General features: G+C 45.9%; 3 protein-coding genes across 8 annotated transcripts; 1 reads left to right on the forward strand and 2 right to left on the reverse strand.

Annotated features, from left to right (window-relative positions):
• Window positions 1-2,236: 2,236 nt before the first annotated feature.
• On the reverse strand, window positions 2,237-39,424 carry TOP3A (DNA topoisomerase III alpha). Of its 4 annotated transcripts, none has more exons than XM_070482265.1 (20): window positions 39,245-39,380; window positions 36,607-36,699; window positions 28,776-28,835; window positions 27,813-27,886; window positions 26,697-26,772; window positions 25,332-25,440; window positions 24,161-24,304; window positions 23,818-23,988; window positions 23,435-23,535; window positions 21,563-21,637; window positions 20,956-21,038; window positions 19,762-19,969; window positions 13,572-13,757; window positions 13,247-13,376; window positions 10,568-10,681; window positions 10,301-10,466; window positions 9,328-9,471; window positions 7,261-7,383; window positions 5,510-6,210; window positions 2,237-3,731 (listed from the first exon to the last, which is right to left on the reverse strand). In XM_070482265.1, the coding sequence occupies exons 4-20, from the start codon at window positions 27,875-27,877 to the stop codon at window positions 3,553-3,555; spliced, it is 2,775 nt and encodes a 924-aa protein (XP_070338366.1). In that variant the 5' UTR covers window positions 27,878-27,886; window positions 28,776-28,835; window positions 36,607-36,699; window positions 39,245-39,380; the 3' UTR covers window positions 2,237-3,552. The 4 variants fall into 4 exon arrangements, 3 of the variants coding, with proteins under 3 accessions (XP_070338366.1, XP_014707175.1, XP_044601344.1); XR_006512536.2 differs by lacking the exon at window positions 36,607-36,699 and adding an exon at window positions 5,068-5,292 and having other exon boundaries at window positions 2,998-3,731; window positions 39,245-39,424; XM_014851689.3 differs by lacking the exon at window positions 36,607-36,699 and having other exon boundaries at window positions 39,245-39,424.
• A 451-nt stretch (window positions 39,425-39,875) lies between these two features.
• On the forward strand, window positions 39,876-53,105 carry SMCR8 (SMCR8-C9orf72 complex subunit). Its single transcript, XM_014851691.3, has 2 exons — window positions 39,876-42,761; window positions 48,389-53,105. The coding sequence occupies exons 1-2, from the start codon at window positions 40,402-40,404 to the stop codon at window positions 48,840-48,842; spliced, it is 2,814 nt and encodes a 937-aa protein (XP_014707177.2). The 5' UTR covers window positions 39,876-40,401; the 3' UTR covers window positions 48,843-53,105.
• A 145-nt stretch (window positions 53,106-53,250) lies between these two features.
• SHMT1 (serine hydroxymethyltransferase 1) lies at window positions 53,251-80,129 on the reverse strand. 3 transcript variants are annotated; one of them, XM_014851692.3, is made up of 12 exons: window positions 79,936-80,129; window positions 73,889-74,003; window positions 72,267-72,412; window positions 65,709-65,824; window positions 65,163-65,323; window positions 61,729-61,810; window positions 60,718-60,930; window positions 59,200-59,316; window positions 57,674-57,796; window positions 55,412-55,528; window positions 54,721-54,831; window positions 53,251-54,375 (listed from the first exon to the last, which is right to left on the reverse strand). In XM_014851692.3, the coding sequence occupies exons 2-12, from the start codon at window positions 73,982-73,984 to the stop codon at window positions 54,203-54,205; spliced, it is 1,455 nt and encodes a 484-aa protein (XP_014707178.3). In that variant the 5' UTR covers window positions 73,985-74,003; window positions 79,936-80,129; the 3' UTR covers window positions 53,251-54,202. The 3 variants fall into 3 exon arrangements, with proteins under 3 accessions (XP_014707178.3, XP_014707180.3, XP_070338367.1); XM_014851694.3 differs by having other exon boundaries at window positions 79,687-79,986; XM_070482266.1 differs by lacking the exons at window positions 53,251-54,375; window positions 54,721-54,831 and adding an exon at window positions 54,838-54,970 and having other exon boundaries at window positions 79,936-80,100.
• Window positions 80,130-115,408: the final 35,279 nt, after the last annotated feature.

Below are 115,408 nucleotides of genomic sequence, written 5' to 3' on the forward strand. Positions count from 1 at the left end.
GAGACCTTAACAGGCCAGAAGCCACCTCGAGGACAAGTGCCCCTGAGCTAGTGGACGAGGTACACAAGGAAAGCACTTCCTGACTTGTGGTCCCAAATGGGCCCTTCCTCTTCAGACAGGGGCTTAGCTGGCTGTGAGGCCAGGCCTCGGAGCCCCCGGGAGCAGACACAGAGCTTGCAGGGGCAGATGTGCACCTCCTCTGGGGGCAGGAAGGGCACTGGGCCCGGGGTCAGGGGTTGGAACAGCTCACCCCACAGCCAGAAATCCAGGGCCACTCCTCCACCTCTGTCCTGTTCTCTAAAAAAGGGGCCTCCAACCTGCTACATCATATGTGCCTGTGACACATTTGCATTTTTCATAAGCACATTTTTTTTTGGTAATCAGAAAAATAAAGATACAGTCTCTAAGAAAATCCTAGTTAACACTACAATTTGGTTGCACTGAATTCACTGAGGAAGCTGAGGCTGTATGGACAAAACTCCAGAGTGGATTCTGAAGGCCAACACAAGCTACTCCGGGGATGCTGTTCTGGGGCGTCCTCGCGCGCCTGCCGGGTTCCTCAGACAGCATGGTTCAGGTGGTTGGGGCCACAGGCCCATTCACTTGCGTGATTTCAGAACCAACTCTCCAGACCAACACTGAGCACCGCCTCACAGCATGAACACTGGTGGTCTAAGGCAGGGGTGGGGCACACACATCTATCTGTCCCTCACAGGGACGGCCATTGGGGGTGAGCAGCACTGCTGTGAGTTGAACCTGAGCCACATTTGTAGTTGAGGGAACTCAGACAGTGTGCGTGATTGCTGAGTCTGACATCTTAAGTTCTGGGCTGCTATAGGCCCTGAAAAGAAAGGCGGCTGTGAATTCACCCCAAAGGGCAGTGGGGTCTCTGCCCAGCGTCACAAGAGCTCGTGCTCAATGTGGCACGGCACTGTCGGGCACACTGAGCCTGGCGCTCCAAGAGTGACTGGCTGCCCACAAACGGCGCTTATTTTTAGCTTCCAGCTGCTCCAAGACCAGCGCGCAGCAGAGGCAGACCCCCTCAAGCACGAGCAGCTGCGCAGGGTGGCCCACTCGTGCTGTTCGCCAGACTGGGCAGGCAGGGCCGCCTGGAGGAAGAGCGCAGGGCAAGTTGGCCAGGCTTCCTCTTCTCGAGGGCTGGCAGGGGCTGTCCCACTGCCATGGGGGCAGGGGGCTCTTCATCTGGGCATGCAAAATGGTCTGGATTCTCCAAGAGCTCTGAGGTGTAGACGGCGTCAGAGATTTGGTTTCTGCTCCAGCTTAGCTGCTTGTGGGGGAAAGCAATTGTCCGTCAGAGGCTCAGTTCCCACCAAACAGGCAGCAGGTGCTGGCTTGCAGCGGGGCTGGGGGCTGGGAACAGTGTGTGAGCCACCTGGCCTAGCGCCCAGTCGCAGCCAGGGCTCAGTAAGTGGGGGCTGTTTTCCCCTCAGTCCTGCATTGCATAAGTTGCAGATGGGGTTCAAACCTTTCCAATCACCGTCATTGGGGAAGGATCAGTTTCTCCTTGCGCTGAATGCTGTTGGCCTGAGTGAGCCACCGAGAGACATGGACAATTCCCTCACAGGTTCTCTTTGGGAAGTTCTCACCGCACCTGGGCCTGAGTGTAACCCTCCAAGAAAGGGCCTTGGGTTGAACAGCTCCCCGTTAGAGGAGGCTGCGCAGGCTCATGGTGAAGTCACAAGCCCGGGGAGGCAGAGCGCGTCAGTAGTCAGGACCCGAGCCAGGTCTGACCTTGGCACAGCCCAATCCAGCAGTTCTCAGTCTTGGCAAACACAGGAGTTACCTGTGGAAAGATTAACCCACAAATGCATCTGGTATGCAGAATCTATAAAGAACTCCTACAACTCAACAACAAAAAGACAAACCACCCAACTGAAAAATGAGCAAAAGATGTGAATAGACGTTTCTCAAAGATATACAGAACGGCCAATAAGCACATGAAAAGCTGCTCAACATCAATGGTCATGAGAAAAATGCAAATCAAAAAGACAATGAGATACCACTTCACACCACTAGGATGGCCATAATTTAAAAAAAAAAGAAAAGAAAAGAAGTGTTGGGCAGGATGTGGAGAAATAGGAACCCTCCTGCACTGCTAGTGGGAATGTAAACTGGCGCTGTGGAAAATAGTTTAGTGGTTAAACACAGGATTACTATATGACCCAGCAACGCCACTCCTAGGTATATGCCCCAAAGAATTGAAAGCAAGTATTCATGAATATTTACAGCAGCATTATTCATAAGAGCCAAAAAGTAGAAACCACCTAACAGTCCATCGACTAATGGATAAACATAATGTGGTCCATTCACACAACAGAATGCCATTCAGTTATAAAAAGGACTGAGGTACCAACGCATGCTACAATATGGATGACTCTTGCAAACACTACGCTGCGTGAAAGAAGCCAGACACAGAGGGCCAAATACAGTATGATTCCACTTACATGAAGTGTCCAGAATAGGTAAAACCATAGAAGGTAGACTGGTGGCTGCCAAGGGCTGGAGGGAAGGGAAACCCCCACAAACACAGGGCCATGACCCACACCCGCTGACCAGCTCCTCCACGAGCAATTCCAAGCATCCTGACACCCAGCCAGGGCACAAAGCTATTGGTCTAAGTGAAGACATGGAGCCAGGAGTCCCAAGACCTGAGAACGGTTCATTTCTTCACCAACTAGCAATGTGACTCTAGCTAATTCACATCTCATCTCTGCTTATCTTCTAAACCATAAAATTATGCTACTACGGTTATGCATCATTCACAGCGGCAATCTTCTCTGCTCCTCAAGACCAACTGTGCGGCCAGGAGAAGCCAGGCTTACTGCCTACCCTGGGGACAGGGAGGCAGGGCGGGGCTGGGAGGGGAAGTCATCAGAGCCAGTAGATGGCAAGAGGTCCCTTGGGCACTGGCTGGTGTTTGTCCCCGCAGCTCCTGCCAATCTTCACCAGACACTGCAAGATACCCACCACAAGATACCAAGGGGGGGAATTCTTTATTAAGGCATGTGAGCACATGCGTGTCCTGGCAGCAGCATCTACATAAAGGAGGATAAACTTCTTGTAGAGACACCAGTGCCACTTCCTTGCATCACACCCTCCTTTATGGGGATGTGTGGGGAGGGAAGCCCCTTCCAGGCCAGAGCCTGCACTGGCAGTGCCGGCCTTCCCTCAGAAGGCTTTTGGGAGGCCAAGGCAGTCCCGGAGCCACAGCTGAAAGCTCTAGCTACCAGCCTCTCGGCTACACTGACAGCGACAATCCCTGTGGGGTTGCAGGGAGCAGCTTCCATGACTTCTCAGCAGTGCTGCGATCATTCCTGAGCCCCAGGCAAAGGGCCACTGTCCAACAGAGGTGGACTTCTCGAGAAAGCAGTCTGGATCTTGACTCCTTCACACAGGCAGGCCAGACCCCAAAAGTTGCCACTTTCCTCAAAGCCTCCTGGGCAGTGAAGGGCCACCTGGTCCTACAGAAAACAACTTATTTCCGACCAAAGGGGCAGGCAGAGGAAGTGGCCTCTCTCCCCTCCTCTGCCCTCATCTGTTCTGAGGACAGAAGGGACGGGTGTGTCCAGGCTCATGGCAAAGGCTGCACTTCCGGGGTTTCTTGGTCATGGATCCTGTGTCTGAGGAACCGGCTCGGGCTCTTTTGCTTCTGGCCTCCGGCCTCTGGGTTTTTCCTCTGCCTCCTGGCCAGGGTAGGGCTCCAAAAGCCCCTGTGGGAAGAGTCAGGGGAAGGCTGAATTTAGAATGGACACACTGACGTAACAGGAAATACAGGTTCCAGTGTTTGGTGGAGGGTGTCCTCCCAACCTTCATGCAGTGACGTCCAGCCCAAAGCCCGCACTCCCTTCACTCCATGTCAACACAGGACGTGTCACCACCTTACACTACCCGGATGCGTCTCCCTAAAGAACCCTGAGTTCTCAAAGGTCTTGGCCCACTCTCGCTGTCCTGGTAAGGGCGCTGTTGTCACTTCATACATGCCCTACGCCCTTTTTACAGCAGTAACCAAGCAAGCAACTGGTCTGAGGTCATGTGTGGAGGCAGCATAGACAAGCAGGCCTATGACCAACGACCTGCTCCCCATCTTCTAAGCAAGGAAACCCGAGGTCCCAGTCCTTTTTTTTTTAAGATTTTTTTCCTTTTTCTCCCCAAAGCCCCCCAGTACATAATTGTATATTCTTCATTGTGGGTCCTTCTAGTTGTGGCCTGTGGGACGCTGCCTCAGCGTGTTTTGATGAGCAGTGCCATGTCTGCGCCCAGGATTCGAACGAACAAAACACTGGGCTGCCTGCAGCGGAGCGCACAAACTTAACCACTCGGCCACGGGGCCAGCCCCGCTCCCAGTCCTTAAGCAGGCCTCTTAGTACTGACTGTGCTGCTACCCAGGACAACTAATCAACTGGCCTGCAGCTCAGACACCACTTGCTTCCAACGAGGGCACCAGTGGCTCTTGCATGTATGAAGTGTGTGCAAGGCCGACTACTTCAAATGGGGGTCTGTCACGGCAATGGCCATCTCTGGGCCCCCTGGCTAGCCCTATGCCTTTATCAAGAGTTCTTGGTTCTTCCTGGATGTGTGAGCTGCTCATGTGTTAGAATCACAGTCTGAGACCAACTAAACTCCTTTATAAAACAGGAACCCTAAGAAAGGTATGCAGGTGCCCATCTTATGGTGGAAACTGAGGCTGAGAGGCGGAGTCGTTTGTTCAAGGTTGTACGGCTGGGCTTCGGAACCAGCTCTGTCCAGCAACAAAGCCCCCACCAGGCCTTTTGGTCATTCTCAGACGCTGAAGCGTCTGCTATATACCGGAGGGAGCAGGGACCATTTCAAAGAGTCTTCAGGTACCTGATCAACCCTGAGCCAATGTCCGGGTACCAGTCCTCACCATCCCCATTTTTGGGGCACCAGACCCAAGCTGTGTAAGCTTGGGCAGGTTCCTAGCCATATCAGGGCCAGTTTCTTCATCTGAAGAAATGAGGCCAATGATAATAATCTTGCAAGGGTGACAAGGGCTAGAGGGTCAGAGGGCTGTGGGATCAGGCTGACCTACGTTCAGATCTTGGGCCGTGTTGCTGTGTGATCCTGAGCAAAGTCACTTCCTTTGTCAGGGCTCCACCTTCTTCATGTGTAACATTGTGATCACATGCTCACTTGATGAAGATGAAAGACGCGTGTGAAGTACACTTAGCACAGTGCCGGGCACACAGCAAGCTACTCAATTAATGGTAGCCACTCTAAACCGGAATGAAGACTGTGCCGTTCATTACCTTGCTGAAAGTGATCAGGTGAGGAGATGGAGGAGCAAGGCCACCCACACCTCTCCCAGTCCCACCACGGCCCCCTGCCTTCTCTCTGCTGCCTTTGGTCTCTGAGGTGGACACCACCATGCAAACCGCAGGCAGGGACCTGCATGCCCCCACCCCCCGAGCCCAGCTCAGGAGCTGCTCCCCTGCAGTGCCGCTGTGGGGACGGCCTGTGTCCTCCTCACCTGGGGCTGCATTCTCGTCCACCCACTGAAAAAAGCCGCACTGCTGCTCTCTTGGCTTGGCGCATGTGTGGAACTGGCGCCCCTTGTTGGGCCCATCCTTCTGCACAGTCCGTGTAATGGCAGGTTGGCTGCACAGGCAGGACGTGCCACCACCACTGTCATCACCAAGGCTGCCAAACCTACCCGAGTGGTTCCCTGAGCTGGGTGGGCGGTCCAGTGAGCCACCCAGGGGTCTCAATGCAGAGGAAGGAGGCCCTCCTGCCTCCAGATGGCTGCTATCAGCCCACAGGAAGAAGTTGCAACTGCCACTGTTGCACTTATAGAACTGCCGGCCCTGGTTGGGACCCTCCTTCCGGACAGTGAGCAGCACGGCCTCCTGGCCACAGTTGCAGGTCACAGCGTTGCCTTCACCAGTGGCAGTGGGTGGTGGTAGAGCCGGAGCCAGAGCCTTTGAGGGCCTGGTGGGCCTGGTGTCAGGAGGCTGGGGGTGGCTGTGCTGGCTGCTGTCCATTCTGTTCAGGGACTGGCTAGCCTGAAGGTAGCCAGAGGGCCGGCTGCCTGGCTGGTAAGCTCTCGGGGGGCCCTGTGAAAATCTCAGGTCCAAGATCTCCCTCAGGGTCTCATCACATCCGCCAATGCAGCCAACAAACTCCAGAGGCATGGTCGGGGGAAGGCTACCACGTTTGAACTTTAACTTCAACCTAGTGAGGCCAGAAGATGAAAAAAACGTTAGCAGGTGCAAGAGTCTTCTCCTTGGTCCACAGAGGGCTGTGGGCACCCTAGGCCTCCCCTCACCATCCCCACACCCCAGGAAGTCCAAGCAAGGCAGCAGCCAACCACCAGCCCCCTCCAGTCGTCACAAGAGCACAAAGGGGAAGGCAGATGACATCTAAGACTCCAATGAATCACCAAGACACAGAAGCCTCTAAAGGTTCACTTCCCTGCACCAGCAGTTCTCAAAGCGTGGTTCAGGGCCTCCGGGGCTCCTGGGCCCTTTCAAGGTGAGCTCGAAACTATTTTGTAACAACACTAAGAAGTTACATCTGTTTTGCTCTCCTTCTTCCACGTGTGTGCACTAGAGTTTTCCAGAGGCTACAACGCACGCAATAAACTCAGCCGACTGACGGCGGAAGCAGACATGAGAACCCACACCTCTACTAATCCAGACATTAGACTTGCAAAAAGCGGAAACAATGCATCCTTGTTATTTTTTTGCTTTGGAAAATAGGTATTGTATTCTAAAAACATGTTATTTATGTTAGTATGCAACGCATTTGTTATAAACAAATTAATAAATATTCTATCTCCACCTTAACTTAGAATATGGTAAATATTGACAAAATATAACCCACAGTGAAAGCTCTTTGGGTTCCTCAACGATTTTTAAGAGTGTACGGGGTCCTGTGACCACAAGGTTTGAGAACCAGTGCCACAGGGCCCTGGGCTTTTGACCGGAGCTTGGAAATGATACTGAAAACATGAACACTTTCCTAAGCCCTCGAAGCAGCCTCTAGCTGGACAGGACAGGGAAAGGGTGTCTGCGGTTCTTCACGAGGGCTCCTCCTGAGGCAGCCCCCGCCCCCGCGGGCTTCCACACCTAGAGGCGGAGATGGGGCACGACCACAACTTAGGACCACTGACCTGGCCACTGCTGAGTGCGGCGAACCTCCCCCCACTCCAGGTGCCTAGAATTAAAGTCCCCGGAGAGGCCCCCGGGGCTGTCTTGCAGCTGACTCAAGCGCGCAGCTTACCTGTAAACAGGGTGTGGCTGACAAACTGGACACACGCTCCCATCCCTGCTGGCCTCCAGCACAGAGCTGGGGAACCACACGGCTGAGCGACATTCTGGGAAACCCGTGCAGCTGAGGTAGAACCTGGGGAGCATGGGAGCAGGGTCAGGAAGGAACCACCAGACCACGGGAGAGATGGGCAATACTCCTAGGCTGGCGCCCACCTGCTAAGGAAACTTCTTCAGCTAATGAAGGAAGACACTCACTTTTCTGGAGGACAGTTAAATAAGATACACAGTTACTGATAATGAATGACTTAGAAAAACTGGCCTGCAGTTGATTTCCAACTCCCTAAAAAAAGAAACAGCTATTGCTGACTCTGCTTTCTACTTCACCAAGCCACATACGAACACTTGGACCAGAGCAGGGCCAAGCGCCAAGGGTTCTCACACCCTCCGTAACTTCCTTCTCCCAACATCCTATGGATGTTACACTGGAGCAAAGTGAGGCGTGGAACAGTCTGGAAACCTGCCCAAGGATGCACATGCAGTGAGTCTTGAAGGACTAGACCCCATCTGTCTGAGGAAAGAGCCTTTACTCTGAACACCTATACCACGTCTTTCTTGGCCAACATTTCCTGACGTCTTCCGGTCATGAAACTTTAGGGCTGGACTAGTCAACATGCACGTGATTTACAATGTCCTTTGACCATGCCTGGGTATGACTAGTCCAGGGCAAACAAACCAGCAAACTCTAAACCCCAGTTGTGGAAAGAGCAAACCCACAAACTGAGAAATGGAAATTATCAGATAAACACTGGAGTTGTAAATTCCAGAAGACAATCTCCAGACCTCCCTGAGCGACTCAAATACTTGGAGAATTCACAGCTAACACAGAAGCAAGTATTCTTTCCCCTTGTATTTCAATGATTACTAACCCATTTACCCACTGGTGGCAAAGAAAAAAGCCATCAATAGTGTTTATTAAGCACTTACACGTGACTATCGGGCACAGGCTAAGCCTACAGTGGGACCGGCTTCTATAATGTCTGTGCGCAACATAAGCCCTGCCACCTGCTGCCAGGTCAGGCCCACCGACCTCTGGTTTCTGAAAGCTGGGGAGTCAGGCCAGTGACGGCTGGCTGAGGAGCTAGGGAAATCACCTGCCCACGTAGCAGCATGAGGGGACCAGCAGAATGGTGAAGGGCCGTGGAGGCTTAAGTTCAAATCCTGCCATCCCTGCTCCCCAGGGCTGCCTAGCTGTGGATGAGCCACTTGAACCTGCGAAGCCTTGGTCTTCACTTCTCAGAAAACTGGTGTAGAAACGCCTATCCTGTAGGGTGGTTATGGTGAAGAACGAGATGATGACTGCAGAGCACCCTGCCTCATGTCAGCCACAGGAATGGCATGCGCTAAATGATGGCTGCCGGCACCACTCACCATTCCTGCTGTGAACTTCCCCTAGGCCAGGCTGGGCAGCCTAACCACGGGGTAAGCTGCCCACTCTGACCTACTGCACTGAAAATGGAAAGGCATCTGAGATGCTCAGATCCAACTCAGAGCCAAAAGTAGGAGAGAAGAAGAGAGCAGTGTGGTTGAGTGTCTCACTCGGTGCTAGACTCTGGACCCTTTTACTGAATCCTCACCCTTCCCACAGCTTTGAGAGGTAGATGCCATTGCCCTGAGTTTATGCAAGAGGAAACTGGGGCTCAGAGTAGTTAAGTAAGCTGCTTCGGGTACAAAGCTTATATGTGGCAGAAGTGGGATTTGAGCCCAGACTCATGTGGGTCTGAAGCTCATGCTTCTCCACCATTCTCCACACACTGGGTGAGAGACATCCTAGTCACTGGTGACATAGCCCTGCCATCTCCCAGGACCTCCTCCTCTAAGTTCCCACAGCGCTTCCCACTTCCAAGGCCAGGTGCGAGTCTGCTACCATTCTATCTCCAACACCTAGTCCTGGGGCTGGCGACAGCAGGCCTGCCTTTAAAGAATGACACAGAAATGAAACACAGTTTTACAGAGCTGTCCAGCCAACCCGGCAGGTGCTGGGCAAGCAGAGGGGGCGGGGCATGAGCTGGACACTGACCCGCCACTCTTCTTGGTTTTGAGGACCATGTCCTTGTTGCATTGTGGACACTTCCTGATGGGCTCTGGCACAGTTGGGTAGATGGCTTCTTGCTGGGGCACCTCTGCTCCTTCCCCAAAGTACTGGGACAAGGCTTCATCCAATCTGAAGAAACGGCAAAGTATTTACAACCTTCTTATGTGCACACAACATGAGTGTGACCTAGGAACCAGCTGGCTGGTCAGCCACAGGCCTGATGCAGAGAATGGAGGCAGACGGGGAACGGTGCTGGCCAAGCAGCCGTGGCTCTTCTCTGACTCCTGGCTCCTGGTAGCTCCCAGGAGTGATCTAGCTACAGGTTAGATTTCACCTCGACACTGGCCCCAATCAAATAAAGAAGACCGCACAGAGTCCACACACACACTGCCGAAGGGTCTGTGTGGGTTTCCGTTTAAACTAGCTCACGTAGTTCTTTTCACCATTGGCACAGAGGAGAAAACACGTTATTTATATCCAAATGCACACATGCTGCTGCCAATTGGCCACCTCCAAATACCCCAGAGAACAAGTGGGTCACACACCACACTTGGGTTCAGTGATATTTGAGGTGGTGCTGTCTACTAATTCAAGACACAAAGAAAATCAAGAGAATGGCATTTCTAAAGCTAACAGCCCAGAATAACCGGACCAGATGTCTCTGCTTATTGTTTCTATACTGACAAAGCTCTATGGAAAGGAACACACAAAACTCAGGAGGAAAACCTGAAGTGGGAGGAACTTTATGTGGACAGCTCTGCACAGTAACGAGACCACTGGTGAAGATGAGCTGACCTGGCAGGGACTGAGGAACTCAAAGGGCATGGGCTATGCGGAGTCACACCACCTGGTTTCTGCTGAATCCGCCCCCCCAGACTCCCCATTCCTTGGGAAAGTGATGTCTACTGCAGCAGAGATGAACCACCTCGTGCACAGGACAGCAGGCTCTGGCACTCACTTCTTCGCTTTAGCCACTGCTTCAATGAAAACCTGCTTGTATTTCTGGACCTGCTGCCTTAAAACCACAAATTTGTCCTTCTTCCCCTCACAGATCAGCTTCAGATCGGCTTCCAGCTCAGCTCGGAGGTCAGGCTTGGACATCTCATAGCCCATGGAGTCATAACCTGCAGGGAAAAGAGCAGTGTTTAATGGCCCTGAATGACACCTCAGGGACATTAGCGACATGGCCTCCCCAGCTACCCATTGCAAGCACCCTCCTCCTTACCTTCCACAAGTCCCATGCCCAGGTGCCCAGGGAGAAACCGCTTGTCTGCTGTTAGCCCAACATACATCCGGGCTTTGATTGTCTCGATGTGCTCCGCATGAGTGGCGTCAGTACCTGAAAGCCACCCCTGGTTACTCAGGTTAATGCAGACACCCCCCCAGGTGTCCCACAGGCACCTTCTTCTGCCTGGACATCCTATTCTAGGTACGACGCCTCCAACCACAATGGCAACCTCACCTCTCTCTCACATCTGCTTACTCACTAAAGCTGTCAGTTTCAGCTTTGAAACTCCTGTAAGTCTTTCCCTTCCACTCCATGTGTCAGAGCCATGGCTGGAGCCCACAGCATCTCATTTGCATCATTACAACACCCTCAGTCTCCTCGTTTTTGCCCTCTTCCTCCACCCACCCCATTCTTCATGCTGTGGCCAAAGGGATCTTTTAAAATGTAGCTCTGCCATCAGGGAAAACAAAATCAAAACCACAAAGAAACATCACTTCATACCCACTTGGAGGGATATAACCAAAAAGACAATAACAAATATTGGCGAGGATATGAAGAAACTCAGCCCTCTTACATTGCTGGAGAATTACGAATTGGTGAAGCCACTGTGAAAAACAGTCTGGACGTTCCTCAAAAGGTTAAACATAGTTATCGTACGACCCAGCAATTCTATTCCTAGGAATATACCCAAAAGAAGTGAAAACATGTCCACTCAAGAACTTGTATACAAACGTTCATAGCAGCATTATTGATACTAGCCAAAAAATGGAAACCATCCAAATGTCCAACTGATGAACGGCTATGCAACATACAGATCCCTTCAACGTATACACGGTCCATCCATATGAGATAGTGTTCACTTATGAAAAGGAATGAAGTCCTGAGACATGCTGCAACACGGATGAACCCTGACAATATGCTCAGTGAAAGAAGCCAGTTATAAAAGGCCACGTATTGCACAGTTCCATTTATAAGAAATATCTAAAACAGGCAAATCTATTGAGTCAGAAAGATTAGTGGTTGCCTAGGGTGGGGAGGACTGGAGACGAGGGGGAACGGGGAGTGACTACTAATGGGTGTGGAGTTTCTTTGTGAGGCGATAAATATATTCTAAAATTGATTGTGGTGATGGTTCCACAATTTTGTGAATATACTAAATACTGAATTGTACATTTCAAATCAATGAATTGGATGGTATGTGAATTATATCTCAATAAAGCTGTTAACATTCTTTAAAAATGTAGCTCTATATTGCTCCTTTCCTTAGAAATCTTAGATGGTTCTCTGCTGACCAGGGGCCAACATTGGAACCCCTCAGCCTGGTGCACCAGGCCCTGCCTCACCTTCTATGACACAACCCCCCTTCACCTCATGCCCCCGCCACAGTGGCATGTGCTTTCCTGTTCCTGTGTCATTCCTCAGGCCCTGCCTATGCTGGGCTTGACTTCATTCATAAGGAATTCTTCCTATGAGGTGCTAAGGTCCCCGCCTGCTCCTTGCAGAACCCATTACACTGTATTTAGTGTGTTGGTTTGGTTTGTTTCTCCTGAAGGGGAGGCCTCTTTGTGTCTTCTTTGTATCCCCAGGCCTTAGACCAAGGTCTAGCTCTTAGGGCCTTAAATTTTTCATGACTAAATCATGATGGGTAAACTAGCTCTAATTTTACCTAAACCGATGGCTTTCTGGAGAGTACAGTGATGGCCAGTGGACTGCAGGTGGGAGTGCTTCTTCCTAAGTCAAACAAAACTCACTTTCTAATGAGGCAGCTGTGCCCCAGAGGGAACGGCTTGCTCTGGACACCCCAGGGAGTCGCACTCACCCTCCATCCACTTCCCTCTCCATTGTGCCGCTGGCCCTTCTGGACTACCTTTGCCAGAGACAATCCTTGGAGCCGTGAAGAAAACTGACAAGGGGGCAGCAGATCAGCTACAGGGACCCACTTGTAAACCCTGGGCCTCAGGACTTAGTGGGAAAAAAATTCTGGCCCAGTTTTCTCTTTTTGAAACCTGATTTCTGATTCTTAAACAATTATGGGACATGTTTTAATAAACGCTAAGCATATAGCGACCCATGGCTAACAGCCGGGTGGCAAACTCAGACTCCTCAGGGGCCTGGCACGTAACGAGTAGGTGAGCGAAGCCAAGTGTTAGCAATTGAGAATGCATATCTGGAGAGGGCTGCCACGCAGAGCCAAGCGGCCGCTTCCACGCGGGAGTGAAGGCTCAGGTTGCCAGACCTTCTGATACTTCCAGAGATGAAGATACAGATTTTTATGAGGAATCTCTCTAGTTTTAAATGTTGGTACCTTATTAAAAATAAAACAAAAACAACAAAAAAATCCCTGTGAAGGCTAAAAATAGAGTCTATGAAGAGGACGTGGGAAGGGTGCTCCCAGCTGAGACCTCTGAGTTATGGGAAACGTCTATGTCCTTATATGGATGGTGCAGAGCAGCGCTTAAGAATATTGACTGTAGAGTTATTCGAACTCAGGTTTTAATAACACAGTCTGTGACTTTAGGTAAGTTCTTAACTTCTCTAAGCCTCAGTTCAGCTATAAAGTGGGGTGGAGAATATAACACCCACACTGGAGTTCTCATGAAGATCAGAAGAGATATAGTGCCTGGTACATGCACAGCACTCAAGAGCTGCTGGTTACCATGACGACACACTACTGACCGATGCCATGCTTCTCCATGAGGGCAATGAGGTCGGCTTCAGTGAGCAGCTGGGGTGGACTGGTCTCCCCATCCACCATCTCCACAGTGCTGGGCTGAAAGCAGAAGCCTCTGTCATAGACAGGGAGGGTCTACAGAAAGCAGGAGAAGCGTCAGTCAAACCATCCTGCTGTGGCAATCAGGCAGAAGACAACATCCATTTCAAAGAACAAGGCCCTGCTCCATCAGATGGCACCAGGTTTGGAACATGACTATCCTTCCCTCTCCCTGAGGCCCACAGGGTGAGACACGGATTCTGACCTCTGACTGGACCTATGATTTATCACCTTGTTACTCCAGTGATCATATGGGTATACATCCAGATAGTTTCGGGCCAGGATCACGAGGCCATGGGCCACAAAGCGCTCCTGAGCGATGTCAATCTCCACAGTGGTCTCCTGCCCCTGCGCATCCTGGGAGCAGCAAGCTAGGAAATGGCGAACGATAAACTCATATAGTCGCTGTTCGTCTCCCTACAGAGAAAAGAAAAGAGCCTGAAACTCCCTCCAGAATATTACCTCTCAAGGATCTCAGCATCCTTGGTAGTTTAACCTGGTTAATGCCACCCTTCAGCCTAAAGTTCTGCACAGAACAGAGCACACCACTCCTGCAGCCCCCCGCACTAACGTGGAGTGCCAGCCAAATGTTCTGCGTGCTTATGGGTTTAGGCTAATAAACCTCAAATAATCAGGCAAAGATAAGAAAGGGAGTCATCTGGGGCTGGCCCCGTGGCCGAGTGGTTAAGTTCGCGCGCTCCACTGCAGGCGGCCCAGTGTTTCGTTAGTTCGAATCCTGGGCGCGGACATGGCACTGCTCATCAAACCACGCTGAGGCAGCGTCCCACATGCCACAACTAGAAGAACCCACAACGAAGAATACACAACTATGTACCGGGGGGCTTTGGGGAGAAAAAGGAAAAAATAAAATCTTTAAAAAAATAAAAAAAATAAAAAAAAAAAATAAAAAAAAAAAAAAAAAGAAAGGGAGTCATCTGCCCTCAAGACTGGGAAGTGAAGCAGCAAAGAAGGAGAAAGCATAATAAGTTAAGAGACCACGTGTATATAAGACACATAAAGATGCGCCTGGCAGTCTTAGACCAATGTGATGAACACAAGGTTTGTGGTGATTTTCTATCAATTCAGTAGTCAAGGATTTAGTGAGGCTCAATCTATCAAAAGCCCATAAGATGTTCATAATCATATCCAATAATTCTCCTTCTAAGGATGTATTCAAAGGAAATAATGAGAGATCTGCACAAATAGTTATCTATACAAATGTTAACTACAGTATATCATGTATCTAAAAGTTGGAAACAGGCGTGACATCAGCATCATGGTGGTGAGCTGTTCCCTTTGTCTCTCCCCTGTTACAACTAAATGGACACCCATGAACCAAGAGAGGATTCCCTACAACAGGACACCTGAGAGATCCATGCAGTTACACATCTGAAGCAGTGGCAGGTGGAATCTGTGACCAGAAGCATCAAGAACCATAGCAGAACCAGTGGCCCAGGCCCCAGTGGTGGCAAGCCTGACACCAGCTCTCCACTAGCAGCAGGGACTGCATACAAGTCCCTGGGTCCCCAAGCTGCCGACAGTGACAGTGACACCTGTAAACCCAGCACTTTTGGCAGGGGTGCAAGCAGCACCCCAAGACAACCCAGGAACAGCAGTGAAGCGGTGCATGGGGCACAGTGTCTGAGTCCACGGAGAGTCAGTGGAGGAACATGAGGCATAGATGACCAGAAGCAAAGTAACCAAAGCCACACCCAAATAAGAAAAGGTGATTATTACCACAAATGCACTGGCAGAGGGTCCACTCAACAGATACCAGGAAGAACTACAGTGACACAATAGAACAGAAGGAAAACGACAATTCCCCAGAAACCAAACCTGAAGTCAGAGAAGACTACAATCTAAGTGACAGAGTATTCAAAGTATTTGTCATAAAGAAAACAAGAAAACTCAGCAAACAGTTCAGGGCAGACTCCTGGCCCAACGGTTAATGTTCTGCATGCTCCACTTTCGTGGCCCAGGATTGTGGGTTTGGATCACTGGCGTGGACATACGCACACCACTTGTCTGCCATGCTGCCACAATGACCCACATACAAAATAGAGCAAGACTGGCACAGATGTGAGCTCAGGGCTAATTTTCCTCAAGCAAAACAAAACAAAGTTTAATGAGCTCAGGAAGGAAATTAATTAACAGAAGGAATACTTCAACAAACAAACTGAAGCTCTAAAAAAAGAACCAAACAAATTCTGTATATGAAGAACACAATGAGATAAAAATTAATATAGAAAACATAAAAAACAGAGCAGACGTTACAGAGGAGAGAATTAGTGAGCTTGAAGATAGAAACCTAGTAATGCTTCACGTAAAGTGGGAAGAGGGAACTGAGATTTTAAAAAAATGAAGAAATTCTTCAAGAAACACCCAACTCAATTAGGAAAAGTAAAACGAGGATCATAGGTATCTCAGAGGGAGAAAGGAGCAGAGATCTTGTTCAAAGAAACAGTAGCTGAGAACTTCCCAAACCAGGGGAAGGAACTGGACATACAAGTACATGAAGCCAATAGAACTCCTAATTACATCAATCAATTACAACAAAGTTGGAGATATCAAACTTCCTGAATTCAAATTATACTACAAAGCTATAGTAATCAAAACAGCATGGTACTGGCAGAAAAACAGACACACTTATCAGTGGAACAGAACTGAGACCCAAGAAATAAAACCATACATCTACGGACAGCAAATCTTAGACACAGGAGCCAAGAACACAGTGTAGAAAGGAAAGTCTCTTCAATAAGTGATACTGAGAAAACTGGACATCCACATGCAAAAGAATGAAAGTAGACCACAGTCTTACACCACACACAAAAATTAATTCAAAATGGATTAAAGACTTGAATGTAACACCTGAAAACATAAAATTCCTAGAAGAAAATATAGGCAATACACTTTCTGACATAGGTCTCAAAGCAGTTATCTTTTTGAATACCTCGTCTACTCAGACAAGGGAAACAAAAGAAAAAACAAATAGGACTAGATCAGATTAAAAAGCTTCTGCAGGGGCCGGCCCCATGGCCGAGCGGTAAATTCCTGCGCTCTGCTTTGGCGGCCCAGGGTTTCGCCAGTTCGGATCATGGGCGCGGACATGGCATCGCTCATCAAGCCATGCTGAGGTTGCATCCCACATGCCACAAGTAGAGGGACCCACAACTAAAAATACACAACTATGTACCGGGGGACTTTGGGAAAAAAAGGAAAAATAAAATCTTAAAAAAAAAGCTTCTGCATAGCAAAGGAAACCATCAACAAAATGAAAAGAAAATCCACCAACTGGGAGAAAATATTTGCAAATTATCTGACAAGGGGTTAATTTCCAAAACATATAAAGAACTCATACGACCGAACAACAAAAAAAACTCAGTCAAAAAACGGGCAGAGGCAAGAAATAAAACCACACATCTATGGACAGCTTATCTTTGACAAAGGAGCTGAGGGCATACAATGGAGAAAAGAAAGTCTCTTCAACAAGTGGTACTGGGAAAACTGGAAAGCCACTTGTAAAAGAATGAAAATTGACCATTCTTTTTCACCATTCACCAAAATAAACTCAAAATGGATCAAAGACCTAAAGGTGAGACCTGAAACCATAAGGCTTCTAGAAGAAAACGTAGGCAGTACACTCTTTGACATCAGTATTAAAAGGATCTTTTTGGACACCATGCCTTCTCAGAGAAGGGAAACAATACAAAGAATAAACAAATGGGACTTCATCAGACTAAAGAGCTTCTTTAAGGCAAATGAAAACAGGATTGAAACAAAAAAACAACCCACTAACTGGGAAAAAATATTTGCAAGTCATATATCTGACAAAGGCTTAATATCCATAATATATAAAGAACTCTCACAACTCAACAACAAAAAATCAAGCAACCCAATCAAAAAATGGGCTGGAGACATGAACAGACATTTCTCCAAAGAAGATACACGGATGGCCAATAGGCACATGAAAAGATGCTCATCATCGCTGATCATCAGGGAAATGCAAATCAAAACTACACTAAGATATCACCTTATACCCATTAGAATGACAAAAATATCTAAAACTAATAGTAACAAATGTTGGAGAGGTTGTGGAGAAAAAGGAACCCTCATACACTGCTGGTGGGAATGCAAACTGGTGCAGCCACTATGGAAAACAGTATGGAGATTCCTCAAAAAATTAAAAATAGAACTACCATACAATCCAGCCATCCCACTACTGGGTATTTATCCAAAGAGCTTGAAGTCAGCAATCCCAAAAGTCCTATGCACCCCAATGTTCATTGCAGCATTATCTACAATAGCCAAGACATGGAAGCAACCTAAGTGCCCATCAACAGATGAATGGATAAAGAAGATGTGGTACATATATACAATGGAATACTACTCAGCTGTAAAACAGAACAAAATCGTCCCATTTGCAATAACATGGATGGACCTTGAAGGAATTATGTTAAGTGAAATAAGCCAGCTAGAGAAGGATAATCTGTGTATGACTCCACTCATATGAGGAATTTAAAAATGTGGACTAAGAACAGTTTAGTGGCTACCAGGGGAAAGGTGGGGTGGGGGGTGGGGACAAAGGGTGAAGTGGTGCACCTACAACACGAATGACAAACATTAATGTACAACTGAAATTTCACAATATTGTAACCTATCATTAACTCAATTGAAAAAAAAAAACAGGCAGAGGATACGAATAGACATTTTTCCAAAGAAAATACACAGATGGCCAACAGGCACATGAAAAGATGTTCAATAATCTAATTATTAGTGAAATTCAAATCAAAACTACAATCAGATGTCACCTCACACCCATCAGAATGGCTATAATTAACAAGACAAGAAATAACAAGTGTTAGAGAGGGTGTGGAGAAAAGGGAATCCCCATACACTTCTGGCGGGAATGCAAAACTGGTATAGCCACTATGGAAAACAGTATGGAGATTTCTTAAAAAATTAAAAATAGAAATATTATATGACCCAGCCATCCCACTGCTGGGTATTTATCCAAAGAACATGAAATCAACAATTCAAAGAGATTTAGGCACCCCTATGTTCCTCGCAGCATTATTCACAATATCCAAGACATGCTAGCAACCCAAGTGCCCATCATAAAGATGTGGTATATATACACAATAGAATACTACCCAGCCATAAAAAAAGACAAAATCATGCCATTTGTGACAACACGGATGGACCCTGAAGGTATTACGTTAAGTGAAATAAGTCAGAGAAACACAAATACCATATGAATTTTCACTCACATGTGGAAGATAAACAAACACATAGATATGGCGAACAGATCAGTGGTTACCAAAGGAGGAGGGGCAGGAGGAGGGAAAAAGGCATAAAGGGGCACACATGTATGGTGACAGATAAAAATTAGACTATTGGTGGTGAACACAACGCACTATATAAGAAAGTGAAATATAGTAATGTACATCTGAAATTTACACAATGTTATAAGCCAATATGATCTCATTTAAAAAAAAGTTGGAAACAATCTTTCGAAAAGAGACTTGGCAAAATAAATCACGGTACATCTGTGCAATCACTAAATATCATACTTTAAAATATTTCAGCATATGGGGAAATGCTCATGATATAAAACAGAAAAAAGCAGCTTACAAAGCTATTCAAGGTTATAATTTTATTGCAAGAGTATTACACCCATGCATAGAAAAAAGGTGGTTCTTGGTAGGAGGTAAGATTCCAGGTGATTTATTTCTTCCTTATAATCTTTTACATTTCTAAATTGTCTAAAATGAACATGCATTACTTCTAAAGTTAGCAAGAACAATACATGTTATTAAAAGAAAGAAAAAAAGACATTTACTTAGCTTTGCGAGAAGCCTGCAGATGCCAAACAAGCCTGACTAGTTCTGGCCCTCAAGGAGCTCATTCCCCAGCTGAGAAAATGACTGAAACATGACACGCTCAAGGACAGCTGAGTGTAGAAACCCTGCAGTGGCTGGGGTATGACAGGAGGGTGATGGTAAAGTTTCGGGAACAGATGGAAACCGATCTGGTCTTGGAAGGATAGACAGGATTCTTCTAGTTAACAAGGATCGAGAAGGCCAAGCAGTTCCATGTGGGTGTGGGGGCTGAGGAGGTACAGGAAACGTGAACTGCCTAGTTCGTGTGTGGAGGGATCATCGAAGCAGCAGAGGGAGCTGACAGAGTGCGGAAATGGGGCTGGATAGAGAACAGAGCCCACCATGGGGGTCTTTCATGAAAGCCAGGCAGAAGATGGTGAAACAGGAGAATTTTAACACTGACATCTCTTTTCCAAAACGGAAGGGATATCTTAAAATCACTTAGTTCCTAAAATAAGAGCCCACAGAGGAAATTCAAATCCTACTACTGAACCCTCACCTCCCTCCGGGTTCCAGCAAGCAGCACAGGCAGGGAAACCAACCTGCAGGTTGCTGGTGTATTTGGTGGGGTGGATAGGAGGGTGAGCTTGGTCAGATTTGTTCCCGTTGCGTGGGGTAGGGCCACCCCGCTCTAAAATGCTCTGGGCAAAGGCCCCCCAGCGTGGATCCGGGGTCTGCTGCTCCACCAGCGCCGTCAGGTTTAGGTCTCTGGGGAAAATGTTTGTTTCAGTTCGTGGATAGCTGATGTACCTAAAACAAAGGCAAACAAATGGAATGAGAAATTGCTACAACTGGTCTATAAACAAACGAATGAGATTGAAAACACCTGGTGACAGCTGCATTAACCGATCCAATCCAGCCAACTCAATGGAAGGTAACGCAGGTTACCTACACTGATTAAAGTTCTGAGATGTGATGCCCTAAAGTGCTGGGGAGCAGTAGGCTCTCTTGCTAGGACACTCAAAGAAGCCAAAGGATCAATGAGAGAGGCAGCACAGTGTAGGGCAAGCTCACTACAGCTCAGCTCTGCCAGCAGCTGCTGGCCTGAGGCACATCCTTGGCCCTCTCTAGCGCCAGTCTGACAGAGCAACCCCACGATGTGCCCCACGGCACCGACAGGTGCAACACTGTGTGCTTCTACAACTTTTCTTAAAGGATAATGTGGACCCTACATGTAATCTCAAATTTTCTATTAGCCCCTTAAACATTATTGAGATCACGTACATTTTTTCCCCCTAAAACCCAGTATATATTTTATACTTAGAGCATATCCCATTTTGGATAAGCCAAATTTCAAGTGCTCAATAATCACCTGTGGCAAGCAGCTGCCACATCGGCCAGTGTGGACCACACTGTCACTGGACGGCCCCAGGGTGCTCATGACCCCTGAGGCAGGATCATTTACAACAGGCAAACAACTCCTGAAGGTGCTGCTCGCCACCTGCCAGGGCCCCAGGGGAGGTGCTGAGCAGTAAGAGTGGGATCTGAATTTAATATATAGTAAATAGTATATAATATATAGTAATATAATAGTATATAGTAAATAGTATTAATCGTTTTAGGAAATAAATGATTTGAAATGTCTTTTCCGTATCAGAAAAGAGAAGGCAATGTCAAAATTCTACTTCAGAGCTTAGCCATCGAGACAGCCTGTGTTTCCCTACAAGCTCTATTTCTAAAATATTTCACCCTGATAAAGATGCATCAAATTCTATTCCCAAAAGTAGAATACTTACCCTTGAGTGTACAGCTTTTCGGCAATTCTCATGGTTTCTTTAGCATTTATTCTCAACTTTCGAGAAGCCAGCTTTTCAAGCTCCTGTTAAAGTATCAACAGGAACGTTAGGGTATAGTACGTGAGTCAGAGGGCACAACACGATCACACAACTCATCTTCACAACTGTCTGGCCCCCGTCACTCCAACTGCTGTCACACAGAGGGAGAAAGACTGCTGAAGAAAGAGTTCTGGGCCTGCCAGGCAGAGCTATTCCAATTACAATGCTATAACAAATAAGCAAATAACAAAATAAGAAGAGAAGACATCAAGATTATATCAGTGATCCCATAAGGATGACAAGATGACGGGTGATTTATTTTCCTGTTTTTGTTTTCCAAACCCCACTTCAAGTAGTTATATTGCATTTCTTCACTTAAAAAAAAAAAGCATTAAGAGGCCAAGGAGGCCCATGTTTTGGGGTTTCTGTTTTTTCCAAGCATTTTCCTCTGCGGCCCTGTGAAGGGTGATGGTTCCTGCCACTGGGCCACTGTCTGAGGCAGAACCCTGGTCCCAACAACAGGAAGTCAGAGCTCCTCAGGGGCTGGCCCAGTCCCTCTAGAACATACCACAGTGTCCAAAGCTTGAGGCCTCCACTTGCTCTTTGCCTTAGACCTGACCTCCACCACGGTCGCCCTGGGATCCTAGAAAGCCAGGAAAAGCAGAGACCACTTTAACCTGCTGATGCATCTTCCCCAATTTTCCTATAACAAGCCCTACTCAGCATTCCGATCACACTCATTGCCAGCAGAGGCCCCTGCTCCAGCCCGTGAGAGTGCGCCACATAATGCTGGTTTATACTACACAGTGTGATGGACGCCATCACCACCTTCCTGCTCAAACCAACACTTTGAGGGGCAATTTCACAAGGCCTAAGATGCCTCCTCCAGAGCCTACGAAATACAACAGCCTATGCATCTCCTAAGTATAGTTCCTATCTACACATGCATCGTGTTACTATTTTTTTTTTTAATTCTGATAATATAGAGTTAGAAATAGGAGAAATTACATAACACAAGCTGGAGAACTCTAATCTTAAGATCAACTTCATAATTTTGAGAGACTGAAAATGGACAAAAAACTCAGTTTAAGTGATTTGTTAATGAGGATATTTGTATACAAAAATCTAAATTTGTCACTCCAGATAGACTGAGGACTAGGTGCTCTTGACAACAAGCTCAAAGTATCCCCTCTGCCATATCCCCTCTGTCTTCCTACACCATATCCTAGTAAAGTAGAAAAAGGGCAGGTATTTTTAATTGAACAGACAAATGTGCAGTGTCACAGACACACCAGGTGGTTGTATGATCTTCAAGGTCAAAGAGTGGAGTACTGGATAGAGAGGGTGACTCCTGGGAGGCAGCGTGGTCTGCAGGAGCTCAAGAGTCAGACACACTGGCATCCAGTTTGTGCTCTGCCCCTTACTAGCTCCACTATGCTGTGCCCAAGTTACTTAACTTGCTGTAGCGTCCTCATCTGTAAAATGGGGAGAGCATCATCACCCTCACAAGCGCCCTTAAATAAACTAACATGTAGCATACAGTGTGTCTGGCACGTACCAGGTGCTCAGCAGTTCTGACTCCTCCTTAGCAAATCAATAAACCTGCCAGTGGGCTACAGCCAAGAGGCATACTGACTCACCAAACCCAGAGAGCTGAGTTTTATTTAGGTATCTCTGGGTGCAGCCTCTGGGTTAAAACAGGATATTATGTGCTGACTGACGAGAAGCAACATCACAATACGGACAGTCAGTCTAAGGGTTGCAACTTGGTGACTGACCGGCCTCTGACTTGAGCTGGTCGTGGTCCTTTGCATGTGCTGCTCTATTGACACAAGCTTCCCTCAGGTCCTCTCGTGGCTGTCTCCTGCTAATCACCCTGGCCCTCACTTGAATGTCACCACTGAGATGCCTTTCATGATCGCCACACCTGGAATAGCCCCCTCCCTGCCCCAGGCCATTCTCTACTCCTTTACCCTACTTTTACTTCCAAGCATGTGTTGCTGTGTGAAGTTGACTTGTTCACCTGTTTGTCACTTTCACCTCTCTAGATTTGATGACCCGATGAATGGAAGAGGGAGTTGGACCAGATGCTGTCCAAATTCCTTCCAGCTCCAGAGGTCTATGATCCAGACTGGTCTAGCTGATCCTTATTCACCTCTGGTGATGGTATAATTGGGAAGGGATTTCAGCTATACAGTTCGTAAAATTTCTGATTTTACCTAAAAGTTCTACAGATCCTTTCCTTCCATGTTTTTTTAGTGCTCTTTTCACGGGATCCTAGTCTCACTGGTCCCCACAAAGTGATGGCTTGAGATGCAAACTGACAGCTACAGTTCATTGGGAAAATGGGACAAGATCCCCTCTGCCAACAGACATGGGGTGGCTTTGGAAAGCGCAGAATGGTTTTCCTGGATCATTAAGATTTCAAAATATTTCTTACCTCCATACACAGCTGATAGAGGACAAGACAGGCTGTGTGGTTAAAGAGACGATGCCTTTTCCAGCCGAATTCTACAATTCCATCTTTGTGGTCATGAGTTACTGTAACAGGGAAAGACAAACAGGAAGGCCATGACTCAGAGAAGCCATATGCTATAACAGATAGGAAAAGGTGTATTACAGTGACAGTCAAAGGAGTATGATATAGAGAAGATCAGTAAACTTTACCTAGATTCTGAATATCATTAATGGGGTAGGGTGAAGGGCAGCAAGACTAAAACATCACACATTTAATTAGTGCCATTTGCCACTGATGCTCCATGGTGCCCCTGGTTATTCCTAGGCCCTTAGGTTCCATACCATAAACAACTCCCCCAGATTTACCTTTAATTTTGTGGAATATTTCTGGGACAAAAGCCTGAATGGCTTTGAACCTCTCCACCACGAACCCCAGTGTTGGGAACTGGCAGCTGCCATAACTGATCAGCTGCTCTGCCAACACCTCGGGGAAAATCTTCTGAAGCCTCAGGGTCTGGAACCTAGTGAAGGCAGCTCCTGGAAAGTAAGAATGGAAAGAACGAACGAATGAGAAAATGATGGGCTGCAAGGTCAAAGCTAGGTGCACATATTTACACACAAACCTCACGTTTGGTTCTACAACCCAACACCCAATAGCCCATGTGGGGCTCCCATGTGGGTCATCAGACGAGTTGGTCCAGCTCCTCACCAATCCTCAGGTCCAACTCCTGCCTCACGTCCACAGCATCGCTCACTCTCTGATCGGGCTCGGTCAGGTTTTCACAGGCTGTCCTGACAGCTCGGGGGGTGATCTCGGAGAAACGAGCTCTCAACACCTGCAGACTGGGCTTCACTGCGGAACAGAGTCACCGAGGTCAGAGTCAAATCACACCAGGCTCATCATGAAGGGCCTGCTTTCCTTAAACCACCCGAACGGAGGCTGAGTCAGTTCAAGAAGCTGTGAGGCATCCGATTTCCATGATTAGGTGAAATTAACGGTATGCCGTGTAAGAGGGAAACTTCACTATAACTGCTACACTGAGTGTTGTCAGAAATAATGGTGGAGCAAATCTGAGCTGTTAACTAAAGCTCTCCGGTAAGCCTTTTGCCACTTTAACCTCACTTGCTCTCTTAGACCTTTAGGGAAAAGAAGAATGTTGTTCATTAAAAGGTCCTCTGGGGGGAATTTCGTGTCCTGTTACGGAAATAACACAGGACACAGATACTGCTCCTGACTGTCGATGTATTTAAACCCCAGGAGTCACACAGCTTCAGACACGAAGACAGTCAGGGAGCAGCAACCCCGGCCTGCGAAGCCTGAGAACGGCCTTCCTCCACAGCACCTAAAATCACTAACCCTTCAGAGCCATTTCCATTCACTTCAACAACTGTTTATTACTACTCAGGCACTATACAAAGAATATAGGAGATAAACAAATAGAGTATTCTTCAAACATTCGATAAACATAGAATTATTCTTCATACTTTACATATGGTGTATACATTGTTTTGTAAATATTCTACATACAATTGTAAACAACAGAATATAAAGTTCTTGCTCTCAAGGAGCTGGCAATCTACTTGGACCTAACACATAACAAGCCCTGGACTACAGGGTCTATACCACTTGTAAAGTCATTTAGTCCTCATGCAGCCCTAAGAACTGTGTCAGACCAGTCTGACTTTCCAGATGAGGAAGTGGAGATTCCCAAGGGTTCAGTGACTTGCTCCAGGATACCCAGCCAGTGAGACTCATAGATGGATCCAGGAGGGAGAGGACAGGGGGAGGAGCTCAGCCACAGCCACTCGCACAGATATACAGGAGAACCATCTATTTACAAGGTCCCAAAGTATAGCGACTCAGAAGTGGCATCACTTACCAGCCTTGCATACGTGGATAATCTCAAACCCAATATTTTCACCTTCTCTATCACAGTCGGTCCAGATCACCAGGGCCTGACACTGCCGAGTCTCTCGTTCCAGAGTTTTCTGAAGTTCCCAGTGGGGAAAGAGCAGTGAGAACAGAGCACTTACTTTACACCTCTACACTAAACAGATCTGACTGAACACTTAACGATGTTCTTGAGTGTGCCAACTCGGTGAGAAAAAGAGACCAGAGGAAACTGTTCTTACCAGTTCTAAGGATGGGAGGTCCTCGGACAATTCTCCAGCTTAGAGTCACAGACTTATTAAGGAGTTTATGGAACACAGGGTTTAATACAACTATACAGCATGAAGAAACCTGAAAGGCAGCTCTAACACACACTTCTAACTCTAGTGGTCCTGATTATGTTCTGCTTAAAACAAGTTAACCTCGGCCGGCCCAGTGGTGCAGCGGTTAAGTGCGCATGTTCCGCTTCAGTGGCCTGGGTTTTGTTGGTTTGGATCATGGCTTGCCAAGCAGACATGGCACCACTTGGCAAGCCATGCTGTTGTAGGCGTCCCACATATAAAGTAGAGGAAGATGGGCACGGATGTGAGCTCAGGGCCAGTCTTCCTCAGCAAAAAGAGGAGGATTGGCAGCAGATGTTAGCTCAGAGCTAATCTTCCTCAAAACAACAACAACAAAAACAAGTTAACCTCTAATTTTCACCCCAAGAAGGGTTCCCAGTTAGCATTGAACCAACTTCAGGTGCCCTGATTCTTGAGCACTCACAACTTACTGTCAAATGACCATTTATAGCTTGTAGTCTCTTCATTCCAAGTAGTGGTGGGGTGGGAGCCAGAATTAATAATTTCTTTTTTTTCTTTTGAGGAAGCTCAGCCCTCAGCTAACATCTGCCAATCCTCCTCTTTTTGCTGAGGAAGACTGGCCCTGAGCTAACATCCGTGCCCATCTTCCTCTACTTTATATGTGGGATACCTGCCACAGCATGGCTTGACGAGCTGTGCCATGTCTGCACCTGGGATGCGAACCAGCGAATCCCGGGCCACCAAAGCTGAATGTGCGCACTTAACCACTGCGCCACTGGGCCGGCCCCTAGAATTAATAATTTAACAATACTTATTCCTAGTGTTTACTTAAACAACTACCCTTAATAAAAAGGCTTACTTCAGCTCCCTGGCCACTTAGTTTAAACGGCCTCATTTATACAATGGGTGGGAATAATTTTTTAAATCATGGTACTTAGTTTGGTGGAAATCTCTCTTTCTAAATTCTAATGCATTCAGACTACAGAAATCACTCAGTTCCATTATTTTGGGTTGTTCAACTCCAGTGCCATATATCTTCCAACAGATCCTACCTTGATGTCTACAAAATTCTCTGGGCAGTACTTTTCAATTTCTGCTTCAAAGAGGACAAGGGGATTGCAGCTCTGCCTACAAAAGAAATAAAAACACAAAACAATCCTACCTCAGCACATGATGGAAAGTCCTCCATTTTAATAAGAAAAAATTGCTCCAGTGCACTCATGGATAGATGCCCAACAAAAAAGTCTCACATTAGATGCCAGGATTAAAAGCAAGGCTATGACCCTCTGTACACTGTCCACTTCCCACGACAATTAACAGGAGCTGCGAAGAACTTCTGGAATCCTTTCATACACATCTGCAGCAAGAGGATACATGTAATCCAATGGCTGCATGAAAAAGCTCTGGTTATTTGGGGGAGAACACACCTAAGAGTGACTGTTTATTCTAAACATACAGTAAAAAGTCACAACGAATCAGTTAATCCCAGGTCATTGCAACGGTCTCTACGATTTGTGTCCTCTCCCAAAATTCACATGTTGGAATCTAACCCCAAAGTGATGGTATCAGATGGTGGGGCCTCTGGGAGGTGATTAGGTCCTGAGGGTAGAGCCTCATGAAAGAGATTAGTGCACTTATAAAAGGGACCCCACAGAGCTCCCTAGAGCCGTCCACCATGTGAGGACACAAGGAGAGGTCAGCAGTCTGCAACCTAGAAGGCAGGCCTCACTTGACCATGCCGGCACTCTGGCCTCATACTGCCAGCCTCCATAACTGGGAGAAATAAATTTCCGCTGTTTATAAGCCACTCAGTCTATGGCATTTTGTTACAACAGCTCAAATGGACTCAGTCACCATGCGCCACATAATGATGTTTTTGGTTAACGATGGACCGCATATACAATAGTGGTCCCATATAACAAGTACCATATAGCCTAGGTGTGTAGTAGGCTATACCATGTAGGCTTGTACAAGTATACTCTATGATGTTCGCACAATGACGAAATCGCCAAACGATGCATTTCTCAGAATGTGTCCCCATCATTAAATGACGTAAAACTGTATTACGTTTAAGTTACACAGTAAGATCAACATGCCTTAAAATTCCTGTGGTATTTCAAACCTTACTGTAATAATCAAAAAGTTCTTCCCCCAGGAATTGTACTGACCATTTGCGAAACTGCATCTGGAAATCATGAGCCAGCAAGTGTCCAGAAACTGACGTCATTATCATGGTAACATTCTGGATGATAACAAAATTCGAGTTAGTCTTTTAGAAATTACATTTTGCCAAGTCATTCAAATAATAGAGGAACTTCTATTAAAGAAAAAAAAAGTGGCTGCTGGGTAGACAGGGAACGAAGAGGCAGAGCACAGAGGATTTTCAGAGCAGTGAAAACACCTTGTCTGATACAATGATGGACATATGTCATTATACTTTTGTCCAAACGCACAGAACATACACCACCAAGAGTGAACCCTAACGTAAACAAATCTCTTGGTAATTATGGTGTGTCAATGAAGGTCCATCAATCACAACAAATGTAGCTCTCTGATGAACGGCATTATTAATGCGGGAGACTGTGTATGTGTAGGGCGGGGTGTGTGGGAAATCTCTATACTTTCCTCTCAATTTTACTTTGAATCTAAAATTTCTCTAAAAAAATAGTGTACAAAACCAAAAGCAGGTGACTGGGAAGAAACAAATACAAATACAGTTCTTCAAAGCCAAAAGCCATAGTAACACAATCACCATTCTAATTCTAGTACCATGATGCCTTCTGTAGCATTTAAAATTTCCTCAAACTACTGTATATTAGCTTCTTTCTTGTTACAAAGAGCTGAGATGGGACTATATTTTATTAAAAAGAGACTTCCTTATAAATTATAAAATGATCACCTGTCATCAGGGATCTTCAGGTTACAACAATAGTTATTCTTAAGACAGTGACATATTCTACAACGGCCAGGCTAATTCTTCTTGATAACTAACTTTAAAACACAAACAATTTAGGGAGGATTTACAGCTGCTCTTTTTAGCCATAACTAAAACCCCAAGGAATGTACACTAAAATGGCACATAGATCTGAAAGCACACTTCAGCTGTATGACAGAAATATTGCAGCACCTACCTGGCCATACAGATGATAATCAAATTCATAGATCTTGTTGAATTTAGAAAGTCCTTCCCTCTAGAAAACAAAATGAAAATTAAAAACTTATATAAATTACATTAAAAAAATGACTCCATAGCATAAAGATCAAGCAAAACCCTGATAAGTGAGAATATTAAAAATGCAACAGTATTTCCCATAGATAAAAACTAGACTAAATTACTAAGACCATTTACTAAGTGGTCCCTCAAAACACAGTTACAAGCATATACTTGATAGAGTCCATGCAGTTTTTATGCTGGAAGGTAACCTTGAGATCAGCTATTATAAGAACTTTTTATACATGAGAACGGACTTGTCCAAGGTCACATGACAAATTAATGGCAGATAAAGTACTAGGATATAAATCTGTTGACAATTTTCTCCTTCCTCCCCACACATTTCTACTACTTCCTGGTCATACAATCACACCAATAAACTGGTGACCATGGGCAAGTTATTCGCCTTTCTGAACTTCTTTCAAGAACCTTTATTCTTGAACAAAGTTATCTATAAGGTTTCTCTGGCTCTGAAATCCAGTATCACTATGAGCCCCAGTCAGGACTGGAATGCAGTGTACAAAGCTCTTCTTCAGCTGCCCTTGTGGATGAACATGGCATCCCACCTTCTTCTACACAGGTGTTAAAAGCAGGTATGCACGTGAGTTTCACACCAACACTGCCCAGAAGACAAGAGAAAGGCAAAATGGGAACAGGGAAACGTTCAAGGACCAAGAAGAATCAGTGTCGAGAGGATTCTCCCTCAGCCTCAAAAAGGCAATCTTTCTGTGTGGAGGAGGTTCTCTTTGAGGCATAACGGCAAATTTAAAGAGGGAATCTATTAGAGTATCTGATACTTAAGAGTTCATTGGTTTAATGTTGTCAAGAAAAGAAACTGCCCTCTACAAACTCCAATCGCTAGTTAAGCTCTTTCAGGAACAGAGACTAGAAATTGCCTAATCAATGGTTTCTACTTCTTCTTAAGAAAGCATCGAAGCTTTCCCAAACAAAATCTTCTACAGAGCCTCATATATAACAAGGTTGATGCACCCTGACTGCAACAAAGCCGAGTCCTGCTAACTCAGCCTCTCCCTAGTCCAGACTCAAGTGGCTCCCTAGGTGCACATTCATGGTCCCTTGGGTCTCTTGGGAACACAGTCTGAAATCTACTGTTCTAATCCTCTCCAGGCAAATGACTTGTCTAGAACATGTGTAGGACCCCAGGTCCAGGGCTCTCCCAGGCAGCCTCCTCTACCCATGGACAGTCTTGAGGATGTACTCGCCTCCCTGTAATTCCCACGTGAGGATAGTACACAATTACGTGCACTTCCCACTCTTGGGGGAGGTGTTTGGGAAATGGGCTGCTTCCAAAATACAGTGGAGTTTTGGAGCCTAGAGAAAGAAAAACACCTGGTAGAAGACCAACAACATAGCTTCTGTGATCTCTCTTACCTCTTGTGCAGTGCTATCCACTCTATTAAAAAAAAAAAGAGTCCAAGTCCCATCTTCTCTAAGCACGCTCAAGGAACTGATCAGAATGCTGCCGCTAAATTGACAGTAGGATTCTTTTGTAAGGTTTATCTTTCTAAATATAAACACAAAATCTTAAAAAAATTGTACACACAAAGAAAAGTCCTCAGAGATCTTTTAGTTATCAACAATGGTTACTGTGGGCGGCGGGGATGGTTTATTTGACATACATCTGTATTCTCTGAACTGTGTGCAATAATTACCACTGTTAAAAAAGAAACAGAAAACATTCTCTCTCTTGTTGTGTTTTGGTGAATTTCTTTCAAAGATACATATATATTTGTTTAAAAGTCCTTTCCATCATGTCAAATAATCTATCACAAGGAAATACAATTTATTTTACCATTCTGTTTTCATTACTAGTTCCTGTTATTGCAATTCTTTGCTATTATAAAGCTGCAATGGCTACCATTTGATTCCGAGTTTTGTGTGCCTGCCCGTCTTAGCTCCTCTATCAGAATTTAACTCCTCTATCAGAATTTAAGGTAAGGATAACGTCATTTGATGTGATTTTCATCTGTTTGAGAGATAAATAAAAGAATAGGACCTGTCAGTGTTCTTAGGGAGGTGACACTCCCTGGGAGAGAGACGGACCAACAGCTAGAAAACCCGATGAAGGAGGATTGCTATCATCAAGGGAGACAAAAATGCATCTGGAAACAGAGAAGGAAATGGATGGACAGGATGTTTAGGAAAGACTTCATAAAAGAGGTTACATTTAGGTTGTCTTTTATTCTTTCTTTCAAAAGATGAAGAGTTCATCAGGAGAAAAAAGGGAAAATATCATTCCAGGAAGAAGGATCAAAATTTGTAAAAGCATAGTGAACTTGTATCTGTTAAACTCTGATTGCTTCTGTCATTCCCTCTGCTCCCACCCAAACCATTCCAAGGGTCTCCAGAGTTGAGGCCTCTGAACCCTCACATGGACGACTCCAAGAGCTGACTCTCTACCTCCAGGCTTTCGCTCTTCAAATCCTCTGCTGCCAAAGTGACTTTAGAAAACACAAATACGACCCTGGTTCTCCCTCACTTAAAACCTCTATTGCTCATTTCAACTGATGCAGAAAAAGCATTTGATAAAAATTCAACATCCTTCAGAAGGGGGTTACAAAGCATGGAGTAAGGAGATAGGTAGATAAAATCAGAAAACTGTAGCTATATGTCAGAACAGGTTAGCAAATACTCAAGAACAGCATTAAAGATAAAGGGAAGGAAAACACAGAAAACAAACGTAATCATGTCACTTTAACCACAAAATGAGAACACGAGGTGGAATAAGATGTGAGAAAAACAACTTAGGATGGGGTGGGGAGAGGAAAGGGAGGGAATTGGTTCAGTCTAAGGAAACCAGAGGCTATCAGAAAATGGACTATCTTATCTACGAGATTTTGAATACAAACCTAATGGTAACCACTAAACAAAAAAGCAGAACAGAGACACAAACAATAAATAAAGAGAAAACAAAAAAACACCACATAACTCAACTGGTAGAGCAAAATACAGGGGACGAGAAAGAAAGGAAATGCAGGAGAATCAGAAAACGAGCGATAAAATGGCAGCATTAAGCCCTCATATATTGATAATCACCCTAAACGTAAATGGACTGAATTCTCCAATGAAAAGACACAGAGTGACGAGATGGATTAAGAACAAGACCCAACAATATGCTGCCTCCAGGAAACACATCTCAGCTCCAATGACAAACACAGGCTGAGAGTGAGGGGATGGAAGACGATATTCCAAGCTAATGGCAAACAAAAGAAAGCAGGTGTCACAATACTTATATCAGACAAAGTAGTCTTCAAGATAAGACAGGGAAAGAGAGACAAAGAAGGGCAATATTTAATGATAAAAGGGACAGTCCACCAAGAAGACATAACACTTATAAATATCTATGCACCCAACCACAGGAACATCAAAGTATGTAAAGCAACTATTAACAAACCTGAAAGATATTAATAATAACACAGTAATAGTAGGGGACCTCAACACTCCACATACATCAATGGACAGATCATCCAGACAGAAAATCAGCAAGGAAACAGTGGAATTAAATGAAAAGCTAAACCAAGTGGACTTAATAGACATATACAGAACACTCCATCCAAATACAGAAGAGACATTCTTCTCGAGCATGCATGGGACATTCTCAAGGATAGACCATATGTTGGGAAACAAGACAAGCCTCAATAAATTTAAGAAGATTGAACTAATAACAAGCATCTTTTCCAATCACAATGTATGAAGCTGGACATTAATTAGAAGAAAAAAGCTGAGAAAGAGACAAAGATGTGGAGACTAAACAACAGGCTATTGAACAAGCAATGGATCATTGAAGAAATTAAAGGAGGAATCAAAAAATATCTGGAGACAAACGAAAATTAAAACGTCCCATACCAACTCACGTGAGACGCAGCAGAAGCAGTCCTAAGAAGGAAATTCATCGCAATACAGGCACACCTTACCAGACAAGAAAAATCCCAAATAAGCAATCTCAAACTACACCTAACTGAATTAGAAAAAGAAGAACAAAGCCCAAAGTCAGCAGAAGGAGGGAAATAATAAAAATCAGACCAGAAATAAATGCTATTGAAACAAAAAAGGCAGTAGAAAGGATCAATGAAACAAAGAGCTGGTTCTTTGAGAAGATAAACAAAATTGACAAACCCCTAGCCAGTCTTACAAAGAAAAAAAGAGAGAAAGCTCAGATAAATAAACTTAGAAATGAAAAAGGACAAATAACAATGGATACCACAGAAATACAACGGATTATAAGAGAATACCACGAAAAGCTATATGCCAACAAAAATGGGCAATCTAGAGGAAATGGATGAATTCTTAGACTCTTACAATCTCACAAAGCTCAATCAAGAAGAAATAGATAATCTGAACAGACCAATCACAAGTGAAGAGATTGAAACAGTAATCAAAAGCATTCCAAAGAATAAAAGCCCAGGACCAGACAGCTCCCCTGGGGAATTCTATCAAACTTTCAGAGAGGATTTACTATCTATCCTTCCCAAGCTATTCCAAAAAATTAGGGAAGACACATTCTATGAGGCCAACATCACTCTGATACCAAAGTCTGACAAGGACAACACAAAAAAGGAAAACTACAAACCAATACTGCTGATGAACATAGATGCCAAAATCCTCAACAAAATATTGGCAACCTGAATACGGCAATACATCAAAAAGATCATACACCATGATCAAGTGGGATTTATACCAGGGACACAGGGATGGTTCAACATCCGCAAATCAATGTGATACACCACATCAACAAATTGTGGAATAAAAACCACACGATCATCTCAATAGATGCAGAGAAAGCATTTGACAAGACCCAACAGCAGTTTATGATAAAAACTCTTAACAAAATGGGGATAGAAGGCAATTACCTCAATATAATAAAGGCCATATATGACAAACCCACAGCCAATATCATACTCAGTGGGCAAAAACTGAGCACCATCCCTCTAAGAACAAGAACAAGACAAGGATGCCCACTATCACCACTCTTATTTAACGTACTGGAGGTTTTGGCCAGAGCAATTAGGCAAGAGAAAGGAATAAATGGAATCCAGGGGCTGGCCCCGTGGCCGAGTGGTTAAGTTTGCGTGCTCCGCTGCAGGCGGCCCAGTGTTTTGTTGGTTTGAATCCTGGGTGCGGACATGGCACTGCTCATCAAACCATGCTGAGGTGGCATCCCACATGCCACAACTAGAAGGACCCACAACGAAGAATATACAACTATGTACTGGGGGGCTTTGGGGAGAAAAGGGGAAAAAAATAAAATCTTTAAAAAAAAAAAAAAAGGAATCCAAATAGGGAGAGAAGAAGTGAAACTCTCACTGTTTGCAGACAACATGATCGTATATATAGAAAACCCTAAAGAATCCATTGGAAAACTATTAGAAATAATTAACAACTACAGTAAAGTTGCAGGGTACAAAATCAACTTACAAAAATCAGTTGCATTTCTCTACTAACAAACTTACAGAAAGAGAACTCAAGAACAGAATTCCATTTACCATCGCCATAAAAAGAATGAAGTATCTAGGAATAAATTTAACCAAGGAGGTGAAGGACTTATACAATGAAAACTACAAGACGTTATTGAAAGAAATAGATGATGACATAAAGAGATGGGAAGAGATTCCACGGACATGTATTGGAAGAATAAACATAGTTAAAATGTTCATACTACCCAAAGCAATCTACAGATCCAATGCAATCCCAATCAGAATCCCAATGACATTCTTCACGGTTACAGAACAAGGAATCCTAAAATTCATATGGGGCAACCAAAGACCCCGAACTGCTACAGCACCACCGGGAAAAAAGAACAAAGCTGGAGGCATCATAATCCCTGCCTTCAAAATGTACTACAAAGCCACAGTTATCAAAACGGCATGGTACTGGCACAAAAACAGGCACACAGATCAATGGAACAGAAATTTTAAAAAGCCCAGAAATAAAACCACACATCTACAGACAGCTAATCTTCAACAAAGGTGCTAAGCATCTACAATGGAGAAAAGACAGTCCCTTCAATAAATGGTGCTGGGAAAACTAGACAGCTACGTGCAAAAGAACGAAAGTAGACCATTATCTCACGCCATACACAAAAATAAACTCAAAATGGATCAAAGACTTGAAGGTAAGTCCTGAAACCATAAAACTCCTGGAAGACAATACAGGTAGTACACTCTGATGATTTTAAAAGGATCTTTTTGAATACCATGTCTTCTCAGACAAGAGAAACAAAAGAAAAAATAAACAAGTGGGACTTCATCAGACTAAAGAGCTTCGGTAAGGCAAAAGAAACGAGGATCAAAACAAAGAACAACCCACCAACTGGGAGAAAATATTTGCAAATCATATATCTGACAAGGGCTTAATCTACATAAAATATAAGGAACTCACACAAGTGAACCACAAAAAAACAAACAGCCCAATCAAAAAATGGGCAGAGGATATGAACATTTTTCCAAAGAAGATAGACAGACGGCCAATAGGCACATGAAAAAATGTTCAACACCACTAATCATCAGGGAAACGCAAATCAAAACTACAGTAAGACACCACCTTATGCCTGTTAAAATTGCTATAATCACTAAGACTAAAAATAACAAATGTTGGAGAGGGTGTGGAGAAAAGGGAACCCACATACACTGCTGGTGGGAATGCAAACTGGAGCAGTCACTATGGAAAACAGTATGGAGATTCCTCAAAAAACTAAAAATAGAACTACCATACAACCCAGCCACCCCACTACTGGGTATCTACCCAGACAACTTGAAATCAACAATCCAAAGTAGCATATGCACCCCTATGTTCACTGCAGCACTATTCACAATAGCCAAGATATGGAAACAATCCAAGCGCCCATCAACTGATGATTGGATAAAGAAAAAGTCATATATATATATACACACACACACACACACACACACACACACACAATGGAATACTACTCAGCCATAAAAAAGATAAAATTATCCTATTTGCAACGACATGGATGGACCTGGAGGAAATTATGCTAAGTGAAAAAAGCCAGACTGAGAAAGACAAACACCATATGATTTCACTCATATGTGGAATATGAATACACTAATGGACGAAGAAAACAGTTCAGTGGTTACCAGGGGAAGGGAGTGGGTGGTGAGCACAGGGGGTGAAGGGGAGCACTTACGTGGTAACAGACAAGAAACAACGTACAACTGAAATCTCACAATGATATAAACTATACGAACTCAATACAAAAAAAAAAAAAAAAAAAATTCAACACCCTTCACGACAAAAGGCATTTACAAAAAACCCATGACCAACATCACACTCAATGGTGAAAGATTGAAAGTTTTTTCCTAACATCAGGAACAAGAGAAGGATGTTCACTTTTGCCACTGCTATACAAGATTACTAGAAGTTCTAACCAGAGCTATTAGGCAAGAAGAACAAATAAAAAACATCCAAATTGGAAAGGAAGAAGCAGAATTATCTCTATTCACAGACAACATGATCTTAAAGACAAAAATCCTAAAGAAGCCATACACACACACAAACCTATTAGTGCTAATAAATCCAGCAAAGTGGCACGGTACAAGATCTACACACAAAAACCAGTAGCAATGAACAATCTGAAAAGGAAGTTAAAAAAACAGTTCTACTTACCATAGCATCCAAAAGCATGAATAAAACGACAACATACTGCTGAAAGAAATTAAAGACCTAAATAAATGGGAAGACAATCCGTGTGCATAGACTAGGAGACTTACTATTAAGAAGGCGATACTGGGGCCATCCCTCTGGCTGAGTGGTTAAGTTTGTGCTCTCTACTTCAGCGTCCCAGGGTTTCGCTGGTTTGGATCCTGCATGTGGACATGGCACCGCTCATCAAGCCATGTTGAGGCAGCATCCCACATAGCAGACCCAGAAGGACCCACAGCTAGAACATACAACTATGTACTGGGGGTCTTTGGGGAGAAGAAGAAAATAAGAAACAGCAATTCTCCCCAAAGTGATCTACAGATTCAATGCAATCCTTATTAAAATTCTAATAGTCTTTCTTGAAGAAATGGAAAAGGCGATCCTAAAATTCACGTGGAATTGCAAAGGGCCCCAAATAGCCAAAACAATCTTTTCTTTCTTTTTTTTTTGAGGAAGATTAGCCCTGAGCTAACATCGGCTGCCAATCCTCCTCTTTTTCCTGAGGAAGACTGGCCCTGAGCTAACATCCATGCCCATCTTCCTCTACGTTATATGTGGGACAGCTACCACAGCATGGCTTGCCAAGCGATGCCTTGTCCATACCCAGGATCCCAACCAGCGAACCCCAGGCTGCTGAAGCAGAATGTGCGAACTTAACCACTGCGCCACGGGGCTGGCCCTACCAAAACAATCTTGAAAGAGAAGACCAAAGTTGGAGGACTCACACAGCCCAATTTCAACACTTACTACCAAGCTACAGTAAATGAAAACAATGTCGTACTAGCAAAAGGACAGAACAATGGAATAGAACTGAGAGTCCCGAAATAAACCCAAACATCTACAGTCAATTGATTTTTGACAAGGGTGCAAAGACCATCAAATGGTGCTAAGAAAAACTGGAAATTCACATGCAAGAGAATAAAGCTAGATTCTTACTTTACACCACATAGAAAAAGCAACTCACAATGGATCGATGACCTAAATATAAGAGCTAACACTCGAAGACAACTTGGGGCAAATCTTCATGACCTTGGATTTGGCAATGGTTTCTTAGATTTAATACTAAAAGCATAATCAACAAAAAAAGAAAAAAATAGATAAATGAGCCTCCATCAATATTAAAAACTTTTGTGCATCAAAGGTCACTATCAAGAAAGTGAAAACACAACTGATAGTATGGGAGAAAATATCTGCAAATCATGTATCTAACAAGGATGTAGTATCATGAATATATAAAGAACTCTTACAACTCAACAACAAAAAAGACAAACAACCCAATTCAAAAATGGGCAAAAGACATGGAGAGACATCTCTCCAAAGAAGATACACAACGGCCAACCAGCACATGAAGATACTCAGTGTCACTGGTCATTCAGGAAAATGCAAATCAAACCTAGAGTGAGATATTTCACACCCACTAGAATGGTGATAATCAAAAAAGTGAAAAATAACAAGTGTTGGGGAGAAACTGGAACATGGCTGGTGAGAACGTAAACTATTTCAGCCACTATGGAAAACAGTTTGGCAGTTCCTCACAAAGCTAAACACAGAGTTAACTTACGACCCAGCAATTCTACTCCTAGGAATTTACCCCAAAGAACTGAAAACAGATATTCAAACAAAAAACTTGTTCATGAATGTTAATAGCAGCTCTATTCACAATAGCCAAAAGGTGCAACCAACCCAAATGTCCACCAACTGACGAACGGATAAACAAAATGGGATCTGGAATGGAATATTATTCAGCCACAAACAGGAAGAAAATACTAATAGCTACAACATGGATGGATTTCAGATATATCATGCTAAGTGAAGGAAACCTGACAAAAGGCCACATGTTATATGATTGTTTTGGGCTTTTTTTGCTGAGGAAGATTGGCCCTGAGCTAGCGTCTGTGCCAGTCTCCCTCTATTTTGTACGCCAAACGCCCCACAGCGTGGCTGACGAGCGATGTCGGTCCGCGCCTGGGATCCGAACCTGCGAACCCAGGCCGCCGAAGTGAGCGGTCAAAGGTACCCGCTGCGCCACGGGCCGGACCCTACTTGGTTCTTCTTATATGAACTGTCCAGAACAGGCAGATCCTTGGGGACAGAAAGCAGACTAGGCTTGCCAGGGGCCGGGAGGAGCGGGGAACGAGGACTGACTGCTTGAAGGCTACGGGGTTTCCTGCTGGTGTAATAAAAACCTGACACTAGGCAGACGTGACGGTTACACAGCACTGCGAACGTACTGAACGTACTGAATTGTGCACCTCAAAACGACTAACATGCTAAGTGGACGTGCACTTTGACACTTGCACATAAAGCACAGGGTGCTCGGGCCCCTCGTGATGCGCCTCCAGCGGCCTCCCCTCCAGGCCACCTCCCAGCTGCTCACGCGAACCGGCTGCCGTTTCCCGCCGTCGGGCCGTTCTTCGCACGGGCTGCTTCCGCCAGCGGGCAAAGCGGCCCCGCCTCAGCGCCAACATTCAAGCAAAAAACACGTGCGAGCGCGTCCCGCGGTCCCCGCCCCGCGCCAGGCAGTAGGAGAGCCGCGGCCGGGGGAGCAGCCGGCAGCCCCCGAGCCCGGAGCCCGCGGCGGGCGTCGGACGACGGCCGCGGAACCGCACCTGCGCACACGCCGCCGCGTCCCCGCCCGGCCGGGCGCGCCGACACCCAGGCGCGGGCCCCCCCCGCACACGGCCGGGTGGCAACGCGCCTGCTTACCCGCCTCGCGCGGCCGTCGGACAGCAGGTCGGCGATCCCCTTGGCCGCGTCGTTCTTCTCGGCCACACAGAGGATCTTCCGCACGCCTCGGAACGCCACCTCCATGGCGGCGCGGGACAAAGGCCGGACTCGGGGCCGCCGCAGCCACCGGAGCGCGCAGCGGCCAGCCGGGAAGAGCATCCCTAGGTCCCGCAGCCACGGCCGCTCCCCGGGCGCCCGCGCATGCTGGGGGAGCCGGAGGTGAGGTCCGCCCGGTGCCCACCCTAAGGGAACTAGAGCGTCAGGGAGCCGCCACCGCCGCCGCCCGCGGCCCAGGCACCTCCCACCAGCCCACCGGGCTTCAGAGCAGCGGCGACCACGCCTTCTCCTCACCACTACCGCCTCGCGCCGAATCCTGTACCTCGGCAGCCGCTTCCGCCCGCCTTCTCGGGCCACTTCCGCCCGGCGCGAGTCCCACAGGACCGCGAACTACAACTCCCAGACTGCCCCGCGTTACGGGGCCACTCGTCCCAGCACGTTTCCGATTCTCCGCCTCACTTCCTTTCCTTCTGGTCAGTGGTTGGCTAGTCGATTCGTCCTTGGGAGAGGCCTCTCGATAGTCCCGCCCAAGCTTCTCTTGCTCACGATGTTTTTCTCTCCTGCCGGGAACTCTGCGCGGACGCTTCCGGGTCACGCGACGTGGACACTGAGAGTCATGTGATACCAAGATGGCGTCGCCGCGGTAGCTGGCTTCGGGTTGTGGCGTCCAAGGAGTTGCGACGGTTTCTGCGCTCGGGCCGTGGGGACCGCAACGCTTGGCTGGTCCCTGCGGCGGCCCGTAGCCCTTCCTTAGGCGTTCGTTCAGTGCTGGGGCTTTTTCTGTCGCGGTGGGTTCGGGGAAGTGCTGGTGACCTCGCTGCAGGTGCCCTGCGCCGGCCGCGATACCCGGAGGAGGAGAAAGTCAACTGGCTTCCCCGGTCTTCTGGACCTGCGGAGTTCATGAGGCCTCCGAGGGCACTGGAGGAGCTACACTTCTGAGGGGGCTGCCTAGTACCCCTGAGGGTAGACGAAGACCGCAGCGACTTTGCTTCCTCCTCCACAGGCCTGGCTTCCCCGCGTTGATTACCCCCGCATCCTCTCCCACTTCCTCTCAATGTGCTCTCCATATATCTGGAAATATGATCAGCGCCCCTGACGTGGTGGCCTTCACTAAAGAAGACGAGTACGAGGAGGAACCTTACAATGAGCCGGCTCTACCCGAGGAGTACTCGGTGCCTCTTTTTCCCTTCGCCAGCCAGGGAACTAACCCATGGTCCAAACTGTCCGGGGCCAAGTTCTCTCGAGACTTCATCCTTATTTCTGAGTTCTCTGAGCAGGTGGGACCCCAACCCTTGCTGACCATCCCCAATGACACCAAAGTTTTTGGTACTTTTGATCTCAATTACTTCTCTTTGCGGATCATGTCTGTGGATTACCAGGCCTCTTTCGTGGGCCATCCCCCTGGTTCTGCTTACCCCAAACTGAACTTCGTGGAGGACTCCAAGGTGGTGCTGGGAGACTCCAAGGAAGGAGCCTTTGCATATGTGCACCACCTTACCCTGTATGACCTGGAGGCCCGTGGCTTCGTGAGGCCCTTTTGCATGGCTTATATCTCAGCAGATCAGCACAAAATCATGCAGCAGTTCCAGGAGCTTTCAACTGAATTTTCTAAAGCTTCTGAGTGCTTGAAGACAGGCAACAGGAAGGCATTTGCTGGGGAACTTGAAAAAAAACTGAAAGACTTGGATTACACCAGGACAGTGCTGCACACAGAAACAGAGATCCAGAAGAAAGCTAATGACAAAGGCTTTTACTCATCTCAGGCAATTGAGAAAGCCAATGAACTGGCCAGCGTAGAGAAGTCCATCATTGAACATCAAGACCTGCTGAAGCAGATCCGCTCATACCCTCATCGGAAGTTGAAGGGGTCCGATCTGTGTTCTGGGGAGATGGAACGCATCCAGGATCAGCCGGACCAGGCAGCCACTACCTCTAACCCTGATGAGTCTGTTGACACAGACCTTTTTACCTGCAGGCCCAGCTACACCCCCAAACTCATCAAAGCAAAGTCCACCAAGTGTTTTGACAAGAAGTTGAAGACCTTGGAAGAGCTCTGTGACACTGAGTATTTCACTCAGACCCTGGCTCAGCTCAGGCACATTGAGCACATGTTCAGAGGAGACCTGTGCTACCTCCTGACCAGCCAGATTGACAGAGCACTACTAAAGCAACAGCATGTAACAAACTTCCTTTTTGAAGACTTGGTGGAGGTCAGTGACAGGGTGGTAGAGAAACAAAAGAGTTCACCCCCTCAGCCCTGTCAAGACAGGCCACTTTCCAGGTCTCTAGAAGAATGTCCGATCCCTCAAGTGTTAATTAGCATTGGCTCTTACAAGTCTAGCGTGGAGTCTGTGCTGATCAAGATGGAGCAGGAACTGGGAGATCAGGAGTACAAGGAAGTGGAAGTGACGGAATTGAGCAGTTTTGATGCCCAGGAAAACTTGGACTATCTGGATTTGGATATGAAAGGGAGTATCAGCAGTGGTGAAAGCATTGAGGTTTTAGGCACGGAGAAGTCCACCTCTGTGCTGTCTAAGTCTGACAGCCAGGCCAGCCTCACGGTGCCATTAAGCCCACAAGTGGTCCGGAGCAAAGCTGTCAGCTACAGGACCATCAGTGAGGACAGTATTGAAGTCCTCAGCACCTGCCCTTCTGAGGCCCTCATCCCTGACGACTTTAAGGCCAGCTACCCAAGTGCCATTAATGAAGAAGAATCATACGCAGGTGACAGTGAGGGAGCCATCCACTTCCAGGCAAGCATCAGCCCGCCAGTGCTGGATGAGGCAGAGGAGGGCAGCTTGGAAAACACTCCGTCACAAACAGACTCCTCCTGCTGCATTGGGAAGGAGAGTGACAGTCTGGGAGTGCCACCCTCCACTCCAGTCCACACACTCTCTGACGAGGATGGAGTAGTTAGCAGCCCCCCACAGCACTACAGGCAGAAGGACCAGGGGTTCCCTGTGGACTTGGCAGTGGAAAATGCCCACCCTTCCCAAGACAACACTTCTGAAGGCTTCCCTGCTTATGAACTTGACCCAAGCCGCCTGCTGGCTAGCCGGGATGTTAGTAAGAGCAGCCTGGACAACTACTCAGACACCACCAGCTATGTGAGCAGTGTAGCCTCCACCAGCTCGGACAGGACTCCCTCCTCTGCTCATCCTGCTGGCCCCTCTTCAGAGAGGCATCAAAAGAGGGCTGGCCAGAACGCCTTAAAATTCATCCGCCAGTACCCCTTTGCCCACCCAGCCATCTACTCCCTGCTCAGCGGGAGGACGCTCGTGGTCCTGGGGGAGGACGAGGCCATAGTCAGGAAGCTTGTGACAGCATTGTCCATCTTTGTCCCCAACTACAGCCGCTCTGTCAAACCTGTGAAGCATTGGGTCTCCTCCCCTTTGCACATTATGGATTTTCAGAAGTGGAAGCTTATTGGTCTGCAGAGGTAATTGGTTACAGGTGGTGGGGAAGGGCCCTGTCCAATTAGAGATGAGGCTTCAGATGTCCATCCCTCTGGGTGAGGTTAAGAAATGGGTGTGGCGGACCCCAAATCAGGAGGCCTGGCCACCAGGCTGAGCCCAGCAGCGATTCACTATGTTTCTTTTGGCAAATCATTCCCCTTGCCTGGCCTCCTGTCCCCCTGCCCGTCACATGAGGGGACCGCAGTTCTTAAGTAGTTGCCAAACTTGGTCTGCACCCTGCTGGCTCAGAATTATTGGGGAGAATTTTTTATTATTATTATTTTTCCCTATAGATTGGCAGCTGAGCTAACAACTGTTGCCAATTTTTTTTTCTTCTGCTTTATCTCCCCAAATTCCCCTGGTACCTTGTTGCATATCCTAGTTGCAGATCCTTCTAGTTGTGGCAGGTGGGACGCCGCCTCAACGTGGCCTGACGAGCGGTGCCAGGTCCACACCCAGAATCCGAACTGGCAAAACCCTGGGCCGCCACAGCAGAGCGCGTGAACTTAACCACTTGGCCATGGGGCCGGCCCTGGGAGGATATTTTAAATCATGGGTTCCTGGGCCCCACCCCCAGAAATTCTGATTCAGTTGGTGTGGGGTAAGACATGGAATTTATCTGGTGTATAGCAAGGTTTGAGAAGGACTGAACTTCTAGATCTCAGGTCCTTGCTGATTCCCAGAACACACGATGGTGTAACTAAGGAGAGAGCTGCTTCTGAGAAAGGGCTGTGGTAGTAATAGGAGCAGGCAGCCATCACTGGTGAGAGGGACATCAGAGGGCTCCCGTGGCTTTCACTCCACTGTCCTGGTTGCCCTAGAAGGCTGTCCTAATAAGGAAATGCAAGAGCCAGTTCCTTCTTCCTCTCTTTAAATGCTTTCTATTTCATTTCCTCATGTTACCCAACTTAAGCTTTAGGAGATTCTTTCTGTTTTTCCAAATACTCCTTGAGAAGTTGTGTGGCGCAAAGGACTCTCCCTCAGCATATGCACTGTGTTCTGCTTCCTCATTCTCTGAACCCCACTTCGCTCCTCTCTGAATCACAGGTGCTGAGCTAGGTCATCACCGGAGTCCCTGGTGACAGTCTGCTTCCCACGCCACAAAAGAAAGGCAAAAAGAATTTCTTCCACACTGTAGTCAGCCACCATTTGTTCTAATTTTCCAGCTTTCCGTTTACTGGGTCACTGATATCAACGAGGCCCCCATCCCCAGTCTCGCTTGTTGAGAATCTAATCCAGGCCACACCGGCAGGTGCTGGGGTACCAGTTGGAGGTACCTGAGCAAGTCCACTGCTGTGGAAGAATTCCTAGTCCAGGAGAGAGGACAGACAAGTGACCAGAGCCTTGCCATAACAGTGGGTGCTGCTTGTGTTCTAAGAAAACAAAGGGAGCAATTTAGTGACCTTCAGGAAGTGAGGGAGAAGGTACCTGGAGAAGGTCTGGAGTCTTTGGCTTGAGTGACCGGGAGAGTGGGTTGCCAGTGTAGTGGAAGAGTGATGACATGGGGACTTGGTGCGATGTGCCTGAGACAGCTGGACAAGCCCATTCCTTGGGCATCATAGGAAGCCATCAGTCCTTGCTTACAGATGCAGGGTCTGAGGCTCAGTGGGTTAGGTGACTGCCCCAAGGACCTTTGCAGGCTCCGTCCTTCTCCCAAGATCCTCTCCCTCTGCTGGTGCCATCTCTGTGCTCTCTGGTTTAACCAGTCTGTCCTAGGAAGGGGAGGGCTTTTCAGGGACTGGGATTTGCTATTGTGGTGGAATGATGGGTTGGTATGCCTTACAAACATATCTTCTGTGTCCAACTCAGTCCTTTCACCCCAATGCTGGTCTTTGACTTTTTTTTACCTCAAAGTGGAGAATCTAAAACACACATCAGTCTACTGACATCAGCTGGCTTATCCAGGACCAAGCTCTGGACAGCCTTGCCCTTTCCAGAGGCCTTCCCTGAACTTTCCTCCTTAGAATGTGCCAGAATGGCAAAAGAGATTCATCTCTTATGCTAGCTTGACTCTACTGGGTACCTGACTGGAGTGCTATGTTGAGGAGGATTCTGAGGCCTAGGTTGCGCTGCACTGGAAAGCCTGCTGTCATCAATTAACGATGTCTCTGTGGGTACAGGAGAGGGTAGCTGGCAGGTGGGCGGTGTATTTGGCACCCTAGAGTAGAATAGGAGGTGGTCTGAGTCCAGGGCCGGCCCTACCACTGTTCATCCGTAGTGGGCAAGTCACTCCTCCACTTGAGGCTTTGTTGCCTCCTGAGAAAATAAGAGGGTTGGGTCACTGAAAGATCATTTGCCAAGTATTTATGGAGGGCTGTTAAGTGCCAGCTGCTGTACCTAGTGCCAGAATTATAAGGTGAATCAGCCGTGGTGCATCCCATGGCAAGGTGAGCGTGACCTTCATGGGCAGCCCTCACTCCAGATCCAGCTCTGTCACCATTCTGTCAGCTTGACCTCTCTGAGGCTGCTTCTATCTGCAGATGGAGCTGGCAAGACCCACCTCGTGACAGCAGATGTCCAAGGGCACATTGCATCGTATCTGTGCCTGGTCAGTGTGAGCGCTCTTCTGATAGCCTAGCAGGGGCACAGACAGACTGCAGGGAAGGTGGGGCAGCAGGAGCTGAGTGTGGCCCTCACGGCCAGACTTCAGAGCCTTGAAGCATCCCTCCATAAAATCAAGAGGCCCATCGGAAGTGACAGCTGAGATCTTTCCAAAGACTCCCAAATGGGAGTGATTAACTCTCCCGTTAAGCTTTCCTTCTCAAACCTCCTGAGCATGCACAAATGTTGGGAATTGGGAGCATCTGCCTCCAGAAGGTCCTGCTCAGGCATGAGGTGTGGGAGGCAGGGGTTGGAGGACTTGTTCCCTAGGGGATGTGTCTTTGGAGGGTCAGCTGAGGGGCCAGAAATGCAGTGGGGACTGGATTTGCCACATCTCACCCAAAGAAGTCCTGGGAGGTGAGCAGTATAAGATGAAAATCCGTGGAGTTGTGGTCCGTGGCTGTTAGAGAGGGAGGCAGTAGGTGTTCTGAGTTCAGGTCCTGGTGCTGCCATTACTAGCTGTGTGGATTTGGACCAGTCATCTCCTGTCATTCATTCATTCATTCAACAAAGCCTGTTGAACATGTCTGTGGATGGGACTTACAGTACCCACCATGCAGAGCTGTAGGAAGGGTTGACCCTAGGATGTATGTAAAGCCCTAGTGCAGAGCCTGGCCCTTAGAAGTGCTCAGAGTTGTGGATAGATGGGGAGGCAGATAGGCCCATCTGAGGATCAGCCTTGAACAGTACGAGTAGAAGGGGTGCCTTTCTGTGGTCATGAACTTCCCGTCCATGGGGGTGCTCAGCTGTAGAGGGGCTTGGTCCCCTGTGCTGGGCTACTCTGGAATCAGAGCTGACCCACGAGTGTCTCTTCCCCCTTGGGTGCTTTGACTTCAGCTAAAACCAGTTCAGATCATGAACTATTTTTAAGGACTCTCACCCCAGAACAGCCAGTGTCATTGGTCCTGGATTTTTTTCCCCCTACTAAAGTAGGCCCTCTGCCTAGAAATGCTTCTCAATCAAATCAGCCATTTGTGGGTATTGAAATCAACTTGGTCTTCTGTTGTTTTAAATCAAAACCAGAGATAATTGTATTGCCTATTAAACAGCAGTAACAAGCCCTGGACTGTTTGAAAAACAGCTCAGTTCTGGTGGAAAACAGTGCTAGTGTGGGTCGGAGGCCGTGGGTTGAGTCCTGGCTCAGCCACTTTCTAGCTGGGTGATCCTGGACAAGGCACAGCTCCTGTCTAGGCCTCAGTGTCCGCATCTCTACAGAGGTTGCCTCCCTGGCTTTGGGATGAGCCCTCATGAATCTAGACAGGTGTGGGAGGTGAAGTCTCAGGCTCCCAGGCGCCCATGCAAAGCAGCCAAGGGACAGAGGCCTGGGGCTTACCTCTTCCCATGTAATCTGGCATCCTGATGAGGAACTTTGAGGGAAACAGAAATGGAGTGAGAGTTAGAAGGAGCAGCATCTTCTAAAAGGAGTGTGTGTGTGGCTGGGGGCCTCAGAGCTGCCTTGGGAGAAGCTGGGCCTGAGGCCAGGGGGATGAGTGGCTGAAATGGAGGGGCAGGAAGTTGAGGTGAGGCCTGCTTATACTGCTGCCGCAGAGCCTCGGTGGGCTGGACATGCCAAGCTCGAGGTGGTGTTTGGCTCATGGCCTGGCCCCCTTAGGGGAGGTAAAGGTGCCTCAGGAGCAGACTGAGCACCCTGGGGGCATGCGGGAAAAGGCCTGCCTCCCTGAGAAGCCAGTGTGACACCTGCAGGCTGCGTTTCCATCACCCGTGGGATGCGGGCTGCAGCCCACTGCTCTCCTTCTGGTTCTCAGAACAAGTGGCCCATGTGGCTCTCTGCTTTCCCATCTCTGTGACCTTGCTCTTGCCGTGTTCTAGAATGCCTTCCACAGTTCCCAGAGCCCACCTCTCTTTCATGGCCCAGCTCCAAGGCCACTCCTCTAGGACCTTCCTGGCCACAGGCCTCTCGTTTGGAGACTGAGCCCATGTCTCCCCTCACTCGTGTACTTGTGTGTGCGTCTTCCCAGCCAGACCAGGCTCGGTCTTCATTGCCTGCTCAGCCCCCAGGTCACTGGCTGGAATACAGTCAATGCTCAGTGAATGAATGTTCACTATACAAGAAGGTAACCCCCAGGAAAAAAAAATTATGGGATTACCTTGGTCCCAAGTGACTGTGAGTCCTTTTTATGTGTCACCTTTGGTCTGACACAGCCCTAACTTCCAGAGCTGTATCAGTCTGTGTATCAGTCAGTCTTGCTCAGCCAGCCATTTGCAGGACTGCAGGTAATCCCAGCTCCTCAGGGAGAACTGGCACCTGAGGAGGGTTTTTAGGAGCTGCTTACTCAGGCTGACCACTCTGACCTCCTTCCCTTCCTGAACAAACCTGCCCACCTGCCTCTGATGTGCTGGGCACAGTACCAAATCAGGTACAGTCCTGGATCTGCAGAAGCTCTTGTCCAGTGGGCAAGATGAAAAGACAAACAGTAGTCACCACACTGGTCGCTACCAGGCTGATGATACTGAGGGCCAGGCACTATCCTCAGCACAACTCATTTGTCTCTGCAACAACCCCATGAGGTAGGAAATGTTATCTCTGATTTATAGATGAGGCTCAGAGAGATTAAGAGACTTGACCAAGGTCACATAGCAAGAAAGCAAAAGAAAGGATCAGGGAAGGCCGGATAAGGTTTAAATTGGCATAAGCCAGGTACAAAAGGGAGGGAAGGTTATTCCAGGCAGAACAAATAGACCTGTGATTTTGGGGCTCCACCAAAAGCTTGGCATGGCTGAAAGGGACAGTCATCCGGAAGGTAACAGCAGAGGCCTCCGAGGCCAGCAGTTGTGCAGGGCCTTTTGGGCCACACCAAGGCACTTAAACTTAGTCATGAGGGTAGTGAGGAGGCCTTCAAAGATCGTGATGATCAGATCCTTCCAGAAAGAGCCAGTGAGTGTTGGCCAGGTGGGAGCAGGCCCAGAGACAGGAAGCCCCACCCCCAAGATTCTGCCTCCATCTTCCTGGTCCTTGCTCTTCCTCTTGACCTTGGCCTGTGTGTTTCAGAGTGGCGTCCCCTGCTAGTGCTGGCACCCTGCACTCTCTGAGCCGCTACAGCCGCTACACAAGCATCCTGGACCTAGACAACAAAACCCTGCGCTGCCCGCTCTACAGAGGCACCCTTGTGCCCCGGCTGGCAGACCACCGCACTCAGATCAAGCGGGGCAGCACCTACTACCTGCATGTCCAGAGCATGCTCACCCAGCTCTGCTCCAAGGCCTTCCTCTATACCTTCTGCCACCACCTGCACCTGCCTGCCCACGACAAGGAGACAGAGGAATTGGTTGCCAGCCGCCAGGCAAGCTTCTTGAAGTTGAACCTGGGTTTGGTGAATGAAGATGTCAAGGTGGTCCAGTACCTGGCTGAGCTGCTGAAGCTGCACTATATGCAGGAGTCTCATGGGACCAGCCATCCCACGCTCAGGTTTGACTATGTCCCCAGCTTTTTGTACAAAATCTGAGGTCAGTCCCAGCCACTGTGACCAAGACCTGTGACTCAGGGTATGGGGAGGGGAGGGATTGGCATGACCAAGCAGTCCTCTGAGCTGTTGAGACTTCTGGTGTAATCAGTGGGAAGGAAACCAAGGTGGGAGCCTTGGCTCCAGGCAATCTGTGAGTTGGACTTGGGCAGAGAAGGGAGCCTGGCTCTCTCTGAAGGCTTCTGGAAGGACAGTAACAGCTCTCTCAGCTCCTTGGTGAGGAGTGGCCCCTGCTGAGGACTGGTAGCCAGGGCAGAAGAAAGGTTTGAGGGGTGGGATGAGGGGCAGGAAGGCGAGGCCTGATGGGAGGAGCATGCTGGCCTCATTCAGTTCTGCTGAACACTGGAGCAGCAAAATCAAGGGAAGCAGTCCATTAACTGGAATGATTTAGTGGAAAACAGGATGGCGGACCATCCATTGCCTCGTTTAGACCCCAGCTGGGACCTTTTACTTGGCCTCCTAGAGCCCATCATCCCAGGGGAGGCCCCTGCATGAGTGAAGTGGAGGGGAGAAAGCTTGGCCCCAGCTGGGTGATGGAAAACACACAGCCTTTTGAACCCCAAGACACCCTGGCCCCATCCTCACTTCTGCTTGTAGGTGGGCCTTGGAAATCACTCCCATGGTCAGCAGAAGTGACTAAACAGTCACTAGTCCCTGGTTGTGAGGAGGAAAGCCCAGGAGACAGGCAGGGCCAAGGTGTCATGAGGCCATCACCACTGTGCAAGCAATGAAGAGCCAGCAGGCTCTCGGGCCCGGTCCACCAGCTTTTCTGGCCAGAGTGAGTGAGCACTGTTCCTTTGGGCAAGGTCTGCAGATATGCTGGAACTCGGCAGAGGTCACCCCCCAGTCCTCTCACCCATAGCAAACCTTTGCAACCACTTCACTACCTCTCACAGGGTCTCGTGGGCAAGGTGACAGCAGAGTTCTGTGCAGCTGGCTGGTCTTGGGTGGACAGCCCAGCTGGTGATAACTCATAGCAGGGATTGTCTCCACGAAGGAAGAAAGCCTCCTTGTGTGGCTGTCTTTGTTGATTTGCCTCTGGGAGGCCCCAGAGGCCGGAGTATGCACATCTCACGGCAGCTCACTCCCACCCCAGCATGTCCCCCAGGTACACACACATCACCACAGCTCACTCTCTCCTCATGCGGGTCTCCCAAGTTGTGGAATGAGCCACTCCCTGGTTCACCCAAGACCTCCCTGAGGCTTTGTACACAAATGCCACAGGTGCGTAGATGGTTTCTTGCAACCTTGAAAATTTTGTACCTTTTTTCTTTTCAAGCTGTTTTTTCCCCTAATTAGGGAGAACTCTTGGTATTACTGCTTTTTAATTTGTTCCCAGAAAATTGTGATAAAATAGACCTGAACCAGCCACAAGTGGTTGCTCCTGAGCATGTGTGTATACGTCTAGTGGGGCCATGTTCCCTACAGCTGGGGTCCTGCTGTTGAGACGTGGTCTACCCTCCAGCCTTGTGGCACACTGTTGAGGTCACAGAGGGGAGGCAGAAACCCCTGGTGACCAGCGAGGGTTTGTGTCCCATGACTCCAGTAGTCCCTTTTTTGCCCAGGTCTTCTGCACAAGATATGGTTGTTGGCTCCTGGCCACTGGCTCTGCCCAGGGTCCCTGTTCCTGTCAGAGGGTGTGTGTTTGCTTCTGAGGCTGTGCTCCTTGTGGCAGACGGTGCTGCCTCCATCTCATCCATTTTCTTTATACCTGTGCCCATTGCATATGTTCACAGAGGAGTCACCAGGACTGTCTTGGCAGCTTTTAAATGTGAAGCGTGTGTTTGCCCATGGGGAAGGCTACATGGGAAGCCTGTTTCTCTCCATGGGCTCCTCTCATCTGTTACCACCTCCCCTCCCTCATGTTCTCGATGCTGCTTGGTTTTCTAACTGGGTGGCCAATTGCTGACTATTTAGGCCTCCAGGGACATGACCTTGTGACATTTATCTCCAAGAGAAGAGAGGTCTGTGGGGTCCAAATGACAAAATGGAAAGTGATCATTGGCACCACCATGGCTATTTCTTTCCTGTGTTTCACTCCAATGTGGACTCTACAGTTAATGCTGTTCTCAACTGGAAAACTGTTAAAGGCAGAAGGTCAGTCATACTTGGCCTTCTAGAAGCAAAAGCCACGCACTGCTGTGGGCTGAAGTAGAAGTCCCCTTTGGAGGGTGTTTGCTCGGAACCTCCAAGGACTCGAAGGCAAGAGACCAGAGGGGTGTGAAGAGGACGCACTGTCCTGTGGGGCCAGCCACAGAAAGAGCAAACGGGGAGCATCTCACTTGAGTTATTTGTTTGTTAAGAAATAAAGCTGGCTTCATGGACTGACTAGTGGTTGAACTCAAGGATTGAAATTTTTGGTTAAAATCTAACACTTCAATGTGGCACTTTCAAAGGATTGCTTGATGCCAAGTGTGTTTCTTTGCAAAGGGATCAAGTGGAGTTAGGACTGAGCCCCTCTGGGCAGAGGCAGGTGAGGCCATGAAGCTGCCCCTCCCCAGTGCCCCCCACTTGGGAGAAGTGGAACCCACTGAAGACTCAGACGCATCTATAAATCTTCATGGTAGGAGTAATCTCTTCAAGAATTTTCACTTGAGGCTTTCCTCTAGTAATAGGTCATTAAGTGTTAATAAGACATTTAAAAACACTTCCCAGAAAACAGGACATCAGAGCCCCTTAGTGCTTCTTCAGTCCCATCACTTTGAAGGCTAGGCACCCGAACTTTGAGGTTTGTTTCACCCTTATTTCCAATCCATCACCTGCCCCTCCCTTTTTAAAGCAGTCCAGGTTAAGGAAAACCTGATCAGGCGAGCGTTTACACAGTAGTGACTTCCAGATGCTCTAATTTAGAGAAGTCGTTTCCAGACGGAGCCTTTTATAGCACTTGGGGCACCAGGGACACTCCAGCCTGAGCTGCTCGCACCTCACAGCTTCCCTAGGGCCCTTGCTCCTTTAGTGGAATCTTTTGATTTTAGAAATTGTGACTTTTCTGTAATTTACTGCAATGGCTGAAATTAATACACATTGCACCAGAATGTGGAGATGGGCCGTGATGGCTCACCTGTAATTTCCCTAGCTTTTAACTTCGTTTCAGATCAGTTACTATATTCAAGGTAGAGTAGACTTCAATCGCGAACAAACAACAAATCCCACTTCAAAATCCTAGGAAGGCCAAGAGATCCCACCCCAAGTGCGAGGGCTGCTGCAGTTCAGTGACATGTTTCTGGAGGCCAAGTGCACGCAGTCTTGAAAATCTCACACGCACACTGACCACCACTTCTTCCAGTGCCAGACGCACGCCCACGCCTCCCCGGACCTGTTGCATGTTGCATGGCAGGCCAGCTTCTTGTGCTGCTGCCCTGTCGTCTTTGCACAGGTAGTAACACTCCCTAGCTGGTGGGGATCCACTGGAAGGTGGACAACCTTCGGAGGCACTGATCCCCCAAACCAGCAATCTGATTTTACCTCCCATCTCTTCAGTCAGAAGGAAGTGCCTTGGTTCGTGCTTTCAAGCAAACCAGCCAGCTTTCTGGCTTTTCTCCAGTAGTGTGATGGAAAGTGATAAAACTGGAATCTTTGAAAGAGATAGCGTATCAACAGACTGAAATAAGGAAAAAGCATCAAATTTCTACTTCTGGCTGGAAACAAAACCAGTCTCAGATGATGAGGTCTGAGCACACCAAGCTCTCCTGAGCCCTTTCTCCCTTGAGCATGACCTAATCTGGCCTTGGTTGGTAAGCTTGGGTTTTGGCCATGGGAAGGAGGAAGCAGGAGTGGCGAGGGGATGGAACAAGCACTTTGCAGTGAATTAAGCTGCTGCTATGAGGTTCCGGCTTCCTGGGATGACTGTTCAGCTCCAAAGTGAAGGCTACAAAGAGGTCTTGGAGATGTCCCTTTGTCTTCAGTTGGAGAAGAGTCAAACCCTGAATGTAAGACTGTTTTGGCAGCATAATGGCTCCCAAACTGAATGGAGAGATGTGGGACTGGTGTGTCACCCACACCCCATGGAGACTGCAGCAGCTGTCCCAGCCGTGCTGGAGTATACCACCACAGGGACGCCTGCCAGACAGGACCACCGGGTGCCTCACCCACTGACTGCCTGACACTGGCTGGCTGGCTGCACAGTTGGGTGGAGATAAATGCCGCCTTTAAGGTTATAGTGAAAAGCATAGTCTTGAGGAAGTCGTATTTGTTATTTTCTGGAAAGCTATTTTATTACTGCATGTTCCTCTGTCTGTGTGTGTGAATGTGAGTCCGGCCACCACGTGAGCTGCAGTCATCATCACGGTGGCTGAGGACAAGAGTATGCCAGACAAGTGTGTGACAGCAGCTCCTAAGTGTGGCTGCACCAGAGTTTAACCAGAGTAAATGCCAAATAGTATGAGAAGTGTACTTTTTAAGAAATTAATTTATTTGAGTTGTAATATTTTTGAAATATAAAAACTGGTTGTATTTTTTAAAGCTATAATTCTTGTAGACATTCTGTGGTTAAAAACTTGATTCTGCTTATTAAAAATGGTCATCCATGTTTTGCACTTCAGCTTTGTGAAAAATAAAGTTTCTCTGGGAAGGTGACATTTGGTTTCCTGACTACATGAGGGAGGTGGTTGTCTCAGGCAGAGCAGGAAGGGCCCGGGCTGGTGCTCACACCAGGACGGGACTAGGTGCCCCAGGCTCCCCCACCTGCCTAGGGGGGTAGGTGACGGAGACCATTTCCACAGTGTACTGAGCTGCCAACAAACTCTGGTGGCACCCGGCGTGGACTTGACTAACTTACAATTCTTATTGAAAGCACACAGCAGAAACTTCAGGAGGATTTCTCTCTTCAATTGTAACCATCACAATTCAGTTCTCCTTTGGCATCCTGCCAGGTAATAACATATTAAGAATGGGCAGCTTTTATGAGCCATGAACTTGAGTGTTTCTTATTTGTTGCAGCGAGTCAGGAGGAAGCCCAGTAACTAAGAGAAGGGTGAGTAAAATTCCTGGAATCTTTCCAATAGCTCTGGCCTACTCAATTGTCTAAATGAATTAAGGCTAAATGCTAGATAGTATTTCATTTTTCCAGAATAACTATTTATAGCTGTGGGATAGTGAGGTTCAAATTTAAATTCCTTAAGAACTTTTTCCAGAATTACTAACAATGGTCCTTAAACAAATTTTGATTTGTCAAGAAGATAATGTAATGAGAGTCCAAAAAGAAATCTAAGAGGCACAAAGAAGTCGGTGAGGTCCCGTGTGGGGCAGCTCTTTCTCCTCAGAAGGGCACTGGGTCCTTGAGCAGGTGGCTCCTGGGCAGGCCCGGTGCTCTGGTGTGGGGGCAGGTGCGACCGTGGGCTCCTCTAGAAGTCAGGCAAGCCGGGCAGAGGGAAGAGAGAGGCGAAGCTCTCCACCTCCTCCCTCAGAGCCCTGACAGCCCTTTGGTGCTTCTCGTCCCCTGCCAGTTTCTCCTTGAACTCCTTCAGGGTGGCCTTGATGCCCACATCGTTCTGAATCTGCAGAGTCAGTTCTATCCCTGTGGCGGCAAAAGACAAACGAGTCCCCTCTGGGCCACAGTGCTGTGCTGGGGCTCAGCGGGCCCAAGACACACCCGAGGCCCGGCTGCCCCAATGCCCTTGGCAGCTGGGGGCGTGACAACTGTGGGCATTAATGTGCACCCCAGAAACAATACTTGCATGCTCTCTTCCCTGGGTAAGACCTCTCAGAGCAGATGGGTTAGTAGGTGATTTTTGCTGTCTCCTGTCCCCAGCACTCAGCCTCGACACAGAAATGTCCTTCAGTGGCTAGGTCTCAACTGCTCTGTCACGGAGCCTCCATACACACACCACCACGTGGCAAACCTCCAAACCTTTATCCTTACCTCTATGAATAAACTGGGCTACTTTTTGGAACTCTTTTTCCAAAAGCCCGCGGGAGGTCAGTGCTGGGGTCCCCAGTCGCAGTCCGCTGGGCCGCAGTGCACTTCTGTCACCTTCAAGATAAATAAGTTTTGTCCCTGGGCCCACGCCACTCACCAGTGACCACTTGCATTACAAAGGATACTTGGGCAAAAGGAACAGGCTTGCAGATGCTGGCTCAGTCCCGCGAGAAGGGCACAGCTGGTTCCAACACTAGAGGCAGAAGCAAGGGCACAGGCGACAGGGGGACATTCTGGCCGCCCTGTTTTAAATAGTAAGAAAGTCCCCTTCTGTGATGTGGCCCTTGCTCCTACGAGTGAGGCTGGCATCTGTCTGGGTTTGAGATGCGTCACATCTGATTAACAACCCACTGAGAAATTGGGCCTGTTTTCAAGGCCCCTTCCCCTCGTTGTAATGCCTCCCTACCTCCAAGCACTCCTCCTGTCCCTCCGTCTCTGTCCCTGGCAGGGTTAGAGCTGTGTCAGAAGGAGCAGGCAGGAGAGCCATGACTTGGTTCCCATCTAGCATGGGATGTCTATGCCCCCAAGTCATTTGATGTCTGTCCCCAGAGCCATATTATCATCAGCTATAACTCTGACTATAAGAAATGCAGACAGGAGAGGTAGAGAAGAGAAGACCAAGGAGGATTCTCACCTGGGCAGGTGTTCTTGTTGCAGGCAATAGAACAGGCTTCTAGCACCTTCTCAGCCCTGCCACCATCTGTGCCTTTGGAACGGAGATCCACGAGGATCAAATGGTTGTCAGAACCACCTGGAAACCAAGTTGGACATGTAGGAATGCAGAAGGCCAATTCCATGCCAAGTGAAGGAATCTCTCTCCTCTAAGAAATGAGGATGAGGGCTGGAGGGGGCACAGCAGAGGAGGTGAGGAAAGTGCACACCCCATCGTGTGTCCGGGAAGGCTTTAACCACCTGCCAAAGAAGATGCCCAGGGCCCAAGAGTTGAAAGGACAGAGTAGTTTAAAAAGGGTACCTGATGATGCAGAGGGGGCCTGTGAGGCTGAGAGGAAAATGACCGGTGGTTTCCACAGCCCAGACTACCCCCTGCCATGACCCAACACACCAGGAGCCGGGGAAGGGCCTGGAAGCTTGTCTGGGGAGTGACAGTGTGTTCAGTGCCATTCGTGACTTCTGTTTTCTCTGACAAATCACTTGGGAATTTCTCATGTGTCTCTGAAATCCATCTTCAAGATTCCCCCTAAGTGGCCTCAGAGTAGCAGGTAGCGGTTCAATTTATGGTCACTGTGGGTGACCACTACATTCACTGAGCACCTTGTAGGCACCAGACACTGCTAGTCTGTCATATATTTTATCCCTAATCCTGCGAGGGTGACAGTATTACCAAAATGGTGCAGATGAGGATATTGAAGCTATCAGAACTCTCTGGAACTGGCCCAAGGCCACCCAGGAGTCCGAGCACCTGCATCTTTCCACCTTGAACTCTTGCTAATCCTAGGTCACTGAGCTGGATAACAGCAACGACTTCAAAGATTCAGGTAAACTAGGTCACAGCCACCCACTTATTAGCGATGTGGCTCTAGTCAGGCAGCTCAACATTTTAGAACCTCAGACGCCTATTTGTAAAGTAAGACCAATAATTCACAAGCCTGTTTTGAGGTTTAAAAAAGGTAGTGTATACAGTGCTTGGCGAGCACCAGGCACAAAGCAGGTATCCACAAATGCGGGCTGTTCTTGTGGTCACATCGTCTGCGTCAGCTATCTGCATGTGTCCTCAGAGCAGAGTGAACGAGGGCTGAGGGCAGGCCTGGGAGCTTAGTAAGGTGGAGAAGACTCGCTGGGAGGCTTTGAGCAGTGCCAGGGCTGCCAGGCTGCCATGTGACGCCTGTTTGGCCTAAATCCTTGCAATGCCAAGCCTGGTTCCTGGACCAGCATCACCTGGGAGCTGGTGAGAAAGGCAGACCCCAGCTCAGACCTATGGAGTCAGAACCTGCATTTTTACAGGGTGCCCAGGGGATCTGTGTGCATATCCAAGTGTGAGAAACAGTGACCTAAAGGACCTTGCAGGTCACAGTCCACACTGAGATTTCTGGGGCTTTCTTACTGGAAGATGTAGAGGGTGAAGGAGAAAGCAAAGAAAGGAAGGGAAGTAACACAGAAAAGAAGGGTCCTACCTAGCTCTGCCCCTCACGAACACAAGGCTTGGTGGGGGCCCACTCCTCAGACTGGGGCCTGTAGACCCCGTGAAGGGCAGCGGGCAGGGTGGGCCCCCGAGCCTAGGGGATGCCAGGAACCACCTCCCTGGACCACCCCACTGCTAGCATACACGGCAGCCTTGTGAGCAGAGGAAAGCTGCCCTTCCTCTGGATAACATGGCACGCTGTCTGCCAGAAATGCTGTCCTGATTGTGGCGGCCGCAGGGACAGGCGGACAGCACCGAGTGGGCCCTCCCTTGGCAAGTCCATCTCACTCAGGCTACTCAGCGCCACTATCTTTTGTATGAAAGCCAACATGGACATAGCAACCACCCCCGAGCTCCCGTGGGAGGGCCTGTTGTGCCCTGACCCTCGGGGGTGAGTGGGGACACTCCAGTGGGACAGTGCGAGGCACTGCTGTCAAGAAGGCCCTGGGTCCTGCCCTCCATCAGCTGTGTGACCTCTCAGCTGAGCCTCAGGAACTCCTTGTAGAAAGTTGTTCCGAGGACTTGTGGCTTCACTCGCCAGGCAACAAACAGCAGTTACTAAGACCATCATTTATGGCGTGGCCAAGGAGGCAGCTGGCATAGTGCAAGGAGGGGGAGGCCACAACGGGCACGCCGGTTCCTCTGGAGGAGCCCAGGGCCACCGGCCCACAGCCACACCCTGACTGGACGAACCGGGCTGCAAGTCTCAGTGCAACCACGAGGAGCAGGGTGCCAGCCAGCACTTTCCGTCGGTACCTGTTACTACTGTGTAGCCCAGCGCCATCAAGCTCTCAGCCAGAGCCCTGCAGTTGGCCACCACCTGGCGCTGATAGAGTCTGAATTCCGGAGTCATGGCTTGCTTCAGGGCCACAGCAACCCCTGGCAGGAAGAGACCATGGGTCAGGAAGGCCGGACGGGATCAAAAGACAGACTGTGAGTCAAAAACCCCTCACTTCCACTCAGGCTCCCCTGCGTCTCAGTGTCACCAAAGGGGCTGGGTTACATTTCCCCCCAAAATGACATCTATTTTTAACCCTACAATTACCTGGCTAGACCTCTAGACCTCCTCTCTTTGGGGAAGTGCCTTTGAGGCAGCCTTTCCCCAGGCATGGAAGTCTCGGGCTAATGAGATTACCACAGGAAAGCTGCACTTAAGCAAGAGGGATTTTCCAGTCCTTTTTAAGCTTGCTATGTGAAAACAATTACTTAGCTGCCCCAAAAGCTGATGCTTTATTGCCAAATTATGCAGATCTTTCAGCTCAGAGTCCAGCTGGAGGAGCAGGCTGTTTTATCCTGCACCTCCAGACTCATCTGGTACCTTGTACTCAGTCCCGAGGGCTGTGTAAAGTGGCACGGAAGATGGAGGAGAATGCAAAATATGTGTGCCGGAGTCTGGCACAGAAGCCTCCAACCAATGTTTGTGGAAATGACTGGAAATGGCCTGGACTTGCTGGAGACCAGGCGATCCCACCATCCTAGATTTGAGAAAACTGCAGGTGCTGGGCTTGGAGGTATAAAGAGGCAACGTGAAAACACCCCGGTGGACACGCGCCCCTCCCCAGCCCTGGGGGCCTCAAATTCCCCACTCACGGCTTCCTCTACTTCGCTCTTTGGAAAAGCTAGTGCTTCTCTTGATGGAGACGTTACACCTTCCCCCTGGGCTCCTTTAACAATTGCTTTGTTCCAAATGAGATAGTGGGATAACTTTGAAATCATCACAAATTTGCTAAGCCACTTGTATAAACAGAGAAGAAACAAGTCAAACAGCTTGCTGGGTGATTGTGGAACTGGACCCACGAGTTACCAGTGTGACCCTAAGGTCAACAGTGTGAGAGTCAGACACAGTGCCTCCACGTCCACTGGAGGTCAGGATGTTAGGGGAGCAGCAACTTGTCCTTGCTAATCACACACTCCCTTGGCTATGCCTTCTATTGTCACATCCCCTCCCTGTTGTTTCTTTACAAGGGCTGCACAGGGACCCTGGCCTGGCTCTCAGTTTTGCCTAGGGGTGGCCATGCATGTGGAGTGGCCATCATTCCTTCTTGTCCCTACCACACCCATCACCACTGTTTCCCTTTTCTTCCTTGTTAGCATCTCCTAGAGAGAGCTGTTCCTCTCGTTTTACTCCAGCGTGGAAGGCCTGGCACACACTTTGGGTGGACAGGTGAAATGGGAATTAGGGTTCACGGGATGAGCAAAAGTGAGAGAACCCCAGACTGCCAGGGCCACTGTCGGGTGAAGGGCCATCTGAGGGCTTTGGGGTGGCTGCGGGAAAGTTTTACCAGCGATGGCGTGGTTGTGGGGACCTCCCTGGAGGCCTGGGAACACGGCGGAGTTGATGAGTGACTCTAGGTTGTACAGGCTCTCTTTGCCAGTCTTGGGATCCACACTGCGCACTCCTGAATGAAGACAAATATCAGAATGGGAACACCGGATAGGCTGTCCCCTCTGTATCCTCCCTGCTTGGACTCAAACCCAGACTGGCTGTGGGGGCGCTGAGCACAAGCCTGGCCTCTGCTCCTGGAGGCTAGACCTGGTCCACAATGCTGCAGAGGAGAGGGGGGCAGGCCACCCTTTCACAGATGACACGGGAGGATAAAAATTTTCCCCCACTGAGATCGTAACAAAGAAACTGCGTTGGGCGTATTTCCTCAAAGAAGTGTCCAAGAGAGCAGCCTTCCAAGATGAATACTCCGAAGGGGAGGAGACTCACTTGGCTAGATACAGGGAATAAGCTTTCTTTCTGACAAAGAGTTAATCATCAGTAATAGTAACTGCTACTGTCCCTCTAATAGAGAGCTGCTTGTGAGCCAGGAACTGCTCTAAGTACTTTAGCTAAATTAATTCATTTAATCCTCGCAACAGCAGTCCGAAGGGACAGGAACTATTATCAGACCCTACGGTGAGGTGAGGTAATAAGGCACAGAGAGGCTGTACGACTTATTCCAAGATCACACAGTGTATACATGGCAGAACCATCTGGCTGGCTGGATCAAACAAATCACACCAACAGACAGTGGGAAAAACAAACATCTCCCAGGCAGGTGGGAATGGCTGCCTGCCTCAGAAACCTCAGCGTGACTGAAGAAGGACCTCAGAGTAGCTTGGGGGCAACAGGGCACTGAGAAGCCATGAGTGTGTCCAGCCCTGGCCGGGGGCTGGGTGAGGAGACCCTGCCTTGGAGGTAAAGAGAAACCCATGCACCAGAGGGCTGATGCAAGGTTACTGCACAGGTCTCACCATGGGCTGAATGATGATCTGATCACTATCTGGCTGGCTCAGGTATGGGAATCCCAAGATAAGGGGAGCACCTGCACATGGATTGTAAGCATTCCATTACTGGAAAGAGAAACTCCTCACTAAAATGACTAAACTGGTACTGTGGGTTATGCATCAGTGTCTCATGGTTTGACTACCACGGAGCCTGCTTGCTACCATGGAGCTCAGCAGAGTAACACTGCGCTGTGAGGTCTTCCGGTGGCCCCCGCCAGCCACGCACGCTTTCCTTTCTCTCCGACGTCTGCCTCTCGGGCAGGGTTAGCTGAGCTAAAAGACACTGGCACCCAGCACAATGCCCTTGTTCCTCCCCAAGGACCTGGACAGCTGTGCTCAGGGCCTCCTTCTAGATCGCTTCTATAAAGGCTGCTGTTGCCCCCTCCTAAGGAGCTCTTTAAGAGATCCTAAAATATTCAAGGGCTCCCAGGTCAGAGCTTTCCCCAGCTTCCTAAACCAAATGTGAGCCTCCAGAGGAAAAAGGCAAACCCCGGCACCCCGCCTGTAGCCCACGTGCAGGAGCACACCTCTCCTGTAGAAGATCATGCCAGCCCGGCAGCCTCGCAGGGTTTTGTGGGTGGTGGTGGACACCACATGGCAGTGCTCGAAGGGGGAGGGCACCACACCAGCCGCCACCAGCCCACTGATGTGTGCCATGTCGGCCATGAGATACGCCCCATTGTCATCTGCAATCTTCCGCAATCGAGCGTAGTCCAGGTTTCGGGAGTAGCAGCTGGTTCCTAAGATGGTAAAGGTGACACGATGGAGCCAGAGATGCCCGTGGCCAGCTCACAATTGGCCGCAGTGCAAATCTGCAAAGTGGCCTCAGGGTATGCATTATTTGAAAGCTTGGAGATTTCTCCCTCTAAAATGTCTGGGAACAGAAATGAAGAATGCCCTCGGAAAACATCTTTGTGTCAAAGGCAACCACTCTGATCACTGCCTCTTTGATGTCATGGTGGTTGGGATGGCCACCAACTATTATTACCACCCCCAATCAGTCAGGGATTAACATTTCTAGATGCTTCTCTAAGAACAGCCTTGGATCTTACTCCACCCTAGTACTAATGGTGGCAAACATGACATTTGTCCTGAAAGAAAAGAATACAGGGGCTGGCCCCCATGGCCGAGTGGTTAAGTTCACGTGCTCTGCTGCGGCGGCCCAGAGTTTCGCTGTTTCGGATCCTGGGTGCAGACATGACACCGCTCATCAGGCCATGCTGAGGCGGCAGCCCGCATGCCACAACTAGAAGGACCTGCAACTAAGATATATACAGCTATGTGGGGGGGGGGGCGGAGTTTGGGGAGATAAAGCAGAAAAAAAACCCAAAAAGATTGGCACCTGAGCTAACAACTGTTGCCAATCTTTAAAAAAAAAAAAAAAAAGAAAAGCATACACTTAGACCCCAGCAGCTCAGCTATCTAAGGCAGAAACTAGCAGTGCAGTAAGCAAGGACAGTGGGAGGCATCTTCACATCTTCCTTCTGCACAAGCCATGATCTGCTGACCCTACAGCTGCTCTCTGCCTGGTTCGTCACCTGCGATAATGAGCTTTGGGTGGAAGAGGCGAGCATTTTCCTCCAGCTGGTCGTAGTTGATGTAGCCAGTCTCTGGGTTCACCTGTGGAATGTCACAGAGATAGCAGGCTCAGGCTGCTTCCTCAGCCACGGTGTGCCTCCCTCCCACCTGCACTCCCGCCAGCTGTCAAGGCTAAGAGGCCTTCCTGCACCTGCCCGAAGCTGCTCACTCTGCGCTGCCATGGAGACAGGGAGATGCCCCAGACCAGGGCTTGAGGGCGAGAGGAGTGCCAGTGTATTCGGCCTGCACAAGTGGCATAGACAACCAGGTATCGCTCACGGGGACAGGGTGCACTGAGGGGTTCCAGGGGCAGGGCTCTACCGCTTGACGAGAAGGAACCAAAAAGCTGCTGCAGAATGAAATAGGAGTGGCAGACACGCACCACGCAACAGTGTTTCCTCCAGGAGTGAGATAAAATGCCTGCCAACAGGACTTCCAATCCAAGTACAACGAGCAAGAAAAAGAAAGAAAAAGCATAAGGGTGAGAAGACATAAGCTGACATTACACAAAGACACTGAGACACTGCATCTGGAAAACTGAGACTCCACAGGCAAGCTATTAGAATTAGTAAGTAAATTTAGCAAGGTCACTGGATACAGGGTCAAAAACCAAAAATCAATTATATATGTATGCAACAAAAACCAGAAAATGACATTTTAATAGTATCATTAGTGTCAAAAACCATAAAATACCTAATGAAACATGTACAAGGCCTCTACATAAAACACTATTGAGAGAAATTTAAGAACACTTAAAATAGTTCTAGTAACTAAGGCAGCATGTGCCTGTAGAAGAGCAGCCAGTCTTCCGGGCGGAACTGAACCCCTGGTGACACAGTCATCGATGGATGACAACGGTGGCACTGCAGGGCAAGGCGGTCTTCCAGTAAATGGCACTGGGTCAACTGCTTATGCACACACAAGACGATGCTCTCTGGACAGCTGCCTCACCCCACACACGCACATCAACTCCAGACAGACTGTGGATCCATCTACCTGTGAAACGTAAGACAAGTTCTTCTTTTCTGGCAACACATTTCTTAGTTCAGTTTGTTAAAGTTAGATTAAAGCACCAAAAAAGTGCCAAAGAGAAGTAAAAATGATCAAGGGGGCTTCCTGTAGGTAAACTTAGGGGCGCTGGGCATGGGAGCCCTCCGGGGAGGAGGTCATGAGAGGAATTTCACGTTCTGAAGCCCCTGCCCCCAGAGGGAAGGGTTTCGGGTTTGGTGGTTACCCCTCCCAATAAAAAGAGCGCTTACAATTCAATTCAATTACGAAGCTTGTGGGTAAGGGGACAGGAGCCCAGGCACCATCTGGAAAGGCAGGCCGAAGGACCATTTGGGGTTTGGTTTTGTGAGTTTGTTTTGGGAGTGTGAGCCGATCTTTCTCAGTCACCTGAACTTGGCAAAGAAACTGTTATCTTAATGAAAAATCAACAGCTGACCCACAGTAAAAAAATGGACATAATTCTAAAAATTTTTTAAAAGACATAATTACCAAAAAAATCTATTGCCATGCTCTCCTTTCACATTTTGCTTTTTAAACTTGTGGGACTTTCACAAAGTTTTCCTGCTTTTTTACTCTTGAAAATTCAACAAAAAACAACTCCTGGAAGAATTTAGGGGTCTTGGTAACAAAGTACAGAGGAGCTGGAGTGCTGCGGGGGCAGCGGGCAGGAGGGCAGCCCCGCAGCTGCTCCGGCCGGCGGGGAGGCGCTCGTTAGTCACGGCTGGAGCTCGTGTTGCTGTTTCTCCAGAGATGAAACGCTTGGCTCGTGTGGGACGGCTGCCTGGAGGGTGGAGAGAGTCTCAGGGAGTGGGCAGGGGTCCAGGCAAAGGCTGGGCAGGGAGGCAGCTTGGTGGGCAGAGGAGCCATGCTGGCTACTGCTGGAGGCCTGTAAGGCTGTGTCCTCCCTGCCCACCAAGGCCGGTGCCCACAGGTGAGCTGTGCCTCCTGCTGCCCAGGCTGGCCAGGGTCCCAGGCCCCATTGCTTCGCATCCCCCACTGCACCCACGGGGGTGCCGCCTGAGCAGTGCGCGTCATAAACAGGGGCGGCTGCGGGGGACCGGGGTGCAGCCCTGAGCTTGCCAATGCCCAGAAGAGACTCTTCAGTGACACAGGACATTGGGCTAAAACGCATGGGGCTGCCCAAGGCCTCATTGAAGGTCCGAAAACAAACCATTGATGACTCTCTGCCACCATTCTTTCCACAGTACAAGAAACTGGAGAAACTGGCTTTTGTGTTCTAAGTGGAAAGACAGAGCGTTGGCACTATTGTCACATTTCAAAATCCTTCTTCAAGGGCAGCACTGGCCAATGAGGATAGCTGTGACTGGAAACACCTAGGCTTTCCATGAAAAATGAACTGTCATCTATACACAAAAAGCACATGTGCAATTACTAGAACTGAGACAGAGGCTAATAAGGAGTGAGCAATCGAGGGTATGCAACAAAGACCACGGATGCCAAGAGAGAACACGGGCTTGATTTTCTTAAAAGGATAAAATCATGTGTCTGATATCCTGCCAAGCGTAATGATGCACTGCCACCACTGCTCATGGTGGGACACATGAAACTAACCATCAATCAACACAAGAGGACAGTCCCTGGACATGAGGAAGAATCAGCATGGGCACCATAAACAAGTATGCAAGTTACCTCTTTTCTACCCACCACTCGAATCATCTTTATAGACAGTCACTATGCCTCGCGCGAGCCCATGAATCTTAATGCATTTTCTGACCAAATTGTTTATAATGACAAAGACCCTCACTTAAATACATGCTGGGCATATGGCTTGTACTGGCTGTGGCTGGCTGAGAGCAAGTCTGTGCGGGAAGGTGGCAGGGTGCAGGGGCAAGTTGTTCCCCTAACAGCGACATCGTAGGCGAGGGTGGGCATGCAGCCCTGGCTCCAGCCTCCCGGCCGCAGGGGCTGGCTCTGACTGAGCTGTGGAGGGCTGGGTGCTGACACAGCTGCTGGCATCCGTGCTGGAGCCAGGGCTGCAGCTGCTGGCCCGCAGGGGTTCCGAGCAGGGCTGTCACTAGGCGCCAGGCTGTAGCTGCCCTGGGGGCTGGGAGCTGTCACCCCAGCTGTCGTTGCCTCTAGTTCTGAAGCAGCCAGCACCCCTGCTGTAGCTGAAACCTCCTGGGCAGTCACCTCCCCCACCCATCTCCCTGCACTTCAGCTCAGCACCCCCGCTCTCCATCCCAGCTGACCCCAAAGAGCCCTGAATGCCTGTGGAGTCCCCAGAGCAGGGAATGACAAACAGTGACAGGTGGGGGTTTCTGTAGTGCCAGGTGAACAAAACTACTTATTCCTAGAGGCACAGTGAAATGCTGGAGGTTTTGTGAGGAAACAGACCACCGGGCTATGAAGAGAGATGCCCTCCTACCTTATAGGGCATAGATTCAAAAAAGATGGATGTAGCGGAGATTTTCTTCTTGTCTGTCATGAACCCATGGGTCAAGTGGCCCCCATCGGGCAGGTCCAGGCCCATGATGCGCCCATGGGGCTCCACCAGGGCGGTGTACACTGCGAAGTTTGCAGGGGAGCCTGGAACACACACACCAGAGGAGGCAGGATTATTTCCCAGAGGCATTAAGAAGTGCCTGGAGCTTGGCAACCAGGCCATCAACCAGGAATGGCCAGAACAGGCCTGGCTGCCATTATGCATTCCCCAAGCCCCCTAGAAGTTCCCCGACAACAACACCTTTGATTGTAGGTGGAGGGGCACGTTCAGAGACAGGACACCGCCTGGGCGGGGCGAGTGCAGCTGGGAGCCAAGGGCAATGGAGAAAGACGCACAAACCATGAGGGGCTTAGCTTATTTTTCACTTTCATTTACGGGCAGTCCTCTTTAGGACTTCTTGCTGTGAACATCAGCCCGGGAGACTGGCAGGAAGGGGGCTGCCCAGGCCTGCCCGGACATGGCAATTACCTGAGTAGGGCTGGACGTTGACCCCCCAGCACTGGGGGTCCAGATCATAGAGCTGCAGCGCTCGCTTCTGACAGAGGCGCTCCAGTTCATCGATAAACTCAGTCCCGCCGTAATACCTGCGAGGGGAAAGCAAGAGACTTGGGCCCACTCTGGCCCCGAAACTCTGTGCTCAGTGCAGAGGCCACAGCTTGGGGTAGGACAGAACACCACAAGTGGAAAACTGGTTAGGACTTGTATCCTGAACCCAACACAACTCATCTTCCATCAGTGCCTCCAGTGCTGAGGTCAGAAGACCCAGGCAGCTGTGTGACTCTGAGCAAGTAGCTCCTCAGCTGTAAAGAGGGGGTGGGTTCCAGCTTTAAAAAGAGAGAAAATTCTGACACATGCTATATGAATGGACCTTGAGGGCATTATCATTATGCTAAGAGAAACAAGCAGTTACTACTGTGTGCGTCCCCTACATGAGGTATGAAGAGCAGCCAGATCCATAGAGACAGAAAGCAGAGCGGAGGTGCCAGGGGCTGGCAGCGGTGTGTATGTGTGCCGGGGGGTGGTTATTGGGGTAGTTTTTGCATTTCCAATAAAATTTTACTTTTTGTTTGACAATTACATATCAAAATTTACCATGTATTTATGTTTTTGATTACCTGTATACTATTAATAATCATAATAACTCAATCCAGAAGAAATTTTTTCTTTTTGCTGGGAGAGATTCACCCCAAGGTAACATCTGTTGCCAATCTTTCTCTCTCTCTTTTTTTTCCTCCCCAAAGCCCCAGTACATAGTCGTATATTCCAGTTGTAAGTCCTTCTAGTTCTTCTGTGTGAGCCACCGCCACAGCACGGCTACTGACAGACGAGTGGTGTGGTTCTGCAGCCGAGAACCAAACCCGGGCTGCTGAAGTGGAGTGTGCGGAACTTTAACCCCTATGCCATCAGGGCTGGCTCAGAAGAAACTTTTAACACTTGGGCCTTGTGCTCACAAACAGCTTTAAAATTTTTAAATGAAACATATATACATTTTTTTTATTAGACTAAAAAACACATAAAATTTACCATCTTAGCCATTTTTAAGCATACAGTTTAGTAGTGTTTACTTAACTATATTCACATTGTTGTGCAACAGATCTCTAGAACTTTCTCATCTCAGAAACCTGAAACTCTATACCCACCAAACAACTCTCCATTTGTTCCCCCCATTTGTTCCTCCCCTCAGCCCCTAGCAACCATCACTCTACTTTCTGTTTCTATGAATTTGACTACTCTACGCACCTCACGTAAGTGGAATCATACCGTATTTGTCTTTCTGTGATTGGCTTACTTCATTTAGCATAATGTCCTCAAGCTTCATCTGTGTTTTAGCATGTGACAGGATTTCCTTCTTCTCTAAGACTGAAGGACATTCTATTGCATGGATAGACCACATTTTGCTTACGCATGCATCAGTAAATGGACACTTGGGTTGCTCCCACCTCTTGGCTATTGTGAATAATGCTGTAATAAACATGGGCGTGCAAATATCTTGAGATTCTGCTTTCAATGCTATTGGCTATATACCCAGAAGTAGATAGCTGGATCATGTGGTAATTCTATTTAATTTTTTGAGAAACCCCCACACTATTTTCTACAGTGGTTACATCATTTTATATTCCTACCAGCAGTACACAAGGCTCCAATTTTTCCACATCCTTGCCAACATTTGTTATTTTGTTTTTCCGATAGTAGCCTTTATAAAGGGTGTGAGGTGACACCTCATCGTGGTTTTGGTTTGCATCCCCTGATGATTACAGAGGTTCAGCATCTTTCCATGTGCTTGTTGGCCAGGCGTTATTGTATGAGACAGAGCTTTGTTTCTGCAAGAGGAGAAAGTTCTAGAGATGGGTGATGGTGAGGGTTGCACAACAACGTCAATGTACTTAATGCCACTGAACTGTGCACTTAAAAATGGTAAATTTTATGTTATGCACATTTTACTGCAATAAAGAAAAGAAGGGGAACGAGAGGTTCTAACTGACAAGATTTCTGATGCCAAATGTGTAGGGTTTTTCCCTCACATCAACTGATTCTGACACCAACTAGGGTCATACAATTCACTTTAATTCTGACCTAACTACCCGGAGTTCCCAGAGACCCCACAGTTAAGGGCTCAGTCCCACAGGATGCTCACTTCAGAGGCCAGTTGCAATTATCAGGTCCCCAAGTTACCCACATTTCTGTCTGACAACTTGGGGATTCCCATGACACCCCTCAGGTTCGATAATCCAATAGAATGACACAGAACTCAGGAAGTACTTTCCTTATTATTACCGGTTTATTATAAGTTATTATAATAAACTTATTATTATTATACTTGGCTGCAACTCAGGAGCAGCCAAATGGAAGCGATGCACAGGGAAAGGCATGGGGAAGGGCTCAGAGCTTCCATGCCCCCTCCAGGAGTAACGCCCTCCCAGCACCTCAATGTGTTCACCCCGCCCAGGAAGCCCTCCAAACTTCCCCGTTTAGGGTTTTTGTGGAGATTTCATTATGAGGTGTGATTGATGAAATCATTGGCCATTGGTGATTAACTCCGTCTCCAGCCTCTAATGCGTTGGTCTTTCTGGCTACCAGCCCCCATCCTAAAGCTACCTAGAGGGCCACCAAGAGCCACTTCCTTCACATAAACTCAGGTTTTGTCTCGAAAGGGCTCACTATGAACAAAAGACGCTCAAGGCATTTGAAAGGTGTGTCAGGAATGGGACAAAGACCAGGGGCTGGCTCCGTGGCTGAGTGGTTAAGTTCGCGTGCTCCGCTGCGGCAGCCCTGGGCGCAGACATGGCACTGCTTGTCAGGCCACGTTGAGGCAGCGTCCCACATCCCACAACTAGAAAGACCTGCAACTAAGATATACAACTATGTACGGGGGGGTTGGGAAGATAAAACAGAAAAAAAAAAAAATAAAGAAGAAGATTGGCAACAGTTCTTAGCTCAGGTGCCAATCTTTAAAAAAAAAAAAAGACCAAATATCTTTCTATGGTACCATAGGGGGTTTCCATTGAACTGCACACTTTACTTGGGTGAACTGCATGGCATGTACATTATATCTCAATAAAATTGCTATAGAAAAATTAAAAACCAGAACTTTGTTTTTAGATTTGTATCAAGCAAAGTCATTAACGCTACATCAATATTGTTTTCATACGTTAACTTTGATCACTAATAACATCCCAAAAGATAAACTGATGTTATTAAGAAAACATGATCATGAAAATGGGTAATAATCACCTTTTAAAAGAGTCCTTTAAAACGAATAAACGATTTAACTCTCTTCTATTTAAGTTTTTCTAATATATATTAGTCTCATTTGGTTCACCTATGTAATTAAAAATCATAGAATGAGTCTTGAAACCACAAGGGGCTTCACTGAGTAATTTTGAAGGTCCCTTCCAGCCTCATTCTCTGCTCTGTGACCAAGGGAGGGTGTGGTCTCCCCAAGCCTGAAGGAGAGCAGCTCATGCCTGGAACCATCAGAGATGTCAGGGCTGAAGGGGCCTTAGCAAAGAACCGTCTTCCAGGGGAGCAAACACAGTCCAGCGATTCATGGTCATGGCGAGGCCCTGAGCCCCTGCCTGCCTCATCTCCAACAGACAAGCCGCGGCAGGGAGCCGCGGAAAGCGTGTGCTGTGCAGACAGCGCCCGTGGGAACCCAGTTCTCTTTACCAGCCGTGGGACTGGGGGCACCTATTTCACCCACCCAAGTCTAATTCCTTATCCTGAAAGACCCTGAGAGTGCTGACTCTGCAGTCTGGCCGCAGAGCACAGAAGAATGGGGGCCGCAGGGGATTGCACTCAGCCCAATGCCTAGAACACGCACTGCTGTACTTGCTCAGTTTGAGACGCTCAACCACAAGATGACCATTGCCTTATTAATAATGACTGAGGATGAGAAAAGTATTTTCAATTATATTATGACTCGCTATCAATCAGATTCATGCCAATTTCAGAGACATTAAAATGTAAAAAAATGAGAGCTGAGTGCTGATGAAGCTCAGCCAAGCACTCAATAAACGCCAACAGTCCCCTGCTGCTGTCTCCAACTGTGTGGGGACCCCAGCTCTCGGCAAGGGATCCAGAAGCCTGATGTGGCCTGGCAGCTAAGCTTGCTCTTCAAACCGACTTCACCTAACACTAAGACTCTTCATCTGTGTCTGTTCCCCTTTGCAACAAAACTCACGGAGGAGTGAGATGCCACCAGTGACCAATGGGTGCCCTCAAACCACAGCAGCAAACACAGTGACTCTTTAACACCTCATGGGGGCCAGAGACCACCTGTCTCCACTCCCCAGACATGGGAATCCCTCTGTTCACCAGGTGGGGACGGGAAGCCCAGGAGCCATCAGAGTATTTTCCACAAGATCAACCACAAATGTTGAAACTTCTGGGCCAGCCTGGGATTTGGAGCGTGTGTGTGGTTTCCCAACACCAACAACCAATTCTCAGACCCCCAACTGGGTGTCCAACAGTTCCATTCAACTCTGACACCAACGAGCCAGAGTTGGCTCAGACCTCACAGGTTAAGGGTGCCCCCACTTCAGATGCCAGTCTCAAGTGCCAGGTCCCCAGGCTACCCACATTTCTGTCCAACTTGGCTACAATTCAGGGGTCCCAATAACCAGCCCTCAGGCTTGATAATTCACTAGAACAACTCACAAAACTCAAGAAACTGCTTTCCTTACGATTACTGGTGTCGACGAAAATAATCCATAACCAATCTATAAATGAAAATTTGGGAGAGTTTATTCTGAGCTGAAATCTGAGGACCATGGCCCGGGGCCCTTATTCCCAAAGGAAGAAAGGGCACCAAAGAAGTGAGGTATACAGAGTGGTTATATACCCCCAAACAGGACGTTTCACATATGATTGAAATGTCCCTCCCACAATAGTCACAAGATTGCCCTGTCAGCACAGTGCTTGATGGACACAGCAGGTAGTGGGTCTGCTATCTCGGAGGGCGTAGCAGGAGTCAAGTCTATTGTCTCGAGCTGGGCGGTCACAGGTGAGCGCAGCAATCAGTTTCTAGCCTAAGGAAAGATGCTTAATCCTTAAGGAGATGCCAATGTTGGGAGGGGAAGGGAAGTTGCACCTTTATCTCAAGGGCCTTTGTTCTTGCCATAGGGAATGTCTAAGCAGATATACAATGCATGCTCAACGGCCTCGGTCAGGCCCTTTTAGAAAGACAAGGTCAGGCCGAATTAGGTTTATACCAAATGGCTTCCTCATAGTCTCCAATATATCCTATTGCTTGCCATTTTTATTTGTCACTGGTCTATTATAAAGGATTCAACTCTGGAACCAATGGAAGAGATGCACAGGGCAAGGCATGGGGGGCGTGCCACCCTTCCAGCACCTCAAGCTGTACGAGCACCGGCTCCAGCCTCCCCTCCCATCCCTGGAGGTTGGGGGTAGGGAGCTGAAAGTTCTGACCTTCACATCACAAGTCTGATCTTTCCGGTGACGAGCCTCCATCCTGAAGCCATGCAGGGGCCCTACCCTGAGTCACTGCATTACCATAAACTCAGGTGTGGTCAAAAAGGGCTCATTATGAATAACAGAAGACACTCCTATCACCAAGCAATTCCAAGGGTTTTAGGAGCTCAGTACCAGGAACCAGGGACAAAGTCCGGATATTTATTTTTTATCACACCACAGTGTGAAAACATCTGGAGTCGAGTCCCAGCTCCACTACCTGTGTGCACACTTGACAAGTCCCTGAACTCTGGTGAGTCTCAGATTCCCCATCTTTAAAATGTGGAGCACAGCACCCACTGCCCTATAGGGCTGCCATGAGGGTCACACAACATATCAGTGGTGAAAACACCCAATGAGCTCTTCAAGGCACAGTGTAAGAGCTGATGATTCACAGCAGGAAAGACCCTCAACTTGGGTCTCAGCTCTGCCACAGAGAGCTTCAGGGGTGTCTCAGGATAGAAGGCCACTTCAACTCCATGGTGGCCTTTCTTTTTCCATGTCCTTTGGGATACAAACGTACAAATGTGCAATATTAAATTCTGTGATCATCATCTTTGCCTGATTATGATGACCGTAAAGAACAAAAATGAGTATACTTATCATGGCTCTCGGGGTGCAGGAGCTGACTGAAATCACTGCATATGTAAATCCCACATTTATAATGCAGAAACCGTTTCCAGCACAACAGATTCAGTGTGACAGACTCAGTTTCCACTTCCGGGTCACTCCTGATACAGATTCGACTACCCACACGGCAACAGCAACCTTCCATGGCATCACTCAGAGTACTGACCTTTTCTAGAAGCTTGACAACAGTCCAGCAGCTCCACACTCATTATAGACTGGCCTATTATTCTAGAAAGCCCCCAAAGGGACTGCTAAAGTGACCCTAACCTCTTTTGAGTTATGTCAGCGAGCAGGAGTGGAAAAGAAGTCACCACAGTTGAAAACTTTGTTGTTTCCTGAAATTTCCAAATTGTCTGGACTCTATACTCCCTCAGTACTTCACACGACAATGTCAGAAGCAGGTCTTTGACCACATTCACGTACCTCTGGCCTGGGTACCCCTCAGAGTACTTGTTATTTAAGCAAGAGCCCAGGGCCTCTAAAACGGCTCGGCTGGCAAAGTTCTCGGACGCGATCAGCTCCAATCCGACCCTCTGCCGGTTACTCTCCTTCTTAATGATGTTATAAACCTGAGGAGAAGAAAACAGATGCTAAACCTTTGGACATTTTGGTTTAACATTTTGCTGTAATCAAAGCAATAACCTAATAAAGAGAAGAGCCACTATTATAGATTCATATTTTGCCTCAGAAGCTGACCATAACCCAAAATAACCAAACTGAGAAGGCTTCCATAGCACATAAGGGATAGAGAAATCTTCCTCAAAGATTTTAGCATCTAGGAAGGAATTAATAGAAGACAATGAATTAAGAAAAACAAAATGACTGGAGAGAAAACGATCTTTTTTTTTTCCTTTCTTTTTCTCCCCAAATCCCCTCAGTACCTAGTTGTGGGTCCTTCCGGTTGTGGCATGTGGAACGCCGCCTCAGCATGGCCTGGTGAGCGGTGCCATGTCCGCGCCCAGGATCCAAACCGGTGAAACCCTGGGCTGCTGAAGCGGGACATGCAAACTTAACCACCCGGCCACGGGGCCAGCCCCTGCAAATGATCTTTAAAATATGTATCCCACCTAATTTTTAATTCTATGCCATCTTGTTAATTTTCATCCCTACATTTTACCAACTTTCTCCTTCCCTGAACCTTACTCCTTGCTCCTTTTCCTTAAAATAAAAGATGCTTAGGTAAATCCATACAGACAGAAAGAAGACTAGTGGTTGCCTAGTGGTGGGGAGTTAGGCAGGGCCTAGGGGCGACTGCTAATGGGTTCGAGGTTTCTTTTTTTGCTGGGGGAGGGGGGGGACAACACACGATTCTCCCTAATCTAACATCCATTGCCAATCTTCCTCTTTTTGCTTGAGAAAGATCGGCCCTGAGCTAACACCTGTTGCCAATCTCCCTCTTTTTGCTTGAGGAAGATTGTTGCTGAGCTAACACCTGTGCCAGTCTTCCTCTGTTTTGTATGTGGGGCAGCGCCACAGCACGGCTTGATGAGCAGCATGTAAGGCCGTGACTGGGATCTGGGCCCAGGAACCCTGGGCTGCTGAAGCAGAGCATGCAAACTTAACCACTAGACCACAGGGCCAGCCCAAGTTCAAGGTTTCTTTTTGACGGGATGAACATGTTCTAAAATTGATTGTGAATATACTAAAAACCACTGAATCGTATCCTTTAAATGGGTGACTTGTATGGTAAATGAATGATATCTCATATATAAAGCTGTTATAAAAATACATAAATAAAAGATGCTTCTTGGTGTCTAGATATGCTCCTCTGAACAGTAAGGAAAGGGTCAGTTCTCAGTGACCCCCTGCCTCTGCCCCCCTTTCGTCCAGAGCCCCCAGCACATTGCTCTGCACTTTGTAGAAACTCAGAAATATTTCAATTTACCTTCAAAGGACTTTTAGCCACTTTGTCAGCCACTGCCTCTAAATGTGACACTCTTATACTACTTGTAAGGCTGTTGAACAAAGTTTATTTATGATTAGAAGTAGAGATGGAAGCAAGAGCCTCCAATTTAAGAACATCTATGAAAACCCACAAATCTCACCTCAGTGTCGCTGTCTTTAAGGGGCTGTGCCATCATTTTATCATGTGAGGACCACAGGTCAGCATTCTCGTGGGCCCCATTGACTGGAGTCGCCATTGCACTGGTTCGAAGTTGCCTAAAAATGGAAAAACTTCCATTAAATTTAGTCAAAGCTCATCGCAACCTGTTAGTTCTCCAAACTTGCCAAAGTGCTGACACATTTTTTTAGCCCTTCCCTCAGAGCTGCTCAATAAACATGAAGATATTTGACTGCAAGACCGTGGTGTGGCCCTCTGGTTCCTTTGTGAACTGTGGCTGTCAGCTTGCTTTCCCGCTAGTAACGAGAACCGCCCCCACCCCATGCCCCACCGGCCGCACCACCTCCCTCCACTGAACTTTTCCTGGGCATGGCTGATCCTCCTAACCAAGCTAATATCCTCAAAGGCAATGGCTGAGAGTTTCTTTTTTTTTTTTTAATTCTCCCACAGTCCCCAGCACAGATGTACCTGAAGTAATATTTGCCAAATGACTGAACAAATGAACTGCTGACATAAGTATTATTTTTCCCATTTTTCAAGTAAGGAAAATGAGGCTCAGAAAAGTAAAGTGTCTTAGCCCTGGACTGCACAGCAAGCTGGCCATGAAGATTAGAATCAAAACTCCAAAACGCACGCTCTAAGTAGCCTGAGTTCCCGCAGGAGCTGTGAAGGAAGCACACGCTGGCAACACAAACCCTCCTGTGAGAATTGCCGGTCAGATCCACCTGTCTACATTTCTCATCAGAAAATGCATCCCATTAAAATACAGCCGGCTGCAAAATGTATGTTTCTTAACATGTTTCTACAAAGAACAAGAATTTGTGATCAGTGGAACTTCCACTGTTTTCACTAGTGCGAAAGGTGAAATATTTACAGGAACTAATCTCCCTTAATCAACAGTTCAGTACTTTCCCGTTAATTTGGTAAGTTTTCATGTAAAGTTTATCCATTTGATAACCATTTATTGAGGGCCTTCCCTGTCCAGCCTCGGCGTTGGTACTGGGAACACATGGTGGACAAAACTGACAGGAGCCCTGCCTTCATGGGGCTTCCATTGTGGGGAAGACAGCAGAAAACGAAACAGCTGCCCTAAATGCAGACGGATAAGACAAGGGGAGTGCCACAGAGGGCAAGCCCTGGGTGCTGGACTGGCAGGCTCACTGGACAGCTGGGTCGGGGTAGTCTACGTGAGGAAAGGACGTCTAGCCTGAGACAGAGCAATCACGAGGGAAGAGCACTGGGAAATAACAGTCTCTGCTCCTAAGGCCTTGTGGTTTCCTAGGTGATGAGAGCACCAAGGGCATCTTTTGCTCTAATGCAGTGATTCCAGGTGGGCTCCTGGATGGGGGCTGCTCACCAGAAAGACCAAGCCATGATTAGAAGCTTGGGATTTCCAGCCCCATCCCCCATTCTCTGCAGAAGAGAGAGGGGCTGGAAATGGAGCTAATGATCGATCACGCCCATGTGATGAAGCCTCCATAAAAACCCCCGAAGTGTGAGTTTGGGGAGCTTCCAGCTTAGTGAACACATCCCTGTAGCAGGAGGGCGGTGCACCCCAGCTCCACGTGGACAGAAGCTCCTGCGCTCAAGACCCTCCCGGACCTCGCCCTATATACCTCATCACCTGGCTGTTCATCTGAACTCTTTATGACGTCCTTTGTTATATGATAAACTGGTAATCATGTTTCCCTGAGTTCCGTGAGCTGTTCTAGCAAATGATCAAATCCAAGGAGGTGGGTCGTGGGAACCTCAGATTTGTAGCAGGCTGGACAAAAGTGTGGGTAACCTGGGGACCTAGTGCTTGTGACTGGCGTCTGAAGTGGGAGCAGTCTTGTAGGTCTGAGCCCTCAGCCTGTGGGGTCTGCCCTAACTCCGGTGAGTGTCAGAAGTGAAGGGCAGGATACCCAGCTGGTGTGACAGAATTGCTTATGTGTGGAAAACCCCCACATCTGGAGTCAGAAGTGTTGTGAGTGTGGTAGTAGTGTGAGAATAAAGGACACACACCGCAGGAAGGGTGCAGTTTTCCTACACAAGTACACATACGGTATCATTTGCTAGACAAATGTACCCATTAAGTAAAACAGCTTAAGAGTCCCAAATCACAGTGATCCTCCTTAATCTCTGGCAGAGCTACTAAAAAGAAACTATCAATATTGTTTAACCAGGAAATTCCTAAGGGGGGTTTCCAAAGCAGCCATTTTTTGAACAGAAGCACAGCACGATCAGAAACACAGCCACGGCTGCAAAACGCAAAGCACACTGCAAGCACGTGGACTCAAATGCAGTGGACACCTCTGCAGCAACAGCAGTGCCACCTCGCTGAAGGCCGGCAGCCTCGAATGTGTCTGGCATGTCCACGTTCCCGTCAGAGGTGGAGCGAGGCGTGTAGATGGTTTGGGCGCTATGCCCATGATTCTCTGCGCTGACCTCTGTACTGGGGAATGGCCAGTGCAACCCAACGACCTCTGCATGGGCCACACACGTGCCCTCGGCAGGTGGTAAACACAAAAAAGCACAAGAGCCAAAATAGGCCCTCTGGTCCTAGAATCTCAAAGAGAAAAACTTCTTTTAAATATTGACTATTCAAGGTTAAAAAGGACTCAATGACGGCAAGCAACGCAGAGAAGATATTTCTCAACCACCAAATAACTGAAGTCCACTTGGAACCCTTCTCCTCTAAGGACGGTTGAACGTGCAACCATTCCGTGAAAGGCATTCAGTTCCACTCTGCCCGGGGAAACACAGTCTCCACCTCCAGCTGTGGTCTCACTCATTTCACACCAGCATAACCACCTGCTGCCCTTCGCCCTCACTGCAAACCTTTTTTGACCCAACACGCTAATTCTGAGTCACAGTTACCTCGTGATGCCCCCTCAGGCCTGCAGGGCCATCCTGCTCTCACTGCCCGCCCACCTGAAGGAGTTTTCTCCCCTGCACCCTATTACATACAGATCAAGTCATCCCCCAAGTGGAGGACTTCATCCATGCCCCCATGAAATCCCAACTGCAGCCCAAATTACACTGTTTTTAACCATGAAAAAGTCTGAATTTTTTATTCAAACAAAGAGCTCAAGAGTCTTTGTCGTGTTTCAATTAAATCAAGTATATCTTATATCCTGGGGCATTCAGAATGACAGTGAGAAAGACAAAGATCCTGAGACTGTACGTTTTAAGATGCAGAGAGAAGATTATCACGTTTAGCTAATCCTATCTTCAGGGAAGACATACTCAGCATCTTTTCTCAAGGTCTGGAGGTTGGCTGAAAAACAATATACCTTGAACTTCGCTCTCATATTTTTTTTGAAGTGTGATAAAAATACACATTACATAAAATTTACCATTGTAACTATTTTTAAATCCACAATTCAGTTGTGCAACCATCACCACCATCCATCTGCAGAACTTTTTCATCTTCCCAAACTGAAACCCTGTCCCCATTGAACGACTCTCCATCCTCTTCTCCCCCAGCCCGTGGCGGCAACTATTCTACTTTCTGGTCTTGAATTTGACTATTTCAGGTAGCTCGTGTCAGTGAACTCATACAATATTTTTGTGTTTGGCTTATTTCACTTAGCAAAATGTCCTCAAAGTTCACCCATGCTGCAGCATGTGTCAGAATTTCCTTCCCTTTCAGAGGAATAATGTTCCATTGTCTGCATACACCATGTTGTTTATCTGTTCATCTGTCGATGGACACTTGGTTTGCTTCCACCTTCTGGCTATTGCTAGTAACGCTGCTATGAACATGGGGGTACATTATCAAGGCCCTGCTTTCAATTCTTTTGGGAATATACCCAGAAGTGGCATCTCTGGGTCACAGAATAATTCCATGTTTAATATGATCATATAGTAATTCTATCTTTAATTCAAAATAAACTTTTGATATTTAAGAGCTCTACTCCACTACCATTAGCCTACAAGGAATTCACTCATTTCTTCAGCAAATATCTATTAAGCAACTCCTATATTCCAGGCACTCAACTAGGAACTAAGACTGCCAAGGCCAACGAGACACAGGCCCTGCTCTCATGAGAAACAGACTATAAGCTAGGAAAAAAGCAGCACACAGGATAACTTCAGGCGGCGGTGATTGCTACCAGGACAATAAACGAGTGGGGGGCTTCTTTAGACGGGGCCTGGAAGGCCCCTGAGCTGAGAGCTGAACAGCGGAAAGGAGCCAAGCTTATGAGATCAGGGCTAAGAGGGAACAAACACCGGGCGGAGCAAACACAGGTGCAATGGCCCTAACAGGAAGAAGCTCGCCTTGTCAAGGGTCAGAAATCAGGCCCGCGTAGCTGAAGCCTGGGGAACAAAGCACAGCACGGAAGAGATTCAAAGGCCCAAGGGTAAGAGGAAGATGGGAAAACAGATTGTCACCGTGACAGTACATGTTTCACAAGTTTCAAACTGTTTTCTAGAAACTTTGGTTTGGGGCCATTTCTCAATCCATCTGTGAAATCTGAAACTAACAACTAGAGAAGATCAAGGTTTATGTAAAAGAGCAGGTGGCCATCTCACAAGCTGGACGCCTCGATCCTCCCACTTTCCAACAAGGATGGCCACACCGGAGCAGACGGTGCTGAGGCTCGCCACAGAGCCCGACTGCTGGGTTCAAACCCCGCTCTACACTTCCTCACATGCAACCCAGGCACTGACACCTCTGTGTCTTGGTCCCCTCAATACAACACAGGGATGATGAGGGTTCTGAAGCTGGCTGTGAGAATCAAGTGAGGTATCAGACAGAGAGCACTCAGAACAGTGCCAGGCACAGAGTCAGTACTACTCAAAAAGGACCTGCTACTATCGTTGCTAGAGAAACCTGGGCATCTTAGGGCCATCTTCATTGCCACTCAGTAACCCCTGCTGGGCACCCCAGGGGCACACGGCTCACTGAGGCTGCCACTGTCACTACAGTGTTAGATATTTCTATTGGGGAAATGTCATTCATGTGTGGCATGATCCTCACCTCAACCCCAGGGAAACAGACCTAGTAAGTGAAGTCACTCATCAAGGTGACCAGCCTCCCTACGCCTCCAAATCTCCCCTGGGCCATTGTCATATACGTGGAACCAGCCAGGAGTCTGCTGAGGGAACTACACTGTCGGATGCCATCTGTCTATCATAGGTATTGTGATCTCTACAGAAGAGGAAACTGGCGCTCAGAGAGCTGAGTGGTCTAAGATAGACTATTAAGTCAGCATCTGAACCCTGGTTTACTTCTAGTTTCAAAGCCCTTTCCGTGACACAGCAGTAAACAAAAGTGCAATTACCCCCTCTGCTACACGCCCTCTCAAGTAAGAGATTAAAGATATGAATCCATAAGTACCTAAGCTGGTGTTTCCAGTCTAGCAACTGCCTGATGGAAAGCACAGGTTTGTGCTGGTCTCAGCTGACCAAGGGTCGCTTAACTTCCAGGACCTGAAGCACAGGGCACCGGGCCAAGAACCCTGCAGGGCAACATTTGTTTCCTAGACCAAGAGGTGACAGATTGCAGACAACAGGCGCAGCCCGGACCCGGTCGCACGTTCCAAAGACAGGTGGACCATATACGTAGTGGTTGAGGGCACAGGCTCCGAGATCCTCGCTTCGCCTGCCGGCTGTGCCATTCTGCTAGCTGCAGGGTCGCGCCTAAGTCGGCTCTTCTCTCCGAGCCTCTCTGTAAAGCGGGCTACAAGACAGCGCCGGACTTGCAGCTCTGTTGTGAGGATCCTGCCGCGAGGTGAAAGGCTGCACTTAAGTTTAAGAGCTCAACGAGAAAAGTACTCAGTAGAGCGCGGCTACCTGTATCAGCAACAAGCCTTCGCTCCGTGTCAAAGGCCGAGGCCGCCACCCGCGCTGCACCGATCTGTGACCAGGGACCAGGCGCTCTGGCTCGGCTGTCCGACCCTTCACCCCAGGCACTAACAGGCGCGCCTCACACTTCCGGCTTCGCAGAGGCGCGGGGCAAGCTCGGCCGGAAGGCGCGGACCCAAAGCACCCCCGCGAGCGCCGGGGACACCGAGGGCCTGGTACCTGAAGCCGCCTACCTACCGGAACGGGGCGCGCACCAGCCTGAAGTCACCGAGGCCACACGCTCCTGCCGGCGCGAGCAGAGTCCGAAAGCAGCCGACCTGCCGTGGCCGCACGCCTGCCACGTGACCCGCCGCGCTAGTCTGAAGCCCCGAACTTGGCGCGCGGCGGCTTGCGCACCGCCGGGGGCCCAGCCCCGCCCGGAGACGCCCAATCAGAGTGCTCAGCCAGGCAGGGCCACGCCCCCCCGCCGCGCCAGCGCTATTGGCTGCAGCGGAGCGGTGGGCGGGGCTGGCCCCGGCCTGGCCGGGTCCCGCGGCGCCCCTGCTCTCCTGGGCCTGGCGGCGCTGCGGCCGTCCAGCAGGGCTACGGGCCGGGGGGGCGGGGCTTTCCGGAAAGACAGCGGAGGGCCTGCCCTAGTTAACTTGGGTGCGCCGTGGCATTAAGGGTGAAGTTTTGTGATTATGTTTAACTTTTCCATTGTCCTACTTAGAGTTTAGCACAGTGGTTATTTAAATAAGACAAACGTGGGCTCGAACTCTGCCACTGTTGCTCTGTCCATTCGGAATCCTAGACCAGTCACTTCTCTTTTTGAACTTCGTATTTCTCATTTTTGAATTGGAGATCATTGTATCTGCCTGGCAGGGCTGTCAGGAGGATTAATAGCGTATCTAAAACACTTAACATTGTGCCGGACACATAATGAGGGCTCAATAAATATTAGCCATTGTTAAGATTAATAAAAACTGAGGGGCTGCACAATATGGGGGAAAGAGCTGACGAAGATTCTCTGGTTGATTGAATTCTTACCCAGGCTCTCCTGAACTTTGTCAGCTGAGCCTGACTTTTGGACTTGTCATGTTTGTCCCTGCATTGTCCAATTTTAGCTAGAATCCTGCTGAGTCAGTTTAACCAGAGCCCCCACACTCCATATCTGATTGGATTCCTCATCCTCCACCATCCTGGTGATGTATGATTACCCTGGCCGGTCAGTTTAGCTGGAATCTGCCTCTCCCCTGACGTTTTGTCCTAATGATTTTCCATCTACTAATTCCCACTCTGCTCTTGGCTGTAAATCCCAACTTTCCTGTGCATGTTCAGAGTTGAACCCCATCTCCCTCCCCCACTGCAGTGCTTTCTATACAGATTGAAATAGTCCCTCCTTGAATAGTCTTCCTTACTGCGTCTTTGAATAATTTTTTCTTTAACAGCTCCTAATCTTTCAGTCCTCAGCGTATCTACCACACTTCACCTCTTACAGTGTCAAGCAATTTCCAAAATGTTGTAACAAATGTGGCTAATGTGAAAGTTAACAAATAGATTCAGGGTTGGCCCTGTGGCACGTAGTGATTAAGGTCGCATGGTCAGCTTTGGGCCCAGGGTTCTCCTGTTCAGATCCTGGGCACAGACATACACACTGCTCATCAAGCCACGCTGTGGTGGAGATCCACATGCAACATAGAGGAAGATTGGCACACGTGTTAGCTCAGGGCCAATCTTCCTCAAGCTGAAAGGGGAAGATTGGCAACAGATGTTAGCTCTGGGCCAGTCTTCCTCACCAAAAAAAGAAGATTCAAAACTGATTCAGAAAAGTCCAGGGAAAGACAATGAGAGAGTCATCTATAAGAAGCCAGAGAGGAAGCACTGTTACTTCCAGGAGAGTCACCTACTACAATACAGAAACTTAGAATGATTTCGTCAAATAGCTTTTTTGCCTAGTAACTCCTTTCCTTCCCCTAGCACCCCAGCCCCCCACCCCCCCACCGTGGATTTTTGGAATTTAGAGTGTCCGGCAGGAGGTAGATTGTAAAGACAAATACAAATTGAAAATAAAAGCCTTAATTATCCCAGTTTAAAATAAGAGATTTCCCTCCTCTCCGTTTTCTTTGAGCATTTACTTTAGAAAACTTGTAAGTACTTTCTCTTCTCTCTTGAAATGTATATAAATCCTTCAGAAGATAGGTAGGTCTTTTGTGAACTTTATTCTCAAGGACGGGGAGCCCTCTTTTTGAAATGTAAACATCAAGGGAGCTGACACTCCTGTCTCCAAGCTTCTGTGGGAGGGTAGGAGCCTGAGAGGTACCTCCTTCTCAGTTGCAAAACTACCTCTGGTCATAAAGATAGGAGAAGTTTGTGACTCCTCTGGATGAAGCCGAGGAGCTAACACAGAGAGAATCCCCGATTACCAGGTAAAGTCAGGATGAACTCTGTGTGACAAATGGTGCTATCAAGTCCTCTTACTTATCGTTTATCTTGAGAACACGTGTGTAATGGGGTGTGCTGCCCGGCTATATAAGGGGGTGGGATTCCTTTCTGTCTATGCAATCTCTTAGCCGATTGTATTACATATTGCCTTCTAGTTTAATGCTCATTCATAATAAAAGTGTTTTCTTTCCCGAGGAAGTTTTGCCCTGAGCTAACATCTGTGCCAATCTTCCTATGTGGGACGCTGCCACAGCATGGCTTGATGAGTGGTGTGTAGGTCGGTGCCCAGGATCTGGGCCTTTGAACCCCAGGTCACTGAAACAGAGCATGCGAACTTAATCAGTATGCCACCAGGCCAGCCCCCAAAAGTGTTTTCTTTTTCTATGACCTTTGTGGAGATTTGTGAGCTGGGAGAAGATTTTGGTTTTAGTTATATTTCCCCAACAAGATATATCATTAACTTCGTTTACATGTGAGGAAATTGAGACTCAGACAACCCACAATCACATAGCTACTGTGATGGAGACCTGATTCAAATTTGGGTCTCTGTTTCTGAAGCCAGGGCTGTGTCCATGGTGCTTTGTGGCAAATAATGCAGCCACCCTAGAGGTTGGCACAACACACAGTAGGTGCAGAAGAAAAACAATCTGAATGTTAGAGATAGGAGTATAGTGAGCGCAAATCTCAAACCACAAATGCAGGTGTACAAGAAATGTAGCCTTAGTCCTGTTTAGATTCCCAATTTAACTTTAAGCCCTCATTTTGCCAAGTATCTTGAGCTTGCTCTCAGTCAATCACAGTCTCCCCTACTGTCCTCAGTATTGCATCTAAATTCCAAGGGTTGCATGATGCCAAGGCATGGACTGTGGTGAGGGCCCTCTGTGCGGACTTCTGTGCACATTAGTATCCACAGTCTTTAGTATCCACATTCTTGGCCGTGGTCCCTGTGTGTTCAGTCATCATTCACTGCTGTGTACTCTCCCACCACCAAGCCTCATTGGTCTTGTGGCACCCCCTGTCTCCGCTGTGCCTGAAACGTGTGTTGGGGAATTCTGTGCCCACCTCCTGAGTGCCAGGCTAGGGGATGAGAAGACCTCTGCTGTACTGGCTGTGTCAGGCCACTTGACTGTTTCTGCTCCACAGGCTGGACACAGAGAACCCTGGGTTCTGCCCTTTCCCTGAGCACAGGTCCTCTCCACTCACAGGTTGTCCAAACCCACTTGGGGTTTCTGTTTACCCACCCCCCACACAGCCCTGCAGCCTGGCAGGAAGCAGAGTCTCCTCAGGAGCGCACCCCTGCCTCTCCAACTGTTCCCCTCCAGACTGCTTCTCTCTCCAGGCTGGAGGGACTTCTCTCATTAGAGAGGCTTGGGTGGGATGGGAAACCATCTCTGACTCACCAGACATTCTCTCTACCCTAAATCTCCTCACACAAAGCCCTTTGTAATCCCAAATGCCCCCACTTTTGCAACCCCAAACCCTTTTCTCTCAAAGCACTTGCTCTGTGAGGAGGTTCCCAAATGACTCAGAGATCAAGAATTGGCACCTTTCTTTCTCTCTGCCTTTTGCTCTATCATCTCATCCTGGGACTATAGTGGGAGGGAGAATAGGATTTGCAGCCCATACTGGTGGGGAGAGCACATATCAGTAAGTGGATCAAAATATCATCCTACCCAGGGAGTGATCTAAATATTTAACCACCTGTATAGAGTGGCTGCTAACCAGTTAGAAGAGGCCACACAGACCAGTTAGAGTGGACACCAGCTAGAAACAAGGATAGCCAAACCAGTGCAAACTAGCTTAATATCAGCCTTGATTTCATCACAAAGTCATATAGAGGGATGCGAAGTGTATGTGCTGTGTGGCCTTGAGTAAGTTGCTTGACATATCTGAGCCTTTATCTAGTCCACTTTGGCCTCCTCTTGCTCTTCTTTTGTCTTCCTCTAGGCTTTGGGTTCTCCAGACTCCATCTGTGGCCTTGGTTCTCCTTCTATACATTCTCCCCAGACAAGCTCATCTGCTCCCCAGGCTGAGTCCACCACCTTGGTGAAGTGTCACAAGTGTTGGAAGAAAGGGAGAGACAAATCTGGGTGGAGGTGGAGGCAAGAAGGTGGGGAGAGGGTGGGTGGCAAAGAAGAGACTAACCACCTCTGCCCATGGAGGCGAGGAAACCTGTACCAAGTCAGGATCATGTGAGCTGCACCTTGAATCACGAGTCTGATTTCTCCAGAAAAAAAGAGGTGGAAGGGAGCTGAAGCGGGCAGGAGAGCGTGTAGACATGATTGGAGTTCGTCCATTGTTTCATCCCTGACACCACGCTGCTTCTTTAATTGTCTTTTCTCCTTACTATTCAGCACAACTTAAAAAAGAGAGAGAGAGAGAACTTAAAACTCTACTGTCATCGATTCCCCGTGTTCCCATGTAAAAGTATTATTCTCAGAATGTTAAAAATATAAAACAGACCTCCACTCGTAATTATGGCTTAGTAGAAAGGACTGGGTTTAACCCTCGGTGATAAACAACTAGAAAACTGGGCAAAACACATAAGTTAAGTCTTTGCAGACATTGGACAACAAGCAGCATAGGGCTAGGACACATGAGGAAAGGGAAACTAACTGGTGAGTCCTGGAACTGCCCTGGCTTGATGCATGGAGGCAATTTGTGGACCACGGTTCCAGAGAGGGGAGCTCGCAGAGAGGCTGGTGGTCTCCAGGAGACACGGAGGTGGAGAAGTCTGGCAGCTGGAAGTTGTGGAGTGTGGTTCTGGAAAGGAGGGAGCTGTGCAGAAAAAGAGCTCTAGAAATCTGTGTGGAGTTCCTTTGAGTTTTTGCCGAGTATGTGACCTGCATGTGTAGAGTACAGCCCCACAAAGACAGAACAACCAGCGAATTGTAAGCTGAAAAGTTCCCAGAGTCCACACAGGGAAAGATGTTCAAGCTCTGAGCAGCCAGCGTAAATTCCTCAGTGACAACTCGGGGCAAGCAGTGGAAACCCCTGAGGGGGCGCGCTGTGGCAATAAGTCTAAACTACCCCTGGAGGGAAAGCTAATCTACATCTGTGAACCTACATCGCTAACCCAGAGAAACTTTAAAACAAGCCTCAGACAGAAATCAGCAAGGACGCTGAAGAACCAACATCACCTTAAGCTAACTGGACCTAGTTGGCATTTGTACAAAACTCTGCCCAACGACAGCAGAGTACACACACTTATCCTGTGACCGTGAACAAACACCAAGATCGACCATATCCAGGGCCATAAAACAAACTGCAACAAATTTAAAAGAACTGAAATCATACAGTGTGTTCTCTGACCACAGTGCAATCAAACTAGAAACTAACAGGAAGATAAGAAAATCTCCAAATGCTTAGAAACTAAACAACACAGTTCTAAGTACTATATTTAAAAAATATATTTTCAAGAGAACAAAAAGATAGATTGAACTGAATGAAAATGAAAGTACAACATTTAAGAATTTGTGGGACACAGCTAAAGCCGTGCAGAGAGGGAAATTTATAGCACCAAGTGCATTAGAGAAGGGGGAAAGTCTCAAAGAATAAGAGAAAATCTCCAGGATCCAAGGTTTGGCATTCTTAGACATGACATCAAAAGCATGATCCTTAAAAGAAAAAAATTTGATAAATTGCAATTCTTCACAGTTAGAAACTTTTGCTCTGTGAGAGACTCTGTTAAGAGGATGAAAAGGCAAGCTACAGATTGGGAGAAAATATTTGCAAATATCTAGAAAAATTACTTGCAGCCACAATATATAAAATTTGACATTAAAAAAACAAACAAGCCAGTTAGAAATTTGGCAAAAGACATTTCACTGAAGAAGATATGCCAAATAAACACATGAAAAGATATTCAAGATCACTGGCCTTTAGGGGAAAGCGAACAAAGATTTCAATGAGCTATCATCGCACACCTGTCAATGTACTGGTCTGCTTGGGCTGCCACCACAAAGTAGCACAGACTGGGGGCTTAACCGACAGAAATTTGTTTTCTTGCATTCTGGAGGCTGGAAGCCCAAGATCAAGGTGCCAGCACATTTGGTTTCTGGTGAGGGCTCTCTTCCTGGCCTGTAGATGGCTGCCTTCTCACTGTCGCCTCCCATGGCCTTTCCTTGGTGTGTGTGGCAGACAGAGATCTCTGGTGCCTCTTCCGAGGAGGATATTAATCCTATTGGATCAAAGCCCCACCTTTATGACCTCATTTAACCTTAATCACCTCCTAAAGACCCTATCTCCAAGTACAGTCACACTGGAGGTTAGGCCTCCAACATATGAATTTGGCAGGGCATGGGGGAAACATACAATTCAGTGCATAGCAATCCGAATGGCTAAAATTAAAAAACAGTGGCAATACCAAATACTGGCAAAAATGCAGAGAAACTGGGTCTCTCATACATTACTGGTAAGAATGTAAAATGGTATAGCCACTCTGGAAAATGGTTTGTCACTGTCTTAACAAACTAAACATGCGCTTTCAACATTACTCAACAGTCATGCTCCTGGGCATTTATCCCAGAGAAATGAAAACTCAAGTCCACACAACCTATACATAAATGTGAATAACGGCTTTATTTATAATAACCAAAAGCTGGAAATAACTCAAATGTCCTCCAACAGGTGAATGGTTAAACAAACTGCTATGGTTTGTTTAAATGGTTGAATAAGCATCCGTACTATGGAATACTAGTCAGCAATATGAAGAAATGAACCATTGATACACACAACAACTTAGATGGATCTCAGGGGCATCACACTGCATGAAAAGAGGCAACCTCAGAAGGTTACCAACTGTATGGTTCCATATATATGACATTCTTGAAACGGCATAAGTATAGAAATGGAAAACAAATTACTAATTGCCAGGAGTTTGGGATGGGCGTAGCGGGCAGGACAATAAAGGGGTAATGTGAGAGACATCTTTGTGGAATAGTTTTGCATCTTGATTGCAATGGTGATTACATGAATCTACATGTGTGATAAAATGGCATAGAACTATACACACACATTTTATCATTGTAAATATCCTGGTTTTGATAGTTATGGAAGACATAGCCATGGAAACTGGGTGAAGGATACAGGGATCTCTTGGTTCTATTTTTGCAATTTCCTATGCATCTGTAATAATTTTGAAGTTAAAAAATTTGTCTCAAAGAGATCAAACAGATCCACAAGTAACAACTTCCAACACACTTTAAAGGAAGACAACAAAGTCCAGATATTCAACAAATAACACCCACAATGTCCTGCATCCAATCAAGAATTAGTAGACATGCCAAGAAGCAGAAAAATTTGGCCCATAACTAGGAAAAAAATCAGTGAATAGAAACAGATGCAGAAATGCCCGAGGTGCTGAAACTAGCAGACAAGAACATTAAAGCAGCCTTATAATTATTCCCAACCATTGCATGAACATAGTGAGAAGAGAAATCAATGAAATCAAAAGCAGAGTCTTTAGAAAAATCAACAAAATTGATAAAACTCGAACTAGACTAATCAGGAAAGTAAGAGAGAAGACACAAACTACCAATATCAAGAATGAAAAAGAGGATATCATTATATATCATAAAAGCATTAAAAGAATAATAAGAGGGCTTAAATGAAATGGACAAATTCCTTGAAAGATACAAATTAACAAAACTGACTTAAGAAGAGATAGAAATTAGAACAGTCTTATACCAAGTAAAGAACTTGAATTATTATTTTTGAAAGTTTCCATAAAGAAAATTCTAGGCCCAGATAGTTTCCCTGTCTATCAAACATTTTAGGAAGAAATAATGGCAGTTCTGTACAAAATCTTTCAGAAAAATAGAGAAGTAATAAACACCTTCCAATACACTTTATAAGCCCAGTGTTACTAAAAAAACTAGACAAAATCATTAGAAGAAAAGAAAACTAAAGACAAATATCCCTCCTGAACAGAGACAAAAAGTCCTTAACAAAATATTAAGAAATCAAATCCAGCAATATATAAAAATAATAATATATTTGATCAAGTGGAGTTTATCTGAGAAATGCAAGGTTTATTCAACATTTGAAAATCCATCAATGCAATTCACCATATTAATAGAATAAAGGTTAAAAAAACACGATCATCATTGGGGCTGGCCCCGTGGCCGAGTGGTTAAGTTCCCAAGCTCCGCTGCAGGTGGCCCAGTGTTTCGTTGGTTCGAATCCTGGGCGCGGACATGGCACTGCTCATCAAACCATGCTGAGGCAGCGTCCCACATGCCACAACTAGAAGGACCCACAACGAAGAATATACAACTGTGTACTGGGGGGTTTTGGGGAGAAAAAGGAAAAATAAAATCTGTAAAAAAAAAAACATATGATCATCACAATAAATGCAGGAAAAGCATTTGTCAAATTCAATACCAAATTTTTCACTATTATAAACAAAACTTCCATAAACATATATGTACAGGTTTCTTGTGTGGCCATAAGTTTTCGTTTCACCTATGTAAATATCTAGGAATGGAATGGCTAGGTCTTATGATAACCATATGTTTAACTTCATAAGAAACTGCAAACGTGTTTTCCATAGTGGCTGTGTAATTTTGCACTGCCATCAATAAAGTATGAGAGTTATAGTTGCTCCACATCCTCATCAGTATTTGATTTTGTCAGTGTTTTATTTTTTTTAAAGTCTTTATTTCTTTTCTTTTTCTTTTTTAAAGGTTTCATTTTTCCTTTTTCTCCCCAGAACCCTCCGTTACACAGTTGTATATTTTTAGTTGTGGGTCCTTCTAGCTGTGGCATGTGGGACGCCGCCTCACCGTGGCCTGACGAGCGGTGCCACGTCTGCGCCCAGGATCCAAACCGGCAAAACCCTAGGCCACCAAAGCAGAGAGTGAGAACGTAACTGCTTGGCCGCAGGGCCGGCCCCACCAGTGTTTTTTTTAAGCCATTCTAATAGGGTTGGGTAGTGGAATGTTACTGTGATTTTTATTTCCCTCTTCCTACTGACTCATGATGTTGAACATCTTTTCATATGCTTATTTGCCTTCTGTATATCTTTTTTAGTTATGTGTCTGTTCAGATATTTTAACCTTTAAAAAAACAAACTGTACACATTTAAGGAGTGTAATTTTTTTTTTTTTTTTGAGGAAGATCAGCCCTGAGCTAACATCTACTGCCAATCCTCCTCTTTTTTGCTGAGGAAGCCTGGCCCTGAGCTAACATCCATGCCCATCTTCCTCTACTTTATATGTGGGATACCTGCTACAGCATGGTGTGCCAAGCGGTGCCATGTCCGCACCCCGGATCTAAACCAGGGAACCCCCGGCCACTGAAAGGGAATGTGCACACTTAACCGCTGCACCACCAGGCCAGCCCCATAAGGCGTGTAATTTGATAAATTTTGACTTACATATCATCCATAAAACAATCAGAACAATCACAACCAGAATAGTTACCCCATATACTTCCATCAAGATAATGAAGATGATCATCATCCGCAAACGTTCCCTCCCGCCCCTTTGTAATTCCTCCCTCTGGTCCCTTCCCTCATACCTCATCCCTAAGCAACCATTGATCTGCATTCCCTCACTATAGATTAATTTATATTTTCTACAATTTTACATAATTGGAACCATACAATATGTACTCTTTTTTGTCTGTCCCCTTTCATTCGAGATAATTGCTGTGAGATTCATCCACGTTGTAGCACATGTCCATAGTTCATTACTTTCATTGCCAAGTAATATTCCATTATGTGGCTATGCCACAATTTGTCCACTCACTTGTTGATGGACATTCATGTTGTTTCTTGTTTTTGGCTATTACAAATAAAGCTGCTATAAAAATTAATGTATGTCTTCTTGTGGATATAAGCTTTTTTTCTCTTGGGTAAGTATGAAGAGTGGAATGGTTGGATCATACGGTAAATGTATGTTTAACTTTTTAAGGAACTGACAAACTGTTTTCAGAAGAGGTTGTACCATTTCCATTCCCATCAGTAGTGTACAAGAATTCCAGTTCCTCCTCAGTCTTTCCAGCACTTGGTGGGGTCAGTCATTTTAAACTTATCTGTTCTAGTTGGTGAAGTGTGGTGGTATCTCATTGTGGTTTTAATTTGCATTTCCCTAATAACTAATAAGATTGAACATCTTTTCACGAGCCTATTTGCCATCTGCGTATCTCACTTGGTGAAGTGTCTGTTCAAATCTTTTGTCCGTTGTGTCAGTTTCCTATTGTTGCTTTAACAAATTACCAAAAACTTAGTGGATTAAAATAACACAAATTCATAATAATCAAGTGTTCTAGTCAATTACCTTGATGAAAAGCCAAAAAGATGTTATGGTTTCCTTGGGCTTACCATCTTTGTAAAAAAGGAAACACATTTCCACAGATCAGCTCCATGGAATATGCTTGTCTAAATTTTCCCTGTCCCCTGAGACCACTTCTGTGATTCCTTCTTTGACTCAATCACGTAAAAATGTTGATTGAGTTCCTACTGTGTGCCAGAGGCTTCTGAGATCTCATCCGCTTGTAAGATGTGTAATTCTCATAGCAGAGATAGCAAGGTTGCTATGAATTAGATTGGATAAAGCATGCTGGGCCATGATTAGATTTCACCCTCAATTCATTTGAGACCCTACATCGTCCCTTGTAAATCTCCATGTTTACACTCACAGAGATAGGAAGGCAGAGGGAGTCCTACTTAGGAAAAGAGAATGCTGACAGGCAATTCATGAGAAAAAAACGGTCACAATGTCATTCAATTCAGCTAATACTTATGAAGCACTTGCTTGTGGCTGCCACTGTGCTGACAGCTCCACATGCTGTAAACTCAGGCATTGAGACTGACTGGGCATGTGTGGATTAATCAGACAAGAGCAGAGAATCTGAGCACAGGTTTCCGTCCTATCCCTTTTTGGTATTGTGTAATTATCCAAAGCTCAGCTCCCTAGTCGCTCAGTTGCACAACTATCCTGTGCACCCAAGGAGTTCCAGAAACTGCTGAGCGAGGTCAGTGAACCGACGTTCTCATGTATTTTCCATTTATTTCAATCTTCTTTAATTACTTTCAACCATGTTTTGTAGTTTTCAGAGTGTAAGTTCTTTTGTTAAGTTTGTTAATACAAAATAACCAGTAACCATTCTATAGATGAGTGATAAGGTGAGTTGTACTTGAGCCAGGGTGGGGACAGGACCCTAATATCAGGAAAGGGACTGATACGGGTATTACCGCTAGGGCAATAGGGCGTTACCACGCCTGGCACAGGAGGAGAAGTATGCTCTTTTTTCTTAACTTTTTATTGAGATTATGATAGTTTACAATATTGTGAAATTTCACTTGTACATTATTGTCTGTCAGTCGTGTTGTAGGTGCACCCTTTCACCCTTTGTGCCCACCCCCGACCCCCCTTTTCCCCTGGTAACCACTAATCTGTTCTCTTTGTCCCCACGTTTAACTTCCACATGTGAGTAGAGTCATACAGAGATTGTCTTTCTCTATCTGGCTTATTTCACTTAACATAATACCCTCATGGTCCATCCATCTTGTTGTACATGGGACGACTTTATTCTTTTTTATGGCTGAGTAGTATTCCATTGTATACATATACCGTATCTTCTTTATCCAGTCATCAGTTGATGGGCATTTAGGTTGCTTCCACATCTTGGCTATTGTAAATAATGCTGCAATGAACATAGGGGTTCATGGGACTTTTGGAATTGCTGATTTCAAGTTCTTTGGATAGATACTCAGTAGTGGGATGGCTAGCTCATAAGGTATTTCTATTTTTAATTTTTTCAGAAATCTCCATAGTGTTTTCCATAGTGGCTGCACCAGTTTGCTTTCCCACCAGCAGCGTATGAGGGTTCCTTTTTCTCCACAACTTCTCCAACATTTGTTACTTTTTGTTTTGGTTACTTTTGCCATTCTAATGGGTGGAAGGTGATATCTTAGTGTAGTTTTGATTTGCATTTCCCTGATGATTAGTGATGATGAGCATCTTTTCATGTGCCTATTGGCCATCCCTATACCTTCTTTGGAGAAATGTCTGTTCATCTCTCCTGCCCATTTGTTGATTGGGTTGTTTGATTTTCTGTTGTTGAGTTGTGTGTGTTCTTTATATAGTATGAAGATTAACCCTTTGTCAGATATATGACTTGCAAATATTTTTTCCCAATTGGGGGGTTGTTTTTTTTGTTTCAATCCTGTTTTCCTTTGCCTTGAAGAAGCTGTTTAGTCTGATGACGTCCCATTTGCTTATTCTTTCTATTGTTTCTCTTGTCTGAGAAGACATAGTGTCCAAAAAGATCCTTTTCATACTGATGTCAAAAAGTATACTGCCTATATTTTCTTCTAGAAGCTTTATAGTTTCAGGTCTTACCTTTAGGTCTTTGATCCATTTTGAGTTTATTTTTGTGAATGGTGAAAAAGAATGGTCAATTTTCATTCTTTTACATGTGGCTGTCCAGTTTTCCCAGCACCATTTGTTGAAGAGACTTTCTTTTCTCCATTATATGCCTCCAGTGCATTTTTATATTAAGAGAGTACATTCTTTAATGGTTAAAGCATATGTACAATGCCTTTTTTTTTCTTTTTTGTGTGTGTCAAAGATTGGCCCGGAGCTAACATGTGTTGCCAATCTTCTTTTTGCTTGAGGAAGATTGTCACTGAGCTAACATCTGTGCCAGTCTTCCTCTATTTTATGTGCCATGCCACCACAATATGGCTTGATGAGCAGTGCTAGGTCTGCACTTGGGATCCAAACCTGCAAACCCTGGGTCACCAAAGTGGAGCACACAAACTTAACTACTATGCCACTGGGCCAGCCTTCAAAATATGTTTGGTAGGCCATAAGTCAGGCTTCTTTAGTTCAAGCTGAATCAGTTTTGAACCAGATAGTTACACCATACCTCAATATGTGAAAATCTCTTGTCATTTTCCCCCTTTAAATCAATAATCTTTTGATAGAAAGCATTTATGATCAAGATATTGTCCCTCATTGCCAGGGTGGTTACTGCCTGCCCTGGGTCCATCATGTCCCTTGGTGCTAGGCTTTTATTTCATCGATTTACCCAGTTATCCACATTGAGGGGAAATAATTGGATATAGTGGACAAGCATAGAGGTGTATATTGATGGGGAAGGATTTCATAGTTATGTAATTTGTCAATTATCCTTAGATTATCACCCAAACATTGTACATGTGCTTTTACATGACTTCTTATGATTACATTGTTTATAATGATCATAATAAATTTAACACTTGAAATGATTAGTTTAAAAGAATGAGTTTTAGGCATAGTCTTCATCAGGAAAAGAAATTCATCCAGAGTTATGAGATCAATCAACTTTCTAAAATTGTTGAATAATCATAACTCCAGCCTGCATGCCAGTCTTACAACAAAGTGTTTCGATGAGGAGATAGAAGCTTGGAAATACAAGCCTGGTCCAGAGTCTTGGGACAGCTGTCTACGACAGATGCCATCTTCTTCTCATCCTGGTTTGGAGGTATTTGTCTTGGTCAGTCAAAGTCAGATGTTAGAAACAGGAGTTGAAATCCACTCAGGAAAAGGGGCCTTCTTTTTTCTTCCTCTCCAAAGCCCCAGTACGTAGCTGTATATTCTAGTTGTAAGTCTTTCTAGTTCTTCTATGTGGGCTGCTGCCACAGCATGGCTACTGACAGATGAGTGGTGTGGTTCTGCACCCGGGAACCAAACCTAGGCTGCTGAAGCGGAGTGTGCCAAACTTTAACAGGGTGGCCTTTTTAAATGAGAAATGTGAACCAATGAGTCTGTGTCTTTTAATTTTGCAGCATATGGATTGGTTAAAAGAACCTGTTATGGTTCTTTCCACTGGGGCTGTGGGAGTCTTTTATTTGATGCCTCCTCCAATAAACAAAATCTCCAGGTTATAGTCCATGATCCTTAAGGTCTTCATCTCCCAGGAGCTCTCTGTGAAAGGAATCAGTCACCAAACTTTCATTTCTTTTAAGCCCCGTAATGAGGCCCTGACAGCAATGTAATATATCTCCCTTAAGCAAAGTTGGTTCATAAATCCTTTCATCCAATTGCGTAGGCCATCCTGTTATTATTTCAGAAGGAGACAGCCAACATTTACCAAAAGGTGTAAGATTGAGAAGTACTAGTGGGAGAGCTTTTGGCCATGAGAGATTAAATGCTTCTAAAGTTTTGCCAGTTGAGTTTTGTTAGTGCTGTTAGTTCTTTCCACTAATTCTGAGGACTGGGGATGATAAACACTGTCAAAGTGCTGCAGTATTGGCCAAATGTCGCAGATAGATTTAATTACTTGTCCAGTGAAATAAGTTCTCCGGTCACTGTGTAACCCAGTAGGAATTCTCCAAACAGGAATTATCCTTTCCGGTAATAATTTACCTACTGTTAAAGCTGTTGCTCTTCTACAAAGAAAGGCCTCAACCCAATGTGACAACACACAGATCATTACTAAGACATAATTATATCCTTGAGATGGTGGCTCTTAGCAAAGTTCAATTGCCATTCCTAAAGGGTCCCTTAGGAAGGGGGAAGTGACCTTGCAGTCCATGAAGTGTTTTCCTGGGATTATATTTTAGGTTATATAGTACAAATAGTATCTGCTTTATGAGCCACTATGGGAGAAAGTTTCCAAAAATATTGTTTTCCCCATAAAGTCATCTTTCCAGGTGACCAATAGGTTAATTGATGCATATGCTGGAGCAGTGGCAACTGTGCTCCAATAGGTAGTATGGTTTTTTTATCATGCTCAAACCACATCTGCCTAGTGGTTTCAAAAATTCCCCCTTTTTGAACCCTCATACACTGCTGGTGGGAATGCAAGCTGGTACAGCCACTGCAGAAAACAGTATGGAGATTTATCAAAAAGTTAAAAATGGAAATACCATACGACCCAGCTATCCCATTACTGGGTACTTATCCAAAGAACTTGAAATCAACAATTCAAAGAGACTTACGCAGCCCTGTGTTCATTGCAGCATTATTCGCAATAGCCAAGACCTGGAAGCAACCCAAGCGCCCATCAACTGATGAATGGATAAAGAAGTCATAGTGTGTATATATACAATGGAATACTATTCAGCCTTAAAAAGACAAAATTCGCAACAACATGGATGGACCTTGAGGGTATTATGTTAAGTGAAATAAGCTAGACAAAGACAAACCCCATATGATTTCACTCATATGTGGAAGATAAACACATGGACAAAGAGAACCATTTAGTGGTTACCAGGGGAAAGGAGGTTGGTGGATGGGCACAAAGGGTTAAGGGGCGCACTTATATGGTGACTGACAAATAATAATGTACAACTGAAATTTCATGATGCTGTAAACCATCATTGACCTCAACAATAATAATAATAAATTCCCCCTTTTTGTTGCCATATTTGTTTCTCTTCTTCCATGGCAATTTCTTGAGCCTGTAGAAGGAAATCTTTCACTGGGTTAGCGGGTCAACAGAGAGCAGTGGGCATTCCCAAGGCTGATTGCATATCCAGCCTGGTAATGTCTCTGCTCGTCTTTTAAGGAAGATCCACCTGTAAAAAAATTAGACAATAAAATGCGGTTGTAGTCATTTTTCTCCTGTGGTGCTGGAAGCAAGGTAGCACAGTTAAGATAGAGAATAATATTTATCTACTCAATATAACCTAAGAAAGTACATCATCATTTACTTGACGATACTTCCTTGCAATTTAATATACCAAATAAACCTAATTAATTTAATATCTCTCTATAGGAAGAGAGAACAAATTCTTTGAGAATTCCCAGGGATCCACTGGAAAATCCCAAAGTTACTTTCAGGTCAAAAGAAAGGCTTCAGGATTTGAATTTTGAGGAAGCTTGTCAAAAATATCAAAAGATTTTAAAACACTTAGTCAAACAGGATCATAGGTCACTGTGAAACAATGCTTAGTTATCCCTTTAGCCATGGTGACAATTAAAGATTTTCAGGAAAATGCAGAAAAGTAAATAGCTATAAGAAAAACCTCAGCTCCCATGATTAAAGATCTGATAAAAACAATACAGGAAATTTATTTTGATAAAACATAAAATCCCTACCCTTCTGGTAGACTACTCAAAAGTAAATAAAAACCTTTTATAATCTCTTTATCAAAAGCAGAGTAAAAGTCCAAGGAAATTGTTCTTTTAAGAGAAAGAAAATCAAATGCTAATGTTTCTATCAGCTTCCTTTTGATACTAAAACTTACTCACTTAATTAAATTCATTTTAATCTTAGCCAACCTGACCGTGTACAAAACTCTTTCCTTAAGGTTCCTCTTCCGCAAGCCTTCTATAACTTTCTTTTTACATTCAGAATTTGTCCCATGTCTTCCCTCCCTCCCAGTACTTTAGGATAAATTTATCCTTCTTAACAAAACAAACAAAAATATCTCCATTCCTTAAATTTTCTTTACGGAAAATGAACATCTTACTTTCCTTATTTTTTTTATACATTGGCATCCTATGAACTGGCAGATCCACCAATACTGTCTAGAAATGTTGCTTTCTCATAGAAAATTTCTCTGCAAGGCACAAAACATGTTTATCAATAAACTCAAATATTTTTGTAGTTTCTCTGTAATAAGAAGCCCAAGGTAGATAAATCTATGTTTAGTAATTTATATCTAATATTTTACCTTATGTGAAAATGACCTAGATAATCAATAAATTTCTATCATTTAACTTAATTTAACAAAAATGTAAGGCTTCAATTTACCAAAAGGTTTTGAAGTTATTTTAAGTACATATACCATAACACATAATTATTGTTAAAATGTTCACCCAAAAGCTTTTCTCTTATTTGCATCTATTCAGTTTGTTTCCAATAATTATGTATAGCATGTCTGCCAAAACTTCATGAAATATTAGACAAAACTGGCTATCATTTTAAGTTATGTTTTTCAGACAAATTTTGTAACAGGGATAATATGAGCTTATTTGACTAATAAATCCAGGTGGAATGAAAGTTATGTATCTGCATGATATCCGATGCTGATAACTCTGAAGACATGCTATTTCAATCAACCCAACAAACTTAAGTAGGCTTTCATTTACCAAAAATTATTCTATATCGTATTACCTTGAAAGACATTCGGGTTAGTTTCCATCCATTTATATAAGCACTTACTTTAAGCTAATTAAATAGAACTCTGTCTGAAATTATAATCTGGAGGTAAAAAAATAATCACATACATATATAACATATATAGAGACACACATACACAGAGACCCACAGCTATCATTTAAAATTACTGCCATGAATCAGGTACAATAATACAAATATCACTAGTTATGAAAGAATAATTGAATCCAAATTTTATTTTAAACTTCTCCTAATATTTGTGGAGAAGACCCTTAAGATGCAAGATTTTGGACAAGCGTCCTTCTATAGAGTTTTTTCTTTCCTTTTTCCTGTTTCTGTTTTTCTTTTTTTCTTCAGTCTTAGGAATTGGTGATGGGCTAGACAACAGTTTCCAGAGAGGTCACGAGTTTTTTGAGATAAACAGGGGAGGTTAGTTACTTATCAAAGGACTGACATGCCCATTCAATTACATGAACCTTAATTTTTCTTCTTTCCCTCTGGGTACATAGTTTTATCTTAATTTAGGGAAGAAAGCCTAAAAAAAATTCCTATTGGACTCTGAATATCAGCTTCCAGTTTGGGCTAGCTTCCAATTTGGCCAAATTTCTGATCATAAGTTGCTACATCTTTTCAAATATCTTGTCAAGTTTCAGCCAGGACAAACAGTAGCCATACCTGGAAGTACTGAACAACCTCATTAATCTTTAACATAGCAGTGTCCCAGAAAATCTCTCAGAGTCTCATTAACTCAGGGAGGGGGCTCATATTGGGTGCTCCTTTGAAGGCAGAGTACAGGAACGGCTGTAAATCCATGACTTAATAGACTTCTTTTAGGTACCTCTTATTATAACAATTTTTTAGCATTTTGCAACAAAACTTCCAATAAGACTATTTTGGAATTTTGAAGCCTTTGTTTTTAAGAGCACTTCTTGAATGATCTTCTGGTGGCCAATGTAATTCCCCGAGGCTGGCAGCAGTTTGGTAGAACCTAATTGCAAAGAAAGTGCAACACACATCTCTGACAGCAAATGGGATGCAACTGAATTTTTGTCTGATCATATTTTGGGGCCCCAAACCTGACAATTATCAATCCAAGCCCTCATAATACAAAACAAGCTTAGTAAGATTTTGCTGTGCCTCGTAAAGGTTTAAAGCTTCTGGAACCTTCAGTTTTGGAGCAATTGTGCGGGAAGGTGGCATGCTTGACTCTTTAGAGATTAAAGATACATTTAATCTCTGTTCCATAGCTCTTAAATCTAGTACACAAAAAGACAAGTTTTGGAAGCTCAAAGGAGCCCCAAAGTGTCCACTGTAATTTTAAATTGTCCTGGGTTATTTTGATCCAGAGATCCAACCATTTACAGTTAACCCCATTTTGTTAAGCACTTGCAAGTATCAAGTCCATGTACATATTGTACGTGAAGCCAGTCAGATTTCTGGGGGGGGCTGCTCTTTCAGGAACTGGCAGCTTTTCGATGCTCAGTTTCCTGTTTTCTTTTAGTTTTCATGTTACTATAAGGTCTGAATAATTTCTAAAGACAGTGTAGGGGGTCAGAAGTGTGTTGCTCATGAGTGTCTCTTCCAAAAGGCTGTGAACACTCTCTTACATGTCTTGGTTTCTCCCGCCAGCAGCCTAAAACTATCGTGACTGCTGGACAATTAATCTTTATGTGTGTGTCCCCAGATGAGCTCTAAATTACTGAAAGTGAATGATCACCATGGAATTCCCTGTGGGACCACTGCATGTCAGGAAGCTCCACCTCACACACTCCCACTAGGTTCTCAGTCACCCGAGAATGCCTTATGCCTGGAAGGAGCTGTGTCCCTTCTCTGCAGAGCTGAATGAGTTTTCAGTCTCTCATTTTTCTGTGAAACAATTTGTTCAGACTTTATAGACGCAATTCTTTCCAATTTAAAGCCAAATTAAAAGGTCAGCCTGCCCCAATCACTCCAAAGTTCCCCTAGGCTCCCCTGGCCTAGAAAATTCCCCCTAGGTTCCTCTTACCTAGGAAATTTACTGGCACCTCCTTAAAAGACCTAGTTGTAAGACTTGACACAGCTCAAGTAAATGTCGGGACCTATGGCTTAAATAAGGAGGTCTGGGTTTCAGGAGAAACTCACCAGGGCACCTGCAGAGTGCCGTGACGCTGGAGGGGCTCAAGGGCCCACACTGGACCAAGCACCAGTTCAGTGTGGATTCCAGGTGGTCTCCAGTGGGTTTCTCTGAAATCCTGCTGCACTGCACCAAGAAACAGCAACGCAAAATAGCCAATAACCACTCTATAGATGAGAGAGAGAAGGAAGCGAGGATTATAACCCAGGAAGGCAGTTTCCACGAAGGAAGAAAAGTCCAGAGAAGCATGGGTTTCAGCACAGTCTTATACCTTTTTAGAACAAAGAATGTACATTAAACATGCCCAGGATACTATTCATCAAATATATTCATCAAAGTTTCAAAAAGATATTCTGTTGTAAATTAGCAGGTCAACATGACCCTGATGTGGGGGAAGGGGCTAATACGGGCATTACCGACTCTGATGTAGGAGGGGAAGCCGCATTCTTACCTTAACAGAGTGCATTCTTTACTGTAATGGTTAAAGCAGATGCACAATGTATATTCCATAGGCCATAAGTCAGGCTTCTTTAGTTCAAGCCAAATCAGTTTTGAACCAGCATAGTTACCCCGTATACCTCAAGATATGAAAATCTGTTGTCAAGTCTATTCCTAAGTATTTTATTTTTTTTTAACACAATAGAATTCTTTTCTTAATTTCACTTTTGGATTGCTCATTTCAAGTGTATCAAATTATAACTGATTTTTGTCTATCGAGCTTGTATCATGCAACATGGCTGAACTAACTTATTAGTTCTAATATTTCTTGGTGGATACTTGAGGATTTTTTATATTTAAGAGGATGTCATCTATGAATAAAATGGTTTTACTTCTAACTTTCCAATCTGGATGCTTTTTATTTATTTATTTTTTAAAGATTGGCATCTGAGCTAACAACTGTTGCCAATCTTCTTCTTTTTTTTCTGCTTTTTCTCCCCAAATCCCCCCAATACATAGTTGTATATTTTAGTTGTGGGTCCTTCTAGTTGTGGCATGTGGGACACCACCTCAATGTGGCCTGAGAAGCAGTGCCATGTCCGCGCCCAGGATCCAAACCAGTGAAACACTGGGCTGCCGAAGCAGAGCACGCAAACTTAACCACTCAGCCACAGGGCCGGGCCCGTTTTATTTCTTTTTCTTTCCTAATTACACTGACTACAACCACTAGTACAATGTCGAATAGAAGTAATGAGAGCAGACATCCTTGTCTTATTCCTAATTTTAGGGAAAAAGCATCTCCTCTTTCATCATTAATTACGTTATTAGTTGTGGGTTTTTCATAAATGCTCACAATCAGTTTGAGGAATTTCCCTCCTCTTCCTAACCTGTTGAGTGCTTTTATCTTTAAAGAGTGCTGGATTTTGTTAAATGCTTTTTCTGCATCTATTGAGATGATTATGTAGGGATTTTTAAAACTATTATTATTACACCAATAGGTGTGCTACTTTAATTTATTTGTGAATGTTCAACCAACATTGCATTTCTAGAATAAATCCCACTTGGTCAAGATGTATCATTCTTTTATATGTTGGTGGATTCAATTTGCTAGTACTTTGTTGAGGTTTTTTGTTTCTGTATTTATATGCTATATTGATCCATACTTTCCTTTCTGATGTCTTTGTCTGGTTTTAGTATCAGGGTATTATTGGCCTCAGAGAATGGGTTGAGAAGTTTTCCTTCTTCATCTATTTTTAGCAAGAATTTGTAAGGAATTGTCATTAATTCTTCTCTAAATGTTTGGTCAAATTCACCAGTGAAGCCATTTGGTCCTAGATTTTTCTTTAGGGGGTCATTTTAATGACTATTTCAACCTCTTTACTTATTATAGGTCTATTCAGAGTGTCTATTTCTTTTAAGTCAGTTTCAGTAGTTTGTGTGTTTCTACGAATTTGTCCATTTCATCTAAATTATCTAATTTATTGAGATACATTTGTTTCAGCCATTGTGTCTTAACATTTTTTTCTTCTCTTCTCTCTCTCCTAGCCTTCTTGTACTCCTATTACATGTATGTTGGTGCACGTAATGGTATCACAAGTTTTTCTGAGGTTCTATTCATTTTTATTAATCTTTTTCACTTCTCTGTTCTTTGGATTACACAATCTGCATCAATCTATCTTCAGTTCAGTAATTTTTTTCTTCTGCCAGTTCAATCTACTGTTGAGCACCAGTGAATACCAAACCTCTTAATCTCAAGTTCGTGTGCCCAGTGAGCAATAAGCCCATTACTGAGACACCAGTTCTGGGAAATGGAAAAAGTTTTATTCGAATTGGCTGAAACAAGACGGCGAGATGGTAGGTTCTCTCAAATCCACCTTGACAAGAGAAGAAAGCAGAGGGTTTTGTAGAACTAAGGGGCTCAGCAGGAGGAGTTTCAGAGAAACAAATATGTAATCCATGTTTCTTTCATGCCAGATAAGCCCTTGGGCAATCTGACTTCTGGGTGTCAACAGTGGCTTTGAAGGCACTCTTTTTCTTCTGCAAAACAAGCTCATAAAACCTTGTGTCACCCCTCAGGTTAAACAAGAAAACAGCAAATTAACAAGATTAACTTCTTTTCCTCTATGTCTGTGTTGAGAACTTGGTCAAAAGATAATCCCTTTCTTATTGAATATTTACAAAAACCCTCTGGTATCCAGGTTCACCAGTAGTGAATTTTTCATCCCAGTTATTGTACTTTTCAACTCCAGAATTTCCATTTGGTTCTTTTTTATAATTTTCATCTCTTTATCAATAGTCTCTTTTTTTGATGTGACATTGCTATCACACTTCCTTTACTTCTTTACTTATGGTTTTCTTTAGTTCTTTAAACATATTTATAATGCTGACTTTGAGCTCTTTTTTAAATTTGACATCTGGTCCCTCTGAAGCAGCTTCTCTTGACTGATTTTTTTTCTATTTTGTAGGTTATTCTCTCCTATTTCTTTACACGTCTGGTAATTTTTTGTTGGAAACTGGGCATTTTAGAGTATATATTATAACAACTCCAGGTATTCTTCCCCCACACTCTTCCAGAGCTTGTTGATGTTGCTTGTTTGTTTGGTGACTGGTTGAATTAATAAATTCTATCCTCCCCCCTAAAGCTGAAGCCCATGAGTTTGCTCCTAGGGGAGGAGGGTACCTTGGATACACCTTCAGTCCCCCTGTGAGGACAATGGTTTTGGTAGTGCTCTCTTTGACTGCCTCTTTCCCTGACCACACCCAGAGGTTAAGCTCCCCTAATTGCTGATTGCTCTATGGTTTTCAGCAATGCCCTGGGGCATAGGTTGTTCCATAAACTGATCCAATCCAGTTTGGGCTTTTTTTGCAGGGATAGTTCCTGAGGTCAGTGTTTGTGATTTATTCTGACACCAGCAGGGCTCCTCCCAGGTATCTTTCCCCTCCTCCCCCGTTTATGGTCAACAAACTGGCCAGCCTACAATTTAGCCTGCACACCAATGAATCTAGCAATCACCTGCCAACTGACTTTCACCACAACCTCCTCTATTTTTGAGAGCGCTCTTAGGCTTGAGTTTCTCCACACAGTTGCTGCAAACAAAGTCAGTTCTTTTGGAGAAAGATAGGACCTCTCTCTTCTGCAGCCTATCTCTTCCCCAGGGCCAAATCTCTTAGCTGAAGCTCTGTTGGGGGCAGGGGCAGTGGTATGCTTCTCTCTGAATGACACACCCACTTTAGGGCTTAGGGTTTGGTGCAGAGGAGCACAGCCCCCAGTCTCCTTGGCTGGCCTCTCCCAGCTTGGAACCCCAATCTCGTAAGCCAGTGCAAGGATCACTGGGACCCTAGGTAGAGCCTGGGTGTCACAAATGGGACCTGGGTGGAAAAAGGGAGCCCCCCTCTTGTCTGCACACATCCAGAACTTAGCCTCAGCACCTGATATGTTTCTGGAACTTACTCAAAGTTGTACCTCATGGTTGCCTCCAAAGCCTGTGGTTTGCTCTTTTAAAAACTTCACACAGAGAATAAAGATCCAACTGAAATTATAGTGAAATCCGTTTGGAAGAGGCAGTTAAAATTGATGAACAGCAAATATTCCCCACTCCTTCGTCACTGCCCTTAATGGTTTGGCAAATGTGGTTCCAGACTTGTAACCCTGTAGTGTGTATTTATTTGGATGTTGCAAAATTATACTAATGCCCCATTGAACATTTAGGTTGTAAACCGTTTCTCTCCATTATAAACAACACTGGGAAGAACATCTTCGCTGCAGGCTTTATGCTAGAATTGCTTAGGTTAAGTTCTTGGAAGTAAAACTTCCAAATCAAAAGAAAAGCTTTCTTTTTCTTTTTTTCCAGATAGCCCTCTGAAAAGAGTCTCTGCGTTTACACTGTCATCTACGGTGGCTGAGAATGGCCATTTCCCTCACCCTCTCTGGCACAGCCAGGTTTTTGAGGATAACAAAAATCTAGTGACTGGAAGGGTTGGCATTTTACCTCTTTATTCAGTATTGGATATAATGAAGACTACCTTTGTTCTCACCAAGGGCTAGTGACCAGACTTTTTTTCCTTTTGGTCTCGTATACAGTTTGACTTATAAAATAACATCGTAGCATAGTTAATTCAGGGTGCTTGACTGTTGAGAAATCTGCTTGATCATATTGATATTCCTCCATGATATTCATCATTACCAGTTTTTGTATTTGGCACTAATTCTTTCGGAGTAACGATGGAAAATATCTTTGTACCATTGACTTTCTAGATATCAAGGAGAGGTAGGAGGAGAAATGCTGCAGTCTTGCCCCTCGTGGGAGGATAGCCCAGGGACTGGAAGCTGGAGAGAGAGGAAGTCCTGCACTCCTGGCTGTGCCAGTGTGTGCTGGGATTTCTGTCTCTGGGCTAGAAGGAGGGAGGCAGCATGTATTGGTTCAAATATCAGACTCTTGCTTTACTTACTGTCTTTTAGTAGATTTTCTTGAATAAATGTTTCTTCATGTGCTGTGTGCCCTTAGGACCATTTCCAGAGAACTTAATTTAAAAAAAAATAAATTTCACCAGTTTCTCTGGGGAGCAGATCTACAGAGCTATTTATACTGTCATGCCAGAGGAGAACTTAACAGAGATGAAATTTTTTTCCAGTTTTGTTGTCATATAATTGCCATACTGCACTGTATTAAGGTTAAGGTATACAGCATAATGATTTGAGTTGTATATGTATCATGAAACGATGATCAGTGAATTTAGTTACATTCATCATCTTATATAAATACCAAAAAAAGGAAAAGGAAATAATATTATTCCTTGTGTTGAAAATGTCACCCACTAATTGCCCCAAGGAACTAAAGGGAGGCTTTGGAATCATTTAACTGTTTCTCCAAATTGTTTTTTCCTTTTTGTTAAGAGATGAGATCCCCAGCCACCCTGAACTAGCAAGTCCCACCACAAGAGCTGCCCTGTGGCCTGCGCCTCATTTTTAATGCTAACATCTCTGCCCAGGAGGAGCTTGGGCCTTGTTACCATGCCCTGCGGTGTCTGTGGAAGCACTTTTTCCAGCTGAGCCTGTGCAAGGAAATACCCACCTCTTCCTTTTGAACATTCATTCTCCATCTGAAGTCAATGACCCCTGCCATCCTGTGCTGGGGGAGAACCTCAGCTTTGGGAATGATTTTGTGTGGTCTCCTGTCTGCTGCAAATAAACCCCACTCTGTGTGACAGCTGCTTCTGGTGGAGAGGCTGATTTTGACCCTCCAGGAGGTGAACCCACTTTGGTTCAGTAATGAAAACTCTTAAGATTTACTCTCTTCACAACTTTCATATATACCATACCGCAATGCTAACTACAGTTACATGCCTGGTGCTTATTTATCTTATAACTAGAAGTTTGTACCTTTTGACCACCTTCATCTAATTTCCCCTCCCCTACTCCTCAACTCTGGTAATCACAAACCTGATCTCTTTTTCTATAAGTTTGATTATTTTTTGTTCTTTAAGATTCCCACATATTAAGTGAGGTCATACACATTTGTCTTTCTCTGTCTGACTTATTTCACTTAGCATCATGCCCTCAAGGTCTATTCATGTTGTTGAAAACAGCAAGATTTCCTCCTTTTCATGGCTGAATAATATTTCGTTGTATGTGTATATATATATATATATCTACCACAACTTCTTCATCCATTCATCTGTTGACGGACACTTAGGTTGTTGCCATGCCTTGGCTGTGTAAACAATGTGGCTATGAACACGGGGCTGCACATCTTCAACGCAGTGTTTTCATTTCCTTCAGATGTCTTCCCAGAAGTGGAGTTGCTGAATCCTATGATGGCTCATTTTTAATTTTTTAAGAAACTCCCTACTGTTTTCCATAGTGGCTGCACCAATTTACAATCCAGGCAGCACACAAGGGTTCCTTTTTCTCCACATCCTCATCAGCAGTTGTTATCTCTTGTCTTTTTGATGACGGCCATTTTAACCTGTGTGAGGTGACATCTCATTGCAGGTTTGATTTGCATTTCCCTAACAATTAGTGATGTTGAGCATCTTTTCACGTACCTGTTGGCCATTCATATATCTTCTTTGGAAAAACGTCTTGTTAGGTTCTTGGCTAATTTTTAAATCAGATTGTTTGCTTTTTTTGCTATTGAGATGTATGTGATCTTTGTATGTTTTGGATATTAACCCCTAATCAGATATATGGTTTGCAAATATATTTTCCCATTCTGTAGGTTGTCTTTTCATTTTGTTGATCATTTCTTTTCCTGTGCAGAAGCTTTTTTAGCACAGATGAAACTTAAATGCATTTTACCACGTGAAAGAAGCCAGACACAACATCCTATATTTAAAAAATGCCATTTATATGGCTTACTGAAAAGGGGAAAACTATAGGGACAAAACCAGATGCGTGGTTGCCAGGGGCTGGGTGTAGGAGGAGGTGTTGACTCCAAAGGGGCAGCATGAGAAAATTTGGGGAGTGTTGAAACTGTTCTGTAAGGCACTGTGGTGCAGAATGCAAGACTCTCAATGTCCATCAAAACCCATAGAAGTGTACACCACAAAGAACACATTTTATGAATGCAAATTTTAAAAAATTATTCCGTCTGTAAAGGCAACCCCAAATAGAATGCAGCCTGTGCCAAATAAATGTAACTGCATCACCCAGGAATGCCATAGGTGAGAATCTCCTTTCTCACCTTGGGGAATGATGACAAAGGAGCTGGCCTGATTAAACTCAGAACAATGTTGCCCCTGGAGACCAAAAGATCTATACGCAAACAGTATACGCCATGGTCAATTTGTTTCCCACAGGGGCATGGGTCAGCAATTTCAAAACTACTTTCTATGTACTTTAGGGCTGAGCAAATTTATTGTAGATAATGGGAGCCGGATTTCTGACTGTTGGAGAGGGAAAGTGTTAAATGAATTTAGCAAAGAGGTCCTGAGACTGAGGTGGCGTTAATGCCTTAGCAGCCTACCTAAGCAAACCAGAACCTAAGCCTGTAAATGCCTCAAGGTTAAGAAATCAAATCCTAAGGACAACCAATCACAAATAGCCAACTAGGCTTTTCCAAATAAGGCAAATGCTTAAGTTATAGCCAATGAAAGAATTTTGTTGCTTTGCTTCTGCCTCTTCCCTAGAAAAGTCTTTGCCCAGCTCCCGTTGGTGGAGTACCCCTAATCACTTCCTGATTTGCGCTGCTCGACTCAAATAAACTCTTAAAAATTTTAATATGCCTCAGTTTACGTTTTAACAAAAGCAACAACTAAGGAAAGAGAGAAGGCTAGAACGAACCCTGTAGGGCTTAAAAAATAAACACACACACAGATAGAGAGTTACAGAAACAAATATATGTATGTGTATGTGGACACATAGGGTAATGCACCTAGATACATTTCTCAGCTCTGTCCGCTGAGGGGAGCGATGCTCCAGCAGCAATGAGCCATGTAGTGCCCAGATCTTAAATTCGGGACTGGAAGAAGTGAGTGATTCCAAGGTTGGAGCAAGCAAGATACAAGATGACCTTGGAGCATCTTGTGGTGCCGAAAATAAGGAAGTACTAAAAAAAATTCTTTTTAAAGGCTGGAGGCATGTCAAAAGGACAAGAGTTGGAATAATTTCAGCCACAAAATAATAGTAGTGTTGGATTATAACCCAAAGAATAAAATAAATATTCATAAGTATATGCTGATATAACTAAATCATAGAAATATAAATAAGAGAAGTGACAACTCCTCCTTTCAGAAGAATTCTGATGAATAAATATAGAAGGAGTAAAGGAAATAGAAAATCATCACTAGAAAGTCTTGTTGCCGGAAAGATCCACCAATGAATGCTAACATAAAATGGTGGAACTTTAGGAGAAAAAAACAGGATATTTGTAGAGTCTCAAAATATGTAATTTATTAATTACAAGGGGAAAAATAATAACTGTACAGCGGACAGTCCTGGCAGACATGACCTTAACCAAGTGATACAGGTTAATGCCACCAGCAATGAGACATACGGACTTCTCATGAGACACTGAGAAAACCACAACACCTCTCAGGTGTTCTGCCTTGAAACGCACAGCCTGAACCGAATCATGAGAAAAAATCACACAAACCCAAATTGAAGGGTTCTACAAAACATCAGAATAGAACTGTTCAAAATTGTCGAGGTTGTGAAAGACAAGGAAAGAAGTGAGGAACTGTCACAGACTGGAGAAGACTAAGGAGGTATGACAACTAAATGGAATATGGGATCCGGGACCAGAAACTGGAACAGACAAAAAATAAGCCTTAGTGGAAAAACTGATGAAATCTGAATAAAGCATGTAATTGAGTTAATAGTAATGTACCAATGTTAATTTCTTAGTTTTAATAATTGCACTATAGTGATGTAAGATGTTATCATTAGTGGAAGCTGGGAGAATGGTACACGGGAGAATGGTACAAAATTACTTTGTAGTAATTTTGTGTATTGTGGTAAAATATACATAACATAAAATTGACCATTTTCAAGTGTACAATTCAGTAACATTTAGCACATTCACTGTGTTGTGCAATCATCACCAATGTCTACTTCCAGAACATTTTCATCACCCCTAAAGAACTCTGTAATACTTTTACAACCTTTATAGAGGGCTAAAATTATTTCAAAATAAAAAGCAAAAAAATCAACACCCACTTATGATAAAAAAAAATTTCAGCAAATTAGGAGTATAAAGAAACTTCCTTAGCCTGATAAAGGGCGTCTATGAAAACCTCCAGGTAACAGAGCTCTTAATGGTAAAGGACCAAATGCTTTCCCCTAAGACAGGGAGAAAGGTGAAGATGGCACTCTCACCACTGAGATAAAACCAGCACCGTTAAAATAGTGTCAAAACCCATGAAGTACCTAGGGGTAAATTTAATAAAATACGTTTATTTAATACATAATGAAAACTCGAAGACATCGTTGGAAGAAATTAAAGAGGACTTAAATAAATGGAGAGACGTAGCATTGGACCACGCTCACGGACTGGAGGCTTCGAGACAGGGTCACCCCACCATCCGAAAGCAGAGTGTGCCTATGAAGCCTTTTGTAAGCCGAAATGGCATAAAGTGAAGGAGGAATTACTATCAATTTAGATGCGAAAAATTTTTGAGTGTTCCCAGACCCAAAAAGTAACCTATCAAATCATTACCAAATAACCCATGAAACCTAACTGACACTAACATATAGTAAAAGCAGGAACAGTATGAGAAATACACAGACTGCACAAAGTGGAAATGGTATATGTACAGTGTGGTTTCACTTACACGAGCCAGGAAGACAGGGAACACCCTGGAGGGCTAAGGGGTGGTGGTGGCGATGACGGGCTGTTAGGCTGAGTGTCAGATGTGAGGGTGGTGGGAGTTACAGGAGACAGGGATGTAGGAGAGAGAAGGACGGTTACCTATTAGCATCGTTGTCCGGATCCATCAGAGCAGGCAGGTTGCTAACGTGTCCAACTTCTTCCAGGTCTGCTGCCTCCACGTCGAAGGGCTGCTTGGCTGCTGTGGCTGCTGTGGAGGCCGGAAATACAACAGCCTCCACAATGGCTCGCTGCTTTAAAACAAACGCTGAACACTATTTTAGCTGTTTATCTTTCTTGTCGAAGTGAAAATCTCCTTCTGATTTCTTTCAGTTATTGACAACAAGTACTAACGCAGGCCTTTTGTAAAAGTGAAGTGATGGAAAGCAAACTTGCAGATAGTGGGGAACCTGAGTTGTTATGACAGCAGTTCTCAAATTGATGTGTCGATTTAACGCCATCAACAAAATCCACGCAGGCTTTTCTTGTTTTTGTTGAAATTACAAGCTGATTTTAAAACGTATACAGAAACGTAAGAGCCAAATTAATTTAGAAAATAACCGAGTTGGAGGACTTACATTACCTGATTTCAAGACTTAAAATGGAGGTAAAGAAATCATGTCAATGTAGGGGCTGGCCTGGTTGCACAGTGGTTAAGTTTGTGCACTCGACTTCGGCGGCCTGGGGTGCACGGGTTTGGATGCCGGGCATGGACTTACGCATCACTCATGAAGCCATGCTGTGGCAGCATCCCACATATAAAACAGAGGAAGACTGGCACAGATGTTAGCTCAGGGCCAATCTTCCTCACCACACACACACACACAAAAGGCATGTCAGTAAAACCCACAGATTTCCTCTTTAAAAAAAGAAAAAGAAATCAAGTCAGTGTGGTATTGGGGTAAGGATAGACATATAAATGGAAAGGAAGAGATAGTCCAGAAATGGAACCACACAGATACGGTCAATTGATTTTCAACACAGGGGCCCACGTAATTCAATGAGGAAAAGATTCTTTTCAAGAAGTGGTGCTGGAACAACTGGATATACACATGGAAAAACATACACTTCGACTCTTACCTCACACCATACACAACATTTACTTTAAAGAGATTAGAGACCTACATGTAAAGCCTAAAATTATAACAAGTTCTAGGGAAAAGACAGAAGAATATGCAAAGGCATATTCATAATCTGGATAGGCCAAGATTTCTTAGTACGCAAACAGCACGAACTACAAAAGAAAAAAATAATAACTTAGACTTTACCAAAATTAAAACCATCTGGTCTTTGAAAGGTTCCTTTAAGAAAATGAAAAGGCAAACTATAGAATGGGAGGAAATATTTTCAATGCATATATCTGACAAAGGACTTGCATCCAGAAGATATAAAGATCTTTACAACTCAAGAACAACACAACGAACAACCTAATTAGAAAACAGGCAAAAGACTTGACTAGATATTTCTCCAAGAAGATATACAAAAGACCAATAAGCACATAAAAAGACGTGCAGCATCATTAGCCCTCAGAGAAATGCAGTTTAAAACCACGATAGGATAAGAGGCTGACGAGTCGGTTTCTGGTTTCCAGTGTGTTTGCACCACTTTAGATTCCCACACATAATTTATTAGAGTTCCAGTTGCTCCACATCCTCATCAACACTTGGTCAGTACTTTTTCTTAAGCCACAGAGAATATAAAAAACCGAGATTTTTGGAGCTGGCCTGGTGGCGCAGCGGTTAGGTGCACACGTTCCGCTTTGGCGGCCCGGGGTTTGCCGGTTAGAATCCCGGGTGTGGACATGGCACTGCTTGACAAGCCACGCTGTGGTAGGCGCTCCACATATAAAGTAGAGGAAGATGGGCACGGATGTTAGCTCAGGGTCAGTCTTCCTTGGGGAAAAGAGGAGGATTGGCAGCAGTTAGCTCAGGGATAATCTTCCTTAAAAAAAAAACCTGAAATTTTTGTCGTCAGTGGGGAAAAAAGGAATGCCAAGACAGGAATGTTGTGTTCAATACAAAATTGGTTAACTTTTTTTTTTTTTTTAAAGATTTTATTTTTTTCCTTTTTCTCCCCAAAGCCCCCCGGTACATAGTTGTATATTCTTCGTTGTGGGTCCTTCTAGTTGTGGCATGTGGGACACTGCCTCAGCGTGGTCTGATGAGCAGTGCCATGTCCGCACCCAGGATTTGAACCAACGAAACACTGGGCCGCCTGCAGCGCAGCGCGCGAACTTAACCACTCGGCCACGGGGCCAGCCCCAAAATTGGTTAACATTTTACAGGGCAAAAACTCTCATGACACTTGGGGTTATCTTCTATACTGGAGAGAAAATAAAAGCACCTCATCTTCTTAGTTTTGCAGAATTGTAAAATGGCTTGGCTTCAATCCATTGGTGAGTTTAGTTGTCTTTCTCTCCAGAAAGTCATCTATCTTCAATCAGGCTCGTTAGAAAACCTCTACGTGACATTGACAGTTCACAGAGTCATTCTCTGAGTTTTGGATACTTTTTCTCAGTAACAACAGTCTCCTGATGGGCCTTTCTTGCCTCTCTGGCCCTGCTCCCATCTGTTCTCCAGGGCAGAGGGACTTGTTTTCAACACGCCAGCCAGCAGAGTCCCTTCTCTGCTTACAGCTCTTTCATTGCCACCTTGCTCTGACAAGGAAGTCCAGCATATAGTGTGTCCCCTCCCTCATTATGGAGCAGGCAGTGTTTTGAAGAAGACTGACCCTGCCAGCAGCTCATGGGATGAGCTCTAACTGGTCTAAGCCAGCCCCTGTCCACCTGACTGATGTGCACGTGAGCTAAGTTGGTCCAGTCAGAATGAACCCCGGGAGTTCTGAGAAATTGTTGGGAGAGTAGAAGCCCTCTCTCCCCTTTCATTGTGTGGTCTGTGGATGTGAGTCCTGAAACTTCTGTTTCTATTTTTTCTTACCAGGAAAGAACCCAGCTGGAGAATGAAGCCAGTCCATGGAGGGGTATAGAGTTGAAAGAAGAGTGCCGAAATAGAATTGTTACCACACAAAATTGGGATTCTCTTGCCTGTTCCACAATTAACCACAACCAATTAACCACGGCGTCAGCTTTTGGGAGAGAAATCAGATTTATTCTGCGAGATGGATCTGCAGGGAGGCAGGGGGCATGTGCCCTCTGATCTGTCTCCTGATCCAGGATTTGGGGCAAAATTTAAGAGGTTAGAAAAAACAGACTGGCACATGGAAACACTGGTGGGACAGGTTTTGACTGGTGGGCTTCAAGCATTTATGGTAAAGTTCTAAACATTTATTATAAGGTTCTAAACATTCATGATGAGGTTCTAAACATTTATGATAAGGTTCTAAACATTCATGATGAGGTTCTAAACATTTATGATGAGATTCTAAACATTTATGATGAAGTCCTAAACATTTATGACAGGGCTCTAAACATTCATGATGAGAAGGGGAAGGAATTTTCACACGAGATCTTCCTGAATGAGGGACCACTTGCTTCTGATGAGCCCAACTTTCAAGTTTTGATCTAGTCCTGGTCCTTTGGTTCCATGGGGAGAAGGATCTTTGGTTCCAGGGTCATTTCAGGTTAAGATTTCTTCTGCTGCTCATGCTCTGGCTACGTGACTTTGCACGTTTTCTGAAAGGCAATTTTTAATCACTCTGTTGATAAAAGATGGGGTCAGTTGAGCTGGTCCTGGATGGCCCCCGGTTACAGAGTCGAAGCCCTGATCAGCACACTCTTGAATCCTGTTGCCACTGGAGTTTTCCCATTACCTGAGCCAATAAATTCCTTTTATTATTTAAAACTGTCGTTTTCTTTGTTTTTTTTAAAGAACACATTTGTGCTGCTGACTATGTGTCTGATTCTGTTCTAGACACTTTACATACATTAACTTATTTAAACTTGTAAGAACCCTATGAGGCAGATCTATTTCTTACCCAGGATTTACAGACAAGGAGACTGAAATAGGGAGATTTTAAGTAGCTTAACCAAGGTCAATAGCTAGTAAATGTTCCAGCTGGGTCCTGGACCTGGTAAGTCTGGCCACGGAGTGCCTGCTCTGAACTATGACTCTGTCTTAAGTCTAATACCCTGGGCTCCAGAGGTGGATCCTGAGTTAGGGATTCGACACAAGCAGTTTGAGAGATGAGCTGAAGAAACAGCAGTGAGGGAGTAGCAAAGGGACAGCAGCCAGCAAAGGGCACGCTATCAAGTCAATTACGGCTGTAGGTGACCCAGCCTTAGTCCTCTGAGGAACTCTGGGACACGGTGTGGAACATGTTTGATCTGATTCCCTATTGCTGCGTAACAAACCACCCCAAACTCAGGGCTGTCGAACAGCAACTGTGCTTAATGCTTTACCATGTCTCATGGTCCTGGTGGTTGACTGGGCTCAGCGAGAGGGCTCTTTCTTGAGGTCTTTCACGTGGGTGCAGTGGGAGGAGGCTGGGCCTGCAGGCTCCCTCATCCACCTGTCTTATGGTCAATGTTGGCTGAGCTGAGTCCTCATGGGGTCTTTCAGCCAGCGCGTGAACATGTGGCTTCTGTGTGTGGCCTGGCCTTACTCACAGCATGGTGGCAGGGTTCTAAGAGTGAGCTTCCTAGAGAGAGGGCTGGGCACTTTCACAACCTAGCCTTGAAATTCACTGCTGCTGCGTTCTTGTTTTCAAGATTTAAATTTTTTTTTTCCTTTTTCTCCGCAAAGCCCCCTGGTACATAGTTGTATATTCTTCATTGTGGGTCCTTCTAGTTGTGGCATGTGGGACGCTGCCTCAGCGTGGTTTGATGAGCAGTGCCATGTCCATGCCCAGGATTCGAACCAACGAAACACTGGGCTGCCTGCAATGGAGCGTGGGAACTTAACCACTCGGCCACGGGGCCAGCCCCTGCTGCGTTCTATTCATTAGCAGCCAGTCACTAAGGCCAACCCGGTCTTAAGGGTGTGGAATCAGATTCTGTCTCCGGATAGGAGCAGAGTCAAAGGTCAGAACCTGTCCTGGAGTGCCCACCCCTAGGCTGTGTTACATGAGAGAGAAATAAACTCTTCTACTGTATCAGTTACTCGTACTTTGAGTTTTTCTCTTCTAGATAATGGATTCCACCTGTCTGGAGCAAGCTTTGGCTTCTCCTCTGTACCCTAATCGTCGTCGCCCTCATTGCCTTATGTGGCTTACAAGGGCAGGAAATTTTCTTTTCAGATGCTTTCAGCCCAGCAGTCCAAAACCCATGAGTGGCAGAGGATAACAGGTTAGCCTCTTGCTTTGAGAGGCTGGGGTGGGAGAAATATAGTGAGAAGAAAACCAAACCGAGAGCCACATGCGTACCATCACTCCACTGAGATACCTGAGTGTGTGATGTGTTGTTAGTATCTGTGAGGACATGGCATTCCTTGAAGGCAGTGCCTGGCACATAGTAGGTGGTCAACACATGCTGTAGGAGTGAAGGAGTGAATAAATGATTACAACTTTGTCAGTGTAAACGGAGACTTTAAAAAATATTTTATTTGTAAATGATTTCAAATTTACAGAAAAGTTTCAAGAATCAGAATAATACAAAGAACATTTCCTTTACCCATATTCTCCTATTGCTAACACTTCGCCCCATTAGTTTATATATATAAATCATATATGCATAGTTAATACATATGTAAATTTTTTACTGAATCATTTGAGTGCAGGTTGCATGTATAAAGCCTTTTACCCTAAATACTCAGGGCATTTCCTTAAGAATACAGAAATTCTCTTACAAACTATAGCATGTATCAACTTCAGTAAATTTTACATTGACACAATATTTTAAAAACCAATCTACCATTCATATTTCAACATTGCAAAATGACACAAAAAATGTCCTTTCAGCATTTATTGCCCCTCCAGTCCTGGATCCAGTCTAGGTGAGGAATTATGTTTTGTTGTCCTGTCTGTTTAGTCTCCTTTGATCTGGAACATTTCCATTGCTTCTTTTGTATGTATGACAATGACATTTTTATGACGTTGATACTTTTTAACAATCCAGCCCTTTTTTAAAAAAATAAACTTTTTATTTTAGAATAGTTTTACACTTAAGAATGTAAGATTAAAGGTAGTCCGGAGAAGCCCTGTGCACCCCTCACTGAGGTTCCCCAGTGGGACATCTTATATTACTATGTGCCAGCTGAGAAACCACACTGAGATATTGCTATTAACTATAATCTGAGCTTGATTTGGATTTTACGTGTCCCCATAATGTCCTTTTCCTGGTCCAGGACCCACTGAGGCTATCACATTGCATTTGGTCATCATGTCTCCTTAGGCTGCTGCGATCTGTGACAATTTCTCAGATTTCCCTTGTTTCTGATGACTCGGCAATTTTGAGGAGTACTGGTTGGAGATTTTGCAG

Source organism: Equus asinus, chromosome 13, assembly GCF_041296235.1.
Source record: "Equus asinus isolate D_3611 breed Donkey chromosome 13, EquAss-T2T_v2, whole genome shotgun sequence".
Taxonomy (NCBI): domain Eukaryota; kingdom Metazoa; phylum Chordata; class Mammalia; order Perissodactyla; family Equidae; genus Equus; species Equus asinus.

Coding starts and splice junctions, on each gene's coding strand:
- TOP3A (XM_014851689.3), bottom strand. CDS start 39,424: ATGCTCTTCCCGGCTGGCCGCTGCGCGCTCCGGTGGCTGCGGCGGCCC. Junction 28,836..39,244: donor CCGACGGCCGCGCGAGGCGG/GTAAGCAGGCGC, acceptor TTTGTTTTCTAG/AGGGAAGGACTTTCTAAATT. Junction 13,758..19,761: donor AATACACCAGCAACCTGCAG/GTTGGTTTCCCT, acceptor TTTTCTCTGTAG/GGAGACGAACAGCGACTATA.
- SMCR8 (XM_014851691.3), top strand. CDS start 40,402: ATGATCAGCGCCCCTGACGTGGTGGCCTTCACTAAAGAAGACGAGTAC. Junction 42,762..48,388: donor AAGCTTATTGGTCTGCAGAG/GTAATTGGTTAC, acceptor TGTGTGTTTCAG/AGTGGCGTCCCCTGCTAGTG.
- SHMT1 (XM_014851692.3), bottom strand. CDS start 73,984: ATGGCGACTCCAGTCAATGGGGCCCACGAGAATGCTGACCTGTGGTCC. Junction 72,413..73,888: donor TTAAAGACAGCGACACTGAG/GTGAGATTTGTG, acceptor TCTTCTCCTCAG/GTTTATAACATCATTAAGAA. Junction 65,324..65,708: donor CAACGTCCAGCCCTACTCAG/GTAATTGCCATG, acceptor TGTGTGTTCCAG/GCTCCCCTGCAAACTTCGCA.